Genomic DNA, 144,179 nt, shown 5'->3' with positions numbered 1-144,179 from the left:
AGACTGCAGCCACTGGTGCCTCCCCGGGGTCCCGGATGCATGGAACGAGATCCTATATGCAGAGCTTTTAGTTAAACTAAACAAGTTTCGACCGCAGGAGAAACGATCGTAGGCAAAACCTCTCAAATCTTGGACAGTCGTCTCCATGGGAACCGGCAATCGTTGGATCAGGCGCGGTTGGTTTTCCCGGTCCTCCTCCGATCACCGATCACCAGGCAAAGAACTAAAGAAGCAGTAAATATTCTACTTGAGGATGCTTTGTTCATTGAAACAAGCTTATTTATAGAAATGGCATTTCACCCTTGCTTTTATATAAAAAAAAAAAAAAAAAACACACTCGGAATATAAACAGAATACACAACTTTTGATATAGCAAAATGGCTGCAAGAATTGTAATTAATAGTTTTATTTGTTTATTTCATCATGATATTAAATTCCAATTTTACTTGGCACATATATTTTAGATCCCAGGTTAATAATAATTTATCAACAGTTTGTTGGGATGTGACAGTGCTTTTGATTAAAGTATGATGATAAAGAGTATGTCTTATCTTTACTTAACAATTAAATTAATATTGTTGATTATCTTTCTTCACACTTGTTAAAATTCTTACATGCCTTAACTTTTATAATATAAGCTTTGATTTTGACACAACAGTTTGCAACTTTTCATGAATATTTTATATAATATTATAGTCAGACATCTGTTAGCTGATTGATAAAAAATTTCACACTTTATTCTTCGTTTTTTCCTCTGCTTCACATGGGGGACATTGACCATTGTCCTTTGAGTCGTAATCAACAATTCTTTATATGTACGCGATCTATGCATAAAAATTATTATTTTTGGTTCAAATAATTTTTGTGTGAAAAAATTATGGATTTGATTAAAACTATAAAGTTTAAAAATATTTTTTGATGATGATTTTGTAAAAGTTTTTTTTATGGTGATGTGATTATTTTAAAATTAAAAAATATAGATAATGAGAAAACATATTATATATAAGGATATAATCATTTTAGATCAAATACGTATTTATGAAAATAGGTTTTATCTTTAATTGAAAATACTAAAAAAAAAATTCATTAATTTTGTATAATGAAATGTTTTATATTTAATTCCATAGGATAGAATATCATATCTATCAAAAAGAGGATTTCTTGGCCAATGGGGTGTATTAGGAGGATAAATATTTATCATTTATGGGTGTTCTAATTCTAATGATTAAGAAATGGAATTATAGAGCTGCATTAGATTCGTTGCTCGAATCAATTGAAAAAAAAATTTGTAAAATTTAGTGGGCCTACCCAATCACACTACCTTGTACTATCGGAGGAATTAGTGCCAACAAACTTAATTCGTGATCTTGATTCTTGCCGACTAAATTCAAATATTTAATTGTCCATTTTTTATGCATTAGCCAACGTAAAATAATCATTTTAGTAAAGTTATAGTCGATGATAATGATTTGATCAAATCTAAACAAGTATAATGGTTTGATCACTCTTAATCAATAGAGACAAGGTCTTTGTTTTGTTGTTATTATTATTATTATTATTATTATTATTGTTATTGTTATTATTATTTTAAGTCTACATTTTCATTGTAGAAAAACTAACATATTAATAGGGCTGGGATACCGAGCTAAAATACTGATTTTTCGGCATATCGTACCGAATTTTTTTTGAAATAGACATTTTTTTGGTATATTTAATTTTTTTTTTGGTATCTATATGGTACCAATATAGATTTTTTTTTCATATCAACATTTCAAAATTTTGATATCGGTACCGATATGAATTTTTTTCATGTCAACAAAGAGTTAACGCAATCCGGAGGCTCACCCCACACCATTGGATTAACATGTGATCGAGAGGTTTTTCTAAAACATGAGTACACCCGTTCTCTTGTCTTTTAATAAAAACAATTGAAAAATCATTCTTATATCTAATCAAATCTTTGCAACTTTGCACGATAGACCCAAATTCCGAGGTATCAGCATTTGAAGATTTTATCACATACATGACCACCTTTGTATCCAGTTCAAAGCAAACTTTATTCGAATCGGATTATTCTATGCTACATCTGAAATACTTCTCCCATCATTACGTGATCAAATATCAATCATTGGATCATCAACACATATGTCAATTTTCATAAAAATATATGGATCCCACGTGATCTAATGGTATTGAAATAGGAGAACAAACACTCCCGATGTAGCATAAACTAACCCCTTCGAACCCAAAATATAGTAGCTTCAAGAAGTCCTATGGCCTCAATCTCTGTAACATTGACCAAGCCAATATCAACACGTGTTTGTCAACTCATAGCTCATTTTTATCATCACGTAAAATGCATCCTATGCCAACCAATTGTTCCGATTTATGCAAAATAAAGTAGTAAGAGATATTTGTGAAATTTCGAAATTGGTTACATCTAATTAATAATATTCCATATTTATTTTCAATATTTAAAATCGGTGAAACATATAATGATTATGTATCTATAATATACCATTAAATAATAAAATCTATAATAACAAACTTTGAACTCTGCAGTACATGAATTTTCTTTTCCAAAGGTGTCCTAACTAAAGTCTTTTCAATCAATTGTCTTGGGCTCTTGGCCACATCAGGGCCTTAATATAATTTTTTATTAAAGAGTTCTCTTTAAATATATGAAGCCCAATTTAATTTTTTTAAAATGAGCTAGTTAAATTAACAAATCAAATTGGATCATAATACGTGTGTGTGAATATATATATATATATATATATATATATATATATATATATATAGAGTTTTGCTATCCTGCCCACCCACCGTGCCCACCTAATGTGCCCACCATGAGGTGGCACTCAACTATTGGATGTGATGAATTGTGCGTCCAATAGTTGAGTGCCACCTCATGGTGGGCACATTAGGTGGGCACGGTGGGTGGGCAGGATAGCAAAACTCATATATATATATATATATATATATATATATATATATATATATATATATATATATATATATATATATAATGAGTTGGACTCTAATTAGATGATTTCACGGATCTTTATCATTTAAATAGATCAACCTTGTCCATATTCACAATAAAAAACAATACTTTTAGCAAAAAATAATTTTTTGTATAGATGACTCAAATAAGAGATTCGTCCTCCCCAAATTGATCTGTTAGACCATTTCACAAAATTTTTTATGTACAATTTATTATATATTGAATTTTTTTTAATATTAGTATAAAAAATAAGAACAAAAAACTTGTAAACATTTATACTCACAAGACGTCCGCATAGCAGAAGTAAGCTCCCCAGGTGAGAAATCCGAAGGAGATTCAAAGTGCGCAATATTCGAAAGTAGATATTTATCAACATATGGTGTACGTGTTCACATTTTTTTTATGTGAACTCCACATATGAAAAGAATTATATATCTTTAAATGTATTTTTGGTATATATATTATTTAAAAGAAGCATGAAACATCCCGAAATCTAGCAGCTCGTTTTTGGTGGAAATTAAATTATAAGGTTCAATGAATATGCTATAAATCGCATTTCAAAAGCTAATAATAAAGTCAGTCACATGAATTACTTGATCAGCTTAAATGCAAAAAACAAGACCCATGTCATATCTTTGACCCAAATTTCCGAAATCACACTTTATAAAATATCAATCAATCAAGAAAAATAGAAAAGTCAAAACACCCACAATCATATTCAAAATGGCAATTATAATTGATTTCCGTGGAATATAATGATGATAATGAATAGAAGTGGTCGACGGACGATAGAGACGCATCAGTGGAAATGAATATGCAAGGCACTCAATTTAATTCAATTTTAGAAAAAAACTTATATACAAAGTTTTAGATCGTGCATTTATATCAGTTCTATATATATATATATATATATATATATTATTATTATCAGAATATTACATCTGTTATAAGCATTTGTCCACAAACAAATTAATAACTTATAAAATCCAGTGAAGTCATCTGCCAAACAAAAATTAAATTAAAAAAAAGCCCTGTAATTAATTTCTACTTCAAACCCTGATCTCTTCCATTTTAGCTCTCTCAGTCAAATAATAAACACAAAGATTAGGGGGGAAAAAAAATAAAAGAAAGTCATTAATCATCGAACTTCAAGAAGTAGCGGCCGGTTCAGCACGCAGGCTTGTTAGCAGAGGCGGCGGCGCCACCGGTAGCGGCGGCGGTGGTGGCGGTGGCTATTCTTTCACAAGAGGGACACATGGTGAGAGTAGTAGCGGGAAGGTGTTTGTAGAAAGGGTTAGTAGCCTTATTAAGTGCTCTTAATTCTTGAAGCTCCTTTTGCAACCTCTTGTTTTCTTCTGTCAGCGTCTCGCAGCACCTCTTTAAATACTCGTAATCCACCTCTGTCTGCTTCAGCTTCGTCCTGTCACACGTACGTTTAAATTAATATTGTCTTAATTCAGATAATCATTATATATTCATAAAAATATTAAAATTACAAATTATTTTCACACACCGTACCTAGCCCTTCTGTTTTGGAACCATACTTCCACTTGGCGAGGCCGAAGATTCAACTCCTTAGCAAGTGCTACCTTCTGTTTCTGCATGCGTGTTTTTAATTTGCATTTTTTGAAAGGTAAAAAAGATAAATTAATTCACATTTAAATGGAAAAATAAGTTTTTTGGTCAGGTAACTTTACTCCCTTTAGGTTTTGATCAATTAACTTTTTTGATGTGGGTTTTAGTACATTAACTTTGCATTTTCAGTATTTTTTGGTCCAACTGGATACGTGTCAATTTTTGATTGGTGTACGAAAAAACACTGAAAATGTAAAGTTAGTGTACCAAAACCCACCTCGAAAAAGTTAATGGACTAAAACCAAAACATGAACAAATTAATTGACCAAAAAAAACTTACTTTTCCCATTTAAATATATATATTTCTAATTAATTGTAACATATCTGGGAATTAATCCCATAAAAGCAAGCTAAGCTTACAGGATTGAGGGTGTTGTGTTCTTTGAAGCTGTCTTCAAGAAACGCAGATTGTTCTTTACTGAGCCTGAGTTTTTTTCTGGCCACCCCATTTTGATGATCTTCTTCATCGCTAGTTCCCCTGGAATTCGCCGTGATTTCTTCGAAATATTCGACTGTCCTCTTATTATTACTTTTGAATATCGAAAAATAATCCATCGTCTCATCATGATGATATGATTTGTTATTATTAATCTTCGTAGATGAAACCCATTCTTCGCATTTCTTCTCCCCTCTCACAGCTTCAGTACTATTCACAACTGTCAAAAAACATATATGAATAAAAAAACCCATCAATATTTTTTCAAAGAAATTAATTAAACTAAACACACAACACAAGCCTAGAAAAGAAAAGTTACGTACAGCTGGTATTATTATGATCATTCGGCCATGGGAAAGGAAACTTGTAGGTGGTGGAAGGAGGAGGATGAGTTGTGTGAAGCGGAGAGAAAGGAAGAAGACGAAGCTGAACCGTTGGATCTGACGATCTCTGATCACTCTCAGAAGAAGCTGTTTCTTCATGATGACCTGTAGTAGTACTTCCGCCAATATTGTCCATGCAGATTAACCCCAAATCCAACCCCAACATTTTCTGTGATTTCTCATGTAATAAAGAAAATGGCTTCCGGGTGTCTCCCAAGCTCAAGCCTAGCTCCATTACACAGAGATATATATGGGTTTAATTTCTTCTTCTTCCAAACCACAAAAGTACTGTGAGTACTAGAGCTTCAAATGAATTTCAAATGGAAGCCCACCCAACAAATATAGAAATAATGGCTCCTCCTTTATAATTTGTCACGCACAAATATTTATTTATTTCACGGATAAAGTGTTGGTCGTTTTTTTTTTTTTTTTTTTTAAATGATTAGATTTGATTTATTTGGTCACGCACATGATGTGAGACTAAAATTTTATTTTGCGCCAAGGTGCAAGATAATATATTTTTTTATATGGATTAAAATATCATATTATATGATAATCACATTTATAAATTTCCATGATATAATGATTTCCAAGGTAGGGGTCGGGTTTAAGAAAGAGAAATAATAAAAGTACCTCAAATTTCAAGAATAATGATTGTGATAGAGCAAGTACTTGAATGCAAAACCTTATATATTATATTATTTATAATATAGAAATAAAGCGAAATTAGACTTCATGAAAAGGTATGATTGGAAAATTTGACTATAACCAACCATGTGTTTTACTCGACCAGACAAGCTGACCAGATTTTACTATTTCAAGGTGTGTGCAATATAATTTTTCAAATAGATATTTTATGAGACGATTTCAAACATATGTATTTATTTGATGGTCTTTTGGGGTTTGAATCATAATTATTACTATTTTTTTATTGATTAGGTTAAATATGAGATTCATATCATAAAATTGATCCGTGAAACTGAGTTATTGTTTCAGGTTATCATAAATGCAAGATAATCAAAGAGGAAGAAAAATATATATATATATATATATACGTAGCTGTAGAAAATATATCACGAATGTTGAAAATATAGGCATGATGTAATTAGTTGAAAAAAGAATCTTCAACAATTTAAAACAAGACAATTAATTTGACTGTCTAACGTCAAAATAACAGAGTCCAGTATCCAATGAGGCAGCCATCATGCCTGTGCAATGATGTAGCTAACATGGACTTTCATTTCCACACAATCATGCATGTAATTATGTAAACAAATGAATTTATACATATATAAAATGTTATTCATTAAGATATAATAAATATTTGTGGCCTAATTAATTATATTATATTGTCTGAATAATAAAAGAAACTAAAAATTATATCAAAAGTATTCATGGTTAGAGATACACACACATTGTAGATGTAGAGGGTAGGTTAAAAAATTGAAAAAGGGGTCAGATTTGTCATGCTTTTGGGATCATTGCAATAATTGAAGTCATGCATGCTCTCATGATAAGAATTATATGTTATTAAAGAGTCTTGTCTAATAACTGTACCTCCCTAGCTAGCTAGCTTCTTGTGCAAATGCAAATGCAAAAAAAACAAAAACAAAAAATAAAAAATAAAAACCCCAAAAAAAGAGAGGAAAAAACGAAGAAAAACAAGAAACTTGAATTTAATAATGTTCACTTGTATTTTATTTTTAATGATATGATATTTTGTACAATACAATATGACAATACTATTAACAATATATGAAATGAGATCAAGATAATGTGATGGATGGATATGGAAATTAAATAAAGCTAAAAACTGAATCAAAACCTGAAGTTATGTGATCCATTCATGATGAGGTGATATAATAAAAGCTGATCCAACGGTGATTTTTTTTTAAAAAAAAATCAACTTTTTTCACGTTGATTAAATATGTATTATTTCACATGAAAAATACATGTGATTTTTGTAATCGCAAGTGAAAAATTGAATTAATCGAAGCATGAGGTTTTTCGAAATTCCATGCCCCACTAACCCATTGTTGAGTCTTTGACGATGATATATATATATTTTTGAAAATTTGACAATCATACTGATAATTAAGCCATGACTAATATTAACAACGATAATTATTGCAAGAAAAAAGTTATGGTCAAAGCATCCATCGATTTTCCTTTCGTGGCTTAATTTTATTTCTACGCGATAATCCCCGTTTTCATACTATGACAGACCGAATTGGAATTGGGTAAATTAACTTTATTCCAATTAAGATATCTTCAAAACAAAAAAAAAGAAGATATATAGGCGCAATTAGTATTGCATTTTTTTATTATTTCATTACAACACTGGTTTTAAAATTTGGCAATAATTGATACGTACGTATCATGAATATTTTTAGACGAAAGTATTCGAAAATAATATCTATTTATGTTGGGTTGAACATTCTCTGTATTTTCAAATGATTTACAGTTTATTATATTATTATATTCCATTCAAACATCTGTGGCAGACCACTGCAATACTTTATTCATAATATATTGAAATTCAAATAAAATTAATAAATATTCATATCCCGTCTTTTACCTGGAATATCTAATGATGAATAAATAATATGATAGGATATTTATCTAGGTTCTTACCTTTTAAAAAAAAAAAAACAAAATTGATATATTAAAACGAAGAATTACGGCACAAATTATAGAAGATGAAGGAACCAACGCGACCCTCTATGGATCAGACTAATCAATAACCAGTTTTTGTACGTGGTTTATGCATGAGTCACATGATTCGCAGATCTATGAACAAAAATAAAAAAAACGTATTGAATATCCAAAGCAAAGATTTTGCAATCTTCAATAATAAGCCTGATCATAGAGAAATCCGATGTTGTAGAATTTAAAACTTCAAAAAATCAAAATTGTATCGAATTCAACAATAATTTAGTGTAAAGTACAAGGTATTAGAAAATACTTATTCATGTTTATATCTATATACATATATAAAGTGCAAGCCATTAGAAAATATATAAAATTTATTGATAAAGAAAATATGTATTTTTAATATATTCGTTCAACACAAAAATTATTATCAGATGATCTTATGAGTTAATTTACTTTTTGGTATGAATTTTTTACTCGATTCGAATCATAGAATATATTACTTTTATGTTAAAAAAATATTACTTAATTTCGATTGTAGATATAGATCGTGATCCGTGAACCCATCTTGCAAAATACCTAACTACCATATGTTTGTTTCTTAAATGAGCAATCCTACCAAACATTTAAGCAACATAAAACTCATTTCCGGGGAAAAAAACAAAATCAACATCAATTTACCTGTCTTGTACTCTTCAACTCATTTAAAATCTTCCCTAAATATGATAGATCCGGAATCCGTTTCCATTTCTTGATATATAATCATTATCATCCGAATTTTTTTATCATATTTAATTTTGAATTATTATGTTGGAAAACATTAATTATATTGTTGGTCATCCCCATTTCATCGTGTATTCGTGTAAAGCATTAAATACTCTCCACCCACAGGGAGCTTAAATTCTTTTTTTATGAATCAACTTTGGTTCCATAAATTGTACCATAATTTATTTACTTTTTTTTTTTGCATAAACAAAATTTATAAGAAATCAAAGTAAAAGTAGGTAAATTTGATTTTAACCGAAATTTTGGACATTTGGAAATAGAATTAATTTCTCCTATATATCTCATTGGAATTAAATGAGCAAAAATTAATTTAAGGCAGTGTCACATCAAATCAAATATTTATTTCGAAGATTTTCTGAATATAAATGAGTTATGTCAATTCAATAAGGTGAATCTTGAGTCGGGACTCGATGGAAGATTTGCCTGTTTCCAGACCCTAATTTCAGAATAGGCTGGCCTTTAAGCCCTAGAATCACAAAACTCCATTACTCTCTCTCGCCTTTTAGAATTTTATTCATTTTATTAACAATTAATAATATTTGGTAAATTTTGTAATTATTATACGGCATCATCCGACTTACGCTGTCAAAGTGTTAAATTGACATCCAAAAATATAACTTTTCCACATACGTCAAGATGACCGAAAACAAGCTAATGAATCAAAAACATTAAAAAAAAAAAACGTTTACATTGGAAATTAATATAGACTTGTCAATCTGTACACATGTGAACAAACTTTTTTAGATAGGATGTGAAATGAATAATATGATCAACCATTTTTCGAAAACACGATCGATTATACATAGAAATAACACGATGACTATAAGTCGAAAGATTATTATGACTCAATTTTCAAACGTCATGGAGAATACAAAAATACAAAGTCTTATCAATAATGCCTGAATTATTTTATCATAAGAATTTCAACATTACATATTTGATTTTTTGCTAGACATATGCGCGTCCTTATTAGTATTATTTTACTTATTTTGGTGAAATATGAGCATCATTTAATTTTCAGAAGAACAAAATCATTGTGGCAATAATAAAAGAATAGTGTAATGTGGGGGAAAGAAAGAGAAAGGAAGCTCCATCAGACATTATGATTACGTATTTCCCATGCTTTTCTTCTCTTATACTCTATAGTCTAATAAGTATAATACAAAATAATTAATGCAATCATCATAAAATTATAATCATATCCATGCATGCTCGTATTTATCCTTTCTGTGTAATTCATTTGGTTGCTAAAAGTGGAGACAAAACATCCCCCAATTATACTGTAAACTAATTTAATAATTCTCTAAAAGCAAAATTATTATTTGATTGATTTATTGTTTGGCGGTCTGATAGATATTTATTCGTAATGTGGTTAGTCCTATCTATATATATATAAAAAAAGTGTCATTTTTTTATATAATTTTTTTCATTAATTGTGTCGAAAAGATCTATCTCATAAAATTAACTCGTGAAACTCGTTAAATGATCACACAATTTTTTTTTTATTACTATATTTTGAAAAAAGTTTCAATGTCTAATTTTGTTTGGCTTCTAATGATTTTGTGTTTCCGTTTTGCTCTAATCATGTGGTGATATCAACAACAAAAGATAATATTTTGACATACAGTCGAAACTTGAAAATGCTTTCCTTTTTCTAAATATTCAATCTTTCTGAATCTCCTTTGATTATTATCATTTTTTACTCAATTTTTGGAAACTATACATAAGAAAAGCAGCATTAGGGTATTATATATTTTTAATTTAAACTTTTTAAATACTTTTGGCTTTTACACAATGAAAATAATACGATATTCATCAAACCAAAATTATTAAATAATAATAAGATAAATGTATCAGCAAGAGCATAATAAATGTAGATTCGTTAACACAAAATATTTCTTCAACACAAGTTCATCTTCTCATTTCCACACCGTTGCACCAAAGAAAAACGAATAACTCTCTTGTGAGATGGTCAGGGGCGGATCCAAAATTATATGTTTGGGGGGCCGACCCACACACACAGAGTCAGGAAAATAATTGTTATATGTTTGCATGTAAATTTTAATAACAAGGGTACAATAATAAAAATATTAAATACCCAATATGGTAATATTCATATATTTCCAAGCTCATCCAAAATTCAACCTTGCAATCCAAATCACATCATTCAAGCATCCATCCACTTAAGTAAACACAAAACTAAGCATATATGCAAATTAAATGTCAAAAATTTTATTTAAAAAAAACATACACAAAACACGCCTAAAAAAAAGAAAGCAAATTAAACAAAACACTATGTATCACCAATTTATTTGTTAATTTTCTATAGTTCATGTGTTTTTAAGGTTTATTAATTTATTAGTCCAAATGAGGGTTAATTAAAGTCATGTATGTATGCATAAAATACACAAAGTAATTGACCCACGTTTATTTTAGTTTTTATATCATAACTCCAACAAATTATAATATTATTCTCCACACTTTTATATGAAAATCAACCCCATGAAAAAGACATAAATTTTTATAGTAGTACTCACCTTTGAAAGCTAAAAAGAGGATAGAAAAAGACATAATTTTTTTTTTAAAAAAAACCTAAAACAATCCAACTAAATTTCAGTAAACTAAATCAAAACATTTGATTAATTATTCTTACCTTGTAAACTCCCAATTTGTTATATGAATTAGAACCAATAAAAGACGCCAGGCTTTCTCTCTCAATTTTTATTTCACCAATTTTTTGTGCGAACTCTAAAGCCGGTCTGATAACTGTTGTTTTTTTAAAATTTAATTTCAGGTTTTAAATTTGTTATTATATCAGGTTTTAATTTGGGACTTTTTTTTTTGACGGGTTAATTTGGGACTTTTGTAAAAGCCCAATAATATTTTGTTTGGAAAAAAAGGAAAAAAAATGGGACCTTTTTATTTGACGGGTTAATTTGGGACTTTTGTAAAGGTCCAATAATATCGTTTGGAAAAAAAGGGAAAAAAAAAAAAGCGCAAGTGAGGAAGGAAGACTCGAACATGGCTCTTGCACAATTATTATGTGAAAGTATTTAGTCATTAGTCTAGACGTGGATTTTTATTTTGTAGGGGCCAAATAATATATATATTAAATACAAAATATATATCATATATAGTATTATTTTTTTTAAAAAAAATTCGAGGGGGCCGTTACCCCCGGTCCTACAGTAAATCCGCCCTTGGAGACGGTGTTACGGAACTATATCCGTAAAACATATCGATTCGATTCATATTAGCAGTAAAAAATATTAACTTTTGACATAAAAAATAATATTTTTTTTTGAGTCGATCGGAAATTCGTTTCACAAAATTGATCCGACTTGCTCATAGGAGTTTTGTGAAAAAAAATATAACACAGTGATATAAATCAAACAACTTTGTAAAATATCCATCTTTTTGATGATTTCTGATGTTAATTAATATGTTCAATCATATCCAGTAAAACTATAAAAACAAGCGAATAATGTGAAACTTTGATTACCTATCCACGGCTTTTGTGATTTCTTAAGTTAAAACACACATTTTTCACTAAAAGAGGCCAAAAAACGCAAAAAGTAATCTATATTTCCAATCCATATTCCAAAAGTTTATTTTTTGTAAATGTACCTAAAACATGACACTTGTTCCCTAGCTCCATTCCAGGCTTCATTCCAGTGAATGAACAAAGGTTATATGAAATGGTTTCCAAAGAGAACCACGTTCTTCATGTCATTCTGAATTCTGCGTATCAATTTAGTCTCCTCCTGATTATACGCAAGTTTCCACTGTCCACATCTGAATTTCTTAAAGCTTCACTTCTTCTTCTCGAAGATGAACTAGAAAGGGACGCTGTGGATTTGGTTTCAACTGAGTCATCCACCATTTGACCACTTGAGTGTATGACAACAGCGATGCTCGACATAGAATCATCCCTATCTTCAAAAGGTGGAGCCGGTTCTTGGTTACTTTCCGTGCGGTCAATGTGCAAAAAAGATCCAACAAATAAAGGTGTTCATCGGTCGGTTCGGTCCGGTTTTCGGTTTTTTATTTCGGTTTTTCCGGTTTTCGGTTTTAGAAATATATAATCCGATATCTGAACCGTTTTACTTCGGTTCGGTTCGGTTTTTTACTAAATCGGTTCGGTTATTTCGATTTTGATATAATTATTTTAATTAATATTATAAATATATTTTAAAATATAATATGTTATCTTTTAAATAATTTTTTTGTAAAATATTTAAATTCAAAGTTTAAATGACTTAAATAAACAACAATCAACTAAAAATTATTTAAAATGATTCTTTATTCATTAGGTATCATCTCATAAAATATATAATATAAACAATTATATAAATAAAATTATTAATTTAATAAAATTTCGGTTTTTTCGGTCGGTTCGGTTTTGAGATATATAATCCGAAACCGAACCAAATAAATTTCGGTTTTAACATTTATATCCGAATTTCAAATTTCGGTTTTCGGTTCGGTTCGGTGTTTGGTTTTTCCGGTTTGGATTTCCGGTTTTTTCGGTTTTATCCGAAGTTTGAACACCCCTACCAACAAAAATAGCATCTACACTGTCGGAAGGGCTTATCCGGGTAGTATGACCAAAATCAGATGAATTGCCAACACTCCTAATCCTTCAAATTAAAGGTGACAGTCTTTCAACCCGCCGAGCCTGAGGCCTGGGAGGAATCTTCATGCTCAAAAAATCTATATCTGACTCCAAGGTGTTACAACCAGGACCATTAATTGGGGTAATGATTTTTACGGTAACCTTCCCCTTGCAAACCAGGCATTCGTTGGCACTAGAATGATGGTGTAACCAATGGTAAATACATGGCCAGCAAAACAAGTGACCACAACAAGTCACAACTGGTTCCTTGGCCAAGTCCAAGCATATATTGCAATCAAAAAAGCCACTTTCGTAATTGTAATTTTTCCCATCTTTCTTATCCTGAGTCTCATTTGTAGAAAAACCAGATCTATTCTCCCTAATTTTCGATACATCAACCGGCCTGATCTTAGACACCACACTATTGGGACCATTGTGTGGCGCACCCCTACTGATTAACCCTGTTGCGGCGTTTCCAGTTTCAAAGAGATTTGGATCTCGGCATCACAACGTATTCTCTCCTGCCATTTAAAAAATGGACCCTGAAATTCAAATTTCCCTTGTATCTTCGCAAACAAAATACAATCTTCAAGACCAAAATTTCTTACTTGCATTAAAAAAGATGACACCTTCTACCTCTTTTGATCAATGGATATATGCATGCATCTAATAGTACTTAATCACAGAAGATGTTCTATTGAATCAAAGAGCACCATCAATTAAACCAACATAACCAAGTCCCAGTTCCTCTGCTGATCAGCAAAACAAGAACTGCCAAAAGAAATAATCCCAAGGAAAGAACCCAGGAGTGAGTCCAGTCAACCAAATCAAATCCCAAAACACAACTACTATGAAGAGTTTTGACAGTAGTTGGGGTAGGCCACTGCTGAATGGCGAAGATTTTGTCCGGATCAGGTTCAACTCCCTTGACTGAGACAATGTGATCCAAGTAATGAATTGAAGTTTGGGCAAAAGAACACTTGGAACGCTTGGTAAAGAATGAGTGTTTTCGGAGACAAGACAACACCATTTGTAAGTGAGTAAGGTGGTCTACCATAGACTTGCTAAAGACTATAATATCATCAAAAAAAACAATGACAAACTTACAAAGAAAGGGCTGGAAAACAGAATTAATCGAAGCTTGAAATGTAGAGGGAGCATTAGTAAGGCCAAAAGGCGTTACAGTAAACTCATAATGTCCCTCATGGGTACGGAAAGCGGTCTTATGTATATCTCTTGGATGGACCCGAATTTGCTGAAAACCCGATCGTAAATCGATTTTGGAAAAAATGGATGCTCCATGAAGTTCATCAAAGAGTTCATCGATGGTGGGAATAGGAAAATGATCCTTAATAGTAACTTGGTTCGATGCTGAACTCCACATCTCTCACTGGTGGAATTCCAGCAAGATCCTCCGGAAAGACGTCCGGAAAGTCACGAACCACCTCTATCTCTGATAATGATCTGCTAGATGGTCCTGAGGCCGTGACAATACTTTCTAGAAAACCTTGACAACCCCGTTTCAACAGCTTCCTCGCCTGAATAAGAGATATCACCTGAGAAATATCACTGCTCTGAGATGCATGGAAGGTAAACGGGTCGCCTTCTGATGGTTTCACTGACACTGATCTCCGACGAAAGTCAATCGAAGCTCCATTGACTGTCAACCAGTCCATACCCAATATCAAATCAAATCCACTCAACGGCAAAACCACCACATCTGCGCGAATGGAGTGCCCCTGAAGCTCCAACTCCAGTTCTCGAATGACACTAGAGGTAGAAATAATCTGTCCTGACGGCATAGTGACATCATAACCACTGTCAACAATCTCAGGTGTGATGCCTATCCGTCTGATAAACTCCAGGGAGATAAACGAATGCGTAGCCCCTGAATCTAGCAACGCAAACGTGGAGTTGCCTCCAACTAAAATTCTCCCTGCACGCAGAAGAATCCCAACAATTTCATACCACTACTAAACTTTCCCCCAAAGATAAGTCACTAATAACCCTTAATTCTAATCACAAGTAAAACATGCTTCTTATTCTAACATGCAAATAGAAAAATCCCAAATACAAATTATTTCACAAAGAAAAATCAAAATTCTTAACCAAAGGATGAAATTATAAAATACTAGGGGTAAGATATACCGATGATCAAGGAGGTGTCTGGGTCTGCCTCCTCTGCCTGCATAACGAACACTCTACCAGCAGTGTTCTTCTTCCTCGAGCAATTAGCTATCTGGTGCCCTGGCTCTCTACAGTGGAAACAAACTCCTGCTCCCAGAAGACAAGGTCCCGAATGCATCTTCTGACACTTCGGGCAAATAGGAAAACCTCCAGTATTAGGGGCCCCGCCCCTTGGCTGCTGTGGCCTCTGCTGCTGGTTTGGGCCCTTAGACGGCCCAATATACTGCTTCTTCGCAGGAGGCTGCGAAGATGGTCGCTGAAATCCAGACTAAATCTGTCTCTTCCATTGCTGCTCTCGCTGTATCTCTCTCCTACCCTCCTCTGACCTCAGTGCTCTACTAACTGTTGCCTCATATGTAGCGACGTCCATCATACGTACGTCATGCTTGATATCCGCCTTCAGTCCCTCCACAAACTGCCTCATCTTCTCTTGTGGACTGTCTGAAATCAGAGGAACAAAATGACAGCCCCTCTCGAACTGTCTCACATACTCAACCACTGACCTGTCCCCCTGTCGGAGACTCATAAACTCCCGGATCATGCGACTGCGCACATCCTCCGTGAAATACTTGGCGTAAAAGATACGCCTAAACTCCACCCAAGTCAATGTAGGAAGATATACTCCCCTGGCAGCACCCTCCCACCAAAGAGCTGCATCTCCCTTCATCATATAAGTCGCACAGTTCACCCTGTCGGCGTCAGTAATCCCCATGTATGCGAAGATGGACTCCAAAGAGCGAATCCACCCCTCAGTCACCAATGGATCGGTGGTACCAGTGAACTCCTTCGGTCCCTTCTTCTGGAACCGCTCAGCTACGTCCTCCTCGTGGGACAGTCTAGGACGTGCAGCATGCTGCTCCAACAGAGCAGTAATCCCTGCCATCATATTAGCATTGGCCTGCTCCAATGCTGCAAGAGCGTTCTGCGGAGGTGGAGATTCCCCACGTCTGTTCATAGGTCTCGGAGGCATTCTGCACCACCACTCTTTACGTAAATCGCCATGCATAACTAAGTGTTTTAACATTAATGCTAACTTAAATTCTTAAAAGTAAATCATGCTATAAACACGTAAAACTTACAGACCGGTAGCGTGGATTTCTGAGCTCGCATAGCAGTAATGACCCATCCAAAGACCGTGCTCTGATACCAACTCAAACGCCTCTAACACTCTAAATGTAAATAAATATACGAATTTTTTTTTTTTTTTACTTACTAAGTAAAAATATGTACATACATGTCCATATATATATGCACAGAATAAATAGATTTAAAAATAAATAACTTAAATAAAAATGCAACCTTTAATAAATTAAATATCTGAGTCAAACATTTAATAAAATACTGACATAAGCAAAACAAATAAAATTTGCATGCACTGAAAACATTTAAATAAAATGAATAATAATATTCACCACTGGAAATAAATAGAATGTATGACATGATAAAAATATTCAAAACATGACGTAGACTCAGACAACGGTCACGGGGTTACTGCTTGTCCGCTCATAGGTCCTCGCCGCCGGTGGGTTCTACATCCTTCTCTACGTACTCATCTGCACCATATCAGTGTAGTGAGCCTAGAGGCCCAACATGCTAACATAACAAGATTTTAAAATAATTTAAATCACTTTAATACTATTACATAACATATACATGAATGAGCATGCTTAAAAATATCATGAACATAACATAAACTTAAATTAAACTTGAATATCATAATAATACATAAACATTGTTGAGCAAAATATTTTTTAACATCGAAAGGTCGTATCCATAGTGTAACCATACATACATTAAATACTGATCAGCGTGGTAAACCAACGTACGTGGCGGTGACGAATCACCTCTTAAATTGGCAGTAAATTGCCCTTCAATAGTTCATATATGGGGACGAATCCCCCTTAAATTGTCACACTACTTCAACTTCCAACATAAAAAAAATTATTTTCTTTTGCTCAACCTTAAACATTAAATCATGCATAAAAATTATTTCATGAATGCATGTACTTAAATAAAATGTGTGTCCTTCATATATATTTAATTTAATTTCATACTAACATATAAATATTAAAAATAACTTCCATGCATAAAAATAATTAAATATATATTCAGGACACATGCAATTTTTCATGGGTTGTACTGAACTGCTGGCCCTAACACTCAAGCCCAATTTTTTAAATTCTGGTCCATTAACATACTTAAGCCCATTAACACATTTCTAAGCCCAATAAAATTTCCTGGCCCAATAACACTCTATTCTGGCCCAATAGGCCCAAAAACCCAAAGACTGGCCCGATAATTTCCATGGGCCCCCAAGCCCATAAGAATTATTGGACTAACTTAATTAAATTTATATAAGCCCAATAATAATTAAATTCAACCCAAATAATTAAATTGAACCCAATTAAATTTTTGGATTTAATTAGGCCCATTTAACACTTAATTAAACTTAAAACTTAAAATAAAAATACCCGAGCCCGACTCACTTAACCCGGACCCGGACCCACTAGACTTGACCCATGACTTATTGACCTCGACCCGGACCCAACAACCCGACCCGGATCACCTCAAACCCTAACAACCCGACGCCCCTCCCTTGTTTATTCTCGGCCGCGAGCAGCAGCCCTTCTAGGGCTGCTGCCGCCCTGCTCCGGCCGCCCCTGGCCGGAGCTCTGCCGCCCAGACGTAGCCCACGTCTGGGCGGTCCTAACCTGCCCTGGCTCGGCCTCAACCCTTCACCCTTGCCCAAGGCTGAACCCTCCTTCCATAAACCCTAACCTGCGCACCCCATGGCTACTTCTTGCACCATCTCGCCCAGGCCTCTATCTAGCCCATGACCGACCGAGCCAAGCTAACCTAAGGACCCCGACGAACCCCTTGACAGCCCTGACCAGCAGCCATGCACGCCCCTTAACCAAAAACGTGAGCATGCTTCCAAAAAACGTGAACAAGTGCATACATTCAACCCATCTCGATATTTTCTGAAATTTCTTGAATAAAAAAAACGGTGCATACACACACACACGCATAAGCACTGATATGGCACAAAAATTAGAGAAAAAATCATGCCTTGCACCGTTGAATGGAAAGAATAAGACGTAGATGACGATTCCGGGACGACGGGGCGATGACAACCAACTTGGAGCTTGAAAAACCGATCACCAAAGGAGGCTTGGAGCTAAAATCGTCTGAAGAAGATGAAGGAGAGGTGGGGTGGCGGCTAGAAGCTTGAACGTAGGGTTGGGGTTTATTTTTGGGTGATTTTTGATTAATTAGAATATAGGATAATTAAAATATTAATAAGGGTTTAAATATACAATATATATAACTTAAAAACTCTAAATAACAAGTAAAATCTGATACCAAAATTAAAATCCCGAAATAATTATTTTAGGGAATTTTAAAGGTAATTAAAAGTCAATATTTTGGCTAATTTTGGATAAAAATGAAATCCTAAAATTATATAAAATTAAATACTTATAATTTTGAGAAAATAAACTCAAAATACTATTTTTGGGCTCTAAAAAGGCTCATGAAATAAATTGGATAAAAAATTGTCATCTCGTCTGTCCATGGTCCCGTCTACGCGATAAAATAATTAAATTTCCATAAATCATGAAAATCACTAATTATGGGTTAAATGCCTAAAAATAACTTAAAACATGCACAAATAATTCACATCATAATTTAACCCATAAATCTAAAATTTCAAATAAATAAATTTCCTAATTATGCATGCGAATTTACGTATTAAAAATACCGGGTGTTACAATTCTCCCCCTCTTAAATTGGATTTCGTCCTCGAAATTAAAGTACTTACCCAAACAACTCCGGGTAGCGAGTTCTCATGTCTGTCTCGGTCTCCCAAGTAGCTTCCTCCTCCGAGTGATTCAGCCACTGGACTCTGACCATCGGTATGACTCGCGTCCTAAGCCTCCGCTCCTCCCTAGCCAAGATCCGTATAGGCCTCTCCTCAAATGCTAACTCCGATGTCAACTGAAGAGGCTCAAAACCCAACACATGTGACGGGCTCGAGATGTATCTCCGAAGCATGGATACATGGAAGACGTTGTGCACTGCTGCAAGCCCTGTCGGTAGAGCTAAATGGTAGGCCAACGTGCCAACTCTCTCCAAGATCTCGAATGGCCCTATATACCTCGGATTAAGCTTCCCTCTCCGGCCAAATCGTACCACTCCCTTCATAGGTGACACTCTCAAAAACACGTGATCACCTACTGCGAACTCCAAATCTCGTCGTCGAGTATCTACGTAACTCTTCTGACGACTCTGAGCAGTCCTCATTCGATCCCGAATCTAAGTCACAATGTCAGCTGTCTGCTGCACGATCTCAGGACCAAGTAAAATCCTCTCACCAACCTCATCCCAATGCACAGGAGATCTGCATCTCCTCCCGTACAATGTTGTATAAGGAGCCATACCTATAGACGATTGAAAAATATTGTTATAGGTAAACTCTACTAATGGTAGTCTAGTCTCCCACGAGCCCTGAAAGTCGATGACACAAGCTCTCAGTAGATCCTCGAGAACCTGGATCACTCTCTCAGACTGACCATCTGTCTGTGGATGGAACGTTGTACTGAACAAAAGTCTAGTCCCCAATGCAGTGTGCAAACTCTTCCAAAACGCAGGCGTAAATCTCGGATCTCTGTCTGATACTATCGACACTGGTATGCCATACAGTCTAACAATCTCCTTGATGTAAAGCTCTGCATACTGTGTCAAAGAGTAAGTAGTCCTCACCGGTAAGAAATGAGCTGACTTGGTGAGTCTATCCACGATCACCCAAATAGCTGTGCAACCTCTGGCACTCCTCGGTAAGCCAACTACAAAGTCCATCGTAATATTCTTCCATTTCCATTCCGGAATAGGAAGAGGTCTAAGAAGTCCTGCTAGACGCTGATGCTCAGCCTTGACCTGCTGACAAGTCAAGCACTCTGACACAACTCTCCCGATGTCTCTCTTCATCCCGGGCCACCAATACAATAGCTGCAAATCTCGGTACATCTTCGTACTTCCGGGGTGAATGGAGTAAGGAGATGTGTGAGCCTCTTCTAGAATCTCAGCTCTCAACTGATCGACGTTAGGTACCCACATCCTACCACGGTACTGAACAATGTCATCCACAACTGTATACAGAAGACCACCCTTGGCCTCATCTCTCTGTCTCCAATGCTGCAACTCCTCATCAGTAGACTGTCCCTCTATGATCCGATCCCGTAAAATCGGCTGCACCGTCAACACTGACAAGCTTGGTGCATGACCACTCGAGTAAAACTCCAAATCAAACCTCTGAATCTCACTCTGCAGTGGTAACTGCACTGACAAGCACGATACCACTGACGACTTCCGACTCAAAGCATCGACCACTACATTAGCTTTACCCAGATGGTAGCTAATGTCACAGTCGTAATCTTTAACCAACTCCAACCATCTCCGTTGCCTCATGTTCAACTCCTTCTGAGTGAAGAAGTACTTGAGGCTCTTGTGATCAGTGAAAATCTTGCACTTCTCGCCATACAGATAGTGCCTCCAGATTTTCAAAGCGAAGACCACTGCTTCTAACTCCAAGTCATGTGTCGGGTAGTTCTGCTCATGAATCTTCAAAAGCCTCGACGCATAAGCAATAACCTTACCACACTGCATAAGTACTGCGCCTAAACCTAGCTTAGACGCGTCGGTGTACACCACTAACTCCTCGTGTGGTACTGCCATCGCCAAAATCGGTGCGGTAGTGAGTGCTTCCTTCACCTGATCGAAGCTCCTCTGACAGTCTGAACTCCAAATAACCTTCGCATTCTTCTTAGTTAAGGAAGTCAAGGGTACTGCAATAGAGGAAAAACCCTTGATGAACTTCCTATAGTATCCTGCCAAACCCAAGAAACTGCGAATCTCCGAAGCATTCTTCGGAATACTCCAATTCTGCACTGCCTCAACCTTCGACTGATCTACTGCAATCCCATCTCTCGAAATAATGTGGCCAAGAAATGCCACTTGCTCGAGCCAAAACTCGCACTTGCTGAACTTAGCATACAAACGATGCTCCCTTAAAGTCTGCAAGGCTGTCTGTAGATGCTGCCTATGATCCTCAACGCTCCTAGAGTAGATCAAGATATCATCAATGAAGACTATGATGAATTGATCAAGATACGGCTGAAAAACCCGGTTCATGAGATCCATGAAAACCGCTGGAGCATTGGTCATACCAAATGGCATCACTAAGAACTCGTAATGCCCATAACGTGTCCGGAAAGCAGTCTTGGACACATCTGCATCTCTAACTCGCAGCTAATGATAACCAGATCGCAGGTCGATCTTGGAGAACACTGAAGCTCCCTGCAACTGATCAAATAGGTCCTCTATTCTCGGCAGTTGGTACTTATTGTTCACTATGACCCTGTTGAGCTCTCGATAATCGATGCACAGTCTCATACTGCCATCCTTCTTCTTCACAAATAACACTGGAGCTCCCCATGGAGAAAAGCTAGGACGAACAAAGCCTTTCTCTAATAACTCCTGAATCTGCTCCTTCAACTCTTTCATCTCGGTAGGAGCTAGTCTGTATGGTGCCTTAGAGATAGGCACGGTGTCTGGCACTAAGTCGATGCTGAACTCCACATCTCTCACTGGTGGAATTCCAGCAACATCCTCCGGAAAGACGTCCGAAAAGTCACAAACCACCTCTATCTCTGATAATGATCTGCTAGATGGTCCTGAGGCCGTGACAATACTTGCTAGAAAACCTTGGCAACCCCGTTTCAACAGCTTCCTCGCCTGAATAAGAGATATCACCTGAGGAATATCACTGCTCTGAGATGCATGGAAGGTAAACGGGTCGCCTTCTGATGGTTTCACTGACACTGATCTCCGACGAAAGTCAATCGAAGCTCCATTGACTGTCAACCAGTCCATACCCAATATCAAATCAAATCCACTCAACAGCAAAACCACCACATCTGCGCGAATGGAGTGCCCCTGAAGCTCCAACTCCAGTTCTCGAATGACACTAGAGGTAGAAATAATCTGTCTTGACAGCATAGTGACATCATAACCACTGTCAACAATCTCAGGTGTGATGCCTATCCGTCTGATAAACTCCAGGGAGATAAACGAATGCGTAGCCCCTGAATCTAGCAACGCAAACATGGAGTTGCCTCCAACTAAAATTCTCCCTGCACGCAGAAGAATCCCAACAATTTCATACCACTACTAAACTTTTCCCCAAAGATAAGTCACTAATAACCCTTAATTCTAATCACAAGTAAAACATGCTTTTTATTCTAACATGCAGATAGAAAAATCTCAAATACAAATTATTTCACAAAGAAAAATCAAAATTCTTAACCAAAGGATAAAATTATAAAATACTAGGGGTAAGATATACCGGTGATCAAGGAGGTATCTGGGTCTGCCTCCTCTTCCTGCATAACGAACACTCTACCAGCAGTGTTCTTCTTCCTCGGGCAATTAGCTATCTGGTGCCCTGGCTCTCTACAGTGGAAACAAACTCCTGCTCCCAGAAGACAAGGTCCCGAATGCATCTTCTGACACTTCGGGCAAATAGGAAAACCTCCAGTATTAGGGGCCCCGCCCCTCGGCTGCTGTGGCCTCTGCTGCTGGTTCGGGCCCTTAAACGGCCCAGTATACTGCTTCTTCGCAGGAGGCTGCGAAGATGGTCGCTGAAATCCAGACTGAATCTGTCTCTTCCCCTGCTGCTCTCGCTGTATCTCTCTCATACCCTCCTATGACCTCAGTGCTCTACTAACTGCCGCCTCATATGTAGCGACGTCCATCATGCTTGATATCCGCCTTCAGTCCCTCCACAAACTGCCTCATCTTCTCTTGTGGACTGTCTGAAATCAGAGGCACAAAATGACAGCCCCTCTCGAACTGTCTCACATACTCAACCACTGACCTGTCCCCCTGTCGGAGACTCATAAACTCCCGGATCATGCGAATGCGCACATCCTCCGTGAAATACTTGGCGTATAAGATACGCCTAAACTCCACCCAAGTCAATGTAGGAAGATATACTCCCCTGGCAGCACCCTCCCACCAAAGAGCTGCATCTCCCTTCATCATATAAGTCGCACAGTTCACCCTGTCGGCGTCAGTAATCCCCATGTATGCGAAGATGGACTCCAAAGAGCGAATCCACCCCTCAGTCACCAATGGATCGGTGGTACCAGTGAACTCCTTCGGTCCCTTCTTCTGGAACCGCTCAGCTACGTCCTCCTCGTGGGACAGTCTAGGACGTGCAGCATGCTGCTCCAACAGAGCAGTAATCCCTGCCATCATATTAGCATTGGCCTGCTCCAATGCTGCAAGAGGGTTCTGCGGAGGTGGAGGTGGAGGTGGAGATTCCCCACGTCTGTTCATAGGTCTCGGAGGCATTCTGCACCACCACTCTTTACGTAAATCGCCATGCATAACTAAGTGTTTTAACATTAATGCTAACTTAAATTCTTAAAAGTAAATCATGCTATAAACACGTAAAACTTACAGACCGGTAGCGTGGATTTCTGAGCTCGCATAGCAGTAATGACCCCTCCAAAGACCGTGCTCTGATACCAACTGAAACGCCTCTAAAACTCTAAATGTAAATAAATATGCGGAATTTTTTTTTTACTTACTAAGTAAAAATATGTACATACATGCCCATACATATATGCACAGAATAAATAGATTTAAAAATAAATAACTTAAATAAAAATGCAACCTTTAATAAATTAAATATCTGAGTCAAACATTTAATAAAATACTGACATAAGCAAAACAAATAAAATTTGCATGCACTGAAAATATTTAAATAAAATGAGTAATAATATTCACCACTGGAAATAAATAGAATGTATGACATGATAAAAATATTCAAAACATGACGTAGACTCAGAAAACGGTCACGGGGTTACTGCTTGTCCGCTCATAGGTCATCGCCGCCGGTGGGTACTACATCCTCCTCTACGTACTCACCTGCACCATATCAGTGTAGTGAGCCTAGAGGCCCAACATGCTAACATAACAAGATTTTAAAATAATTTAAATCACTTTAATACTAATACATAACTTATACATGAATGAGCATGCTTAAAAATATCATGAACATAACATAAACTTAAATTAAACTTGAATATCATAATAATACATAAACATTGTTGAGCAAAATATTTTCTAACATCGAAAGGTCGTATCCATAGTGTAACCATACATACATTAAATACTGATCAGCGTGGTAAACCAACGTACGTGGCGGTGACGAATCACCTCTTAAATTGGCAGTAAATTGCCCTTCAATAGTTCACATATGGGGACGAATCCCCCTTAAATTGTCACACTACTTCAACTTCCAACATAAAAAAAATTATTTTCTTTTGCTCAACCTTAAACATTAAATCATGCATAAAAATTATTTCATGAATGCATGTACTTAAATAAAATGTGTGTCCTTCATATATATTTAATTTAATTTCATACTAACATATAAATATTAAAAATAACTTCCATGCATAAAAATAATTAAATATATATTCAGGACACATGCAATTTTTCATGGGTTGTACTGAACTGCTGGCCCTAACACTCAAGCCCAATTTCTTAAATTCTGGCCCATTAACATACTTAAGCCCATTAACACATTTCTAAGCCCAATAAAATTTCCTGGCCCAATAACACTCTATTCTGGCCCAATAGGCCCAAAAACCCAAAGACTGGCCCGATAATTTCCATGGGCCCCCAAGCCCATAAGAATTATTGGACTAACTTAATTAAATTAATATAAGCCCAATAGTAATTAAATTCAACCCAAATAATTAAATTGAACCCAATTAAATTTTTGGATTTAATTAGGCCCATTTAACACTTAATTAAACTTAAAACTTAAAATAAAAATACCCGAGCCCGACTCACTTAACCCGGACCCGAACCCACTAGACTTGACCCATGACTTATTGACCTCGACCCGGATTAACAACCCGACTCGGATCACCCCAAACCCTAACAACCCGACGCCCCTCCCTTGTTTCTTCTCGGCCGCGAGCAGCAGCCCTTCTAGGGCTGCTGCCGCCCTGCTTCGGCCGCCCCTGGCCGGAGCTCTGCCGCCCAGACGTAGCCCACGTCTGGGTGGTCCTAACCTGCCCTGGCTCAGCCTCAACCCTTCACCCTAGCCCAAGGCCGAACCCTCCTTCCAGAAACCCTAACCTGCGCACCCCATGGCTACTTCTTGCACCAGCTCGCCCAGGCCTCTATCTAGCCCATGACCGACCGAGCCAAGCTAGCCTAAGGACCCCGACGAACCCCTTGACAGCCCTGACCAGCAGCCATGCATGCCCCTTAACCAAAAACATGAGCATGCTTCCCAAAAATGTGAACAAGTGCATACATTCAACCCATCTCGATATTTTCTGAAATTTCTTGAATAAAAAAAATGATGCATACACACACACACGCATAAGCACTGATATGGCACAAAAATTAGAGAAAGAATCATGCCTTGCACCGTTGAATGGAAAGAAGAAGACGTAGATGACGATTTCGGGACGACGGGGCGATGACAACCAACTTGGAGCTTGAAAAACCGATCACCAAAGGAGGCTTGGAGCTAAAATCGTCTGAAGAAGATGAAGGAGAGGTGGGGTGGTGGCTAGAAGCTTGAACGTAGGGTTGGGGTTTATTTTTGGGTGATTTTTGATTAATTAGAATATAGGGTAATTAAAATATTAATAAGGGTTTTAAATATAAAATATATATAACTTAAAAACTCTAAATAACAAGTAAAATCTGATACCAAAATTAAAATCCCGAAATAATTATTTTAGGGAATTTTAAAGGTAATTAAAAGTCAATATTTTGGCTAATTTTGGATAAAAATGGACTCCTAAAATTATATAAAATTAAATACTTTTAATTTTGAGAAAATAAACTCAAAATACTATTTTTGGGCTCTAAAAAGGCTCATGAAATAAATTGGATAAAAAGTTGTCATCTCGTCCGTCCACGGTCCCGTCTACGCGATAAAATAATTAAATTTTCATAAATCATGAAAATCACTAATTATGGGTTAAATGCCTAAAAATAATTTAAAACATGCACAAATAATTCACATCATAATTTAACCCATAAATCTAAAATTTCAAATAAATAAATTTCCTAATTATTCATGCGAATTTACGTATTAAAAATACCGGGTGTTACAGAGGATAACGATATGGTTTGACATTGACTGGGTTAGAATTTGGAAGAAGATGTATATGATGATCAATGGCACGGAACGGAGGAAGTGCTTCCGGTTCTTCAAATACATCTTTGAACAAGTCAAGTAAGTGAGAAAGCTCTAGAGACATAGGAAATACCTCCACCTGGGTAGTGTCCTCTGGAACGAAAGAGAACAATTGAAAACAGCTCGAAATGGCCTCTGTATTGGACAACCTCCGGAATTGAGTAAACTGAACTTGTTGTCATTGTAACAATGGTTCTCCTTTTAACCGAACCACCATGTTTATCCTGCAGAAACTCCATATACAATTCCTTATAATCCACTGTAATGCGGCCCAACAATTCCAACCATTGGACACCGAGGACCACATCTGCCCCTTGTAACTGGAGAACATAGAAATCAATAGAAAAAATTTCCGACCCCAACTGAATTTGAACTCCCTGACACTGTCCGTTACAAGTAAGTGTTTCACCATTACCCACCAAAACCTTGAAGTTGGGAGAAGCAAGTATGGGCAGTTGCAAAAAAAGTGCGACTCGTTCTTGTATAAAATTATGTGTGTTGCCACCATCCACCAAAGTCTGCATTTCCAAGCCTCCAATGTGGCCTCTAAAACGCAATGTCCGAGGGGACATTTGTCCGGCCATTGCATGGAGACTAATCTCATGTATAATAGTGGTGTTATCTGGTGGATCTTCCTCCTTGACCAGAAGTGAATCCTCCGGATCATCATCAGTGATAAAACAAAACAATTTGCCTTGACAACGATGGCCAAATGAGTATTTTTTTGTCACAATTATAACAGAGACCCTTGTCTCGTCGGGCAGCCATCTCAGCCTGCGAAAGCTTCTTAATGAATAAGGGGGTGGTAGTTCGTCGTCCCCCTGTGGCCACATGTACAGAAGGAGTAAGCAACAATGGTGGAAGAGGCGAGGTCTTAGAAGTAGGTAGAAATCGTTCTTGTTTGGAAAGTTTGCCGCCCCCTCGCCACTGAAACTTAGTCTCCCTGATCTTGTCTTCAAACAGACGTGCTAACCCCATGGCCTGAACCAAAGTATGTGGTTTATACACTTGCACCTCCCTGCGTAAGTCAGAACATAACCCCGAAACAAAACAACTAATCAACACATGTTTCGGAACCCCCAAACTCTTGTTAGATAATTGCTCAAACAGGTGCTGATAGTCGGCTAGCGAGCCTGTTTGTACTAACTTGCACAATTTTCCAAAAGAATCCTCAAATTCAGAAGGTCCGAAACGTTTCTCCACCACGATTAAAAACTCCGACCACGTATCCAATAACTGATTCTGATGCATCCAATCGTACCAATCAAGTGCATCCCCATCCAAATGAAAAGAGGCAATGACCAACCGCTGTGAATCAGAAGTGTTATAGAAGTTGAAATACCTCTGAATTCGAGAAATCCATGCCGACGGATTGGAACCAGAGAAACGAGGAACATCAAGTCTTATAGATCGCAGTGGTGAGTAACCGTCGGAAAATGACATAAATCCGGTGTGTGGTGGATGGGCTGGCTCCGGCGATGTAAGAGACGCCGCCGTCCCCATATGAGGATGGCGTCGAATATATTGATCCACCTTTGCATCCAGAGTTTGTAGCCCCATCGATAGATCCTTCATCGAATTGGTAAGCACATCGATGCTAGACGCTTGATTATCCTGCATTGTCGCTAATTTGGTGAGAATTTCATCAATTTTTGCTTGTCGTGTTCCCTCTGCCATGATCGAAACTCAAGGAGATCACCTTGATAGAACTGAGCTATTTCGAGGAAGCCAACCTCCCAAGAGAAGAGAGAAGATTCCAGAGAAGAGAGGAGAATGTTTAATTTTTATTTCTTTTGTAAAATGACATCTTACAAGTTTATGGGTCCAACCCCTATTTATACTTCTCAACTCATAGTCAACTCTCATGTATTCCTACTGACTCAGCTTTCTTGTATTTAAATGTATATCTACTTTATTTTCATAAATTGTGTTCAAGTACATAATTTGCTAACTTTGTTGGCACTATCGTTGGCCTTGGACTCCTCTTGCGTGGAAGAATAGTAGTTGTATCACACAACTACCAACAAAGGTACTCAACCATCAATTATCAAAACATCAATCTTCACAAAACTAAACACATAAATCTCATTAACAACCAAAACTCTCGACCCACGGACAATGCCAAACAAATGAAGGGATCAATCTCCAAAGACAAGAAAGCAACAAAGATCCAAGATTCGCGTTCTCACTAGAAACAACAAAATCAAAAGGAAAACAGAGTGTGATCTTATGAAACAACAGAATGCCAATTTACGATTGCATAATAGATATCGTAACGATATCAGTTAATGAATATGAAATCATGAAACTCTTTAGAGGGATTATCGTCCCAGTATTGTGGGGATCTGGGATTCTTCGGGGTTTGGGAATTGGGAGCTTCCAGCTATGCATGAGTGTGACGGGATCGAGCCAATGGAGCTAGCGTAAGAAGACAATATGTGGGCCTTGGGCCACCTGTTTTGAATACTTGTGATCGGCCACACGGGCTGGTCTATTTGGGTCCATTTTTATGTGTTAATGGACTACAATTTTGTTTACTAACCGGTGAAGCCCAATGTAACGCCTAAAATTTCTTTTACGTAAACCGTATGCATAATTAAAAAATTTAATATTTTAAATAGAATTAAATAATAATAAAATAAGTTAAAGGTTTAGATGACTTTTATTTATCCTGATTATGTGTTTTAAATTTATTTAGGATCTTAATCCGAGTATTTTAAGTGTTATGAATTTTTGTAGAACAAAATATTATTTTGAGCGCGTAGACTGAGCAGTGGTCGACCGCGATAAAAGTTTTATTTAAATTTTTGTCCTAAGAATTTTAAGAGCCGAAAATAACTATTTAAGATTTATTTTATAAAAAAATTTAGGTTTTATATATATAAATATTTTAGAAGTTCATTTTTCACCTTAATGGACCATTTTATAGGCTTTTAGGGCCCTTTTAATTGGGCTATTTATTTAAATCCGAAAATTGGCCATTTTATGGGGTTAAAAATATTAGAGTTAGGCTAACTCCTTAAATGTTTTTTGAGCCCATAATCATTAACCAATTTATCTTTTGGGCCCAAGATCTTTGAGTTTTAATAGCCCGTCTGAGAAAAGCCCTAACACTACCTTCTTCGTCTTCGTCTTCTCCTTTTCTCGATTCTCTAAAAAAACAGGAACCTTTCCGCCGTTCCTTTCACGTGCACACACCACACGAAAATCTTGTTTAAATTTCAAGATTTTTACGGATTATCGATCGGCTCGTCGCAAGCTCCGTTTCTATACTTTTATTTTTCGGATTGAGGCATGTTCGATTTTTTTCCTACCGCCATTTAGATCATAATATGTGCTTTTGATGTTAAATCGGTGTTGTGGTTTGTGTGTGAATTAAAAAAAATATTATTTTTGAGCTCACGATTTCAAGGTTTATCCGTAAATATATATTTAATAGATGTATATGTATATTTTGATAAAATAAATAAATATGATTTTTATAAAAATAAGAATTAAAAATATATTTATGGGCACAATTTTAAGGAAAAATAATATTTTTTTTTAATTCACGATTCATGCATACGTTTCACATTAAGATAATGGCATGCGTAGAAAATATTTTGGAAAATTGATGTGAATTGTGACAATTATGTTCAGGAGCCTACGGATCCCCATGTTAAGGTTGAGTGAAGTGACATAAGAGACGTAGGGAATCCCCGTGTTAAGGTTGGGTGAACCTCGCCGCCGCCTACGCTGGTTATAGATTGATCAATCGCTTATGTTTATAGTCACATTTCACTGATAAGACCCACTCAGTAAAGATTTTATGATTTATTGCATGTCATCATTTATGTTATGTATTTAGTTATGTTATGATTATGTCTACGTTTTAGTATGATGCATTCGATTTTATGATCATCCATGCATTAGAACCCTCAGGATATTTTCATATATGATGTATACTTGCATGTGGTTTTATTTAGTAGTATTCGTTATGTATATTATACAGCATGTTGGGTATTTAGGCTCACTAGATCTAAATGATGCCGGTGAGTTTGATTCAGTAGCTGATGATGTGGTCCCGACTGGTGGCGAGGACCTCTGAGCATCTACGACTAGCTGGCTTGCCCGTGACCATTGCACTATTCATTTTCGCATTTTTCTGAGATTTGACTGAGGATTGTATTAAACTATTTACAGTGCATGTTTGACACTTTACTACTCATGTTATGATTTGACTATGTTTGGGTATTTTAAAATATGTATTTCTGCATTTTGCGATATTATATTTCGCACGCTTGCTTTTTTTTAAAAAAAATATTTAGGCATTTTAAATTGCTAGAGTTCAATCAATTTATTATATATTATATTATGTGAAATAAAACTATTTTTAGTAGTAACGCATATATGTATGGGCATATACGTGGTATAAAAAAAAAATTTCCTCTCGAGTTTCGGGTCTTTTCACCCAATTAGAATATAACAGCCCAAAGGCTTAATTAAAAGATTGTGGTTATAATATTCTTCTTTTCGTTAAATATACCTTAAAGAAACTTAACTAAAATATTTTTGCTTTTACATGGCAACAACTAAAAAATTCATTAAAATGATTATATTTCAATATCTTTAAAAATCTCTCACAAAGTCACAATATGAAAAAAAAAAATATAAAATAAAGACAAAATTTTATTATGAAATTAATTTATTGTTTATATTTTATCTCAAGTTAATTTTAGCTTGGATATACAAAATATTGGTAAGTTTTTTAAAAAATATATATAACAATCGGGACGTAAAAACTTTAATTTAAAATATTTTTATTAAATATCGAGATAAAATATAAAATCTTAAATTTTAAGATTAGAACTAATCAAAGATTCATTTGGACATGTACTTTAAAAATATTTTTAATATTTTATAAGTGAAAAAAACTTGAGCTTTGCTTGGATAGATGGATTTGGGATGATTTGAATTTGAAATTCACTCCAACTATCCCAAATCCACTCCAACTATTTGGCTGACCCATATATTTGAGATTTCAAATATGTTGATTTGGCCTATGGATTTTTAACCTATTTTTCAATAAATTTGAATCCTTCCCCATAGCCGTCCATTTGAAATCCTCTCTGTGTGCTTTCTTTGAGGTTTTTTCTTCATGACGGCATTTTCGGCGGCGTCTCTCATCTCCGACTTTTCTCAAGGATTTTTGGGTAAAGATGCTGGCATTGAAGGAGATTTTCATTCACATTTTGCATTGATGATGTTCGATTTAACGTTGAACTCTCAGATATTCTTCAAACAATCCTTAAATATTTTTGGGTTTCTTTCTCTGTTTTCCATGAAACTTGCATGAAACGTGAAAATGAATCGATTAGTGACATGTTTTTCTAAGCAAATAATCAATTTTGACGAACTTTTCATTTTTACAGATTTTGAGCTTGAAATAAATTGTTGTCTTTAGTTTTCATCTTTGTTTGCGAGATTTGTGAGTTATTTAAGTAGATAACAAGGAAAAGAGACAAGAAATTATAAAATAGGTGATTTGGTTCTTGAGGTATGAAAACATATGAAATTAAATCTTGGGTTGTTCTTCTTTCAAGTATGATGTACAGGAGAAATTATGCGTTTTTGTTGTTTGTATTATTGTATATTTTAGGCATAAAATATACAAGGATGTAAACAATAAATTTTTTTGTTGAAGGACCCAACATCTTGGAAATTTATATTAACCAAGTAAATTAAGACTTTTATGCTCTATTTGGATAGGTGGATTTGGGCTTATTTGGATTTTAAATTCACAGCCTAAATTAACTCCAACTATTTGGCCGACCCATGGATTTGAGATTTCAAATCCGTTGATTTGACCCATGGATTTTTATCTTATTTTTTAATAAATCTGAATCTTTCCCAAAGCCTTCCATTTGAAATCCTCTCCGCGTGCTTTCTTCGAGGTTTATTCTTCACGACGACATCTTCGGCGACGCCTCTCATCTCTGACTTTTCTCAAGGATTTTTGGGTAAAGATGCAGTCATTGAAGGGAATTTTCATTCGTATTTTGCGTTGATGCTGTTCAATTTAACATTGAACTCTCGGATATTCTTCAAACAATCCTCAAATTTTTTTGGGTAAATTCTTTCTCTGTTTTCCACGAAAATTACATGAAACGGGGAAATGAATCGATCAGTGACATGTTTTTCTAAGCAAATAATAAATTTTTATGAACTTTTAATTTTTACAGATTTTGAGCTTGAAAATAAATTGTTGCCTTTAGTTTTCATATTTGTTTGCGAGATTTGTGAGTTATTTAAGTAGACTAGGAAGATGCACGTGCGTTGCACGTGAGAGACCTACAGAAAGATATATATCTTAATAATTGCATTAGATTAAATCATAGATATGCAATCAACAATATTTATAGACTAAGCGTTCGAACTTAACAAAATGAATAAAATACCAAAAGATTATAGAAGGACTCATGGTCATGTAAGATTGAGTATCGTAGTAATATTCTTTTAAGTTTCCAAACTGAATACAAGTATTATAAACCTTAGAAATAAAACTGTAAAAGATAGCATGATATCATAGTAGATATAAGGACGAAAAATAATTTGTTGTTTGAAACCACTTCTTGCTCCATCGTTCTTGCTTGATCTTAATATTGAGAGAATGCTTTGCATGCCTTATATGTCTCATTCTCTTTTAACCTTTTGGTGTAAACACAAAAATTTTTCGTTGTCGTCAAGATCAATTATAGCTTGTTTACCTTTGCCCTCTTTGAAAAACGTGTATGTTCTTTTGTTTTATCTTGCTTGTTGTCTTCCTTGCCGATTTGGGTAGTAACTCTGAGCTTGTCTGCCAAGGTTGGCTGGTTTGTTTTATGCTTACTTGGAAAATGCTCGATTGGTTTCTCTACTCCTGCTATGATATCTAGCATGTCGTTCATCGTTTTCACTTATTTGTCCAGCTTTATAAAAAATTTATGAGTGTCGTTGTTGAGTTGCTTGAGTGGATGGATAATCCTCCATTGTTTTTGGGGCAGGCTGCATGGTAAAATTTTAAAATAAATAGTGAGCTCTTATATGTGTTCAACAATATGTATTATTTAGCATATTAATAGATTAGTATAACCTCATTATTTTTTTTGATATACTCTTCCACAGGATATCCGATAAATAATGCTGCAACTTCTTCAAATAGTGTTATTCTTGCGATATTATTTGCATCTTCGATCAACATCGTCAACTGATACCTGTAGAATTTGAAGCTTTTAAATCTTTAGAAGTTTCTAAATATTTCTTAGTTCAAGTTTAGGCAATAAGTAGTTTCAAAAAAAAAAAAGTTTAGGAAATAAGTAATCATACAACCTTGGAACCACAATAACATCTAATTTGATGCAATTCATGCCATGTGTCGTCTTTGTAATAGCCTTGCAACATTGGTTGCAAGTATACCATGGACACGATGATTTTTGATCTCCTTTATGCTTCCTTGAATGTAGTAATTGTCACGCCCCATGTTCGAGACGTGTCACCGGCGTTGTTTCAAATTTATAAAAATTATAAAACAACAAGCCTCTGTAGCACAGTCTAATATCAACCAGTATTTTATTCATAAATAAGCCGAAAATAACTTGTCTTACATTCCAACAAAAATAGACAAAATTTGATATCAAAAGTACTAACGAAACTTGCGGAAGTGTTCAACACATTAAGATAAAATCAGAAAAATAAAACGATAAATTCCAGAATAAGCACGAACTAAACACGACCTTCTCTTTACCAACCCCAAAACATATCCTGCTCCTTGTCGTCTAAGTCTTCTTCAACATCTGGGAGGAAAAAGTAAGGGAGATAAGTGTTTTGAAAAACACTTAGCAAGTAGGGGCGGATCGATCATTGACATATATATTTATAAAATGATTTAAACAGATTCAGATCATCTCATAGAATATCATGTAATTGTTCATAACATAATTATCATTTAATAACACTACAAATCTTCTCATTACTTGTGGCTAACTGATCAGTCCCCTATATGTAATCCCTATAAGGGGTGAGGTCATAGAACGATTATTGTTACCCACCGCATCAGGGCCATAACATACATTGTTCGGAAATTCCCTTTACACTCATAATGTGAATCTTAGCAGTGTCTCAAATAGTTTTAGTTTCATACATGTAAATCAGAATTCATAACAAGGGTTTAAACATATTATGACGATCGAAACTTTAAAGCATACGTAATAGTTTTAAAACAAGCCCACTTACAGAGTTGTTCTTGAATCAAACTAACAGTCAAAGCTTGAGAAGCAAAACTCGAAAATTTAGCCTACTGAATTTTCGAATTCAAGGCAGCCTTCTAGGATAGATTCCTTAAGCGTTTTACTCCTCAAATCCTTGACCCTACCCTTCGAATTAAGGGAGAAACAATGGCAGAATTATCAACCTATATGATAACTAAATTCTCAAGGAATTAGGTAGGGAAAGTAGATAACTTACTGACTCCAAGCGGCTCAACTGAGTAACAACTGTAGCAGAGAAACGCCTAGAACACTTCAAAAATCAGCAACTATGATTCGAATTTTCAGCAGCCTTGAGGGAGGATTTTTGATGTGATGTCTGAGTATTCTGAGTGAGTAGATGCAGAATGTGATTAAGAGGATGAAGGTTCTGATTCTTGCACTTAATAAGAGGCTAAACTTCAGCCTTGATTTATTTGTTGCCAAAGTTTTGATCTGAATTCCATGTATCAGCCATTATCTTGGTATGGTAAGATTGCAGCTTCCAAGTAAGGGAATATTTCCATATTGGTGTAGGCTTGGAAGCCAAGTTTTGGTTTTTACAGTAATAGGCATTCTACATTGAATGCAATTTTTTTAATATAGCGTTTGTTGCTTGTTCTTCTCCAAGTAGTTATTTTTTGAATGATGATATGTATATTGGAAAAACATATTGTGAAGAAGGGCAAGTTAAATGGAGTATAATGCAAATAATACTAAAAAAACCTCTGTTAAAGTGCTCCGGTTGTAAGATATTTTGAATAGACACATGTTTAGAATCCTTTATCATTTTCTGAATTCAAAGATCATTTAGTTGAATACCATTTGCATTCGGAAGCAACCTAGAAATTTTTAGTTCATTTCAAATGTGAGAAAAAAAAAGTGACAGATTTCATTGCAAGGCTTGTGAAATATAACTGTATATATCCTATAAGCATTGTTTTTTTTGTTGTCATTCTATTATATATTATTTGTCGAAAAGTTTTTTATGGTACGATGAATTTATTGGTATTCTTTATCATGAAGAAACACATGAGTTATAACAAACACATAAATGTGGATACATTGAGTTTGCGTTTGCCGTATCGTCACAAATGGGATCGAAAAACATAACAATTGTTGCAGAAGATTTTGATTTGAGGTTTACCTAAATCAGTAACAGTTAAAATTGATAATGTAAATTATTTCGAATAAATATATGTAAACTAAGAACTCATAAGGTTACCAAGGTATTCTTGAATCTTCAAATTGCATAAAGCAATTTTTGGGTGTTGAGATTCCGTCTGTTTCATTAACAAGCCTTCATTGACAACAAGATCATCCCATATGAAGACATTTAAAAGCCTCAATTTGCATGCAATTTAAAACATATTGTCATGATAATTTAAAAGTTATGCGTTGATAAGTAAACAAATTGATTGACTTACTTTGTATCTAGCAGCAAAATCTCTCTTCTGTAGCTTATGAAAGCATCTTTATTAAAGCAATTCAATGGCTTAACTACCTCTAGGAAGCCAAATATGTCTGTATTGCTTTGTCGTGGATAATGTAATAATTATCTGTCAATTCTGTATGTATTTCAAAAAGTAATTCCGCAGTACAAATGTACTGTGATTGGTTTCATAACTGAGTTCGTCTTCGATGTCTTCAAATTTCCGAAAAGCAAGATTGAGTGTGAGGGGCTGTTGCGTTTCTAGAAACTCTGTAGCAATTGTTGTTTCCTGAATAGTTATCCCGAATCTTGGGTGCACATTTGCATAAGTTCCGTTGATATGCTTGACAAAGGGGTTAGCATCCAAATAGATTATGATTGTGCGGAAGGCCTGTAGAAATTGTTGAATTACGTTTGAGAAATTAGGCCACAGATAATTGTGCCCTGCCTTTGTAATAAATATGATCGAAAGGTTCAAATGAAAGCAGCAAAATATGATAGAAAATGGGACAAAGATTCTATAACGTAATAATTCTGATACTACTGACTGGTGTAACTCACGTCTTCATCGATGAAGATCATCTTCCGAATCGTTTTGCCTTGTCTGGTTGCAACTTCAGAACCTTGGCGCAATACAAATATCTTGACGACAAAATTTCTGCCGTTTGCCTGAAGATCCTTTAGAGGTATGAGATATGGTTGACCGATGCTTGCATTGACTCTAGCTATCAGTGACAACAGAGAATGTCCCAAAAATAAAGTTGGAAATGCCTAGGACCATCCGAATTCCGAATCAGGTATAAGCGGAGGAAAAGAATGGAAAACTTGGCTAGACACACGGAACGTGTATATCCCAGGTCTAACAAAAGCCAATTCCCTTTCAACTCGAACCCCCAACGAAGTGAGAGAAAATACTATTGTATAATCGCACTTTAGACGGAACAAAATAGAGGAATGGAAAAGTGGGTCCGTGAATAATTCCATCAAAGTAGACGGCAGACGCCAATCTAATATTTCCACGATCGCAACAAAAATATGGGGGTTCACAAAAGAACCTCAGCGCGCCACAGAAACGATACTAAGGCACCAATGGCAAGATATGTACAGAAGCAATATCTTCATCGTTACCTGAATTTTCAAAAGGAATACAGAGGGGAAGAAACAACGCACGACAGAAAGGAATTAATATTGAAAACACAGTAAGAAAACCATGGGACAAAAATCCGGGTTATGACAAAGAAAAAAACAATACTTACGAATATGAAAATATTCTAGAGGAACAAACATATAGAGGGGAAATCATAATTGGAAACATGTGTTCGACAGAACCAATTTAGTTATAGAATCGAAGGTTAAAAGTAGATTCAACAGGAAAAAAAATAATGGACAATCAAATTCATGGGGGAAAAAACGGTGCAGAAGAACAGAATAGCTAACCATTGAAAAATAGATGAATTCGGGTGACCAACATGCGAAACCTAACCAACACTCCTGCCGAATAAAAGACGATGATATGAAAATCACGAAGAAAACAGTAACGTACAAAAGCAAGAACGAATCATGTAAATGTAAAAATGCATCAACCTAGAGAGCATAAGTACAACAAAGAGAACAAAAACACATGGAAATTGAAATCACGATGAAAACAAACACATGTATATATTATTAGAAGAAAAAACTAACGGGAAAACCATAAAGAGACACCAATCTAGAAACACGAGAGCAAGAAAGGGAGCAGAGCACGTACCCTGCGACAAAACCAGAGACGACAGTCGTTGGACAACTTCACGTCATCATAGATACAAGGTGAAAAATGACAGGAATGTAAGGAGATTCAACAGCGATGAGAATGCATAACGTGCACTAATCAATCCAGATTACAAAAGTAGGCTGTATATTGATGTATATTAATTGCGACATAAAAGTAAGCATCAACCAAATTACAAATAAGACCATAAAAAATAAAACTTTCTGTTACGCCTTAAACGCATACAAATCTCGTGTTATGAGATTAATGTTTTTAATGCATTAGCAAGTCTCATAATATTATGTTTTGATGATTATAAAACTCGGTTAATTGTTACTAACCATATAAAGTGAGATTTTACAGATTAGATTTATTGATGATTAAATTCTTGGAAGCTATTTTGAAGCTATACATGTATTTATAAAGTCTTGTATTGCTCATTGAATGGATGTAACATTGTTAAGAGATATGAAGAAAAAGACAAGAAGAAGCCGAAGGATGAAGAATCAACTTCTGAAAATTACTGGATGTTCTTGAGACATCCAAATCAAATCTCCACCGATCAAAATCAATATCAGGATTTTTTCAAACTTATATAAAAATTTTATATCAATCCAACGGCTAGATATGGAGATATGATTTTTCCACAAAGGTTGCACAGTACCTATTTCTGCAGAACATGAAGCAAATGATGAAGAATCAAATTCAAAAAATAACTGGGAAGTATTGAGACATACAAATCAAATCTCCACCAATCAGATTCAAATTTAGGATGTTTTACAACCTATGTCAAAATTTCAGATCAATCCAACGGATGGATATGGAGATATAAATTTTTCAAATTTGTTGCACAGAACAAGTTCGAAAACTTGATGAAGAGACTTCCGAAAATTACTGGAAATGTTTGACTCTTTAAAATCAAATCTCTACCTTCAGAATGAAGATCCAGATGTTTTAAAGCTTCGTTTTAAATTTTAGATCAATCCAACGGTTAGATTGTGAGATATGATTTTTCCACAAAATCCGCTCAGTGTTGGGAAAAAGTAGGCAGCGGCGCCGAACACTTTTTGTCACTTCTTGACTTCTCAACACATGCTCCATGCACTCAAATTAGATTCAAATCTTTGCCAACTATAAATAGAGGCCATCCAAGGTCATTTGGAGATATCCCAACTCATCTCTTCTCTACTTTGCAAGCAATCTTCTCTCTATCAAAGTGTGTGTGTGATATATTCAAGTATTTGAGAGTGCTTGTAAAAATAGTTTGTGAGTTAGTTGTGCTATTGTTGTAAACACTTGAGTGTAAAGCCAAGTGTGTTGTGCTATTGTTGTAAGCACTTGAGTGTGAAGCCAAGTGTTTATGTTGAGGCTATCCTTGGAGCCCTTAAGGCCAAGAGTATCGAGTTGTATCAGTGCGGTGATCGTGTCAAGTTTTACGGCTATCATTGGAGCCATCAAGGCCAAGACGTTGAAGTGCTAGTGGATCTTTGGTTAATCGATCTTAACCAAGAAGGGAAGATGTAGATGATTTATCGTCGAACTTCCATAAACATATCATATCTCATTTATCGCTTTATTTCTTTTACGCATTTATTTACTGCATTTATTTTTTATTGCTTTAAGTCTTCCGTTTGCGTATTTGCATAATCGCTTTAAATTGCTAAAGTTGCCAATAGAACCTAAATCCCGCCCCCCCCCCCCCCATTAGGTTCTAACAAGTGGTATCAAAGCCACCTTTTTCAAAATATTTTCAAAAAGGCTCTATGGCAAATCTAGCGAGCGACTATGCTCAAGGGCAATCAACAAATCGTCATCCTCTTTTCAATGGCATAAACTACGGGTATTGGAAAAATCTAATGTCCCTATACATCCAATCCGTAGACTATGACCTTTGAAAAGTAACCGTGAAAGGTCCCTACATACCTACGAAAGAGGTTGAGTGAGTCAAAATTCCTAAGGGAATGGACGACTTTTCAAAGGAAGATATGAAATTGATATTTCAAAATGCTAAAGCTATGAATATTCTTCATTGTTTCTTAGATATGAATGAGTACAATCGGATCTCAATGTGCTCATCCGCAAAAAAAATTTGGGACGAATTGGAGATATGCCACGAAGGGACCAATCAAGTCAAGGAGACAAAGATCGATTTACTTCAACTCAAATACGAGACATTTGAGATGGAGGCTAGTGAGAATGTTGATACCATGTTTCGAAGGCTTTCTCAAATCATCAATGAGCTAGCCCAACTTGGAGAACAATATCCAACCAAGCAAGTGTGGAGGAGAGCTCTACGCGTCTTACCCAAGGAGTGAGATGCAAAAAGGACGGCCATCATAGAATCCAACAAAGGCGACACCGCTTCCTATGATCTTGATCAACTCCATGGGACTCTAAAAACCCATGAGTTGGAATTGTCTACAAGGAAGGAAATAAAGAAAGAAGATGAAAAGATCAAGGCAAAGGGGATTGACTTATCTAGCCAAGTTGAAGATGATGATGATGAAGACATGGTGCTCTTCGCAAGGAAATTCAAAAGATTCATGCGAGGAAATAAATTCAAGAAGACAGACAAAGAAGTGAAATGCTACAACTGTCAACAACAAGGGCATTATGCAATGAATGCCCTCTCAAGAAAAAAAATGACAAAGGCAAGAAGAAAGCACTCATAGCCACTTGAAGCGATAGCGATGACGACGATGAGAAAGCCAACATATGCCTCATGGCTAAGGATGATGACATCATCTCCGACGACGATGACGAGGTACCTTCCTATGATGAACTATTGCATGCATATCAACTCATGTATGATACGACTAAATCTCTTAGAAAGGAAAATAAAAACCTTAAAAATGAATTAGAATCTAAGGAGCATGAAAACCTAAGATTAAAGGATAAAATAGCTCACTTAGAAAAATCATTTAACAAATTCAATGTTAGTAGCAATAAATTGAATAACTTACTAAGCATGCAAAAATGTAGTTTTGATAAGGGTGGAATAGGGTATGGTAAGAAATCTATAGACTTTACTAGCCTTATTGCTAAAGCTAAAATGAGATCACCCCCTACATGTTCTTACTGCTGTAAAATAGGTCATGCTAGATATAAATGTAGATCTTTGAAATATCAATATGTTCAAAAGAGTTATATGAAATGGAGGCCTAAGAGAACTTAACAACTCATCAGTCGGCATTATGAGATCATGATCTAAGGGAGTTCATCATAGACCGGTTTAAACTGTCTTGACTTGCGACTGGTTTTCCTGATGAACGCTGCTCTGTCCAAGAAAATAGGTTTTTAAAGAGGCCATAGCCCTACCTACTACTGGGAGCACTCTTAGAAAGTGGCGATGATGTTGCTATGAGAGACTGAACTCTTAGAAGTCTATTTTGTATCTTTCTTTTCTAACACTGTGGACCCAAAAGAACTAAAGGGTACCAAAATCTAATTCTTGTAGGGAAATAAGAAAACTGTTCTTCCTAGCATATGGTATCTAGACAGTGGATGTTCTAAACATATAACGGGGAACAAGGAGCTACTCCAATCAATCAAACCAAAGGAGAAGGGATCTGTCACCTTTGGAGACAACAGCAAAGGAGTTATCGAAGGAATCGGCTCAATAGGTATTTCTTAATCCTGCTTAATTGATGATGTACTCCTAGTGAAAGGACTTAAGCATAATCTACTAAGCAAAAGTCAATTGTGCGATAGAGGTTATGAAGTCAAATTCACTCCCCAATACTGCACTATATCACTCACGACTGACAAATTCATAAATTTCAAAGGATATAGAAGTGAAAATGTATACAAGGTTTCTTTAAATAATTTATCTTTATCAAATATCAAAAGCCTTGTATCCTTGAATGTTGATGACAACATTCTTTGGCATAGACGACTAGGTCATGTTGGTCCTAGTACCATAGAAAAACTTTTTAAACTTGACTTAGTTTTTGGTATGCCAAAACTCAATTTAAAATTAGATTCTGTTTGTGATGCGTGTCAACTTGGAAAACACACAAGGAAATCTTTTAAAAGCAAAAATTTTGTATCAGCTTGTATGCCCCTTGAACTTCTTCACCTAGATCTATGTGGTCCCTCGAGGAACGCTAGCCTAGGAGGAAAGCTTTATGCATTTGTCATTGTGGATAATTTCTTACGTTACACGTGGACATTGTTTTTAGCCCACAAAAATGATGCCTTTGATTATTTTAAAACTTTTGTCAAACGTGTTGAGAATGAGAAAAATATTTCTATCAAACAGATCCGTAGTGTCCACGGAACTGAATTTCAAAATGAGAGTTTTACAATTTTTTGTGAAAAGAAAGGCATCGGTCACAATTTTTCTTGTTCTAGGACTCCTCAACAAAACGGGGTCGTTGAGAGGAAAAATAGGACACTTGTGGAGATTGCGAGGACCATGATATGTGGGCATTCTCTACCAAAATATTTTTGGGCTGAAGCAATGAACACTGCTTGCTACATTATCAATCGTGTATCAATAAGGTCAATTCTCAAGAAAACTTCATATGAATTATGGAGAGGGAGAAAGCCTAACATTTCATACTTTCGGGCTTTTGGATCAAAATGTTTCATTCATAATAATGGTAAGGACAACCTTGGCAAATTTGATGCCAAATCCGACAAAGGTATTTTCTTGGGTATTCTACCTCAAGTAAGGCTTTTAGAGTATTTAATAAACGCACCTTACTTGTTGAAGAATCAATGCATGTTGTATTTGATGAATCTATGTTTATAGTTCCTCGTAATACTAATGATGATGTAGAATTACTCGAAGAAGAAATGACCTCCTCAAGCTTAAAAGAAATAGATGTTTCTGTTGAGGAAACACCACTTCCGAAGGATTGGACGCTTCACAAAGATCATCCTATAGATCTTATCATTGGAGGTCCTTCGAAGGAAGTAACTACTCGCTCTTCACTTAATAATATCTGCAATGATGATGCTTTATTAGATGATTCCTGGATTATTGCTATGCAAGATGAATTGAATGAATTCAAGCGTAATGATGTTTGGTATCTTGTTCCTAGGCCGCATGATAGATCTATTATTGGTACTAAATGGGTCTTTAGGAATAAACTTGATGAGCATGGTACTATCACTAGAAATAAAGCTAGACTTGTAGCTAAAGGATATAGTCAAGAAGAAGACATAGATTATGATGAAACTTATGCACCTGTTGCTAGACTAGAATCTATTCGCATGCTACTTGCTTTTGCTTGCTCTAGAAATTTTAAGTTATTTCAAATGGATGTCAAAAGTGCATTTCTTAATGGTGAATTAAAAGAGAAAGTGTACATTAAACAACCTGATGGCTTTGTTGATGTATTATTGTCTGATCATGTGTATAGACTAAACAAAGCATTGTATGGTTTGAAACAAGCTCCCCGAGCTTGGTATGAAAAATTATCAACTTTCCTTCTTTCAAATGGTTTTTCAAGAGGAAAGATTGATATTACGTTGTTTACCAAACATGCTAAAGATGACTTATTGATTGTGCAAATTTATGTTGATGACATAATATTTGGTTCTACTAACGAAACACTTTGTCAAGATTTCTCCAAGCTTATGCAGGAACACTTTGAGATGAGCATGATGGGGGAACTTAACTATTTCCTCGGATTGCAAATCAAACAGTGCAAGGATGGGTTCTTTGTGAACCAAAGCAAATACATCAAGGAGATTCTAAAGAAGTTTGGGATGGAGAACACAAAATCATCATCCACACCGATGAGCACAGCAATCAGACTCGACAAGGATGAAAATGGTAAATCTGTAGATAAATCTTCCTTTCGTAGTATGATTGGCTCCTTACTTTATGCTACTGCTAGTAGACCGGACATTATGTTTAGTGTTTGCTTGTGTGCACGATTTCAATCATGTCCAAAGGAATCACATTTATTCGCCTTAAAACGCATTTTCAAATATCTTTCAAATACTCCAAATCTCGGCTTGTGGTATTCGAAAAATTCTTTCTTTGATTTAAAAGCGTACTGTGATGCCGACTTTGGTGGATATAAGGTGGACAGGAAAAGCACTAGTGGAACTTGCTTCTTTCTAGGAAATTGTTTAGTTTCTTGGTTTTCAAAGAAACAAAATTGTGTTGCGTTGTCAACGACCGAAGCCGAATATATGGCTGCCGGTAGTTGTTGTGCGCAAATTCTTTGGATGAAGCATCAATTGCTTGACTATGGTGTATCTTTTTCAAAAATTCCTATTTTCTGTGACAACACTAGCGCCATATGTCTTACAAAGAATCCGATTCAACATTCGCGCACCAAACATATTGACATTCGTCATCATTTTATTCGTGACCACATCGAACGAAATGAAGTTGAACTTTAATATGTTGACACAACTAATCAAATTGCTGATATTTTTACAAAACCACTAGATGAAAATACTTTTATTCGTTTGTGTGGTGAACTTGACATGATTGAGTTGTAATCGCTTGTAGACATAAGTTTAAATTTAATGTCATATTAAGGGGGAGCTTAATATTAAATTCAAGCAATTTAATATTGGATAATACAAATTAATTGTATTTATTCAAAGTTATAAAGCTCACATTTTATGTGAAATTTATGTGTTGCTTTTTAAAAATCATATTTCAATTCTCTTGTTTTTGCATTTACTTTTCCAGTCTTTTTGATTATCACAAAAAGGGGGAGAATTATTATGGTTAAATACTTTAACTAAGGAGGAGAGTTAGTTTGGTTAAATGCATGGAGAATAAAACTGGTTATTTGATAAACAAACTCTTCTTAACTAATTGTTTAAATTAGGGAGAGTTTTATTCATGCAATTATATTGTGCAAATTTAAATTGTCTATTTAATATTGTACATTTATTTCTCCTATTTAACCAAGTTTTGTGATCATCAAAAATGGGGAGATTGTTAAGCCTTAAACGCATACAAATCTCGTGTTATGAGATTAATGTTTTTAATGCATTAACAAGTCTCATAATATTATGTTTTGATGATTACAAAACTCGGTTAATTGTTACTAACCATATAAAGTAAGATTTTACAGATTAGATTTATTAATGATTAAATTCTTGGAAGCTATTTTGAAGCTATACATGTATTTATAAAGTCTTGTATTGCTCATTGAATGGATGGAACATTGCTAACAGATATGAAGAAAAAGACAAGAAGAAGCCAAAGGATAAAGAATCAACTTCTAAAAATTACTGGACGTTCTTGAGACATCCAAATCAAATCTCCACCGATAAAATCAATATCAGGATGTTTTCAAACTTATATCAAAATTTCATATCAATCCAACGGCTAGATATGGAGATATGATTTTTCCACAAAGGTTGCACAGTACCTATTTCTGCAGAACATGAAGCAAATGATGAAGAATCAAATTCAAAAAATAACTGGGAAGGATTGAGACATCCAAATCAAATCTCCACCAATCAGATTCAAATTTAGGATGTTTTACAACCTATGTCCAAATTTCAGATCAATCCAACGGATGGATATGGAGATATAAATTTTTCATATTTGTTGCACAGAACAAGTTCGAAAACTTGATGAAGCGACTTCCGAAAATTACTGGAAATGTTTGACTCTTTAAAATCAAATCTCCACCTTCAGAATGAAGATCCAGATGTTTTAAAGCTTCGGTTTAAATTTCGGATCAATCCAACGGTTAGATTGTGAGATATGATTTTTCCACAAAATCCGCTCAGTGCTGGGAAAAAGTAGGCAGCGGCGCCGAACACTTTTTGTCACTCCTTGACTTCTCAACACATGCTCCATGCACTCAAATCAGATTCAAATCTTTGCCAACTATAAATAGAGGCCATCCAAGGTCATTTGGAGATATCCAACTCATCTCTTCTCTACTTTGCAAGCAATCTTCTCTCTATCAAAGTGTGTGTGTGATATATTCAAGTATTTGAGAGTGTTTGTAAAAATAGTTTGTGAGTTGGTTGTGCTATTGTTGTAAACACTTGAGTGTGAAGCCAAATGTGTTGTGCTATTGTTGTAAGCACTTGAGTCTAAAGCCAAGTGTTTGTGTTGAGGCTATCCTTGGAGCCCTTAAGGCCAAGAGTATCGAGTTGTATCGGCGCGGTGATCGTGTCAAGTTTTACGGCTATCCTTGGAGCCATCAAGGCCAAGACGTTGAAGTGCTAGTGGATCCTTGGTTAATCGATCTTAACCAAGAAGGGGAGACGTAGACGATTTATCATCGAACTTCCATAAACATATCCTATCTCATTTATCGCTTTATTTTTTTTACGCATTTATTTACCGCATTTATTTTTGATTGCTTTAAGTCTTCCGCTTGCGTATTTGCATAATCGCTTTAAATTGCTAAAGTTGCCAATAGAACCTAAATCCCCCCCCCCCCCCCATTAGGTTCTAACACTTTCTATCCAAAACATCGAGGGTATAGAGGTAAAATCACAATTGAGAGTGGTTTATTTAGAATATAGGTAACAAAGAAAAGAGATCACAAGAAATTATAAAATAGGTTATTTGGTTCTTGAGGTATGAAAACATATGAAATTTAATCTTGGGTTGTTCTTCTTTCAAGTATGATGTACAGGAGAAATTATGTCTTTTTGTTATTTGTATTATTGTCTGTTTCAGGCATAAAATATACAAGGATGTAAACAATATTTTTTTTATTGAAGGGGCCAACATCTTGGCAATTTATATTAACCAAGTAAATTAAAACTTTTAGGCTCTTTTTGGAAAGGTGGATTTGGCCTGATTTGGATTTCAAATCCACAGTCCAAATTTACTCCAACTATTTGGCTGACCCCATGGATTTGAGATTTCAAACCCGTTGATTTGACTCATGGATTTATACCCTATTTTTCAATAAATATGAATCCTTCCCCACAGCCGTCCATTTTAAATCCTCTTTGCGTGCTTTCTTCGAGGTTTTTTCTTCACGATAGCATCTTCGACGGCGCCTCTTATCTCCGAATTTTCTCAAGGATTTTTGGGTAAAGATGCAGGAATTGAAAGGGATTTTCATTCGCATTTTGCATTTACACTGTTCGATTTAACGTTGAACTCTCGGATATTCTTCAAACATTCCTCAAATCTTTTTGGGTAAGTTCTTTCTTTGTTTTCCATGAAAATTGCATGAAATGGGGAAATGAATCGATTAGTGACATGTTTTTCTAAGCAAATAATCAATTTTGACAAACTTTTTATTTTTACAGATTTTGAGCTTGAAAATAAATTTTTGCCTTTAGTTTTCATCTTTGTTTGCGAGATTAATTTGTGAGTTATTTAAATAGATAACAAGGGAAAGAGACAAGAAATTATAAAATAGGTGGTTTGGTTCTTGGGGTATGAAAACATATGAAATTAAATCTTGGGTTGTTCTTATTTCAAGTATGATGTACCAGAGAAATTATATATTTTTGTTGTTTGTATTATTTTTTGTTTCAGACATAAAGTATACAAAGGATGTAAACAATATATTTTTTTTATTGAAGTGGCCAACATCTTGGCAATTTATATTAACCAAGAAAATTAACACTTTAAGGTGAGCAAACATTGTAGGTTTTTAGCGTAGAGGGGATGAGGATTCATCTTGAATTTATATATCTTTATTGTGACTGATTTTGGTGTCTAGGTCGATGCTTGTATTTGATTTTGTGTAATCGGTGTTTCTCCAAATGTGTAACTTGTTTACAAGTGAAATCCAAATCAGCCTAAATCCAATGTTTCCCCAAGCAGACCAAGTAATGTTACCGTATGGATACAAGTAAAATCCCTTTTGAGTAATGTGTGTCATGAGTTTGGAAATTTTGGTTCAGAAGGTTTAGATGCTCATTATACATATCAAATGCTTTAGTATAAACTTGAAAATATCTAATGTACAAGGAAAAAGTTCATTTGACTCTTCAAGTTCCTTGATTTAACAGAGCAAGGACTATGGAGTAGGCGCAACTTCTCATACTGTGTTCACCTTCCTGATTTTGTTGGTTTTAAATTTTTTAATCCCTTATATGAATTGTTTCACTATTAATGAGACAAGAAATTTTATTTTTTAAAGAGTGAACGGATTATTATTTTACATTTTGTTATAATGAAGAAATATTTATTGTAAAAACAGCTAGCAAGATGAAAAGAGAAGTATCAACTATCCATGTACTTGATAACTTTACGATGGAAACTCAACCATCCATTCGTGTCGGTGAAACATTGACTAGAGAAAATTCTACAGATAATAAATATTTTGCATTTTTTTAATTATACCTTCAATTATGTTTGTTGGTCATTTGCAAATTTTAGTATTAAAATAAAATACTTGTTCATTGGTAGGTGAATATAATAAAAAACCTTACTTATCAAGGAACTATGTGTCATGGAATAAAGACACAGACAATCATTTTTCTAGAGTTTTAATTGATCAAATGGCTCAAGGAAATAAATGCTATGGGGATACTTGGAAACCGGCCCCAAGCTTTGCAAGCAGGTGCGATGTATTTAAATTCCAAAATGCATCTTAAGTTGACTAAAGAGAACATAAAAAATAGACTCAAGGCTTGGAAAAAAATATTACAGTATTATTACAGATGTTCAAAAACAAAGTGGATTTTCTTGGGACGAGAAGCGAAAAATGATCCTTGTGACATCGGATGAATACAAATCTTGGAACGTATATATTGAGGTATGTATTTTTGTCAAATTGTTTTTTAATCAACATTACTTAATATACAAATAATTTTTCAGCTAGCAAATATTATAAATACTTTATCATTTTTTATCAATAGTCGCATCCGGATGCTAAAGAAATGCAAAATAAAGTAACAGAGAATTGGAATGATATTGTACTTCTGTGCAAAAGAGATAGAGCCACCGGTGTAAGGGTTGAAACGTATGAAGAAGGTGCCAATGCAATGGAAGAAGATGAAGAAACCGAGGTAAAATTCACATATAAACGATCACGACGTTCAGTATCATTGGATTCAATGTCCAATAAAAAGAAGAAATAAAAAAAAAGATGATTTAGTTGAGGTTGTTGGCATGATCGCTGCATCTTTTCAAGAATTTGTGGCAAGCAAGAAAAAAGAAAAAAGACCAAGTAGTATTGAAATACATGACGTTGTCTCTAGCATAACTGGACTTACGGATACCGAAAGATTTAAGGCAATTCAAAAATTGATGAATGGTGATGTTGAAAATTTTAGATTATGAAAATACATGAGGTTGTCTCTAGCATAACATATTTCTAATCAATGGATTTAAATACATTTTGAAATCCATTAATTTGAAATCTTCTCTCAAATCCAAATATATATCTCCATCCAAGCACAACCTTAATTTATGTGTTTAATTAGATAAAATTTTGTAAAATATTTTTGAAAAAGTGTCACTAGTAGAAAAATCGCGTAAGACTTCGGTTAATAACCGAAGTCGTAGGAACTTAATTACCGAAGTAGTGTCACGTGAAGTAATAGGATACTTTTTTACTTCGCTGAATCGCCGAAGTCTTATACCTTAAATTACCGAAGTCTTTGGTCATTTTTTTGAGGCAGAATTGGACCCGTGCCGAAGTAAAAACATATATTTTACTTCGCTCATTTCATAAGTTACGAAGTTAAACATATTCTTATACTTCGGTAATTAATGAATTTAATGAAGTAACAACTATGATTATACTTCGGTTCGTATACGAAGTGAAATATTGTGTTTTACTTCGTTAATTTCTTTTATCACCGAAGTAAAATGCATTCTTCTACTTCGTCTATTAATGAAATTGCCGAAGTAATAGAATATGTTTTACTTCGATATTTTGATTAATATACGAAATAGTAGATAATGATTTACTTCCATATTTGTCGATTACTAAAATTGCCGAAGCAATAGAATACATATGATTGCAGCATTTAAATCAATGATGAAGTAAATAGAATACATATGACTGCAGCATTTAAATCAATGATGAAGTAAATTCTTTGATTAACTACGTTGATACTAAAATTGCCGAATTAATAGAATACACTGCTTGTAAATTAAAATTTAGGTACAATAATTCCATAAATATATTTTTGAAACATAAAATACACTAATAATAAATTCATCCCAAAACGACAAGCATACATAAGTCAACAAGTCTATCCACTAAAATAATACGAAATTATATGCACATATCCACACGTACTTTCTCAAAACTAAACGTGTACACATACACACGTATTTCCTCAAAAGAAATTATTATCCCAACGTGAATGACATATTTAAGCACCTACATGCGAGTAGACAAATTCACTCCATTGACTTCTAACTTCGTCAAATTGTTCTTGACTGTAACACTGATTCTTGACGCATCCTGCAAACTGAAATTCAAAAAAATATAGGGATGTCACGGTAAACCAACAAGGCAGCAGTTGCAAACTGAAATCCAAAACAAAGAATAAGCAACAACCTATTTGGTATGCATGCTGACATGTATGATTAGCTTGTTATGGATTTTAAAACTTGCCACAAAAATTGTTGTTCAAGATCATCTTTGCTGCCAAGATCAGTTCTCAGCAATTCAAATTTTGGGGATACCAAAATTTAGCAGACTTGTGTTAGCATATGATGCCCAATTTATCAAGCCAAGTCAAATACAAATCATACACTGTTGAAATTAAATGATACACTTTAAAATAAACTAGGTAGGGCCACCATAATTCTTGAGGTATTAAGTCATCATAATCAAGGCAGACAACTAACCTACATGGCGTATGAAAAAGGAAGCCTAAACCAAACCAAAAATGTATCACAGTAAAAACATATTGCCCTTAAACCAAGACAAAAACAAAATCATAGGAAGACAACTATACCATTTGGCATACGAACCAGTAAGCCTAAATAAAACTAAAAAAGGATAGCAGTAAAGCAAAATACCTAAATATTTACAAGTTTTACGTTGCTCGAACTTACGTGACAACACACTTTGATACAAAACTAAGCGTAGAAGTTGAGTATGTTGTATGCACTAAAGTTCAGTAAAATAATGACGGAAAACCATACATACAGACATCATTAACAGTAAAAAAAATTGTAATGAAGATTCGAACCTATATAATGGGCGAGTCGAAGAGCTGAACAATTTTTTTTTACCACCCTTAAGTGAATGTTACGATCTGATACAGCAATACCGAAGTAGTCCTAAAAATATGATATAAACATAAGACAGTTAAAATCTATTCAATTTGCGGCAAATGTATTAAAAGTGGAGGGTGGCATAATTATGAGATCTTCATATATGAAAAATAGAGCATAAATTAGGTGCTTTCAATTGCATTGATGAACACTGACATATATTGTAATTTGCAAAAAGTCATAGATAAAAAATACAGTTCAAGCAGATAGAATGACCTGGTTACTATCATCTTCCTTTTGAAGTTTTTGTTTTTAGTTACAATGGGTTTTTTTTATTTCATATTTGTAGCTACGTGATTATTATTTCAAGTTGGATTTGCACCTAATAAGAATGACGAAAGTCGAAGAAGCTTATGGAGGTAGAAATAGCAAAGAAAAAGGTTGTGGTGAGATAAAAGTTAAAGGACATTAGTAGTTTTACATTGGACATGAAACATATTCTCATATAAGTCTATGGTGTATCAGCTGAGATTTTTATATTTAAGAGAAATTAATTAGAACCATTGAAACACTTGACAAATTTTAGATCAATAATAACATGGAATTAATGAATGTCGATTTCTGAGCTGTTACTTTTAACCATCTTGCTATATTTGATTTTACAACTTTAAAGAATTTTATCTATGCAGTGATTAAAATTTAAAACCAAATTATGCACCTATATTTATTTAACTTATTTCTACTATTATGACTTTGGAGAAAACAAATTTTCAATGAATAAGAATATTGAGATAATGATAGTTTCATATATTAAATCCATACTTGAAATTTCATGCATTTGCATTATAAGTATTTGAATAATAGTAGTGTTATACACGAAATTTACAGATAACGTAGATGTAATTATAAGTGTTTGAAATGAATGGGAAAAAAATCAAGAAAAATATGATTTAATTAATTAATGCTAAAAACATTTATACTTAGTGAGGTAATTCTTAGAAGTATTTCATTAAAGCAATCAAACAACATTTATACTTACTTTGACGACAGCCTCCTGGGGTTCCAATATTTTTTTGTAGGAACAACAGAATGCGAAAAAAGGTAAAAGTTGGCCAGAAATTTCTTCACATGAAAAAATGAAAAGTAACAGATGAATAATGTAAACCGGGTCGACATAATTAAAGCTTTCATAATCCAATACACCAAGGCAAGTCAAAACTATTATTATTATTATTATTATTATTATTATTATTATTATTATTATTATTATTATTATTATTTTTAACTAATCGGCTGACCAATAACTATACAATTTCTTATGATACAATTCGTCCATGGTGATGGGAAGAGGGCAGGAGGTGCTTTTGAAATTTCAATTGTTAATGCAGCAAGAAGATCATTCAAGGCTGGAAAAGCACTCAAAAAATTTCTTAAAAACAATATACATATGAGTCTATGACCCAGCGGCTGACACAAAAAATTCAAAATGAAAGTGAATATACATATCAAGTGTAAGCCTGAGTCACATACTCCCAAGTCACATGATCAATTTCCTTTTCCCCATAATTTCTACTGTCCCCTCTCTTCTAATCCAAAATTTCATGACCAACAAGGCCTTAATATTTTCTCCAGTGTCAGATTAAGCTAATAGCACTTGCATCTTTTTTTTTCCCGAAACCAACTCAGTGGAGAATATTTCAGAACTTGTAAGTGTTTGGTCATATTCAATGGTTAAAATGGGCCGCAACAGACCTAGTGCACAAAATAGAGCAGCAAAGTTCAAACGTTCATAGATTTGTGTCATTCATTTAGGTCTTCAAAGACTTAAAAAAGCGTACATATTTGAAAATATTTCTTTTTTCAACTCTCCCCTAAAATATGTTATATATAAAAACATAAATCACATACACAACATATGGAAGAAAACCAGAAGAGCAAAAATCGTTTTAAACAAAACAAAACACAAATCTGAAGACATAAATAACGTTTCAGATAGAACCAAACATAGATCTGAGAACATAGATCATGTTGTACAACATGTAGCAACGAAGAAGAGGGAAAAAAGGCAGTGTAAACCAAACAAAACGCAGATCTAAAAACATAGATACCTTTTGCACTTGGATGTTTTGATTTTCTTGACACAAAGCTCATTTCACGATTGAGTGTAGCTGGAATTATCTGCTTCAGTCACCAGGAAAACACAAAATCGAACATTATTTAGGCTTTCATTGAATCAGCAGTAAGAAAATGGGGTCTTAGGATTGGGAAACTTCAATCTCGGGCTATTTTTTTTTGTTGTTGTTTTGTTTTGGTTTTTTTAATTTTTTCCAATTATCCGACTATAGCTTGGTTTCAAAAGTGTCTTAATAATTATATATCTCCCAAAATATTTATGGGCCATACTCATAAAGAAATTCTAATACATGTCTGCTATATTTTACCTCCATAGGCAATCGACAATTTCTCCTTTCCCAATATGTTGTTCAAGCAAAACAGGTACATCTTCAGGCACAACATACCCGTACCTGCAGTGTAGTTGCAATATTATCATCTTTTAATTAGTGTACAAGCAATTTTCAACAAAGGGAGAAACGGCTCAATAACATTAGGTAAAGGAGAACTAGTTATCCACGTGCCAGTGATTTCTTTCTTGATGTTAGGTCAAAAAATGATCACATTACCCGTATACTTGTGCCCTCCAATGTGTGAACATGGGCCAACCAACACTTTACCTTGTAAACCGTGTGATTCTATCTCATCCTTAAATTTATTAATAACAGATGGTCCACAAACACCGCATCGTCGATCCCTTGAGCCATGACAGCATACAAAAATATAACAACCACTCAAAGCTTCTGGGCTTCCAGGCAACCATTCATACTCCTTCACAAGCACCTCCTCGACAAATGTATCAACATCAAAGTGCGTTAATCTTCTATAATTTTATTCAAACTTACAATATTTCGGGGTAAATACAAAGGAATTCTATGGGTTTCCAAAGCAGTAAAAGACGAACTTTAACCTGTATCTAATCATGTCTGGAAAGATTAACACATCACCGTTTGATGTCTCAGTACCATCGCGCCCCTCACAGATAGTTAAACGGGTCTGAAAAGATATGTGACAAAGTGATTGTCATAAAAAGGATACTTGAAAACATAGTGAAGAGGAAACCAAGTAGTGATTTTTCACAGTTATCATGGAAACACGTTGCCATGGTATTCACAGGTCTTCTTGACAGAAAATCAACCAGCTCCATTAGTTCTTTTTTCATTAAAGTACACAGAAGTACAGGAAATCTTTTGTTTCATAATGAAACGTATTTTTCATTCAAAGAAACAACAAGTTGTTGTTTGTACATAGCGATTAGAAGCTTTCAATGTTTGAAAAATGGCATTTGATTTGAGAGCTAGATTTGTCTTAATATTCCATGTAAGTTGAGACAATGGGTCAAAACTCAAAAGAACCCAACCTAACAATTCGAGTAGCTTCACAGAGCAATTTCACTAATTCTACCCGATAAGGTTGATGCATAACCCGTACGCATCAAGCAACATCCCAACACAAACATACATACAATTAAAAAACTAATCCACATCAAAATTCAATTTGGTTTTTCCTCCAAACTCATCAAGCATCCACAACCTTGCCATCGTTCATCAACATTCTACCGGAGAGAAAAAGAAATCAAGAAACAGACGTTGCACCGCCGCACAAAACCAAGAAGCGAAAAAAAAGCCTTGTACCTGTCGTCTCATTTCTGTCTTCCTCGCAGCCAGAGCGGCCGCAAGAAGTTTTGGAAGCCGATCGAATTCAGCGGCCTCAATACGAGGCGGCCACACCTGAGGGTTCTTGTAGCACAAGAAGACGTGGCGCTCGTACAACTCCACAGTTCCCACAAGCGGACCCTGCCTGAAATCGGGACGCGAGAAGCCATATTCGGCCTCGTTGACAAATCCAGCGTCGTATCCCCCGTCGAGGAACCCATCGTTTTGGAAGCTGCAGGAGGCGCTACCCATTTGGGAAAAGAGAAGGATTCATACGATTATTTCATCGACGAGCAGCTCCTGGTGGTGGTGGAAGGCTGGAATTGTAAATCGGCGCACTCTAAGGCTGAAGAAGGGGATCGCTAGAGTATGGAAGAAGAGGATCGATGGAATTTGGAAGACGATGAGCTGCTCTTGGTGGTGGTGGAAGGTTGGAGTTGTCGATCGGCGGGCGCTAGGGCTGAAGAAAGGGGATCTATGGAGTTTGGAAAAAGGTTACGGACTTTGGATTTTTTACGATTTCACCGATATCGAAGGTTTTAGAAAGAAGGGATTTTACTTCAGAACTGACCAAAAATTTTTATTTTTTTACTTTTTATTTCGGCAAAAACATATCTACCGAAGTAATATATCCTCAAAAAATAAGTGAAGCCCGTGTTTTTTTAAATACCGAAGTTAAATGTATGGTTTTACCTCACTAGTGTTATTATCGAAGTTGTTTATAACTTATTACTTCGTAATTAATAATTGTCGAAGTAAAATATGCCGAAGTAAAAAGCGAAAATTCTACTAGTGTGTTCTCGAAGTATAGTTTTTAAAGAACACTTGAGAGGTAATTTTAGATGTATTTTGAATGGAACAATGGTAGACAAAGATTAACAACATTAATTTTGAAATATTAAAATATTTTTATAGAATAGTTGTCCAAACACATACTTATTCTTAAAAAAACATTTAAAATATTTATAAAAACATTTTTAAAAAGTAATTTTATAAAAAATATTTTATAAGTAAATGTTCAAACATAACCTACGAAATTTTGATATTTTATATTATATTCTCTTACGATCGACAACATACCTACCTAATACAAAGATATTATTTGAACTCTATTTTTTTTTTTTACGAGAACTTGTAAATTTATTAATGAATAATAGAATCCTTCATTACAAGTTGATGCAGCCAAAAAGAAAAACTCACAGGCATCCATAAGAAAGAAATGGGGAAGGAACAAATTAACAAATTTTGCTAGAAAGTGAGCCACTTCATTCACCGACCTCCTTGCTTGTAAAAATGATGCGCTACAAAACTCAGGACACAAAATTTTAAAACGCAGATAATAAGCTATGGATTTGATACATAATCTTTTAGTTTAAAACGACAATCTTTTAGTATCATATCTATTTTATAGTATGTTAATTAAAAAAAAAAAATTCAGTTGCAATAAAAATTTAAAAGATTTAACTTCTTTCGAATAAAATACATTAAAATGAGAATAAAACTAAAACTTACTTAGTTTTAATTAAATGTTTGTTTTGCTTGTGTGTGTACGTGTATCTTTTTTTTTTTTAAGTACCTACTGGTAGCAAATTAATTTAAAATTTTAGTAATTGACTATTTAACTTATATTTAGAATTTACTGATGAATTATTTATCAAAACGGTATTACCCTAATTGCCGAAATATATAATGACTCAACCATGATTTGCTACATCAACTCTAAAAATTAATCACATTCATGTATTGAGATATAAACCATTAGATCTAAATCTAAATCATCCAAGATTTGTGCATTACCCATAAACCATCGAGTTATCATAATAATTATTTTATTTCATAAATTACAAGAACGAGATTGTGATGTAAATCAAATAATAATAATAATAATAATAATAATAATAATAATAATAATAACAACAACAATAATATATCCTCTTATATATCCATCCTTCCAACACTTTTCAACGCTCAAGAGATTCCGAACTTAAAAACCCACTAATGGATGCGCCAACATACAAGACAACAACGTACATGTCGGGACAGTAGCCATTCGTAATTTCCTTCTCTAATCCATGCTTATAAAGTCAAATGGATTAGAGGCAGATTTGGATTTACTTCTGAATATCATTATTATAATTTCCTCCCAATTAATTAATCTTGATTCCTTTATCCAACAGAAAGAATATATAATCATAAGAATACGTACAAATAAAACAATCATTTAACAAAATGATCATCACGACATATACATATATCATAAAATTAATTATAACAAAAAAAATCATATTCTTAATTAATTTGGACGGCAAAATCATGCATGCAGTATCTTAATATATGTTTTTATAATTATAATGATTGGTGGGTGCTTGGGGACAGTATGTTTTGACATATGCTAGCTGGAGTCATTAGATTACTGCATGAACATATATAGTTCTCTAGCTATATATAAGTGCTCATTAGTTTCATGTTTCATATATCGCAAATCACAGATCAAATTTATAAGTTGAAAATGGCAACATCTTTGCTTTTGTTTGGCTTAATATCTCTTAGTTTTTGCTGCAACATTGGCTCGGCCTTCGAGCCTAGCCCGCTGCAAGATTTCTGCGTCGCAAACCCAATGATGCCAAGTAAGTGAATTATCCATATTTTTCATCTCCTTTTTATAGCCATAGTTTTTTTAGTCCATTAACTTGTTTATTTTTTTTATTTTGGTAGTTTTGATACACTTAGTTCAACTGTTGATATGACATCAGAAAATGCTAAAGCGACCTCGGATAATGATGACATACAAGTGGAAAATTATAACGTCTCAAACTGTCACATCAACAATTGGATCAAAATCACCAAAAATTAAAAATGGACAAGTTACTATAAAAAAAAACATTTTGCCTATATAAAAATGTTCTTAGCGAGCAATGCAACATGCATGTTAGCATGCAATTACTTAAACGAAGAAATATTAATTAATACCAATGGAGGCTACCTCTAACGTACAATCTATTTATAAATTTCTTTGCTACATAATGTGCATATGTATATTTCAGCAAGAGTGAATGGTTTGCCATGCAAAAACCCTGCGACAGTTGAAGCCAGTGATTTCTTGTTTAGTGGGCTTCATTTACCTGGAAACACATCCAATGCCGTTGGCTCCAAGGTCACCCCCGTCTCGGTAGCTCAATTGCCCGGCCTCAACACTCTCGGAATCTCGATGGTTCGCATCGACTACGCGCCGCTTGGACTCAACCCCCCACACACTCACCCCAGAGCCACCGAGATCCTCACGCTCATCCAGGGTTCCCTCTTAGTCGGATTCGTCACGTCGAATCCCGAAAACAGGTTCATCACCAAAACCCTAGCGAAAGGTGACGTTTTCGTGTTTCCGGTGGGTCTCATCCACTTCCAGCACAATGTGGGGACCGAGAAAGCAGTTGCTATAGCAGCATTGAGCAGTCAGAATCCTGGAGTGATCACCATTGCGAACGCGGTTTTCGGGTCGACCCCCGATATCGGCTCCGATGTTCTTGCCAAGGCCTTCCAGGTGGATAAGAGCATCGTGAATCAGATCCAGACCAAGTTCTAGATCGAGCCATGCATGCACATTAATGCATACCATTAATAAATTCATGATGAGATTATTAATTTCTTGTGTGTGCATGCTAGTGTGTCTGAGTCTTTGATTATGTTTCCTTTTTCTAAGTTTCTCAATATATTTGAGAGTTGCATAACATTCAGGCTTCATTAATAATTCTAGCTATATATATTAATAATGTTAAAAATTACCGAGTAATTAACGTATTTGTAACTTATATATAGTTACTAAGTATTATGTACTATTTTTATCTAAATCTTTTAAGGTATTGTTTGGTTTGATGTATTATTAATCTATGTATAACTTATCTCAATTAATTTTGTCTTATTTTTGTCATATTATTTATCTATTTATTAATTAATAATTTTACATCAATTAAATCAAATAAATTATAATCTATCCATCAAATCAAATAATGTATTAATTATTTTTTCTTATTTATTTTTAATTTACATTATATTACTTATCTATGGATTACTTATCCTATCACTCAAACCAAACAGTAATCATCCTCAAGATAAATGAAAATTAATTAATAAAAAATTTATATATATATGGATACACGAGGAGACTAGTGCCTCTCTCTAGAACACTAGGTCATATATATTGAAACCAAGTATAATTATGAAGATAGGCATGTTTAATTAATTAGGGGTGGGGGAGTAGGAAGGGCGATTTAACATATTATTTGAGAATATAATTAAAATTAAAGGTTTCAAAGTAGTAATCTGGAAAATTTTGGCGTATAATTGTTGTATGAGTAGGTGGTATGTAAATGGTCAAGCAAATGTATATTCGTGAAATTGATAGACCCGATTCTTACCTGAAATAAAAGGTAAAATTTTTGAGATGAGATGCAACAAAAAGTAATATTTTTTAAGATAAAAGTAACTTTTCACTGGAATCAACTCACTTAATATTTTGATATTTACGGTGAAAATTAATATTTTAGATATAAAAAAAATATTTTTCATGGTTTATATATGTTGGGTCGGTGATCGTTTCATAAATTTGATCCGTGGAACAGTTTTACGCGACTCATGTGACGAAAGGATGAGATGATAAATTGAAAAAAAAAAGAAGATAATTAATATAACTATTTTCAGTTCAAATTGTTGTAAAAATTGAGGAAACGATATGGTACAAACATGGTGAATGTATCCGATATCCTTACTCCTTAGCACGAAACGGTGCCTTAATATCAAGAAAAGTTACTATATTAAGACATTTTAGTTTGAAGGTTAGACTTACCCTAATTTTCCATACTATTAAGGTAATTTATTTACTACATAAGATTATGTTCCCCCTATATGTAAAAAGCTATAATCGATTTGTCTCCCCAAAATTTCAAATATCGAAGACTTTTGTATGCAAACTAGGTGATGCAATCAATCTAAGCTTTTAATAAAGGGGTGTGTACAAAAAAAAAAAAAAAAAATCAAAATTTTGGGATCATGAGACGATCGATGCACGTGATGTTGGTAAAAATAAATGTTGTCACGAGTAGTATGTGTGTACTTGAATTATTTTTTTTTTGAACAAATCACCACTTATCTGTTTATTTTTTTTAATGAAAAGTAACACAAAATTAAACAAGTCGAAAAAAGACACCCTTTTTAGCACTTTTTGGAGGAAAAAAGTGATGCCTTATTTTCTGCGAAAGGGAAGAAGCGTGTTCAAGGGAATTAACGATAAAGTCGTGCTGAATTCTGTGTGCCTAACCTAGTATCATAATGCATATAGTTGGTACGTAAAATATTCATTTCATTAAACTCGAATTTAATAAAGGTTTTTTTTAAAAAAAAAGAATAATTAGAGTTGACAAATGTTGGATTATTGTAACAGTTAGGTTTTTGTTTGATCTAATTGTCAAACTAAAATTTATTTTGCCCACCACGCGAGCATGTATGTTAGTATGTATTGTATATATCAGCTATATTTATTAGATTTTTTAATGACAAAATAATCAACTCAAATTATATCTCTATTAATCACTAATTAATATAATTTTAAAAGTGAAAATACAAATAAGATTATAAATATTTTCGTCGTTTAGCGTATGTGAAGATGATTTTTTTCTATTAAGTTGTCATTGTGGTCATTAACTTTCAAAGTTTGATTTTGGAACACTAACTTAATTTTCGGTTATTTTGGTTCAATAGCTGACGTGATAGCTTGACATGATAGCATTTTTCGGTGTCACGCCATCATTTTCTGGAATTGGTCGATGCTAGTGTCCAATCTTCTATCCAATAACTCATCTTTTTATATGAATATCTCGCCAGTAGAAAATATGGGACGTTGGATCTAGGTAATGAGCAGTGTACATATGCTAGCATCGACTTTACCCATTTTCTGATGTCACGTCAGCATAGTTTCACCTCAGCAATTAGACCAAAATAGCCGAAAACTAAAAGTTATTGTACCAAAACCAAATTTTGAAAAACTAATGGATCAAAAAAAATGAACAAGTTAATGAACCAAAAAAATTATTTTCCTACATTTTATGATCGTATTTTTCAAAGATACGACAGAATAACCAATCCAACAAATACTACATTATTATTAACTTGATATCAATACTTGAGTAAATTTTAGCATTCTTCATTATAATTATAATTTTTTCTAAAAAAAAAATCAATTTCCTCGAGACATTATATATTTCGGCGGTTAGGGCATCGAGCATATTTTTTTGAATCTATCGAGCATATAAATCGCATTAAAGTTTGAAATCATATAAAAATTATTACTATTATTATTATTATTATTTTTATTTTTATTTATTATGACGTGAGAATTTTGTATCCACTATCTTTCGATGCAGTATGTAAACCCCGAAGTTGCGTGGTAGCTTATTATTATTTGATCTGCTTTCTTCCCTGTTCCTCCAGAATATCACAAGTTTGTAGCAAAAAAGTAACCTAAAAGAACACACTACATATGACGAATAATCCAGAAACGTTGACTATTTCCACATTTTCAGATTGGCATTCATTTAGGGGTTACATGGCTCTTTGTCACCTTTGACTTTCACCCTTAGCTCAATAATAATTATAATATCGAGAACGATATATTTATACTTCATTCCTTGCTAAAATGCATTACACACTCATTTTCACTTTTGTTAGTTTAATTTAATGGAGTTTTTTTTTTAATTAAAAAAAATAATGGAGGATAAAAAACATTTTCCAATAATAATAATAATAATTTAAGGACACATTTAGCTGTGTTTTTTTAAAAATACATTTCAACCTTGATTTCACTCTCATCCTATAAAATGTACACAACATAAACAAGTCAACGATTCAATTATATTAATATTGCCTTGTAAATATATATAGTCGTATTATCAATTATGTACAACTGTTTGTATTTAAATATATATAGGACGATTTGAACAGATTTATGTTGAGTTATAAAAAATACAAACAATAGAATATACAAGGAAAGTGATACAAATAGTTAATTATGACTCAATTGGTCAATGGAGTCGAGTTTGCTTCGTTTTTCTTGATCATAAAAAATAACTGATTATTGAACTAATCGAATCAAAACATGATGGTTATAGTTTAAAGAAAATTTTAAAATTAGTTTTAGTCTCAAACCTTTGTGCATGATATAATTTGTTCACAAATTATTAAATAGGGGAACATGCCTCAAAAGTCAAAGCCAATTGATGCGACCCAAAAAAATTAATTAAAAAAACCGGATGAAAAATGACGGGATTACGAGTTCTTGGGAGAGGAGCCTAGAGAGTAGAGACAACAAAAACCATAAGTTGTATTATCTATTTATCACTTTGCAGATCAAAGTTTTATAGTGTAAAATTTTGACCTAAAGAGATGATATGTATTTTTTTACAAATCGATGGCGGCTACAATTTGATTTCATCAAAATACAAATGCATTAGTAAATAACATAGTACAATTTTTATAGCTCACTTTTTTTTTGTAGATTTATAGCTCAACTATTTTATTGGGAAGGGAAAATCTGATAAAAAAGAACAAATAAAATAAAAAATACTTAATTACTTACTTATCATCAAACTAATCCACATATATTTATGGCAAAGTAATCCTTAATTGCGTAGATCATGGCATCAAACTACGTGGTAGATGGCACAAATGCGACTCTTTCCCGTTCAAACAAGAAACTATACCAATAATGAAATATTATAAAATTTTAATCCTTGCTAATTATGATATTCCCATTAGTATCAGCCACTTCACTTATCACATTAAAATATATTTGAATAAAATATATTTTTATCAAAAGTCAAACAAAACATTAAGTTTTGCTTCGTTTTACAATAATATAAATATAAATAAATACATAATTATGACATTTCGAAATTAATTAAATGTTAGTAATATATTCGGAGTAATTTGCAGTTAATTTCCTCTCTTCCACGGCCCTCTTTGGTACATCTTCTCTCTACGAAATATTTCACATATAAATTCAGAGATTTGATGTTTCGCCTCGTAGAGCACCAATCCCACTTATAATTTTGCCCAGATCCATTTTCTTTCCAAGTCACTGCGGCCAAGATTCGATTTTTCTTTTTCCAAACTTCTAATATCATGTAAGATTGGTTCAAGATTTCAAGATCTCCAATATTTTTTTTTAATTTTTCCTTTGAATAAATCCGCTCTTTTCCTCCGTTACGCATTGATCGAATGCTCGTTTGGTGTTCTTTGTGGGATTTTTCTTTGCTGAAAGTTCCAGTATTTTATCGGCGGTACTCTGCATTGATCATATTTTTGAATCTTTTGCGGTTTGTTGTTATCGCAATTTGAGTTACAATATTGGTTACTTTGTTGTCTTTATTAATTTTCCATTTTTATTTTCTTTAAATTTCTGCGGCATTATCTTGAATTGAAGTGTGCAAGTCGTTGTCTAGTTCCTTTGTATTTAACTAACACGATGAGTACTATGCGTATTGCAGTTTTGAATCTAAGATTGATTTTTGTTAAATAATCGTTGTTCTGTGTGTGTTTCACCCTCTCTCTTCCGTGTTTCATTGTAATATTAATATAGCCTTGAAAATCGGAGTTGCGGGGCAGTCAAATGTCAACTCTCGCTAGATCAATATACTGATTGTATTTTTATTTTATTTTTTTACAATTTTGTTGAGTAATGAGAAGGGATGTTTCTTTTGTTTGCCTCTCTTTCAAAACCTGAATAACTTTTTTTTTTTTTGAAAAAAATTTCTTTGTGATACAATTTCGGGTATATAGTTCTAAATATTAACTGTCGCCCCTTGATTCTAGAATAACCTGTTCTTGGATTCATTATATTCACAGGGTCTTACTTTTTAGAGTTTGCTGGAATAGTTCTTTGCTGACTGTTTATAATTTAAATTTTACTTGTGTATGAGAGCTCTTGTTTGATTGGCTTACTGTCTTGCTATCTCATTCTATGTAGTGTTGTTCAATTGTTAATTTTGGTGTGGATTACTAGTTCCCTGCTCCAACATCAGAAACTTCGATTGCATTGAATCAGAGGGAGATGAGGGATGTGTTCTTGGTTGGGAACAACAGTATCCACATGTCTGCGCCCTTTCAGTCGATATGCCCGTATGAGCAAGGATGATGATGAGGATTTGGGAGGTGCAGATGACGCACTTCTTTGGTCTAGAGATCTCGAAAGGCATTCCCATGGCGAGTTCTCATTTGCCATGGTTCAGGCTAATGAAGTTCTCGAGGATCAGAGCCAGGTAGAGACAGGCCGAACCGCCACCTTTGTTGGTGTGTATGATGGCCATGGTGGCCCTGAGGCTGCTAGATATATTTGTGACCACATCTTTCATCATCTACTTAGTGAGCCTTCATTGCCTTTCAATTTTCTATCATCACTTTAAGTTGCTGTGAGAACCAAATATTTTGCGTAAAAGAGGCGAAATCATAATTTTATGTGTATATAATATGAAATGTTTAAGTCGTCGATTTGAGTTGCCTCCTGAATTCTCTCTTATAACAGTTTCTAATGTGTTGGAGTACTTGGGCTCAAAATCGAGTTATTCATGTGGGAGTAATCAAATTTTTTAAGTTTAATTTCGTAATTCGATTAACTTGCATCAAAATAACACGCACACAAAATAAAAAGGTTATTCATATGGGAGTAATCAAAATTTTTAAGTTTAATTTCGTACTTCGATTAGCTTGCATCAAAATAGGTTGTATTTTGATGCAAGCTAATCGAAGTACGAAATTAAACTTAAAAATTTTGATTACTCCCATATGAATAACCTTTTTATTTTGTGTGCGTGTTTATGTTTCCGACTCTGGATAAAGCAAGTATTGTCACACAAAGAGGAACTTTCTTGAGCTGCATGTCCATATATGTTACTTTTTTTGTACAAGTTTGTGAATGGAGTTGGCAAATGCTTGGAATGACGCTTTCTATTTACAGGACTTGCTCGAGAAAATGGTAAAATTTCTGAAGAAGTTATTAGGAACGCATTTTCTGAAACCGAGAACGGTTTTCTAACTTTGGTTAGAAGAGCTTATGCAATCAAACCAGGAATTGCTGCGGTCGGTTCTTGTTGTCTAGTTGGAGTTATCTGGAACAGTACATTATATTTGGCTAATCTCGGGGATTCAAGAGCTGTAATGGGTTACTTAGACAGATCGAACAAAATTGCCGCCGAGCAGCTGACTAGAGATCATAATGCTAGTATGGAGGAAGTTAGAAAAGAACTTAGAACTTTACATCCGGAAGATCCACAAATTCTAGTTTTAAAGCAAGGCGTTTGGCGCATCAAAGGCATTATACAGGTTTACCACCCATTACCTATGAAGAAGTATTTCGTATTCTAAGGGTTATTAACCACATCTCTTTGTTTTCTTCATGCTGTCCAAGGCTCAATCTTAACAAAGTATTATTTTACTTTACTACAATTTGTGAAACATGACATTTAGTTATAAACAGAAATTTCCCCGTGCGATAAAGAAATGCAGATTCCTGATTGAGAATTATCATGATGTACAAACTTGAAACCTCTCAGTTATCAAAATAATGCCATCTTATAAAACAATATATATAACCAATATCTGTTCGCATTTTGGAATTCGTGCTTTTGTTTAGACATTTAATGGTAATTTAATTTTGAAGACAAGGTCAAATACGATGTATAAACCAGTGGAAGTAAGGGATCAACGACAAAACAATGCCTCAGCTTTAATAATTCTTTTTCCTGCAAGGCTTTAGTTAGTTTCATAAGAGCACATGTGCTCTCATGCAGAGTGAAGTTTTCATTCTATTTTATTTATCTTTGAAAGAGCTATTGAAGTTTGATGATGAGATTATATACATATGCATGTTTGATCCAATGGTTTGGCTTTGATTTGCTATTACCTCAGGCATAGAATCTTCAATCCCTAGGTTCTATTTTGTGGCTTTTGATTTTTCTTTCCCTTTTCGTTTTGCTGGCTAATCTTACCACTCGGCTCTATATGCAGAGGTTTATCGACAACCATAAATCAAGATTTTGTGTGATTTTTTTATCGATACAAACTGTTTGATTCACTTTCCAGCATTGGTTTCACCCCCCCAAAGTTTTTGCCACTTCTGGTCTGTTTAATGTGGGGCATTTCCATGTTCATTCCAGGTTTCAAGGTCCATTGGCGATGCCTATCTGAAGGGATCAGAGTTTGCCCTGGATCCATCTTTTCCAAGATTTCACCTTCCTGAACCTCTTCGTCGTCCAGTTCTAAGAGCAGATCCGACCATTTCTACAAGAGATATACAACGTAACGACAAATTTATCATTTTTGCTTCTGACGGTCTTTGGGAACACATGACAAATCAGGAGGCTGTTGAGATTGTACACAATAACCCAAGACCGGTATGTTACATGTTCTTATATTTGATCTTGATCTTTTTTTTTTATTTTAATTTGTTCGATAAATATTTTTGCCTTTTTCCGTTGTTTCACGGCCTATTAGGGTATAGCTCGAAGACTGCTTGTATCAGCTTTGCGAAAGGCTGGTAAGACTAGGGAGATGCCGTATAATGAAATCAAGAAACTTGATCCTGGGGTCAGGAGACATTTTCATGATGATATTACCATCGCCGTCATCTTCATAGACCACGATATGTTGGCAAACAGAAACTCTCTACCTGATCTCTCAGTACGAGGATTTGTGGATGCTGATGGGCCATCAAACTTTAGTTTTCAGTAACCGATGGGTGATGCAAATGCAAGATTGAAGGTTGCTTACTCAGGAAAGGCCTGTTGCAGCAAGTTTTGAGTATTTCTGCTTATGCTGTCGATTTATGTCATATATCTTAATACGTTTCGAACACGATTATTTTCAATCTCAATTTTCGCCTTCTCCCGTGTCTGTTTCTGTACAGAGCCAGTTACTTCTATTTTTCAGTTTTGATTTCGTGACCACCGTATTCTAACGCCGTCTTGGTTCAATAAATAAACTTGCTTTGTTGACATGATTCAAATCCATCATTCTATCTGTTTATTTTCTTGCTTTCCTTGTTCCTCGCATTGTTTAGTAGTACACATCGATTCTTGATCCTCCTGCAATTAGTGTGGATCACTATTCGTTTAACCCCGGTTATCGCGACTCCAATGGAAACACACAGTTCTACTGCACATGTTATCATCTATGGGAAAATGAGGATCCTAAGCATATTTTTGGTTCCACTGAGGGAAGAACAATAGGAAACTAATAACAGAAAGTAAATGGCCAAGTCTAACAGTGGAAACTAAAAGGGATTTGAATCAATCTCTTACTGGAGTGAAGATTTCTGTTTAAGAAGCATTTCAGCAAACAATTGAAGGTCCAGAATGAAGAAACCCATTCCATCTATACATGTGAAAGATTAATCATTAATAACAAATTTTTGTTTCACCAATGTTTGATTTAAATGATCAGAATTATCAGCAATTATGTTATTCATATGTATAAATTTATTATCAACATATACATATTTTACCGTTTCATCTTTCAATTATCCATATATATATATACATATTTAAATTTATTATCAATTTAATATACACATATTATCGTCAAATTTTGAAGCAAAATGAAATAATATATTAAAATTAGAAGTAGAAAGCCTGAAAAATCATATTTTCGGATGTATTATAATAAAATTTTAACCATATATTATTTTTTAAAAAAACAATGAAATATTTCTCCGGAATAATTTATGTCTCTTTAAAAAAAAAAAAGAAGAAGAATTTATGTATAAGAAGGAATATTATGAATCCCAAATTAGCCGGAAATGGATGAACGACGAGTCACTTGCTAATCCTAGAGTGCCACTCCACCAATTTAATTGTGTGCTTGTTCTTCCTCAGGGACATTCATTGATCCGCCACAAAATAAAGGAAGAGAAAATCCTCTTTTGACTTCGAACGGATTAGGGAAATGAATAAAGCCGGCAGAGCAGCCGCAAGAATCAATTCTCAAGCCAACCCTTTTCAACAGAGGGCCTCTCTTTTTCATTGCACCCCTGTTTTAGAGCGAAAAAGGCGCTCCCATTGGGATTCTGTAAGCCCTTTGGAGAATTGTATTCGTGCATTTGTTTGTTTGATGCGTTGATTGTTTTCCATATGAGTCATCAGTTGGTCAAGGTCTGGGCTTTTTTCATTTATAATAGAGATATGCTATGCTCGACATGTCGATGATTTCTTTGTCAATCCTTAACATCCGTGAAAGAACAAACTGTCAGCTTTAGGATGGTCCGAAGGGGAAATGGTTATGCGCATTTATGTTGTGATTACGAGATCTTTCTTGTGGAATTGTGTAAAGGATCCAATGGGTTTGTTTCTGAGTTATATAATTTTTGTTTCTGGGGTTGGATTTCATGGCATATGAAGATAACCTTTAGTGGAGAGCTTTCTTCGTGATACGGACTAAAAAGATTTGAGCTTTTAGCAGATAGTTTATGAAAAGGTGTAATCTTTATCAGCATTTAATGGTGTTTTAGGAAATAACGTGCAAATGTTATGACGGGATGGATTTCAGAATGTTAACTAATTGTTTTGACATTGTTTTATGTCTGTTGTGCAGGCAAGTTCTTTTAGGAGTTCACCACGGGTGAGTTCTCGCCATCTATTTTTCTCCTTTTGTTTTTAGTTTGCTCATGGGAACTTATTGTGTCAATATATTTGTGTTTGAAGGGGAAATATTTTTACACTAGTTAACACCCGATATAAGTGATGAAGGTTTGGTCTGTTGTGAAGAATACATGTGTTATCAATCCATTGGCTTTAAAGATCATTAAAGCTGTCTACCTGAGTGAGAGAATATTGAGGGAGGTCAAATTGGGGAAATGTATAGCGGAGGGCACATAAGAAAAACAGAAAAGAGAATAAGCATTAAAAAAATTCATTGCACTCATCAGCCTATCTTCATTCCATTGAAATGAAAACCCGTTTCCATAATCCTTGTAGCTCTCTTTTAATTCATTCGGCAGTATGCCATATCTTATAGGCTTCTAGTGGGTGGTTGATAGTTTTGTGCGTGATTGCTGATCCTGCTAGGTGCTAGCTCGAGGACCATCTAACAAGCAGGGTAATTCACAAAAAATGGATGCCGGCCTTCCTGGAAAATCCATTGTCTAAATATGCACTTGAAAAAATATTTATGGAGTTGTAGAAATGTTGAGTCAGTAGTTGTGAGATTTATTTAAATACCAAATTAGGTTGATGCTATTGTTTTTTAACTTTTAAATCATTGTCTTAATTTGGATATATACAGTATTTTCACAATTTTTTGTGGTAAGTTTTGCAGTGTCGTTAGAAGTGATTCTTATTTGTGTCCTATTTATATTTTTCTTTGGATGTAACGAATAAATGTGTGATACGAAGAAAAACAGTAACACAAGGAAATTATTGGATATTTGTGCCAAATATTTCAATGGTTCTACCGTTTAGATGTGGTTGAGGAACTTAAGTTGTCAGTTTGCCTGAAATTCCATTTTTGCAGAAATTTAACGAGTATGCCAAAAGGCTCAGGAAACAAAGTTTGTTATACAATGTCAGTGAATTTGCCGAGCAGCTATTTCAGGTAGACATCTGATAAGTTGTCTAATCTATCATTGCATTTGAGCACATAGTGTGGCAGCGGGTTACTATGTTTGAATTAAGAACCGACCCCCTCACTGTCTTCATCTCTCTCTCCATTTAAGCGCAATCACAAATAGTTCATGGGTATCTCCTTCCAGCTACCGCTGCTAATGGTTGCCCTTACAGTTCTTTGTTTTGTATGCACCAGAGCTCGCAGTATGACAGGGACGAGTATGATCAATCTTCAAGCCGAGACTGGTGGTGTAGACCAAATTTCAGCGATGAGGGGTTTAGAAGGGGAAATATGAGAAATAGGAGATCACGAACCTGGAGACGTGAGTTACCTTTTTATTCATGCCAATATCAATTCAGTTTTATGAACTCACATATTCATGAATTTTCAATTTAATAATTGTGTCAAGAGTCTTTTCTCTCTGTCCTTCTAGTTGTAGTTTTTTGATCAATGATGTGTTGTCTCCCGACCATCATTTCCAAAACCATCATGCCATAGCTATAAACATCGGATTTGTAAGAGACTTCGCCGAAATTCCTGCAAAACAGTACTTCCGGAGCTATGTATCCCACAGTGTTGAAGAATAAGGTTTGGGGACTTGATTGATCATGAGCTGCAAAACATGTGCTTTTGGAAAAATTACATGCAGAATTTCAGTTTTTTCAATCCAGAGAATCTTTACTCTCAACCCCCCACGGGTTTGTCCTTCTTGTGGAAAAGAGGTTTACCAGTTCACTGGAGTCGCAAAATGGCCACTTATTTTTTGCTCAATTTTTTTTTTTTCTGTGAATGAAAGATCCTTATAAGCAGTTTACAGTCTCTTTAGACACAATTACTTCTTTAGTCTTTTCTTCTTTTAAATTTGGTTAATCTGACTACTTTCAGGAGAATTTGAGTTTTGTGATGGTGACGGTGATGTTGAATTTGAGAACATTTTTCAGTCAGCATTTGGACGAAACCGACACTTCTATTGGTCCTTCACAATTGATGATGAACCACAATTTAGGAACTCGTCCGGTTACTCTAGCAACTATAGGAGTTCTGGCCGTTGGAGACATCAGTTTGATGAGGAATATGATTCCTCATCAGAATCTGAGGAACCTGTAGCGGATGTAACATCTGACCGGCTAGCCTTGGGACTGAGTGCAACGGGTCCTTTAAATTTAGAAGATGTTAAAAATGCGTAAGATCTTGTGAAATTTTCTCAGCTTTTATTTCCTGTGGGGGATTGCTTTTCTTTCTGCTGTATCATCCTTATTTCTATTCTATTCAGATATCGTACAAGTGCATTGAAATGGCATCCAGATCGCCACCAGGGTTCTGCCAAGGTATTTCAATGTTGTCCTGTTTCAGCAAGATACGCTTTTACCAGTGTGTTCTTATTCTATGTTCTCGAGTTTAACTACTGTGATAGCACCAAACACTTTAACTTTCAAGAAGCTATAACTAAGATGTCTTGTACAGATTGTTGCCGAAAAGAAATTCAAGGTCTGCAGTGCGGCATATCAGTCTTTGTGTGACAAGCTCGCTCCACATTAGGAAATGCAACGACTTTCACATACTGATATATCAAGTTCTTTAGGACTTAGGAGTAAATTTATTCGATCCCATAAGTTATGTATCGTTTTACTGTAGCATATTCAAGAAAACAATAAGCTTCAGCGTCGCAATCTGTAGGATTGCAGGTATTCATCTTAAATTTTTTTTTTCCCTTTTTTAAATCTGTCTGAGGATGCATAGTTCCTTCTCTTTCACTTCGAGTTTCGACATCCAGCCCTTGGATTCATTTCACAGGCGATTATCCCTCGTTCGACAACTTGCCATGTATGGCCAGTTAAGAGTAACCGGAGACAAGTGGTTTGCTGATGCAGGCAAGAAAAAGTAAAGGGATTTGGTATCAAAGCTTCGTTTCTTGAAAGTAGGAACTTGGACCATTTTGATTTTTGAATGAATATTATTATATATTGGTGGGAAAATGTGATTTTCTTTTCTTGTTACATATAATAATGACAATATGAACATGCATCAACTTGAATGAAACGTGCATGAATACATATTTGACGTGGACTATTGATGATGATGTCTCTATACCATCCTTTATTATAAGGTGTCACACAATTAACTTTCGAGGGAACAAAATTTATATATTGAAAAGAATAATTAGTTCTAAAATCTTATCTATGTTATATTACTAAAGTTGGGAGACTTTTAGAGCAAGTGATTTTGATATCTTTGTGTGTTTTGTGATAAATGAAAAATATCATCTTATCAAATTACAAAAAAAATATATTTTTATTTAATAAAAGCAAAAATAAGAGCTTATTTTAGTAAATATCTATCTAAATGAAAACTATTGTGTCTTAGTAAATAAATTTCCAAGCATTTGTGTACAAATACATAGTTGATAGTGTGAGTACCAAAATATAGATAATTAAAAGAGTAAGACACCGTTTGGTTTGAGTGATAGGATAAGTAATCCATAGATAAGCAATATAATGTAAATTAAAATAAATAAGAAAAAATAGTTAATACATTATTTGATTTGATGGATAGATTATAATTTATTTGATTTAATTGATGTAAAATTATTAATTAATAAATAGATAAATAATATGACGAAAATAAGGCAAAATTGATTGGGATAAGTTATACATAGATTAATCTATATATATATAAAAGCAGATTTTTACTAAATATAATAGTTTCCCGCCAAAACATACTTACTATAAATGAAAATTATGGATGAAATTTTGTTAAAACTATAGATAATGTTTTCGGTTCAAATAATAATAATAATATGATGATTAAGGTTATAGATAATGTATTCGGTTCAAATAATACTAATAATATTTTTGGTTAAATTTGTAAAAATAAATTTATATTTACTACTTTTATCAATGTTTGTTTTTTTAATTTCAATTGATTTATTGTGTCCATATACAAATTAATCTTACCAAAAATATCGTAAATAATTTAAATATCGTGTATATATATGTCAAATTAATAATAAAAAACTTACGACACAACCTAAAACATTTATATATGCTTGCATATAGTTTTCATAAATAATATATATATATTGAGTTTCTTTCAAGTGCTCACCTACGATGCCCACCACCATGCCCACCAATGATGTGGCACTATTCTATTGGATGTGATAAAGATGTGATAAATTATAGGTCCAATAGAATAATCATTGATGGACATGGTAGGTGGGCACTTGAAAGAAACTCATATATATATATATATATATATATATATATATATATATATATGTGTGTGTTATAGTTTAATATGATAATTTTTGCTAATTTTTTATGCCTATATATATGCAAAATTTTTCATTAATTACTAGCAACATTGGCACACACGTGTGTAACAAAAAATGTGATAAATGCATTTGTGCTTAATTTAAACATATTTGATATAGTGTTTCAAAAATTGAGTTAGTTTTGGTTTTCTCTTTTTGTTTTGCATAAGAAAGAGAAATATAATGCTAAGTAATAGAAGAGAGAAAAAATAACTGCATATACAAAGAAAATGGATGTGGGAAGTTATTTTTTGAAATATGAATTTTACCGATGAATATTATCTACTTTTCCATTGTTTTTTTTTCTTTAAAATATATAGTAAGGAATTATTTGAAAATTAGAAAAAGCTATACCAACTTACCAAAAAAATTAGTATGAGACTCACATCTTTAATATAATAGTAAGAGATATTCACCTACCAAATATAAAATTAATTTCAAAACTTTCCAAATTCATATGATATTGAAATTAAGAACATTGAAAATATAAAATAACTTTAAATATCTGCATCGATTATAATATTTCATTAATTTTTTTATTTTAGGTTTATCAATTGTTTTCTTATTATTATTATTATTTAATTGATGTAATTTTTTAAAAATAATAACATTCATAATTATTTCTCATATATTTATGTGAATATATTGGTTTTGAAATAATATTAAACAAAATAATATTAATATATTTTCATGCGTGAATCGTGATCAACATATACATGTTATCAATAATAACTACCAGCTATACAACAAATAATAACAAAACTGTAATAAATAATTTGATCCGTCTTTAAGAATTTTTATAATTCATTAAATAAAATAAGTATTATCAATAAAATTTAAAATACTTATTTGAAATATTATTAATTTAATTTCAGTCAATTATGTACGTGTGTGAAAATTCTCATTAATTGTATATATATGATAATTTTCAGTTCAAAATTTGATATTTGATTGGATATTTCAAAATTTAAAATTTTATTGATTGTTTCAATAATTTGTTTCAAATTTTTTTATATCATGATTTTTTGTTCAAAATTTATCCGATGTTTCAAAATTTTAAAATTTTTGATTCAAAATTTGAAAATTTTTAATGTACCAATGTACGGTTCAAAATTTGAAATTTGATCGTATATTATCGCTATTTTTTTATTTCAGTTAAATTTTATGTTCATATATATATGTGAAAATTTTCATAAATGTTATATATGATAATATACCAATTTTTTGTTCAAATTTGAAATTTGATTGGATGTTAGTATGTTATCAATACTTTATAATTTTAATTAATTTTTGGTCAAATATGTAAAAAAAAAAAATTGTAAATTTTATATATAATAATGTACCAATTTTCGGTTTAAACATTGAAATTTCAAAAGATGCTATAAATACTTTATAATTTCTTCTAATTTTTTTGTAACCATGTATATGTGTAAATTTCGATAAATATTATATATGACGATGTAACATTTTTCAATTTTAAAAAATGAAATTTGATCGAAAGTTATTGCTACTTTTTAGTTTTAGTTAAATTTTTTATGTCTATGTATATTTGAAAATTTTCATAAATGCAATATATGATGCAGTACCAATTTTTTATTCAAATTTTAAATTTAACAAGATATTATCAATACTTTTTAATTTAATTTCAATTTTTTGTTGTGTACATATATGAAAATTTTCATAAATACTATATATATTGTAATGTATCAATTTTTTTGTTTCAAAATTAAAAATTTGATAGAAAGTTATCACGAATTCTTAATTCTGGTTGACTTTTTGTGTGATATATATGTAAAAAATTTCAAAAATGTTATTTATAATAATGTATCAATTTCGATTCAAAATTTGATTATATATCATTATTTTTTAATTAATTTTAGTTAAATTTTTTTTACCCCTATATATGTTAAAATTTGCATAAATGCTATAAATGATAATTAAGTTTTGCTTAAGATAATCGATATTATGGCTGGACCCACCTGAAAAATATAGAATGCATTAAAATATATACAATGATGTATCATTTTATTCAATTTATGTTATTATTTTGAGTGTTGTGTTACTTTTATATGTTTAGTTCTCACTAATATTTATCATATTAAATATATAAAAAAATTTATATAATATTACATTTTTGAATTTTTAAAAGAGTATCGTTGTGAATGTTTGGTATATTGATTGTTAGTAAATCAATTTTATATGTATATTAATTATAAACTTGATATAAATTTTTTATGATATATATTCTAAAAAAGTAATAATAATTTTTTATTTATTAAAATATTAATACTCCGTGCATCGCACGGGGTGTGTAGTGACCCTGCATGGAATCACCTACTAACTGGCAACTAATAGCATGCATTAAACTTAATACAGCAAAATACTTAACAGAGTAAAAACATGCGAAAACTTAACCATAAATTACATATCAGCTTAGTAATATAATTCAGGCTTAAATCTGTAATGATACAACCAAATCGAAATCTTAAACAGTAAACATTATACAGCTATATCGAATCCTGCTGTATAATAAAATCCTCAAGGCTCCTGCTCCCTAATCCTGCCTTGAACTACCAGCTCCGTCCATCCTGCGACCTGCCCCATGGAATAGGATTTCCAAGATAACAACTAGGACGTGAGCGCTACGCCCAGTACATAGACATGAGTAAACATATGTATATAATGCATGCAACATGATGACTGGTACAGGGTCATCTGAAAAGTCATGCTCAGAACCGGCGCCACATGAGTGCTGCCACCGCACGGATCAACCTCTGGGTGCAACCACACTCGTCTAGTACACCAGAGTAGACAGACATAAATGCCCCCGCCGTCGCGGTACTCTCAGTGACAGACTATCGAGTATAGAGCTGAGCGGCTCTATAATCAGGTATAACAAGGTATACGCTCAACGTGTATATGCACGTGACATATGAGTATAGAAAACGGTAAATCATACATCATGCCATATAATAATGCCAAATAAATGCAACATATAAACATGTATACTCGCTGGCAATCTCAGTCAATGTGTACGTACCTCTAGGCTAGTTCAAGTATAATAGGATCCTAGGTTCTAAGCCTATATTCAAAAGTTTACCGTATCACTACACAAGTTCTATAAGTCTTAACTAAGCTAATAAGTACTCCCAAAACTTAAATCGATTCCCGGACCATACCTTCGTCCGAAGTAAGACCTTTGGAGACGCTAGTCCCGGATGACTATAACCACAACTTGGTTATTCCAGAACTTCGATTATAACCGATAGGGCCCTCAAGTGTATATCTCACACTATATAACTGAAGAAGGAAACTCGGGAATTCGTAATTGAAAATGAACTCTGAACGGCCCTATTTATAGCCAAGTTTCTCGGCCAGGATCGGAACTTCCGATTTCGGGATTGGAGCTTCCGATCCAGCTCATTGCGTGCATGTCTGCCACGCCAGGATCGGAACTTCCGATCTACGATCGGAGCTTCCGATCTGCTCTATGATCGACACTTGTTAAAACTCGCGACTGAGTCATCAATCATTTCTGGCAGCTGGGGATCGGAACTTCCGTTCCAGGATCGGAGCTTTCGTTCCGATCGGAGCTTACTATCCAGGATCGGAGCTTACTATCTGGGATCGGAGCTTACTATCCGGCCCAAAATGAAAAAGCCCAAATTTTGCTTCTGAAGTCCAATAACACTCCGAAATTGATTAAATACCAACCCTTAATCATGTTTAACATATTATTATCTTAAAATGGTTTCTGGGTTACTACATTCTCCCCACCTTTAGATATTTCGTCCGCGAAATAACATCTAAAGACAAATCAAGATAACAATATGAAACATCAAACCATGTCTTATTACAACAACGTTAATTACATCTTACATGGTAATCAAAAATACAAAGCAAACAACTCAGGATATTCTGCTCGCATACGACTCTCAGTTTCCCAAGTTGCTTCTTCAACGCCTCGGCGCTGCCACTGTACCATCACAAGTGGTATAGTCTTGTTCCGAAGAACTTTCTCCTTCCTGTCTAGGATACAGATTGGTCGTTCAACAAAAGACAGATCTGGCTCTAGCTGAATATCAGTAGACTGAATCACATGAGATTCATCAGCTATGTACTGTCGAAGCAACGACACATGAAAAACATTGTGTATACTGGAAAGAGATGGCGATAAAGCCAAACGATAAGCAACATCTCCGATCTTATCCAGTATCTGGAAAGGCCCAATGTAACGAGGAGACAACTTGTCTTTCACACCGAATCTCATCACCTTCCTGAAAGGTGATACTCGCAGAAAAACATATTCACCAGGTTCAAACTGAAGTGGCCTGCGGCGAATATTCTCATAACTGGCTTGTCTATCTTGAGCAACTTTGATCCTATGCTTGATCAAATCTACCTTGTCTACAATCTGCTGCACCAATTCAGGACCCTCGACTTGCCGTTCCCCGACTTCATCCCAGAATAACGGAGTACGACACCGTCGACCATACAATGCCTCGAAAGGTGCCATATCAATACTACGATGATAACTGTTATTGTAGGCAAATTCAATCAAAGGTAACTGATCCTGCCAAGATAAGCCAAAATCCATGACAGAAGAACGTAGCATATCCTCCAGCGTACGAATAATGCGCTCTGACTGCCCGTCAGTCTCCGGATGATACGCAGTGCTCAAACTCAGAGTGGTACCCAACGCCTGCTGAAAACTACCCCAAAAACGTGAAGTAAATCGCGGATCTCTATCACTGACAATACTCACTGGAATCCCATGTAATCGCACAATCTCCTGGATATATAAGCGTGCCATGCGATCATAAGAATACTCCCGGTTATAAGGAATAAAGTGTGCTGATTTCGTCAAACGGTCAACAACGACCCAGATAGCATCACACTGACGTGACGTCATAGGTAAGTGGGTGACAAAATCCATAGTTACGTGCTCCCACTTTCATTCGGGAATTTCAAGATTCTGCAGTAATCCACCTGGTCGTCGATGTTCAGCCTTGACCTGTTGACAAACCAAACATCTCGAAACAAATTGATACACACTTCGCTTCATCCCCTTCCACCAGAATCTAGTTCGCAAGTCCTTATACATTTTCATACTTCCAGGATGAACTGATAATCGACTCCTGTGAGCTTGAGATAGAATATCATTCCTGAGCTCCGCAACATTAGGTACAACCACTCTATTGGATAGGCACAATAAACCATCTGCCTGAAAATGGAATCCAGATGTATTAACTCCATTGGCTAGACGTGTCAATCGGTGAGTCTTAACATCAGATATCTGAGCATCTCTGATCCGAGAATACAATGCTGGCTCAGATAGAATAGTATACAAACGAATCTCATTCCTCCCTTTCTTGTGCTTGAGCGTAAAACTCAATGAACAGCACTCTTGAATCATATGAGATATTTCATTAGTCTGAAGTGCAGACAGTCTCACCTGCCGACTCAAGGCATCAGCAGTAAGATTAGCAGAACCTGGATGATATTTGATTTCACAATCATAATCCTTCAGAAGATCCATCCAGCGTCTCTGTCGCATATTCAACTCTGCCTGAGTGAATAAATACTTCAAACTCTTGTGATCCGTAAATATCTCAAATTTCTCGCCATAAAGATAATGTCTCCAAATCTTGAGCGCAAATACAATGGCGGCTAACTCGAGATCATGCACTGGATAGTTATTCTCATGCGTCTTCAACTGTCGAGAAGCATAGGCAATAACATGTCCATGCTGTGTCAACACACATCCCAATCCCTGACCAGAGGCATCAGTATAAACAACATAACCTCCTGATCCAGAAGGTAGAGCTAGCACAGGTGCAGTAGTAAGACGTCTACGCAGCTCGTGAAACGACTCCTCACAATCCGAGGACCAAATGAAGGTAACATCTTTCCGAGTAAGCTGAGTCAAAGGCCTGGCCAACTGTGAAAAATTCTCGATAAATCGACGGTAATATCCCGCTAGACCCAAGAAACTACGAATCTCAGCAACCGTTGTCGGACGAGACCAGTTCAGCACTACCTCTATCTTACTAGGATCAACAGATATCCCTTCACTCGAAATCACATGATCGAGAAATACTACCCGATCAAGCCAGAATTCACACTTGCTCAATTTCGCATATAGCTGCTTATCTCGTAACGTCTGTAGAACAATCCTCAAATGTTGTGCATGCTCATCCTTGTCATGAGAATAAACAAAAATATCATCTATAAAGACGATGACAAATCTATCCAGATAATCTCGAAATACCTGATTCATCAGATTCATAAAGACTGCCGGTGCATTCGTCAAACCGAATGGCATCACCAGAAACTCATAATGCCCGTATCTGGTCCTGAAAGCAGTCGTAGATATATCTGAGTCTCGTACCCGCATATGATGGTATCCAGATCTCAGATCTATCTTTGAATAAATATAAGTACCCTGTAGTTGATCGAACAGATCATCAATTCGCGGCAAAGGATACTTATTCTTGATGGTGACACGATTCAACTGCCTGTAATCAATACATAACCGCATCGATTCATCCTTCTTCTTGACAAACAAAACAGGTGCTCCCCACGGAGAAACACTCGGACGAATATATCCCTTATCAAGCAGATCCTGCAACTGCTGTTTCAATTCCCTCATCTCTGACGGTGCCAAACGATAAGGTGCTCGGGATATAGGCGTAGTTCCTGGTACTAGATCAATACCAAATTCAACCTCTCGAACCGGAGGAAAACCAGGAATCTCATCAGGGAATACGTCAGGAAACTCGCTGACAACCGGTAGCTGATCAATACCCGTACTACTCATGGACATATCAACTGCATAGATGAGGTAGCCCTCCCCACCTGACTCCAAGACATGACATGCCTTCAGAGCCGAAACAAGTGGCATCGGAGGTCGCGCACCCTCACCATAAAAGTACCAGCTATCACCCTCAACGGGATGAAACTGTACCAGACGCTGATAACAATCCACAGTAGCGTGATACAAAGTCAGCATATCTATTCCCAAAATACAATCAAAATTCGTCATCGCTAATATCATCAAATTAGCCGATAACACATTACCCTCAAATTCCAGAAGGCAACCCATCACTAGACGCTTAGTTACTACTTCCTGCTCTAACGGAGTAGATACAACTAAATCCATATCTAATGATACGTAAGGTAATCTATGTCTCTTAACGAAGCGACTAGAAATAAAGGAATGCGATGCTCCAGTATCAATTAATACAAGTGCAGGAATACCACATAACAAGAAGTTACCTGCCAACATGCTATCGCTTCCCTCAGTAGCCTGCTCCTGAGACAGAGCAAACACCTGCCCTTGAGTCTGGGGACGAAAACCAGAAGAACTCTGTGGTGCTGGCTGCTGACGTGGAAAAGTAGAAGCCTGAGATCCAACCTGGGATCCCGATCCACTAGCAGAACTCATACGCTGAGGACAATCTCTCCGCAGATGTCCCTGCTGACCACAAATATAACACGCCCCAGTAGCTCTCCGACATGAAGCTGCAGGATGCTTCCCACCACAGTGGCTACAAAACTCCTCCTTCTTCTTCTTCCCAAAGCGGAAAGTACCTCGTGAACCACGAGAACCAGACGAAGTAGTAGGAGTAGAAGAAGACGTAGGTACAGATGGCACAACAGATTGAGCTCGAGGCTCAACAAATCCACTAGGTTGTGCTGGCATCATCAACTGTCCACGCCTGTTGCTGGTCTCCACAAGACGGAAACGGTTCACCAAAGTCTCATAAGATACCGGGTCATCACAGACGACAACCTGAGAGTAGATATCTTGGTTCAGGCCTTGCAAAAAGATATCATACTTCGACGCATCACTCGCATTAATATGGGGACTGAAAGGTAGCAGATCAAGAAATCGCTGCTGATACTGATCAATAGTCATTGATCCTTGCCTCAAAGTAAGCAACTCCATAGATCGTGCTTGGCGAACAGCCGGAGGAAAATAAAATTTCTGAAACTCCCGACAGAAATCCCCCCAAGTCACCTGTCCTCTCTCAGTACGTGCCTGAGCAACCTTGGCATCCCACCAAAAACGTGCTCTATCCTCTAGAACAAATTCTAGAACTTCCAGTTTCTGCTCCTCAGTACACTCGAAAGCTCGGAACGTGCTCTCAAGTTTAGACATCCAGCTTCTAGCTTGTTCAGGATTCTCGCCTCCTACTAAGGGTTTCGGTCCTACCTGCATAAACTTATTAATAGTATAGCGACGTCGACCCTCATGAGTACGATGTTGATCATCCTGATGATAATGGCGACGATGATGATGACCACTTCCCTGGCCAACACTACCGTGACTCTCGTCAGCCATATCCTGAAAAGAATTGCACATTAAAATCCCAAATGCGCAAGAATTACTCAAGACTAAACTAAATCCCAAGTACTAATCCCAAAATCTATGCATGCTCTGATACCAAAAATGTAGTGACCCTGCATGGAATCACCTACTAACTGGCAACTAATAGCATGCATTAAACTTAATACAGCAAAATACTTAACAGAGTAAAAACATGCGAAAACTTAATCATAAATTACATATCAGCTTAGTAATATAATTCAGGCTTAAATCTGTAATGATACAACCAAATCGAAATCTTAAACAGTAAACATTATACAGCTATATCGAATCCTGCTGTATAATAAAATCCTCAAGGCTCCTGCTCCCTAATATTGCCTTGAACTACCAGCTCCGTCCATCCTGCGACCTGCCCTATGGAATAGGGTGTCCAAGATAACAACTAGGACGTGAGCGCTACACCCAGTACATAGACATGAGTAAACATATGTATATAATGCATGCAACATGATGACTGGTACAGGGTCATCTGAAAAGTCATGCTCAGAACCGGCGCCACATGAGTGCTGCCACCGCACGGATCAACCTCTGGGTGCAACCACACTCGTCTAGTACACCAGAGTAGACAGACATAAATGCCCCCGCCGTCGCGGTACTCTCAGTGACAGACTATCGAGTATAGAGCTAAGCGGCTCTATAATCAGGTATAACAAGGTATAGGCTCAACGTGTATATGCACATGACATATGAGTATAGAAAACGGTAAATCATACATCATGCCATATAATAATGCCAAATAAATGCAACATATAAACATGTATACTCGCTGGCAATTTCAGCCAATGTGTACGTACCTCTAGGCTAGTTCAAGTATAATAGGATCCTAGGTTCCAAGCCTATATTCAAAAGTTTACCGTATCACTACACAAGTTCTATAAGTCTTAACTAAGCTAATAAGTACTCCCAAAACTTAAATCGATTCCCGGACCATACCTTCGTCCGAAGTAAGACCTTTGGAGACGCTAGTCCCGGATGACTATAACCACAACTTGGTTATTCCAGAACTTCGATTATAACCGATAGGGCCCTCAAGTGTATATCTCACACTATATAACTGAAGAAGGAAACTCGGAAATTCGTAATTGAAAATAAACTCTGAACGGCCCTATTTATAGCCAAGTTTCTCGGCCAGGATCGGAACTTCCGATTTCGGGATCGGAGCTTCCGATCCAGCTCATTGCGTGCATGTCTGCCACGCCAGGATCGGAACTTCCGATCTACGATCGGAGCTTCCGATCTGCTCTATGATCGACACTTGTCAAAACTCGCGACTGAGTCATCGATCATTTCTGGCAGCTGGGGATCGGAACTTCCGTTCCAGGATCGGAGCTTCCGTTCCGATCGGAGCTTACTATCCAGGATCGGAGCTTACTATCCGGCCCAAAATGAAAAAGCCCAAATTTTGCTTCTGAAGTCCAATAACACTCTGAAATTGGTTAAATACCAACCCTTAATCATGTTTAACATATTATTATCTTAAAATGGTTTCTGGGTTACTACAGGGTGAAATACTAGTAATACATCAAACTAAAGTGTTAGATAGGATAAAGATATTTTTTGTAACTTATACTAAAAATTAAGATTTGAAACAGTTTTTTTTTCAAATACTCAAATTTTTAGATTTATTAGTTTTGAATTTTTATTCGAAATACTCACTACTTTTACTTTACACTCACTTCTTTATGGTAATCTTTAAAAAAAACACTTCAAAATAAGTAGAAACTTTTGCAAACACTCCTTTTTAAGTTTCAAGCTAATATGTACTCATGAATCATTTTAAATGACTTTGTCAATTGATTTTTTCATTATTATCCTTTGCGATCACCAAACTCAATTCTAATCCGAGTTTTAAAGAAAATTGGAAATTAGGTATTTCTTGTAAAATATGTTTTGAGTTTCTATTAAACAAGTACTTTAATTGTGTGTTTGGTCATGTTTGGGTCGAATCAAACTCTTGGGTTTTAATTAAACTACACCAATTAAGTCAGTCAATGATAATTGGACATATGATATTTAAATATTGGCCTGATTTGGTTTCTACTCTTTTTATGCACGTATGCATTGAGGAAAATTCATGATTGTGTGAACCTGATTAAAACATATCAACCTCAACCAATATAACCTTTTTTGTGTAAATCCTGATTTGATAGCGTATGAATCAAGAATCTTTGAACATATATTATTTTTTTACTTAATTACTTACTACTAATTGTTTACTACTCCTATAAATCAATAAGCTAATTTAATTTATTAAAAAATATTAACTTATTTGTGTAGACTAATAATAAATGAGTAAGTCTTTGTGAGACGATTTCACGAATCTTTATCTGTGAGACGGATCAATTATACTCATATTTATATAAAAAAAATAATACTTCTAGTATAAAAATTAATATTTTTGCAACCCAAATCATTATAAATCTGTATTACAAAATACTCGTGAGACTATCTCACACCATAGCTCCACACAAATCAAATAAAAGTTTTATCAAAATCAAATCATATTTATATCATCTTAACTTATCGATTATTACACATCTATTTTCCTGACCGCCAATATAATGTTTTTCCAACTATCTTTTTTGTTTTTTCAGGAAAATTACCATAACCCTCGCATAAATCATTAAATTGATCCATTTGTCATTTATGTTTTGATTCTATAGTTCATTTTAACGACGAAGTGTGTACATGACACTGAGATTGCTCAACAAGGTATCAGTACATTGCAAACATATCAAGTTAAAAGTGAAAGGGAAAGAAGTGAAAATATTTTTTTGGTCCCTTAACTTGTTAATGTTTTGATTTTGGACATTAATTTTTCAAAATTTGATTTTGGTACACTAACTTTTAATTTTCAGTGATTTTGGTTCAACTGCATACGTGACAACTAGAAATTGACACACGTCACCGGGAAAATGCTGACGTGTGTCAATGTCTAGATGACACGTGTGCAGTTGTGCCAAAATCACCGAAAATTAAAAATTAGTGCACAAAAACCAAATTTTGAAAAGTTTATGGACCAAAACCAAAACATGGACAAGTTAATGAGCCAAAAAAATTATTTTCCCGGGAAAAACTAAAACCTGACTAACTATGTATCTTGATCAAGAAGACTAGTGAACAAATTAATGCAACCAAAACTCTGGAAAATCAAGATTTATATGCCTAGCCACTTCGATCGGGTTCGAGCTAGCTAGCTAGGTCCTTATGCTGTTATGCATCCATATATGGAAACTTATGATCAATTTCTTGCATAAGTTCAAGCTCAATCTCTTCAAATCTTCCCAAGAATCCACCTACTGAAATCTCATCATCCCCCTTCATCTTCTCTCTATACAGTACATCATCAAATCCAACTTGCATCCTTTTCTCTGAAGATACATTATTATTTGGCTCCAACAGTAAGTTTCTTGAAACCCTACAAGTACTCTTGCAATCATCTGCTGGCTTCCCAGTGAGTCTCTGCACCTCTTCTCTGAAGTTTGCGGCATCTATCTCGATTATTTCCGGCGCAAACAAGTGTATTATCCGGATTCTTGGCTTCATTTTGGATATGATCTGTGAGTTCTTGTTCATGGATAATGCAAACGGAGTACAGGTAGTCGTGTTCAGGCGTGCACAACTTTGTTTCTGATCCATCAAAATCAAATATTGTTTGAAATATTAGATAAAGGGATGCTGGTTCTTACCTATGTATATATATAGGTGGGAAAGTGAATTGTCAATTTTGATTAATTAATTAAGGATCAAAAGATACAGGAATAAATAAAGTAATGAAACTTAAAAAAAGACCAAGTGCAACATACAATTTTAAAGTTTTTCTAAGATAAGGATTGAATAAATTTACTCATGTGACATGTTGAAGAGGAGAGGGTCAATACGTTGCATTAGGGGAAACAATTTCGGTGTATTTGTATAAGATTAAGATATATATTTGTGTCGACATCTCACTTCAAAATTAAAAAAAAATGTACAGAGTATGAGTTTTGAATTAATTTATTGAGATGTCACGCTAACATCGTGTACAAAAAATGGAGGAATAACGTTTCTACTGGTGTAACACAGAATCACCCCAATATGTGGTACTTAAACAAGAAACTTATACATTCAAATTATGGAGTACTTTCGTTGATAAATATGCATCATATCGCAATGGAAAAAAGGCAGAGAAAAGTAATGATCCCCAAATATTCGAATTAATAACTTGATCTTGATAAATATTATTTTGAAATCAGTTTTCTATATTACATAAAAAAATTATTTGCACGTCAACAAGATTTTTTTTTATACACATTTGCTATTATTACAAAATTCAGCTTATTTCAATATTGTTTCTGTGCATGCGTGTATATTTCAAATTTATCATATATATATATATTCATCTAAATTCAAGTGACGTGCCATTTACATCTCATATTTGAAAATTAAACAAGGGATTAATATTATCATGGCATGTGCGGGTAGAGTTATAATTTGCATGAAATTTTGGAAATGGGCTTGTTGCCTCCTTAAACGAATCGTTCTATTACAGCCCAAAAACCGTTTATATTCCAGGCCCAGTCAACTTATTTTAGTCCGCTGATGAGTTCTGATCCGACATTGTGGGGCAGTTTACGCTCTACAAGGATATACCCAAATACAGTACAATTTATTTCAAAAAAAAAAAATTGTGTACAATTTATTAACACAAAAAAAAATGGGTAAAATTTATTATTCGACAAAATAAATAAAATAAATTACATACATGGTAAAAAAAAATGGGTACAATTTAATGATTAAAAAATAGTACAATTAAGTCGATATCTTGCAATTCTTAAAAATATATGAGAATCTCCTCCTCCATCTAAAAAAAATCAGTACACAACTTTTATTTAAAAATTATTATTTTGATCTTAGTATAATAAATTCTTTTTTTTTTACTTTATAATCATTTTCTATAAGAATACTTAAGTCATATCTGAATGATGTTTGCTATATATTGCTAACATGACACTAATTATTGTCGATATATTCGACCATATGAGTAATAGTATAATACCCAAATCATTTATCGAATGGTCCACATCTCAATATATATATATGCATAATTAATATTATAAGGTTGACATAATAAATCATGGGTGTTAGATCTCCTATTAGGATAATACTCATAAGGTAGGTTGAACTAAACCGTCAAAAATTCCAGTAAAAGGACCTGAGCTTGAAAAACAATTTACTATAGAAAGGTAGAAGTTTGACGATAAATTAAATTATGATCAACTAATCTTACACCCGAACACTTGCTTCATGATTGCTATATTATAAAGCTAGGATCACATAATTTCAAGCAATTAAGAGAGTGTAATTACCCACAATCTATGCATAGGTTGTGTAGATCACAATAACAGGGTAAAAAATTTATATCACGCCATGAAATAAGATCATTATAAGATTAATTGTAGAATAATAAAAACGTTATCCCCAACGAATAATGATAGATCGAATTAATTTCCACCACGTTCTCGCATAGTTGCACTGCCATATATAATATTCCTCTTAAAAAAAACAAAAGAAGAAGCAATACGTGTTAAAAGATTGGCTCCTAAACTCAATAAGATATTATATATTAAATTAAATTAAATGGGAACAAACAAAAAAACAAAAGGGAAACCCTTCTTATCATCCCATCACGAGGTAACAAATGTCCAACACTTGTCATGAAATCCTTGTACAATACATTTCCACATCTCCACGTATGTATCAAACTCCTCACTCCCACTTTCTATTTATAGCTCTTCAAATCTCTCACAGATTCATCCAAGTTTTTACATATACTCTTAATTACAATCAATCTTATCTGAGTTTCGTGGGAAATTGTCGTAATATATATTTTCAGAATTCAACAAGCATGCAGTCAGCTAAGGAATCAGCGGCTAATGTTGCGGCTTCTGCCAGATCTGGCATGGAGAAGACCAAGGCCACCGTCCTAGAAAAGGTTTGATTTTGTATTATTATTATTATTAACAGTGTTCTAAAAAGTTCGCTTAAGCTACGGTAAATATCAGTTTTTCATACGCTGCGTTCGTTTTTTAGAAAAAATTAAGGTGTTAATTTAATTTTGTTGGGTGTTTTATTTTTTTCCAAGCTTAATTAATTTCGTTTTCGTTGGTTTCACCTGCAGGCGGAGCAGATTAAGACCCGTGACCCGATGATGAAAGATATGGCGACCCAAAAGAAAGAGGCCAAGATTCAGCAGGCTGAGCGCGAGAAGCAAGGGGCGGTTCAGCAGAACAGGCTGGCGAAGCACGAGGGTGCCGCCGGCGGGTATGGTCACGGATTCACCGCCATCGGCGACACCGCCACAGGCACAGGCGGACACAACAACCTCAACCCAGTTGGCACGGGGGGCCACCACAACCCACTCGGCACGGGCCACACCGCTACGGGCACCGGGGGACACGGCCACCTCAACCCACTTGGCGCGGGCCACACCGCTACAGGCACCGGGGGACACAACCACCTGAACCCACTCGGCACAGACCACACCGCCGGAACTGGGCATGTCGGGGACGGAAACCTGACTGGGACTGGCCACACTGGCCATATTCTGTAAAGCATCTTTGTATTGGAAATCAATGGCAGCCCTGTATTACATGAGGGGTTGTGATTTGATGGAAATTAAACAATGGCTTGTGTGTATTTAATATTTGGTATGACGTGAATAAAATTTGTGTGGTGTTTTTGTATACATTTACATGTCTTTGATTATTTCCTTTTTCACCCTCAATCTAATAATTGGTTTCATACGATTTATGAGGGTCCGTGAATAAAATGCTTTTACGCTGTTCATGGGTCTCACAAGATTATTAATTATTACTATTATTAATCTAATCTAACCTAATATTATCTTATATATATATACTAAACAAAATATATGTGTGTTGCGCGTAATAACAATTTGATTGTGATCGGAGTTATTAAATTTTAAATGTTTAGTTTTATTAAAATCAAGTGTTATATTTTTTATGGGTGTCAGTTCAAACTTCAGTAATTATGATTCAATATCTAATTAGCTACTGAAGTGATCATATGACTTATTTAACTTTTTTTTTTTATGTATTTGTCGGTTTTTGATAGATGTTTTTTTAGTGATATTATATGTTTATTCATTGAGTTTTATTTTTAAAGCTAACAACTTTAAAGCAATAACATATGTTATATATTTATTAAAAAACGTAAAATATTTATATTGTTACAAACGGTAGGATTGAGAGATTTGTGTTTTATTAAAAACTTTACTAAAAACTATAGTTAGTGGTAATTGTGTAACGCAAATATTTTAGATCGTATCACACTTCAAACAAATACATGTTTTAGTTGTTCAACTCAAGATGACAATTATTGCACCCAAACAATTACCTTATCAACAATTGTGTTTTCAATCAATGTGAATCGAAATTATGGTTTTGACTGATATTAATTGTATGACCAAATACGTATCGTTTTACCAAAATTTATAGTTAATGGTAACAATACAGTTCAAATATCTTAAATATTACAAAATCTCAAGCATCATGTTTCGATTGCTCTTCGAGACTATTATTGCATCTCAGCTTAAACAATTTATGTTAAATAGTAATTTTACTTATATTGATTTTTAAGGAAAAAAACAGTAATTTTTTTCAGAAAAATGATTTTTTGATTCATTAACTTGCCCAAATTTGAGTTTTAGTCCATTGAGTTGTCAAATTTGGTTATGGTGCACTCACATTTAATTTTCAATTATTGTTTGTCCAATTGATGACTTGATATTTGACAATTCAACAATGTTTGATCTCACTTCAGCATTTTTACGTCATGTCAGTATTTTTTTTTATTATAAGTCAGTATTTTCCAATGGGCCTCTGACCCAATTAGACCTAAAATAACTGAATTAAAATTTAGCGTATCAAAAATAAACTTTGTAAACTTAGTGGACCAAATCATAATATTAAATAAGTTATTGAACAAAAAAAAAACTATTTTTCCTTTATTTAAAAGCTTTTTTATTTAGATATGAAAGTTGATCTTTCATTGATAAAGTAAATAAAAATAACGTATTATTTTTTCTCTGATAAACTATGTTAATCATAAGACAATTGTTGTAGATTAACTTGCTACAGTAATCTTTTTCAGATAAGTGATTTTTTGATTCATTAACTTATCTAAATTTGAGTTTTAGTCAATTGATTTGTCAAATTTGATTTTGGTGCACTATTATTTAATTTTTGACTATTGTTAGTTCAATTGCTGACGTGATATTTGACAATTCAACAATGTTCGATCTCAATTTTTGACTTGAATATATTCTTTTATTCTTAATTTTCTTCAATAATAATCCAATTGAATTGTTTTAAATTTTATATATATTTAAAGTAGATGTTGTTGTACATGACATAAAAATATTTATATATGAGTGTGATAATTAATTTATAATTTTTAAGAATAGTATGTTAAATATATTATTTGCATTAAAAATTTGAGTAGACTAGAAAATATGAAGAAAAATATTTTTTTAGAGGATGAACAATCATATTTTAAACAAGTTAAAATTTTTTATAATAAATCATTCAAGTAACTTAGATATAAGAATAACTTGCCTAACTTAAAATCGATTTGAATTTATTGTGATTTTTTATGTTTTGTCACGCAATATTTTACGATTTCATAAGTATTAACATTAATTAATTCTATTAGCCAAGTATTATATTGTAATACAAATATCCACATAAAATATAGTCATAATCATACTCGATCTCTTTGTCTCACTTATTTAAAATACATTTATTTTTTATCTGTCACAATTATATATATATAAAAAAGGTTGATCCCGAAGGGGACCCCATTCCACATGAGTCAGAGGTCCATTGGCTCATGCGGAGGTTAAATCGAGGGATGTGCACGAGCGGCAGAGACCTAAAGGAGGGAGCAACATGGCCAACCCCCAGAGCATACCCCACAATATTTTAGCAGGAAATATGCTCCACACGAGGATCGAACCCGCAACGCTGGAGAATCTCTTTCCGCGTCACCTCAGACCTTACTAACTCGTCTATGCCCCTGTGGGCTTGTCTCAATTATATAGTCTAGTTATCATATTGAATATCATATGTCCTGCTCTTTTAACAATTTATCCATATTAACTTAATATTATTAACTACTTGTATAATTATTTTATTTTATTAGTATTAATTGATTCTATTAGCCAATTATTATATTGTAGTACAAATATCAACTTAAAACTTAATTATAATTTATAATCATACTCTCTATGTTTCACTTATTTAAACTACATCTATTTTTTAAATTAATAGTATGTAAAATAAGAAGGGCAAATTAAAAAATTGACAATTGAAACTAATCTAGAAATGAGTATATTTTTTAACTTGTACAGGAAAATATTGATGTTGTTGATTATATTTGTAGTCTCTAAAATTTTTAAAAAAATATTACACATAAGTATTAATTATGAAATGAAAAGTGATAATAACTAAAGTGTCATTTTTTGTGAGACCTCGATTCTAAACATCTAATTAAGGAGTAAACAACCAAGATCTAATAGCTAGAAGAAAGGAAGGAAAGAGAACCAAACAAAAAAAAATTTTTTTTTTTTTTTTAAACTTAGAGGGCCGCGCTCGGGCGGCCATAAATAGCCGCGCGAGCACGCCCCTGGGCAGAAACATTGCCCAGCTCCCGGATGGGGGTATGCTCGGGCTGCCATAAATAGCAGCTCGGGCGCCCCCCCCCTGCAGAAGAATAAAACAGCAGAAAACATGCTGGACACTCCGATAACACCCAATCCGATGCAATCCAAATCAACACATTCATTAAAATAGCAGTTCCTTCGATTAGTACATGAAGTTCTAGAGTTTAACAACTACTCCAAACTATAACATGCCATGATAACAACACGGCAAAGTTTGCATGTCAATACAACATAATAACGAAGTTCGATATCTAAACATGTTCTAACAACGCTAGGTAGACATTCTGACACGACTTCTAAACCGAGTCTCACTGCTACAACTTTCCCTCGGAGCTAACCATACCTCTTCTGACTTGATCCTGCCCCACCTGTTGCCAAGTACACATACAAAATAAAGCAACAGCCGGATAACCGATGAGAACGACATTTCCAGTAAAAGCAACATATCAAGCAATATAACAATAAACATGCTTTCAATTCAAGAACGAAATCAAAGCAACGTAATGAAATGCATGTCTTTAAACCGGGATATCAAATGTGATAAACGAGGGATTGCTGCTGTGCTTTTGTGATCCCAAGGATGAGATCACGTAACAACTCACCGACTCTCCCAATCGAGGTGGTGCCACGTATCCCACTCCTCTAGACTTTGAGCAACCATAATGAGTATGCTAGCACTAGGCGAAATACTACAACCTAGGCCACTCAATCATAGTTCCCAAACGTCTAAACAAAAAGGGCGGTTCTGCCCGCTGAAAACAAGATTGGCTCAAGATGAATGCATAACAGAAACATAACGCATAAGCCATTTAACAAAAGCCAAAGCAATCAAACAAAACACAAGTTCTTCATGCTAGAACAAGTGTAGATGCAAGTATGTGATTTCAAAGGGAAAACTTGAGAACCACAGTCCCGAGTATGCTATCCCGCTACGATGACTGCTTTTACCTTTCAATGCAGTAGTTCCAACTTCAGGAAAGCTACAACAAAAGATTGTATCAACAACTATACAATCTAAACAACAACTACGGATCAAGGTAAATCTCATTACCGATCTTCGTCCAACTCTGAAACGATCAATCAGCTGCTAACTCAGGGCTTGACAACTCCAAACGAATCTGTTCAGATACAAGAGATTGATCAACAATAAAGACCAACTTACAAGCCAAGTTCAACAACTCAAAAACGGTTCGAAACCCTCAAAACTCAAACCGACGGCATAACGGCTATAAACTGAACAAACCGGCAACGCAGACAGCAGTTCAATACTGATATCAACTCAATTCAATGCTAAAACCACAACAACAAGACAAACCCAACAAATCTCAAAACCCACATTTTCGAATAATACTTCCAAAAATCATAACAATTCCGAACGTCGCTCTATTTCAAAACCGACAGATAATAAACGATCATAACTCGGTAGAGAACAACATACTCGAATATAGAACGATTCTAACAACATCAAAAAACTAGAATGTGCCGGATCGAAGAAGAACTTACGATATAACAGAGCTCTCACTGCAGTGATCGATAATCTGCCTTCAGAAATAAATTCGAACGGCCGGATCGAGCTCGGACTGAAATCTAGGAGCTTGGAGAAAGCTTGGGGCGTTTCAATGGAGGGGAGGCGGCTAAGGGAAGGTGATGAATGAATAATACAAGACATTTCCCTTATAAATATCTAATAAAACCCATATTTGCGTTTTAGTCCCTGAAAAATCCAAAATTTGCAAAAAAGACCCTGATCAAAATCAAACCGGCTCGATAACTCTGTAATCTCTGATTAACTCAAATAAACTCATTTAAGATAAAAACGGGGCGTTACAATTCTCCCCCACTAAGAAGAGATTTCGTCCTCGAAATCAATGAGAACCACAACTCATAAGATAGAATAAAGAACTAAAGACAGTAAGAAGAACTCACGTCATTCGAATAACTCTGGAAAATGCTGTCTCATGCTAGACTCTGTCTCCCAAGTTGCTTCCTCGATGCCGTGACGGCTCCACTGCACTTTCACCAACGGAATCAACTTGGTTCTGAGTTGCTTTTCTTTCCGATCAAGGATCTGAATCGGTCGTTCAAAGTAGCTCAGAGTCTCGTCTAACTCGGCTTCGTCAGGCTGCAGAACATGAGAAGGATCTGGATGATACTTTCGCAGCATAGAGACGTGAAAAACGTCGTGAATACCAGATAAAGACGGAGGAAGTGCAAGTCTGTAGGCAAGATCGCCTATCTTCTCGAGAATATCGTACGGCCCGATGAATCTCGGAGATAACTTTCCTCTCTTACCGAATCTGACGGTGCCTCTGAACAGAGAAATCTTAAGAAACACACGGTCTCCCTGCTCGAAACTCAGAGGTCGACGTCTGACATTTGCATACTTCGCCTGTCTATCTTGAGCTGACTTCATTCTGGTCTGAATGATCTTAACCTGCTCTACCATATCTCTAAGTATATCCGGTCCCAAATCTGGTGACTCGGACAAGTCATCCCAAAACAATGGAGATCGGCATTTTTTACCGTACAATGCCTCAAAAGGCGCCATACCGATACTTGCTTGGAAGCTGTTGTTGTAAGAAAACTCGACAAGAGGCAAAGAGTCCTGCCAACTAGTGCCAAAGTTTAGCACTACCGCTCGCAGCATATCCTCTAACGTCTGGATAGTCCGCTCTGACTGTCCATCGGTCTGAGGATGATAAGCTGTACTCAGATGCAATCGAGTACCAAGTGCCCCCTGAAGACTGTGCCAAAAGTGAGAAGTGAATCTAGGATCTCTGTCTGAAACGATCGACTTCGGCACACCATGCAATCTCACAACATTGCTAACATACAACTCAGCCATCTGATCATGACGATACGTCATCCTGTACGGAATAAAACACGCAGACTTCGTCAATCGGTCGATCACTACCCAAATGGCATCGCATCCTCGAACGGATCGTGGTAGCTTCGTGACGAAATCCATAGAAATGTGATCCCATTTCCATTCAGGAATAGATAAGCTGTGCAATAGACCACCTGGTCGCTTTCGCTCTGCTTTTACTTGCTGACAGTTCAAACACCGAGATACAAACCTCGCAACATCGCCCTTCATTTTCTTCCACCAGAACTGACTCTTCAGATCGTTGTACATCTTACGACCTCCAGGATGAACACTGAACCGACTGCAATGAGCCTCTCGGAGAATACGCTGTCTCAACTCCGAAATATCAGGCACAACAATACGGTTATTCACAAACAAGACGTCATCTCTAACCTGGAATTCTGACTGATGCCCAGATCTGACTTTCTCTACTGAAACCTGAATGCTTCGCTCAGACTTCTGTGCTTCTCTGATTGCAATAAACAACTCTGGTTCGGCTTGAATAGCAAACACTCTGATAGTCTCCCTATCTGTTTCAAACTCTAAACCAGAAGTGCAACAATCATCGATCAACTGAGAAACACCAATAGTAGAAAGAGATAAAGAACAAAGCTTTCGGCTCAATTCATCTGCAACTGCATTCGACTTCCCCGGATAATACTTGATCTCACAGTCGAAATCTTTCAATAGATCTAACCACCTTCTCTGTCTCATATTCAGCTCTACCTGAGAAAACAAGTACTTAAGACTCTTATGATCAGAAAAAATCTCGAAGGACTCACCATAAAGATAGTGACGCCAGATCTTCAAAGCAAAGACGATCGCAGCTAGTTCAAGATCATGAACCGGATAACGAGTCTCGTGCGGTTTCAGCTGCCTCGATGCATACGCCACCACATGCTTATGCTGCATAAGAACACAACCCAAGCCTCGGTTAGAAGCATCACAATAGACTGTGAAACCTCCAGTACCCTTCGGAATAGAAAGAATTGGAGCACTGGTCAGTCTCTTCTTCAGATCAACGAAGCTAGCCTCACAATCTGGAGTCCAAACAAAAGGCGCATTCTTCTGAGTCAGCTAGGTAATTGGCTTGGCAATAGACGAGAAACCCTCGATGAAACGACGGTAATAACCAGCTAAACCCATGAAGCTTCGGATCTCAAGTACTGATGTCGGTCTAGGACAATTCATAACCGCTTCAATCTTGCTGGGATCGACAGAAATTCCATCTTCAGAAATAATATGACCGAGAAAGACAACTCGATCTAACCAGAATTCACACTTAGACAGCTTGGCAAACAACTGCTCAACTCGCAAAATCTGCAGTACGGTCCTCAAGTGCTCTGCATGGTCAGTACGGTTCCTCGAGTAGATAGGAATATCATCGATAAAGATAATGACGAACTCATCTAAATAACGCTGAAAGATACGGTTCATCAAACCCATAAAAACCGCTGGAGCGTTGGTCAAACCGAACGGCATGACTATAAACTCAAAGTGACCATACCTCGTCCTGAATGCTGTCTTAGGAACGTCTTCCTCTCGCACTCTCAACTGGTGATAACCTGATCTCAGATCAATCTTAGAGTAGACAGAAGAACCCTGCAGTTGATCAAACAAGTCATCTATTCTGGGTAAAGGATACCTGTTCTTAACTGTAGCCTGATTCAATTGACGGTAGTTGATACAGAGCCGCATAGAACCATCCTTCTTCCGAACGAATAGAACAGGAGCACCCCAAGGCGATACACTAGGTCTGATGTATCCCTTGGCAATCAAATCCTCAAGTTGCTCCTTCAACTCTCTCAATTCAACAAGTGCCATACGATAAGGAGCTTTCGAAATAGGTTGAGTACCTGGCACTAAGTCAATGCTGAATTCGATTTCTCGAATAGGCGGCAATCCAGGAACATCTTCCGGAAACACATCCGCAAATTCTCTAACCACTGGTATATCGACCAAAGCTGGGCTAGATTTCAGTACATCAACTGCATACACCAAAAATCCTTCTGCACCTTTCTGTAGCAAACGAATCATAGATAACACTGAAATCAAAGGAATTCTAGATCGAGAACCCTTACCAAAGAATTTCCACTCGTCGCCATTTCAGGTCTGAACCTGACAATTTTCTGAAAACAATCGACTGTCGCCCTGTACTTGGTTAAAGCATCTATCCCGACAATACAATCAAAATCTGACAGTCCAAGTACAATACAGTCGAATTCTAACAAATTTCCTTCAAAACACAGTTCACAGTTCCTGACTAGTCTGACAGAAACAATTCCTCCATCCAAAGGTGAAGTAACAGCTACTACTGTAGGCAACAATTCAGTTGGCAAAGCATGCAATAACACAAATTTCTCAGAGATAAAGGAATGGGAAGCACCCGTATCTATCAAGACATGAGCAGAATAACCGAAAATCGAACAGTTACCTGCTATGACATCGTCAGGCGCTGCCTGAGCCTGATCCTCTGTCAATGCAAAGACTCGTGCTTGCTGTCTCGGAGGCTGATTTGCACTAGAGTTACCTCCTTGTCGGTTCTGCTGCTGAGGCTGGAAAGAGTGCACTGCAGAAGACTGCCTCTCAGGCTGAGCTGCAGGTCTAGACGAACTCCCACTCTGAGCTCTATCTCTGTTACGTTGAGGGCACACCTTAGAGAAGTGTCCCGGTTGCTGACAGGTGTTACAATTACCAAAGACTCCCACACACTGATCCGGTGAGTGTCTTCCTCCACACTTGCTGCAGTACAAAGATGAGGACCCAGAACTCGGTCCTGAACCGAATTGCTTCGAACCACTGGAACTGGAAGAACTGTTTCCTTGCCTCTTAAACTGCTTACCTCTTGCCTTGTACTGATCTTTTCTGTTTCCCCCACTGCTACCACCTTCATACCTCTGCTGCTGGTTCTGATGTTGAGGTGGCTGATTCTGGTACTGAGATGGTTGGTTCTGATACTGCATCTGCTGCTGAGGTGCCCCCTGATTACCTCTTTGCCTCCACAAGCCTGCTTCTGCTCCCTTTGCGTAATTCATGGCATCCACAAAGTTGCTAGGCCTGTTGGTGTTAACCAACGTGAAGACATCGGGGTTCAACCCGTTGATGAACTGATCTGCCTTAGCTTCTTCATCTCCGGCAATTAGCGGTGCAAAACGCAACAAACTATCGAACTTAGCCACGTACTCTTCAATGTTCAGATTCCCTTGCTTCAGATTTGCAAACTCTGCTCCCTTATCCTTACGATACGAGATAGGGAAAAACCGCTTATAAAACTCAGATTTAAAAAGAGTCCAAGTAACCTCTGTACCTCTACTCTCAAATGCTTTCTTTGTCATGATCCACCAGCTCTTAGCACTACCCCGCAGCTGATGAATTACTAACCTGATTCGGCGGTCATCTGTGTAGTCAATGGAATCAAACAACTGATCCATATCATCCAACCAACTTTCACAGTCAACTGGTTTTTCTGAACCCATCAACAACGGCGGATGGAACGACTGAAACCTCTTCAGCAAGGTTTCCATAGGAGTCGCTGAAGCATCCAACTGATCAACTTCAGTGCTAGCTTGCTCAATCGCAGGGATAACTGGCGGTGTGTTTCTGTTTATCACTCGACGAGGACCCATCTGATAATCAAAGGTTAGGACACGAGATATTTCAATCGCTACAATCAGTGCCCTTACAACCGCTTGGAATACCGGATACCAGTCGATAACAGAAACAGTTATATTTCAAGTAGATCATGCTTTATAAATTTAAATCACAGAACCATGTAATTCAAATACTGCTCAAACAATAAAGCATGCTCACATGGAATTAAGTACGCAATAGTTAATTCAAACACATGCGAGGATTCAATGCACACAGACTCGATCTACCCCGCTCGCTCTAGTTCGACCAAGAATCTTAACGCTCTGATACCACTTAATGTGAGACCTCGATTCTAAACATCTAATTAAGGAGTAAACAACCAAGATCTAATAGCTAGAAGAAAGGAAGGAAAGAGAACCAAACAAAAAAATTTTTTTTTTTTAAAAAAAACTTAGAGGGCCGCGCTTGGGCGGCCATAAATAACCGCGCGAGCGCGCCCCTGGGCAGAAACATTGCCCAGCTCCCGGATGGGGGTATGCTCGGGCTGCCATAAATAGCAGCTCGGGCGCCCCCCCCCCTGCAGAAGAATAAAACAGCAGAAAACATGCTGGCCACTCCGATAACACCCAATCCGATGCAATCCAAATCAACACATTCATTAAAATAGTAGTTCCTTCGATTAGTACATGAAGTTCTAGAGTTTAACAACTACTCCAAACTATAACATGCCATGATAACAACACGGCAAAGCTTGCATGTCAATACAACATAATAACGAAGTTCGATATCTAAACATGTTCTAACAACGCTAGGTAGACATGCTGACACGACTTTTAAACCGAGTCTCACTGCTACAACTTTCCCTCGGAGCTAACCATGCCTCTTCTGACTTGATTCTGCCCCACCTGTTGCCAAGTACACATACAAAACAAAGCAACAGCCGGATAACCGATGAGAACGACATTTCCAGTAAAAGCAACATATCAAGCAATATAACAATAAACATGCTTTCAATTCAAGAACGAAATCAAAGCAACGTAATGAAATGCATGTCTTTAAACCGGGATATCAAATGTGATAAACGAGGGATTGCTGCTGTGCTTTTGTGATCCCAAGGATGAGATCACGTAACAACTCACCGACTCTCCCAATCGAGGTGGTGCCACGTATCCCACTCCTCTAGACTTTGAGCAACCATAATGAGTATGCTAGCACTAGGCGAAATACTACAACCTAGGCCACTCAATCATAGTTCCCAAACGTCTAAACAAAAAGGGCGGTTCTACCCGCTGAAAACAAGATTGGCTCAAGATGAATGCATAACAGAAACATAACGCATAAGCCATTTAACAAAAGCCAAAGCAATCAAACAAAACACAAGTTCTTCATGCTAGAACAAGTGTAGATGCAAGTATGTGATTTCAAAGGGAAAACTCGAGAACCACAGTCCCGAGTATGCTATCCCGCTACGATGACTGCTTTTACCTTTCAATGCAGTAGTTCCAACTTCAGGAAAGCTACAACAAAAGATTGTATCAACAACTATACAATCTAAACAACAACTATGGATCAAGGTAAATCTCATTACCGATCTTCGTCCAACTCTGAAACGATCAATCAGCTGCTAACTCAGGGCTTGACAACTCCAAACGAATCTGTTCAGATACAAGAGATTGATCAACAACAAAGACCAACTTACAAGCCAAGTTCAACAACTCAAAAACGGTTCGAAACCCTCAAAACTCAAACCGACGGCATAACGGCTATAAACTGAACAAACCGGCAACGCAGACAGCAGTTCAATACTGATATCAACTCAATTCAATGCTAAAACCACAACAACAAGACAAACCCAACAAATCTCAAAACCCACATTTTCGAATAATACTTCCAAAAATCATAACAATTCCGAACGTCGCTCTATTTCAAAACCGACAGATAATAAACGATCATAACTCGGTAGAGAACAACATACTCGAATATAGAACGATTCTAACAACATCCAAAAACTAGAATGTGCCGGATCGAAGAAAAACTTACGATATAACAGAGCTCTCACTGCAGTGATCGATAATCTGCCTTCAGAAATAAATTCGAACGGCCGGATCGAGCTCGGACTGAAATCTAGGAGCTTGGAGAAAGCTTGGGGCGTTTCAATGGAGGGGAGGCGGCTAAGGGAAGGTGATGAATGAATAATACAAGACATTTCCCTTATAAATATCTAATAAAACCCATATTTGCGTTTTAGTCCCTGAAAAATCCAAAATTTGCAAAAAAGACCCTGATCAAAATCAAACCGGCTCGAGAACTCTGTAATCTCTGATTAACTCAAATAAACTCATTTAAGATAAAAAAACGGGGCGTTACACTTTTATAGATATATATTATAACAAATAAATTAAGACATATTTCAATTAATATAATAATTTTTTTAGTTTAGGAAATGAATTAAATTTAACAATTAATTTACTTTGAATAAGTAAATAGACACAAAACTTAAGATAAATTTTAATTAATAAATTTTTTTAACTCAAGACATGAATTAAATTTTAACAATTAATAAAAAAAAAATTAATTACTCTAGACTAATCTAGAAAATGAAAGGAAAAACCAAAAAATACATTGGAAATGACAAATATTTAATTAATATTATGTAAGATAAAGAAGGGCAAATTAGAAAATTCACAATTGGAACTCATATATTTATAATTTCAATAATTAATTATTAATTAATTAATTAATAACTTTTTTTTAATTTAAGACATGAATTAAATGTTAACAATTAATAAAAAAAATTAATTATTCTAGACTAATCTAGAAAATAAAAAGAAAAACCAAAAAATACCTTGAAAATGACAAAAATATTTAATTAATATTATGTAAGATAAATAATGACGAATTAAAAAATTCACAATTGGAACTCATGTATTTATAAGAGTAATAATAGATAATATATATATATATATGTATATATATATATTAAAAAGTATGAGTTTATAAATTGTTAAATGTTCACTTTATCTTTGTGTGAACATTAAAATGGTGAGAGTTTAGGTGTGAGTTTAATAACATTAAAATGGTGAGAGTTTAATTGTGAATCTTCCTCTTAAATGACTTTCTATTAATTTATTGTCATGCTAGATGAATTTTTATCCTACAAATATTTTTTGCCTCTCATTGTTCAATTAAATTTTTTTGTCATGTTCTCTTTGATTTATTGTGTAAATATAAAATAAATTGTGTTTTTAAGTTCAATGTGTAAATTAATAATTTTGTTTATTATCCAAATTGTTTTAATGTTTAAATTATTGTGTTTTAAATTGATGTTTGTATCCACATTTGTGAGTTTTTATGTATCTACTAGTTTTTTTCATTTTATTTACACTAAATTAAAAAATTATTTGTTCAATTTTAATCGTGTTTAATGGAGATAGAATGCAAAATTATAAATTTGATTGTCATCATTTGAAACTTAATTGGATAAAAAATAGTGATAGCATAAAAATAATTAAAATAATGATGAAAATGTTATCAATTTTTTTATTTTAAAAAAATGACAGCATATACAAAAATACATGCATTATTAAAAATTAATATTTACAATATAATATATCTAATTTTAATTTAATAATATTTAGGTAACTATATGAAAATACATATAATAATTATTAGTGATACTAATAATAAAAATACTATAAAAGTATGAGTTTGAATTGTAATTTTACATTATTATCCCTCAATTTGATACATGAAAGTTTGTATCCAAATTTATATATAAAAGTTATTATAAATTAAAAATCCACACAAAATTAATTAATTTATATATATAATAATTATTAGCAATACTAATAACTCCATATATACAACATAATAATAATAATAAGTATTAGTTTATATTATTATCCCTCAATTTGGTACATGAAAAGTTTTTATCCAAATTTATATAAAAAAGTTATTATAAATGAAAAATCTATACAAAATTAAATAATTTATGTATATATAATAATTATTAGTAATACTAATAACTCCATATATACAACATTAAATAGTAATAATAAGTATTAGTAATACTTATAATAATAATTATAATAATTATTATTATTATTATTAGGAAATTTCATTGCATGAATACCCATACAACATTAATTAATTGATGATGATGATTTTAATAATAATAATAATAAATACATATAATAATTATTAGTTATACTAATAATAAAAATAAATACAAAATGTGATTCAGTGATTGCGTGTAGATATATCTCATAAAAAACAAAGTGTAAATTAGTTTTATTGTATATTGTTCGTCTAATAATATAAATATATCTATTACTATTATAAAAGTGTAATAAATTTTAGTAATACTAATAATAATAATTAATATATAAATTAGGAAATGTCATTGCACGAAAACCTATACAATATTAACCAATTGATGATGATAATAATTATAATGATAAATAAATAAATATAATAGTTAGTGATAACAACAACAACAATAATAATAATAATAATAATAATAAATAAGAAAATCTGATTGCACGTAGAAATAAAGATTAATATATAATGAAATGGTTTTGTTCTCATAAAAAAATAACTTCATATATACATTAATTAATGTATAATAATAATAATAATAATAATAATAATAATAATAATAATAATAATAATAAATACATATAATAAGTATTAGTATTAGTAGTACTAATAATAAATAAATAAATAAATATATCTCGCGTAAAAAAAACTTTAGAATGTATCGAATGATAGTGTTAAAAATTTATTTAATATTACGTTTGTTTCATTTATAAGAAAAATGTATGTCTAAACATTAAAAAACTTTAAAGAACCAAACAACAAATCACACAATTTTTTTTTATTTGACAAATTAATACCTAAAAACAATTATGTATTGTTAGTTACGGTGGAAAAAAATGAAAAAATCGAGTGATTTTTAATAAAACACAAAAGAGGGGGGAACCCAAAAAGTTAACTTAAATAAAAAAAAAAAGTATATTACAATAACTCAAATAAATAAAGCAATAATATAACAATAAAAAAACAGGTAAATGTCAAAGAGACTAAATAATATCAAATTCGGTAATGACAAAGAAACATGGAAATAAAAAATGATGATAAGATTTGTGAATTTAATCGAAAATAAAGTAGGAAAAATAAAAATAAAACATACAAAAAATTGAATGATTAGAAAATTGAACAAGAAAATGATTGAAAAAATCACGGTTGTTTAAAATAATTGAATAGGAGATGAAAAAATTGTGTATAACGTTCATTTGCAAAATTTTGTGACCATTCATAGTGCATTCAAATTCGATATCCACGTGCAACGCACGTATCTGTTACTAGCATATTAAAAAAGGGGAGTTCATGAATTGTGTATGTAGTGTTCATTTTTTCCTTGTGTCAAATATTAAATATTATTAATTATTAAAGATTAAAGGAAGTAAGTTAAATTGTCTTCCTCTTAATTTATTGTTGTGTACTTGTGTTAGATAATTTTGTGTTGAATTGTGTAGTCATGTTCATTTTTCTCTTCTGTCAATATTAAATACTATTAATTATTAAATATTAAATAGAGTGAGTTAAATTGTCATCCTTTCAATTTATTATTGTGTTAGATCATTTGGTTAAATAAATTTTTGTGGTTACATATAAATTTTTTTGCTCATCCAATTTTTTTTATGGCTTGTAATCAATTAAAATTAAAATTAAAAATCTAATATATTTGTCTTACTCTTAATTTATTGTTGTGTTAGATAATTTTGTTACATAAATTTTTTTGGTTACATAATTGTTTTGTTCATCCGATTTTTTTATGGTTTGTCACTGTTTAATTAAAATTAAAATTAAAATTTAAATTAAAAATATATGTTAAAAAATCGAAGTTGAATTGTGTAGTGTCCATTTTGCATTTGTGTCAATATTGAAGATTATTAATTATTATTATTAACTATTAATAATTACTAAAGATTAAAGAGAGTGAATTGAATTGTCTTCCTCATATTTTATTTTTATGTTAGATAATTTTGTTACATAATTTTTTCTAATGACATATTTTGTTCATTCGATTTTTTATGGTTTGTCATTGTTCAATTAAAATTAAAATTAAATAAAGCTATGCAAGTCTTAATTTATTGATATGTTAGATACTTTTTTTTCTTGCATAATTTTTTGTGGTTGCATAATTTTATTATCTCATGTGAACAAGGATGATGAATCTTTTGTTTTCTCAAATAAATCTATAGTATATCACGTGCAACACACGTTTCGTTTATTAGTATATATATATATGTGTATGTGTTTTCGCAGAGTTATTTTAAATTGGAGATTATCGTGAACACTATAAGTTGACATAATAAAAAGTGAAGTTTTGATATCGATAATTTTTGTCCATTATCAACAAAATTTATGAGTATTTTTTTTTAGGGAAATTGATTATTATAGTCCATTTCAAAGTCACAATTTCAAAAATAGCCTTCTTTACTACACATTTTGCAATATTATGTCATATATAATTAAAAAAAAATCCTAAAATACCCTTTTCTATTCTAAAAATCCTAAATTCTAAATGAAAATATATAGTAGGACGTGTTTCAATTTCTCGAGCTCTTTATATATGTGGCAAAGTATGCTTGTCGTCAGTTGGAAAAATTAAAAGTTATCGAATTTCTTTTTAAAAAATTTTTGCTTTTATCCTTTTTTCATTTACTATATATATTGAGTTTTTTGACTATACGTGTTTTTTTTTCGTGATTCATCTGTTTAATTAAGAGTGATATATTATATCATATCGAAAATCATATACCATATATGATATCGAAAATAACGGTATAAAAATATATATAACGATAGTGTAACTAATATTTCGGTGTACCAAAATTTTACACACATCCCCGTAATTATACATCCTCAACTGCAATGAATTGCATATTGTCCACTTATTTCAAATTCAAAATATTCATAATTAAAAAAAATTAAACTTACAAATTGTGAAAAAACAATGACAATAATCAAGTCAGAAATTAAAAAAAATAAAAATTAGAGCAATTAATTTGAGTCACAATATTCTAACGATTTGACAGAAATAAAATAAAAACAAAAGGATTTGCCATAACCCATATACACATGGACGAATCCATACGGCCCTTCTTTTTTTTTTTTGGGTTATATATATATATATATATATATATATATATATATATATGTATGTATATATATGTATGTATATAGTTTAAAAAATAATTAATAGTGTAACAAATTTTAAATCTTGTATGTTTATTGTTTAAAATTTTTCTATAAAATTCAGCTTAAGACTTAGACTTCTCAAGTCTTAAATACAGATACAAATGAAATATCTTTTTTGTTTCAGATTAAGTTTTAAAATTATAATAGTAGTGTGATATGAATGTAATAAAATGTAATATTTTTTATGATTTGAGAAAAAAATATATTAATTGAATAATGAAATTATTTTTTTTTGCATTAAAATAAATTTTTGTGGTTGAAAAAAAATGAAACTTTTGAGTCTTATTTATTGTTATATTACTCTAAATTCATGAAATTTTCTAATGAGTTTCAAAATATATTATAAATAAAATATATTATGTTTCTTATAATAATATATAATTTATTAAATTAAGTTCAAGCCCACCCTATTTTTAATTTATGGATCCGTCCCTGAATATACATATGCGAGTATTATTTGATATAAACAAAATTGAAAACAAAACGAATTTGCCATAACCATATACCTATGCATACACAGTAATAAAAATAAAATCAATAATATTCTTGTTTAAAAAAATAAGTGGACAAAAAAAAATGAAATACATAATTGCTCGAAGAAATAGGATTAATGTGCTTTAAAGCCTCCTTACGCTCGGAATTGATGAGAAAATAAAATATAGAGTTTGAGATGGAGAAATTGACGGTGAACAAGGTTTAAAGGATATGTTTGTAATTTGATATAATAAAAAGATTATTTTGGTAATTTAGCTTAACTAAAGACTAAACTTGATTATGGTAATTGAGTGGAGACTATTTAAGAAAATCTCCCATTTTTTTTAACGATGGTCATGTAATTTTGATTTTGGTGATACTTTGATGTACCAATGGATTAGCATAGGGAAGTTCATTTTTAGTTTCTATTTATTCATAAATCTCGGCAAATCAGTAATCACCTTCAATCAAATCCGAATCCCGTTGACAAGGGAATCCCAATCAGGTAGATTTCAACCTAGCATATGGGTAATACCCAATGATAGATCTAATGTCTGATGATTTGTCACATCAATAATATATAATTAATTACGCATATGTGTAAAAATACGAACCGTTGGATGGATGATTTGGGTATTACCCATATGCTAGGATCTCATCTACTATCGTCTGTGAATTGTGATCTTGTCCATTACAAAAAAAGTGCTTATCATAAAATAGAGTAAAATCTATTCTAAACTGATCAAAACCTATTATTTTTTTAATCGGGAAAATCTCACATCTTGTTAAGATACGAGCTTATCTTAATAAAGATGCTTTTCTCAAGGACTCCTGTGTTATTGTATATATATAATCATACAATATGTATGATGCTATTGATTAAAATGAACCAAACAATTTTGGGACAAAATGGTAGCAAAGGCAGCAATAATGGAAGATCTTCATGCCTTGCAACAACAATTTGAGGCATTCTCCAAAATGTACCAAGAGGACAGATTGGCCAACGCAAGGAGACACAGTGAGATCATAACAAAGTTGGAAGAACTATCCCAGAACATCTCAACCATGAGGACAGACGCGGGGCCGGGGGACTACGGGGACAAGCGTTCGCGAATCCGCCATGACGATGGCTATTCGCATGTGCCAAGGTACCCGAATATGCATTTTCCACGTCCTGGATTTGAAGAGGTGATCAAACCTTCGGGACGTGCTGAGTTGAAACCTTCATACTGTGTTTGGCTTGATAGATGCGAGCTCTTCTTTCGACTTCAACGGACACCGGAGGAAGACAAGGTCTGGATGGCTGCTCTTGAGCTTCAAAGCAAGCATCAAATCTGGTTTACTAAGTTGAAAAGGGATCAGCCAAATCTAACATGGGAGGACTTCAAATATCGATTCCGGTTACGGTTCGGGCCTTTAGAACACAACAAGTTAGGAGAACTGAGCAAATTGAGTCAGGATGGGACCGTAGATGATTATATACGTCGCTTTGAAACACTGGCAGTCAGGGCCGGGCCATTATCAGACGAGCAAGAAGTTGAAATCTTTATCAGTGGCTTAAAGAAATCCATTGCAGCAGAGCTTGAGTTGCATCGACCAAAGGATCTGGCCAGTGCTATGAATTTAGCCCAGCTTTACGAGTAGCCCCACTGCATATCAAACCATGATAAATAATTTCTGTTTTTAGGTTTTAATTAGGATGATACTTGCTGCATCCTAAATCTACATTCATTTTTGTGTTTGGTTTGTTTTTCCAACTTTGTAATGTTTTTGCTATCATTTGGATTATCCATAACACAATAGACAAGTGCATAAGTGGTGATTTCACTTCACGATGAATAACAGAGAGCCTAGGTGCCATAAACAAAACAGAGGTGAAAAGAACATAAATGAGAACATTTCAAACTTACATTTATTGGTAAAATCTTCCAAATGCATAAAACATAGTGTTGATGTGCATCCAAACACACACGAGAGTTAAGAAAAACTAACAGCACTTTCATTAAAACCAGCAGAAGATCGATTCATTTGAACATCCTTCCTTGCAGTGTAGATGACAAGTCTATTCACCAAAGTTCCTTGAATAATAAGTCATAACTAACATTCAACAACCAGATTATGATATATGTTTGAAGTGAGCTAATAATCTGGTTCTTGATTGTTACGACTAAAGTTCAACTACATAATTTCACTCTAAATCAATAATCTTTATTTCTGCTATTCAAAGTTGCAATCGCCAATCAGTGGCATGGTCGATCTACTGCTACAATCTACAACTCTGAAAAGTATGCTGAAGAATATGAGCTCGATTGACCATTCCAATCAAAGTCCGAGACAGGATAAACACGGAGAATGGTCCTTACCTTTTGGATTTTAGGCAAAAACTTGAAACACATGACACTTGACAGAAGTTTCAAGGAGAAGCTTCTCAAAAAAAAAAAAAAACTTTGAATTTCATTTGTAGTTTTTCTCAAATTTAAGTTCTGCTGGTAGAAAGAACCCCTCTTTTTATTTTTTGGTAACGCTTTTTATACTAGCATAAAGAGTAATTAATCAATCACAATATTTTTCGTCCAACTTTCCACATTATATTATACAACAATGAAGGGAAACCATAGAGTAGCCAACGAAGGTTTTCCACATACAGTATGCATCAAACCAAAGCTTTCAAATTGTAGCCACAACCCTCCATGTTTCACAACTAACAGATACGAAAATTTTATGTCACTGTTATTTCAACTTCCGCCAACATCACTGCATTTAAAATTTGCAGACATGACCGACCACCAGATGAAAGTCAAAAATTATTTTCCCAGGGCATATTACATGCGGCGGCAATAAGTCAAATACATTAACAAGTTCAAGGAAATAATCATTTCTGCAGCACTCTAAAGTGGAAAACTAATACATGCTGATTTCAAATAGATTACTAGAAGACCCTTGCCTTCTTTGTAGCATGATAACCATTTCGTTACTCAGACACTAATCAGTCATAAAAACTATCAGCAACAGTAGGATTCAATAAGGCATTCAATCTACCTTCTGAAAAAGCCATTCAATTTCAGAAACGAGCACGTGTTAAAAGACCAAATCAGAATGACTAAGATCCAGAAGAAGTCATTAAGCAAACCAAAGACCATGTAATGTAACAACCACAGAAAACTTCATCCCAGAAACATAATAAAGTTCAAGAGAATATATGATCCTTAAAAATCCAGTGTATCATCACATCGTAAATTAAAATCGAACTAACAATATCAGTGGTCAAATAAAAAAATGGCCAACACCATCAGTCTTCATGATACATTGATACTTATACTGTTATACAACATAACATTTTCCAATTTCGTAACATGGAATAGTTGTTCTTTAACGATATAGTGTGACAAACATTTCACGAATCAATCGAAAGTAGAAGCTCTCACCCCCAAGTCTATAAATCATCAACGAGTAGAATAACGGCAGCTCATACAAGAAAAGAGATGATACGAAATTGCCAAAAATCAACAGTCTCTCTATTGCTGCGCAACAACATTCTCCAAGTACCATCTGTATGTGTCTTCGAGTCCTTCTTTAAGCGAAATCTTCGGTTCCCACCCCAAAGTTGCGAGCTTGGAGCTATCCATAAGCTTCCTCGGGGTGCCATCTGGTTTACTTGAATCCCAAACAATCTTTCCTTGATATCCCACAACTTCCTTGATCAATTCTGCTAGTTCCTTTATGCTAACTTCCTTTCCACTCCCCACATTCACGTGCTCCAATCCACTATAATTTTCCAACATAAAGACTAGCGCATCAGCCAAATCATCCACGTGCAAGAACTCCCGCAACGGTGTGCCGCTCCCCCAAACCACTACTTCATCCACAATGTTCGTTTTTGCTTCGTGGAACCTGCGAAGCAGAGCCGGCAATACATGCGAGTTTTCGGGGTGGAAGTTGTCGTTGGGCCCATATAAGTTTGTCGGCATCGCGGAGATGGCATTGAAGGAGTGCTGAATGCGAAATGCCTGGCACATTTTGATGCCCGCGATCTTTGCGATGGCGTACCATTCGTTGGTGGGCTCTAACGGAGCGGTCAATAGGGCAGATTCCGGTATGGGCTGCGGGGCGAATTTGGGGTAGATGCAGGAGGATCCGAGGAAGAGGAGCTTAGCAGTATTGTGTTTGAAGGCGGAGGTGATGACGTTGGTCTGGATTTGGATGTTGATGGTGATGAAGTCTGCGGGGAAGGTGTTGTTCGCGTGGATCCCGCCGACTTTTGCGGCGGCCAAGATGACGTAGTTGGGTTTGTGAGCGTCGAAGAAGGCGTCCACCGCGGATTGGGATGTGAGGTCGAGCTCCGAGTGGGTTCTAAGGAGGAGATTGGCGTAGCCCAAGGAACGGAGCTTGCGAACCACGGCGGATCCCACCAGACCGCGGTGGCCGGTGACAAGTATGCTGGCGGATTTGTCGATCGGGGTTAGATCCATGGCGCTGGCCGCCGATGGAGATGGCATAAATGGTGATTGTTGAAACCTGAAAGAAAGACGATGTCTTGAATTTTATGTATAAATATTTATTCCATCATTAGTCAAATCTTTTTTTTCACAGTCAATATTTTTCACAAGTTAGATTTTAAGTCCTCAAAGTGTGTTTGGTAAAAAAAATTTAAAACAGCATCGTCAAAATCAAAATACGTTGTTTGATAATTTATAAGCTATTTTTAAAAAAGCAAGAGCAGATATTTTTTTAAAAAAAATCTTATTTTAATATTTTATCTTTTTAAAATATCATTAAATATTTTAATAAATCTCCATCTTATTCTTCACTCATTAAATATTAAATATTATTTTAAAAAAAATTACAAATCACATAAATTTTTCTAAAAGTAAAATATTAAAACAATTTTATTTTTTAATATAAATTTATTCTAAAATTATTTTCGTATATGTATAATTCGAAACATTATTTTCATAGAATTATACCCTTTAATTTTGACAATAAAAAAATCTTATAATACCAAACATATCAACATCTTTAAGTTGCTTAAAATAAGTTTACTCAAACACTTTAACAACTTATTTTTAAAATAAATTATAGCAGCTTATAAGCTCGTAAAACAGCTTATAACCTCGTAAAACAGCTTATAAGCTCTTTTTAATAAGTTTAGCCAAACACCCTCTTAAATATGAATTATTCCCCCAAAAAAATAAAATAAAATAACTATGAACCCGGGAGAATGGTAGATTTAGGCTATCTCGAAAAAAAAATGGAAGATTTTTCTCTTCTAATTTTGTATACGACACATTTCGAGACTCGAATATTCAAAATTTCAAATATTCGAGATAATAAGAGAAGATATCCAATAATTTTCTACATGTTTAAAGTTTTGTTTAAAAAAAATGTTTTTATTTTTTTTAATAAATACTTATCAAAAGCTTATATTTATAAAAACAAATAAATCTTTAACTTAAAACATATAATATTAAAAATTTTAAATAATTTTTTAATATTCTTTTTAGAGAAGAAAAAAAATCAAATAATTATTAATAAAATCTTTGAGACACAAATCTCTAAATAAATTTTGTTGAAAGATGGCTACTTATTCTACATATGTGTTCTTAATTAAATAATTATAAATATGAAATTAATTATTTTTTATAAAAAAAAATACAAAAAAATTAAATTTCATTTCGTGTTTTTATTATTTAATCACCCTGCCATAAATAACTATGTGAATTAACTTCAAAATTAATTGTTATATGAGGTAAAACCCAAACATTTAGGCACTGTTCTTTTCACCGTATTATTAATATATGTATAAGTCATCTCATTCCATCTCACGTTCTTCTCATCATATTATTTATATATATATTAACTATTTATTTTATATCAATCAAATCATTAATTATTTATCTCACATCAATCAAATCATTGAATTCAAATTACTATATTACCCTTTATAAATAATATAAATTTTATTTTATTTATTATTAAAAGGACAAAATAGTCATTTAATTTTTTTATTTAAAATTTAATCAATCAAATCAAATAAACCATAATCTATCAATCAAATCCAATAAATTAACTATCATTTCTTATTTATTTTTATTGCATTATACTACTTATCTATATATTACTTATACCATACATCAAACCAAACGGTGCCTAGCCAACTAAATCTATAAATCATTATTAATAAAAAAATTATTATAATATTATTTCAGAAAAGTAGAAAATTCTGTCCGAAAAATGTTTTATTTTTTTATTTCTCTCCTGATAATAATCGAAATGGGAAAAATCCCGAAAATTCATGTCAGGACCTTTTCGAGACGAAAATGGATTAAATTTCATTAAGCTCGGGATTTTGAAAGTTTTCCGGCCCTTGGTAAACTTTCAAATACGAAAAAATGGAATTTGAACCAGTGTTTTAAAAAAACTCGCTTGAACGATGCTTAATTTCTCTTTAAGTTTTAGTGCTCTTAAACTTGATTAAGCAATATTTTTTACAACGGAATATTTAATTTGTTTTCTAAAATGGAAACATATGGTTTTAATTTTTTTTTCAAAGAATCATAGGCGTCGAAATTGAAGGGAAACAATAAAATTCTTCATTCATAGTAAGCAATATTTTTACAACGGAATATTTAATTTGTTTTCTAAAATGGAAACATATGGTTTTAATTTTTTTTCAAAGAATCATAGGCGTCGAAATTGAAGGGAAACAATAAAATTCTTCATTCATAGTCAATGGCCCTTGATAAAGTGATAAATTTAATACAACTAAAAAAATACTACAAAAAAACATGATTACCCTCCACATATAAAAACATCTAAACTCTAAACACGCCTAATTCTACTCCACATTATGATAAGATTAATTTTGTCATTAAAATCAAATATATAAATTTAATCACACTTATTAAAATCATACCAAACATTCAACATAGTATCCTACCATTTTACTTATTCTTAATTTATCCTTATATTATATATCATATACTTGTCTTATCCTATGCACCAAACTATGCCTTACGAAAAAAGAATCCTTCCATATTTCCCAACAAATTTGAACCATGGTTCATTTAAAATGGACAGGAGCATTCACAAAAGCATGTCGTAAGAACAAATTCAACGGATGAAAAAAGAGAAGCCAAGACAGAGAAAACTGCAACCAACACTACATTACTGTCTGTTGTTTCAACACACTAAATTACAAATGTTCATCAGTCATCACATAACGAACTCAAAAGTGAACACCTAGCGCTCGCGATAAACAAGAATGGAGAAGTAAAGCAGGCAACAAAGTTTGGTTAGAAACAGGTGAACATCGCTCACAGGCCAGTTTTACGTAGCTCAACCGTTCCATGTGCAAAGTGGCACCTATCCCGAATGTGCACGAACCTTTGGTGAAGTTTTCGCAGAGCTTAGTTTTGAAGTTGCTTCCAGCTGTGGGAGGACCAGCTCCAGGCCCTCCAACAGTTTTTACTGAGCCATTTGAAGAGCCTATGGTAACAATGAGCTCTCTTACCATTGCACTAGCTCCCTGCATTTGTTCAAATGTACCCCCAAGCTCGATGTTTCTAAGATTTGGATCTGTATCATGCTCTCGGATGGATAACTTTGCCCCTGTTTGCCTGCAAATCTGTTTGGAGTTCATTCCACCCTTTCCAATTATTGCACCAACAAGGGATGCAGCGACACTGATTTTGGCAGTGGCAGAAACACCAAAACCTGCCGTAGGTCCCGGCACTGGTTGCTCTGTTCGACCACTGTAACCACCTGAAATAGCTCCAACTACACGAGGACCATCCTCTTGAGATGCATTGATGGGTCTGCCAAGCTCCCACTCTCCATGAGCAAAGTTGCAACTGTCCCCAAATCTGCAACCTTCAGCAGTGTTGTATCTGTTGCATATTTTGGTTTTAAGGCCAGAAGCAGCAGCCCCATTTTGAGCAGGTGGTGCTCCAGTTATGGCTCTGGTGGGTGGAGGAGGAGCCAGGTTCATCATCTGGGCTACAGCCTTGTAGCCACCAGGAACATAGTGAAGAAAGTGGCAGTTCTCACCAAATGGACAACCTGCAGTGCTGCACAACAGAGTTTGCTCAAATCAGAGATTCGGAATTGGACCTTCCAGAACAAAAAAAAAAAAAATTAGAACTCAAGATTCAAGTGCTTGATGCCCCCCACCCCACAGGCCCACACCCCGACCCTACCCCCCACCACAACCACCAAACCAACAAACACTAAGAAAGCCTGAGAAAACCATCCCAGGTCATAGGAAATTGTTCAAATGTCAGCCAGAAGCATATAATATTTACAATAAATAAATGCTCAGACAGCATGAACAAAAAACAAAACAAAATGGTAAGAAGGGGATCCACTTAGATTCCAGTTTAAAATGCACAATGCCAACCAGACCCTGGCTGCCCAAATTAATTTAAAATGGAGTTTAAATGGCAAAAAAAAAAAAAAAACTCTGAAACCACCACTCAGTTGAACAAAATTGACTAAGGCCCATTCCAATTTTGTTACATTTAGGAACAAGTTTTAGATCCTTCCTTGCGACTGTTTTCTTACTTTAAATAGAGCATTTCAAATGAAAACCCTAAGGATGCATCTTCATTCACTTTTGACCCTATAATATGTTGTACCCTGTCTTTCCACTCCATGGAAAAATCATAAATTATACTAGATATGAAAAACAGAAAATGAAAAGCTTATGGAGAATACTTCAATCAACTGACTTTGGAATAAGCTTTCAAGGATTATCTTCTAACATTTCAAGGTATGCATTTCACCCAACAAAAATTTAAAGTGAGTTGTTACAAGAATGGGTTTTTGCTATCTCCCTGTCCATCACTAAATTATTATTCAAGCTTGTCATATAGCGATATTTTGGTTAATTTTGGACGAGCACAAGGCATTTGACAAGACACCAAAGATACCCTCCACTTCAAATGAAATATAGTTGGAAGTATTTCATGTTTAAAACGATGTTGTTCGATCAGAGTAATATAATGAGACCGCAAATGGTGAGACAAGATCTTTACTATACAAAAAGACTAATTTCCAAAAAGTTATATTACAATAAGTTAATATCTGCTAGAAAAAGTCACTCTAACTGTAGGTTAATATTTGCCAGTACGAAAAACAAATCAGTACGCTTGGAAGTTGTGACATACTGACATTAGAACTCATTTTGTGGAGCTACAAGTAAAAACTCCAGATACCAAATACAAATTTATTTGTAAATGAAAAAGGTGAAACATTTATTACAGATGAAACATTTCTTACAACTTGCACAACACTGTAGAGCATTTGAATTTCAACTTTTATATTAGGCAAGTTAAGATTTGAACCTGAAAAACTTGGTGCATGGCTTTGATTTGCTTCCTATACCACTTGATATGGAGTCAATTTCTGTTGCAAAAAACGTTCATTACGTTTTCTCGTTAGAGTTCTTTGATTCTAACCATTTACTCACATTAAATAAATAGCTATAAACTAGCAACATTAAATTCCAAGAGCATTGTTTATTCTTCACACCTAACACATTATTCATCGCGAAAGTTTGACAGCTAGCTACATGCTAGTAACAATTAATGCAAATCTAAATAGTAACTGCATAAATATTCTTATCTTGATAAATTACTCTGCAAAGTATCCCTTTAAAAACAAAAAACCAACTTAAGTTCCAGCATGAATAGTAGCGTTCACAAAATAATCTATCTAATTATCCGTAAAAGAGCGACAAAGAACAACAAGGAACAATCAATCCCACAGAGAAAAATTATCTCAATTTCAAAAGAAAATCTTGGAAAGTTAAGAAAATTAGTTCACATTAACACCACGGAATAAACACTGTCTAATGAAAGTACACTGATATTGAAGCAAATACATAACAATATAAACAAAGTTTTAAACCATTAAATTAGCTTAAACAAATACCTGGCTTGGATTTCTTGAAACCTTCACTTCCATTCAGACCAGATTCTCCTCTGCCTCTCTTGCGAGTATCCATGGCTCCGGAACTCCCAGAGAAATCTCCGGAAGATAGAAATTTTGAAGAACCAAAATTAATAGGTCGCAGGCAAAAGAAATTCTCAATCTGTTCTTAGGGTTTTCTCCCGCCGTAGCAAGGAGAGAGAAGGGGCAGTGGATAATAATGATGAAAATTGGGCTATTTGGCAATTTGGAAACTTAATGTAGTTGGACTGGACCCGAAACATGTTGCTTGGGCCTCTTTCTTAAGACTAACCCAATCCTTGAGGCCCAAAATATTTTCTAAACATTTAAGAAAATGAAAAAAATAAAAATAAAAAATTAGGCAAACCTATAGTTTAGCTTTGCTCGAAGCTCCTAACGGCATTTTTAAGGCTGGCTGGCTACGCTCTAAAGTCTAAACCAAACAACAACGTAGTTTTTATCGAACCCAACATCTCTTAAAACCCATTGTTACGAGTGATCTTCTGCATAATTCATGCACTTCGTCGAAATTAAGGAAGAAAAGGCAGAGATAATAAGGTTTCTTGCAGTTGTCATTTCGACAAAGGTGGGTTCCCGATCGCACTAGTGTGTCTGTAGATTTGATCCATTGTTCGAATGTTATGATGTAGCCTCATTTCTTGGATTAATGCTGTTCTTTTGGGATTAAAAAGCCAAGATCTTTAGTGGGCTGCAAATTTTTTCCGTGTTTGATCTAAATGATCATAACTCTGTTTTCACCAGCTTCTACAGTTAAGGGTGGAAAATTTTGTGATAGGTGTGAGTGTGATTGATTTTGAGACGCGTTTACTTTGATGTTCCATCATGTCTTATGGTCATTGGCCATTGGGTTTGAGATTGTTTGTCCAAATTGTGTCTCTGTATTTGTTGATTGCTTCCCTGTTCTCCGTTCGTTGAGTGTAATAGAGTGTACCATCAGCAGAATCCTCGGAACTTAGAAGGAAATGTCTGCGACTGCGACAGCAACTCCAAGGCCGAGCACACAAATTGTGACACAAAAATCTTGCTTTGTTTATGCCTCTCATGGAATTTCCAGGTCAAGCATCGCTTGTTTTTGTAATGGAAAAAAGGGCGAGTCTTGGACAAAGCTTAGAAGTGTGTTTCACATATCTGCGACAAAGTCATTTTCCCAAGTCCTTGGCCACAATTTGTCAAAGTCTGCAAGCCAAGTTGTAAAGGCCGTGCCCGGAGCAAGTGATAAACAGCCATTGCCCGGATTGCCCATTGATCTGAGAGGTTGGGTCTTCCTGGGTTTTGGACTTGTTTTTCTGTTTATAATGTATATATGAGAATCATCAACTATGCTAATACAAAGGCTTAGTTTTCTAAGTTTACTTGATTTGAAGCCAATGTCATCTAATCAGAATGAGAGAGAACCTGAATTATTTTTGTATACAGAGTGCTTATTGATCTTCGGCAATCATAGTATGTCACTTATTATAAATTTTTTAAAAATCTTAAAACCAAATAGAAATGAAACGGATGAAGTATTGCCATACACAGGGAAGCATACATATAATAGATTAGACTTTATTCAGGGAAAAGGGCATTATTGCTGGTGTAGCTGATGATAATGGCTATGGATGGGCTATTGCAAAATCTCTTGCAGCTGCAGGTGCTGAAATTCTTGTTGGTACATGGGTGCCTGTATGTATATGAGCTTTACGTTTTCATAGTCGAGTGTTAATTGAACTTTTTTGGCATACATGTTCTATATTCCTGATGATAACATCATCTTTCAGGCTCTAAATATCTTTGAGACCAGCCTACGCCGTGGCAAATTTGATGAATCCCGCGGGTATGCATGAATTTTCTTATATCCATCATTTATAGTTTTATAATATTTATCACTTTATTATTGTGTGGATCAATGGTTTGGAATTTGATGCTATAGGTTGCCAGATGGTTCTTTGATGGAAATCACAAAAGTTTACCCATTGGATGCAGTTTATGACTGTCCCGAGGATGTTCCTGAAGATGTAATGAGAAGTTTTTTGGTTTTGGCAATATTCCCATTATAAAGACTTTCTTTACTTTAAATTAGGTGTTCCTTGATTATGCAGGTCAGAACAAATAAACGGTATGCAGGATCTTCAAATTGGACAGTGAAGGTATTTTGTTATAGACTTCCTTTGTTTCCTTCTCTTAACCTTTTTTTCCCTATTGCACCAAAAGTCAGTTCTTGTTGTTCTTTCACACAAACTTGAGTAAGGTCACCTTTTTTTTCTTAACTGCAAGTTACCGGTTAATTTCTTTTTTATATCATGCTACTTTTTAATGTCATTTTGAACATCGGTCCAGTTGCTTAACTCCCATCTTTCTCATAAAAATTGCTTTAGTGTCTTGAATTCGCAAGGATCTTGAATTGTGTAAATCAATTGTGTCTTTCCTTTTACCTCTGATTCATGTGGAATCATAGATAGTTTCGCTCATGTATCAATATCACACAGGAAGTTGCTGAATCAGTGAAACAAGATTTTGGAACAATCGATATACTTGTGCATTCACTTGCCAATGGTCCAGAGGTATGTCTTTAATTTATTCGGATTTCTCATTTTGTCATTTAATCGTTTCTCGTAACTATTTGGACCCTGCATGTAGGTTAGTAAACCTGTTCTAGAGACATCAAGGAATGGTTATCTTGCGGCCATCTCTGCATCAAGTTATTCCTTTGTTTCTCTTGTCCAAAATTTTATGCCTATTATGAATCCAGGTCTGTGTTATATTTTACTGTTTCGTTTCAAGTGTTTCGATGAAAATTAGTTTAATCTGTCACCATCCAGCTCTATTTTCTAATTTGTTTCTCTTGTTGCATAGGTGGTGCTACACTTTCTCTGACATACATAGCTTCTGAGAGGATAATACCAGGGTACAATCTAGTTACTTCTTTAATATTTCAAACAAAACATGTCTCACATTTCTACACATCGGGATTTACTTCTCCATTTGATGCAGATATGGTGGTGGCATGAGTTCAGCAAAGGCTGCTCTGGAAAGTGACACAAGGGTGAGTCCTCCAGGATTCATGGTTTGTTTTATTTCTTATGTTCAAATGTTGGAATAATTTCGGATGAAATGTGTTGGTTTGGTAAAGGTGCTGGCTTTTGAAGCTGGAAGAAAACATAACATCAGAGTCAACACCATATCTGCAGGTATTCTAAATTTGAAGTAAGCCTTTTTCAATTTTCCCCGAGATAGATGGGATTTTGTGAAGCACTAGTATTACAAGATGTATTGAATCCAACCTCAGGAGGATTTCACATCAATCTAAGTAAATCCTATTTGTGAACTTTCAGGCCCATTAAGAAGTCGTGCTGCGAAGGCTATCGGTTTTATTGACATGATGATTGACTACTCACTCGAGAATGCACCCTTGCAGAAAGAGCTGACTGCTGGTACATCTTCTTCATCTTTTATGGGTGATAGTAATTTCTCTTAAACTACAAACTTCACTCTCCATAATATTTTAAATTTGGATCCACCTATAGGGGTGCACTCAAGCCGAGTCGAGCCCTTGACTCAAAAAAATATTTTAATCTTGAAGGAAAATGTCTGGCAAGATTTTTATCTCGCTTGGATAGATATTTGAGCTCGAGTACACTATTTGTTTATAAAAGTACCCTGTTTAACTTTTAAAAATTTAATTATAAAATAAAATACTATGAAATGAAATATAATAAAAGAATGGCTCTCAAACTCAAGTGATGTAACTTGAAATAGTAAAGCTCGAGCTCGATCCAAATTTCATAAAAGTCGAGCTGCTCATAAGCTACCTTGCACCCTAGGTCCAGGTTGCAGCAGGCAGCAGCAATGAAATAATGACCTTTCCAGCTCATAATTTAGATGGTGAAAAAAAAACTGAGGTGGTATCGTGTGTTATATGGAGTCTGAGAGAGTAGAGATGAACTTTCATGACTGAACAAGAAATAATCTACTCGTTGCAAATTCGACTATGGAACTTTTACTTTACATGTTCATTAAAAATTTCACCAGAAAGACTATCTTACTTTGTCCATTTCTGAATATACGATCGTGAACAGAAAGTTTTAATAGGAAGGAACGCGGAAAGTGGAAAGTGTGTATTTGGTATTTGTATCTGTTATTATTATGCTGAATCTGTTGTTGATAAATGGAACAGATGAAGTTGGGAATGCTGCTGCTTTTTTGGCGTCTCCGTTGGCATCTGCGATCACCGGTACTGTTGTTTATGTCGACAACGGTCTTAATGCAATGGGAGTCGGAGTCGATAGCCCGGTATTTCGGGATCTTGATATTCCAAAAGCCAATAAAAGATGATTCTTCCCACCTTTGTGTTATCAATTTTCAAGTGACCTTAACCTGAAAATTTTGGTGATAAAATAAGTTGCTCACTCTGGGAGTCACTTGTTGCCATTTTGTATCGTTTGGGACTGAGAATTTCATTTCAGTTGGAATATAATTTCTTTCTAGACACAAGCTTATTTCATTTTATCTAGAAAGTCGACACAGGTTTATTTTCATTTTATTAATTTTCTAACCATAAAATTTCATTAACCTATATTTAAAGCATATGTAAACATTAATTTTAGTCGAAATATTATTTTTCATTAGTCGATTTTATTTCTTTTATAAAAATTACTTGCATTTTATCAAATTTTACGGTGTTGAAAGGATCAAAAAATCAATTGTGAAAAAAATAATCACAGAATTAAACTGACAACCACGTATATATATATAGAAAAGTAAACGATCATACCCCTACAATTATATTTCATTAAAAATGTGCTAACACGTACGTTTTCAACCAAGGAGATATTGGCATAATACAAACTCTGAAGCTAAGCTAGAGCAAAATAAGCATCTCATACAATAAAAATGGCAATTTTATGCAGACATCATAATCCGATCTCCATTTACAATATTGCAGACCGTTTCACGTGAGTTTTCTCTTTCCCTTCCGTATGGCAGCAGCTCTAACGGCAGCAGTATCACCACTTTCGGGGGAGTCTTGGACGACGATTTGCTCCTGCATAACTAAACCTCGATTCCGGGACAGTTTTCTTATAGGCGTTGTGGGTGGTGCAGCTTCGGCTTCTTCATCTACTGAATTTGGTTGAGTACTACTCGGTTGATTTACATTACACCTATGTGGCATTAGTTCATCTCCAACCCCAACAGAAGCCAACATTAACTGCAAGACGACATTATCAGAAAACTAGTCGGCAAATGATATATTGCATCTTTGCATTTTGCAGTGGAAAAGGGGCTGTTGTTCCATCTTCCATTCAATTATGTCATATTACCATGATCAAGGTGGTAACAATTGGATGTCTATAGAGACATTGGTGATTCTTCTCAATATATAAAGGGGTGTGAAAAAAAAAATGGCAGGGTAAAACTTCAAGTATTACTCAAGTACCTTCCAGTCCTTGAAGTCAAATCTGAATATAAAATGGTAGTAAGAGGCCTCCCCAGAAAGAACTGCATTGGCACTAGGAGCATTCCTTGGGGCTGAAAGGAATAATGACTCTAATCAGATTTCAAAAAATGAGATAAGGAAAACTGATACCAAAAAGAGGATTGATCATCATCGGGCAATAAAGAACTTACAAACTAAATGACATCTGTCTTCATCCACAGTTATCTCCGCCCGTCCATCTTTAATTAGGAAAGATAGAGCGAACAAATTTTCTACAGTCTGTGCAAAAGAATTTCTGTTTAGTATCAAATTTTCAAGCTTGCAGTTCCGATTTCTTCTCAGAATATCAAACATTATAGCCATATTCTTATCCGTGTCGGTCTTCTCCTTCCTAACAGAATCATCAAGCTGCAGAAAGAAAATTTCAGTTAAAAGGATATGATAATAGCCTCAGTATCTACCCAGAGAGGAGATTTATGGCGGCAGTTTATAACACGTAGGTAACCATAGTCATCTGGAGGTCCGAAGAAGTGACCAGAAAATAATTGATAAAATTCAAATGCTTTGGTTCACAATTCCATTACTATCCCTCACATCCATGAAATGGCACACAGGGGTTGTTCCTATAGAGCCCAACTGCAAAAAATACCTCTTCGGGACGAATGTCTTCCGTTGGCTTTGTACGCTTTCTATGAACCACAGTTTTACGCTGTTTCATTTCAGTATTCATGGGCCCAACCCTGTCGGAGGTTAAAGATAAGGATAAGGTAACTCAATATTATGCAGATTAAAAAAATGGTGAGAAGAAGAACAATCAGGAATGGGTACTAATGATAATTACATCGTACAGCAACCAGGGGCACTTCGGAAAACATGCGAGACCATGTGTCCAATTTCTTTCCACTTAATCAGATTTCTACCATCGTCTTGACTACAGCTTGCTACACCTTGTTGCCCAAAATCCCTAAGCAGACAACTAACAAAGTCAGAAGCAGTCATGCCTTCATTTCTATATGCTTTGACTGAGGACACCAATGTGTTTGTGATGTCAAACAGGGCTTCTGCATCTGCCACTTGTTCCCTGGGTTTTGTTACTGGAAGGAAATATAGAAAAGCTAAATATTAGCCAAATTAGTAGTAAAAAAAGAAAGAAAAACTTAGTTAAATGCAGAATAAAAAGCAACCAACTTATGTTCATAATTAGTTCGATGATACAAAGCATGTGTACTACAAATTTCAAATGAATTATTGTCTGGAAAAGTACTATAGGTAAATAATTCAGGACGGAAATCAATCTAAGAGCTGATCTAAATTCTAATTATCATTTTGTCGCAGATTCCAAAAACTGTCAAAAGTGCAACGAAACAAATTATAATGTGCAAAAAAATTGCAACTAGAAAACAACTTTATCCACTGTACCTAACTGATGCAAGCTATCAACTTCATCAATCATCGATCTGAACTTATCTGCATCAACCTTTGACATATCATCTCGTTCATCTGCATAAGAAAATACCACCATCGATTAAAGTAACTAAAGAAACAGATATTTTATCTGCACACACTCAATTTACATGAGAATTTAGTAATTTAGTTCTTACTGCATCCATCCAAGACAAAGATAAAAGCTTTGCAATAGGAAAAACCACCACCAGAAACACCTTACTTTAACAAAATAAACTGCGCACCACCCATATTGCATGGAGACAAAACCACTGCCCAACATGAAGATCCAGATGGATCATTATTAATCTCAATTTGCCAAATTAAAATTTACAAATCAGACAACATAATTTCTCATTAGATAAACTAAAGCTTGGTTAGATCATAAGCTTTGACATGGGTTACACAAAGATAACTCATTTTCAACAGAACTAAACGAAGTTCGAGATTCATTTGTCAAAATAATCGCTGCTCCAAGTTCAAAAAAGATCGAGCTTAACAAAAAATCAAAAGAAAAATTACCATAATGTTGCTTGGTCCTCACTTCTCAACATATTCACAGTTCACATATAAAAAAGATAATTAAGGCCAAAATCTGCATAACAATGATAACTACCCACCCGACAAAAACAGAGAGAATTAATCTCTTCATAGAAACACAATGTTAATTAGATAAAGACAGTAACGAAAACCTTTAGAAACCCAATATTACGTATAATAATCGAGGAGGCTTAGACAGGGATTTGATCTTAAAAGAAAGGGCTATGAAACAAAAGTAAATAATTCCGAAGGAGCTAAAATTACCACTAATTCGATTCTTAAATCTGAGGTATTTCGACCGAAGCACCCGGCGTTCAACGGTAGTATCTTCGGGGCCGCCGTTATTTGACGTACGCCCTTCACCATTGATGTTCTGCGCACTGCTTCGAGTTAATCGACCGCCGTTGCTAATCGGTTCCTTTTTCAGAGTTCTCACCATTGATTATAATTCATAAAATTAGGGTTATGAAATCAAATATTAAAACACGAAAGAAAGAATTGGTGAGATGAAATCTAGAAACCCAACAATAGAAGAAAATGTTAAAATTAGGGCTTTGAGAAGTGTTGGGGGAATAAGGAAAACTGAAAAGGAGGGGTTTGGTTTTGTTTGAAAATTTTGAAATAGCGCTCTCCTTTGTTTATCTATATTTGACGCAGATTCTTTTTCCTTTTTTTTTCTTAATAATAATAATTATTATTATAATATATTTAATTTAAGTGATTAAGGTAATAATAAAGAAATAAGATTAGTATGAATATGATACAAAAACTTTATGATTAAGTTTATCTCTTCTATATTATTAAATCTCTTCTATCTCTTCTATATTATTAAATCTGAGATATATATAATAACTATTTTTTGTAGGTTATAATGTCATACCAATTTTTATCTTCAAAATAATCTTACTCGATAACTATCATAATTATTTTTAAATATAATCAAAAAACATAACATTAAATATAAATTACTTGAATCTTATTATATTTCATATAAAAGTTTGTTATGTACAAATATAAAACTATAATTTAGATAAAATTTGAACTTATGTGCGCGCATCGTGTGCATATATTTACTAGTTATAAATAAATTTAAGAAAATTGTGAATATTCTAATTACTTTAGGGAATGAATGATATGATCATATTTTGAATGTATTTTTATTTTAAAAAAGAAGGTTATGTTTGGACATGTACTTATAAAATATTTTTATAATAAAAATTTAAATTTGTTTTTAGAATAATTTGTGTTTGGACAACTATTCTATAAAAACATTTTAACATTTCAAAATTCATGTTGTTCATCTTTACCTTCCATGGTTCCATGCTAAAAACATCTAAAAACATCTTTTAATTGTTCTTTAAAAACTATACTTGAATAACTTTTATCCAAACATATACTTTAAGTTTTTTTCATTTATAAAACATTGAAAACATTTTTAAAGTACATGTCCAAACGAAACCAAAATATCGATCAAAATATATATTTGTTTAATAGGAAGTTATTGTGTTAATATGTGTTATCAATTGTGCAATTTATGTATTTATGATATTTAATATAATTCAGTGCTAGATTTATTTAAATTGATGAAGTAGCAAACTCTTTAATATTGCTTTATTAAAATGTATACCATTTCTATTAATTTAATTTACCCTAATTATGATGCTAAAAAAAACCTTGACTTAAAAAATATTACCTTACTTATTTAAATTAGTTGAGTCAATTGTATATGGGTTCGGATTTAGATCTGACTCGTTGTCATCCCTACTTGTAATAGTCCATTTGAAAAAATGTTTGTACATTGAGTAATTAAAAGAATTTGCGTGAGAATTCTATATATAAATTAATTGTCATTATATTGAAGTTGTGTTGGCATACTCCTAAGAGTTGGTTAAGGAGTTTCCATTAATAGAAATAGGGACAGAGCAACATACTCAGCATCTAGCATCTGTTGTGGACATAGCTACTATGGCTTGCGGAATTTCCTTACAACACATATAGTCCATTTTGCTCCAGTCCCTTCATGACAACCATCACACCCTTGGTGACATTAAGGATTCCATTCTTGGCCTTAAATTCATACCCTAATTGATTCAGCACTCCAAGTGATATCAAGTTTCTTTTCAAACCTGGTACAAACCTCACTTCTGTCAAGGTTTTGATACTACCGTTATTAAGTTTGAGCTTGATACTCCCTATGCCTTCAATTTGATAGGATATATTGTTTCCAATAAGAACCTTTCCTCCAGCAATTATTGTGAAACAATTGAACCATTCCTTGTGTGGACTCATGTGGAAAAAACACCTTTAAGTCCATAATCCAATCTCTCAGACTTCTCAATGGTTATCGATTAATCTCTTATGAAATGCCCTTCTTTCTGGCACAAGTAACATCTTTTTTTGAACTTTGATCTCGATCTTGATCATGATTTACCTCTGGGTTTGAATTATCTTTTGTCAAGCCTCCTCCTCACAAAGAGTCCCTGACTATGATCATCAGCAGCTATACCAAGCTTCTTGTTCGACTCTTTTGACATTAAAGCAGCATGTACCTCTTCTAGGGTTAATGATTCATTGACATAGATCATGGTGTCTTTGAGATTATCATACACATCAGGAAGTGATATTTACAGAAGCAGAGCTTGATCTTCATCATCAAATTTAATCTCTATATTCTCAAGATCCAAAATGATTTTATTAAAAGCATCAATATGATATTCAATCGATTTTTCAGGCTGCATCTTGAACATATATAACTTTTTTTTAGAAAGAGCCTATTGGCCAGAGATTTTGTCATGTAGAGATGTTCAAGCTTCATCAAAACTGCAGTTGTTGATGTCTCCTCCGAAACCTCACGCAAGACCTTATCTCCAAGGCTCAAGATCAGTGCACTATGAGCCTTTGCAAGAATATCTTTCTTGTCAACTCCTTTTACTTTCTCGGGCATCTTTTCTTCCCCCCAGGAGTGCATCTTCCACTCCATTCTGAACTAAGAGCGCCCTCATCTTCAGTTTCCATAAACCAAAATCATTATTGCCCGTAAACTTCTCGATATCAAATCGTGTGGTGCTCATCTTCAATTCGAATGGCTCTTGATACCAGTTTGTTGTAATTGATTCAATTGATACACTCAGTCAAGCAACCGATCAATAAAATCTAAAAAGCATATGCATGCAACAACCGAATAATGGACAAACTTGACTGAATGAAAATAAGAACAAGAAGGATTTATGTAGTGTTTGTAACCTCTAAAAATAAATGATTATGGAAATTCTCTTAACAAATTTGTTAAGAAAATTTCCATAATAACTTATTTTTAGAAGTTGCAAACACTACCTTAGACTGGTTCAGATCAATTGATCCCACATCCACTTTCGGCCCAAGGCTCCAAGATCTTTTAAGATGAATGAGTAATTGAGAGTTTTGTTTACATCACCATTAGCTCAAAGAGTACATCAGAAATCAAGAATATATACATATGAATTATGATCATCAATATGAGTTAGAACTCTATATTCTTATCATACACACTCGGGGGAATTGATCTATCTCTCTTCCAGTATCTTCAATGCCTTTATTCATTGAGATCACTGCTTCTTGCTTGCATGCATAACTGCCGATGCATTAGCAGTGGTTGGAGAGGTTGCATCAGTTGCAACTGCTTGCTATTCCATGCATTAGCTTCTTGAATCTTCTCATGCACTCGAACATACCGTGGCAGCCAGCTCAGCATGGTGATTAGGCAATCCAACTCCACAAGAGATAACTGATATCACTATGTCGGGATGTTTGTGCACTAATACAAGGGCTTGAAAAAACTTTTTCAATTGCGAATGTTTATAAATCAAGCACAACATTAAGAAAGAGGTGATTAATTAAATTTTGGGGAATGATTCGAATGACCATCTAATTTTGTTTTACATAATTACGGTTTCGTTTACACAATCACTATATATGTTTTTATATTTAACCAATTTAAACAATTCTGTCAACTTATATAATTAATCGCGTGAATGGTTTAACATATCCGGGTACATATTTTGATTGTCTTATTATCTTATTTTAGAAAGTTTGATTCGTAATAATATGGGAAATATTTAATTTGATATTAATATTTATAATAAATAGTACAAATATTTCAAAAAAAAATAGTAGAAATTGTTGTGAAAAGTAAAATTTATAAAACTCAAAAACTCAAAATATTCTCAAACTCCACACTTTAAATTTATTCTCTCAAATTGTATTTTTCTACACAAATGGAGAGACCTATATATTTATAGATCTCAATGGGAGATTAGTCCAAAAATTAAATCATCATCATCTACATCATCACACACTAATTTTCAAAATAATACAACTCAATTTTCAACAATTCTAATATAATATAATATATTTTCAACACTCCCCCTTGTGATGATGATCGTCATATGATGATTGTCTTTATTACGTGTTTTATGCTGCCTCGTTAAAAACCTTACTAGGAAAAATCCAGTGGGATAAAAACCATAGCAAGGAAAAAAGAGTGCAGCCACGTAAACTCCCCCTCATGTTAATATGAGTGATTCTTCACATATTCCGTAGATTGCGCATCCCAATGTTGTATATATGCTTTCTGAATATTGTCGTGGGAAGTGCCTTTGTTATTGGATATGAACTGAATCTTGCCAATAAATTTACAGCAAAAGATATATCAGGTCTAGTGCAATTTGCAAGATACATAAGGGCACCAATGGCACTTAGATATGGTACTTCTGGACCAAGAATAACTTCATCATCCTCACATGGATGGAATGGATCATTTTCTATGTTTAATGATCTTACAACCATTGGAGTACTTAATGGATTTGATTTATCCATATTAAAACGTTTAAGGATCTTTTCTGTATAATTTGCCTGGTGAACAAAAATTCCACATTCTTTTTGTTCGATTTGCAAACCCAGACAGTACTTGGTTTTTCCAAGATCCTTCATTTCAAATTCTTCTTTCAAGTACATCATAACTTCTTGAATTTATTTATTCATTCCAATGATGTTTAAATCATCAACATATACATCAATGATTACATATCCGGATGTTGTTTTCTTGATGAAAACACAAGGGCATATTGGATCATTTACATATCCCTTTTTCATCAAGTGATCACTTAGCCGATTATACCACATTCGGCCTGATTGCTTCAACCCATATAATGATCTTTGCAATTTTACAGAATAAAATTCTCTGGGTTTTGAACTTTGTGCTTCAGGCATCTTAAATCCTTCAGGGATTTTCATGTATATATCACTATCAAGTGATCCGTATAAGTAAGCTGTAACAACATCCATAAGACACATTTCCAAATTTTCAGACACTGCCAAACTAATCAAATATCGAAACGTAATTGCATCCATAACAGGAGAATACGTTTCTTCATAATCAATTCCAGGCCTTTGAGAAAAACCTTGTGCAACAAGTCTAGCTTTATATCTGACTATTTCATTTTTCTCATTTCACTTTCGAATAAAAACCCATTTGTATCCAACAAGTTTTACACCTTCAGGTGTGAGGACTATAGGTCCAAAAACATTACGTTTATTCAGCGAATCCAATTCAACCTGGATGACATCTTTCCATTTGTTCCAATCATAACGAGTTTTACATTCACCAAAAGATTTTGGTTCATGATCCTCATTTTCATTTATGATGTCACAAGCCACATTATAAGAAAATATCTCATCAATATCTTCTATGTCTTTTTGGTTCCATATTTTTCCAGTATTAATATAATTGATAGAGATTTCACGATTCTCGTCAGTTTGTGGTTCTGACAGAACATTTTCATCATCAGGTGTTTCTTCTGGAACACCATTTTCTATTTTATGATCATCGTGCTTCTCTATGCCTTTTCTTTTCCGAGGATTTTTATCCTTGGAACCGACTGACCTTCCATGCTTCAGGCATTTAATGACATCATGAGTGTCTTCAATCTGTTTCTTTGGAATTTCAATTCGAGCTGGGGCATTTACAGCATGTATATATGATTTTGTCACTCCTTTTGTGTCTGCAAATGCATCTGGCATTTGATTTGCTATTCTTTACAAATGTACAATTTGCTGTACATCTTTTTCACATTGTTTGGTTCTTGGATCCAAATGTAATAATGATGGTATATACCATGTGATTTCTTTTTCGATGTGTTTCTTTTCTCCCCCTAACACTGGGAATATTTCTTCATTAAAATGACAATCAGCAAAGCGTGCTGTAAACACATCGCCTGCCTGAGGCTCAAGATATCGAATTATTGATGGACTATCATAACCGATATAAATACCGATTTTTCTTTGAGGACCCATTTTTGATCGTTGAGGTGGTGCAATAGGCACATATACAATACATCCAAAAATTCTTAGATGAGAGATATTTGGTTCTTTACCAAATGCAAGTTGCAATGGGGAGAATTTATGATATGCACTTGGTCTGATGCGAATTAATGCCGCAGCATATAAAATTGCATGTCCCCATATAGAAATAGGGAGTTTTGTTTTCATAATCATTGGTCTAGCTGTAGTAACCCAGATACCATTTTAAGATAATAATATGTTAAACATGATTAAGGGTTGGTATTTAACCAATTTCGGAGTGTTATTGGACTTCAGAAGTAAAATTTGGGCTTTTTCATTTTGGGCCGGATAGTAAGTTCCGATCCCGGATAGTAAGATTCGATCCCGGATAGTAAGCTCCGATCGGAACGGAAGCTCCGATCCTGGAACGGAAGTTCCGATCCCCAGCTGTCAAAAATGATCGATGACTCAGTCGCGAGTTGTGACAAGTGTCGGTCATAGAGCGGATCGAAAGCTCCGATCGTAGATCGGAAGTTCCGATCCTGGCGTAGCAGACATGCACGCAATGAGCTGGATCGGAAGCTCCGATCCCGAAATCGGAAGTTCCGATCCTGGCCGAGAAATTTGGCTATAAATAGGGCCGTTCAGAGTTCATTTTCAATTACGAATTCCCGAGTTTCCTTCTTCAGTTATATAGTGTGAGTTATACACTTGAGGGCCCTATCGGTTATAATAGAGGTTCTGGAATAACCAAGGTGTGGTTATAGTCATCCGGGACTAGCGACTTCAAAGGGCTATCGACGGACGAAGGTATGGTCCGGGAATCTATTTAAGTTTTGGGAGTACTTATTAGCTTAGTTAAGGCTTATAGAATTTATGTAGTGATACGGTGAACTTTTGAATATAGGCTTGGAACCTAGGATCTACTTTACTTGAACTAGCCTAGAGGTACGTACACATTGACTGAGATTGCCAGCGAGTATACATGTTTATATGTTGCATTTATTTGACATTATTATATGGCATGATGTATGATTTACCGTTTTCTATACTCATATGTCATGTGCATATACACGTTGAGCCTATTCCCTGTTATACCTGATTATAGAGCCGCTTAACTCTATACTTGATAGTCTGTCACTGAGAGTACCGCGACGGCGGGGGCATTTATGTCTGTCTACTCTGGTGTACTAGACGAGTGTGGTTGCACCCAGAGGTTGATCTGTGCGGTGGCAGCACTCATATGGCGCCGGTTCTGAGCATGATTTTTCAGATAATCTTTTACCAGTCATCATGTTGCATGCATTATATACATATGTTTACTCATGTCTATGTACTGGGCGTAGCGCTCACGTCCTAGTTGTTATCTTGGACACCCTATTCCATGGGGCAGGTCGCAGGATAGACGGAGCTGGTAGTTCAAGGCAGGACTAGGGAGCAGGAGCCTTGAGGATTTTATTATACAGCAGGATTCGATATAGCTGTATAATGTTTACTGTTTAAGATTTCGATTTGGTTGTATCACTACAGATTTAAGCCTGAATTATATTACTAAGCTGATATGTAATTTATAGTTAAGTTTCCGCACGTTTTTACTCTGTTAAGTATATTGCTGTATTAAGTTTAATGCATGCTATTAGTTGCCAGTTAGTAGGTGATTCCATGCAGGGTCACTACACTAGCAATCAGTTGTAGACGTTTAATCAATGATTCAGCTAATCCATTTTGCGTATGAACATGAGCTACAGGATGTTCAACAGTGATTCCCATTGACATACAATAATCATTGAAAGTCTGGGATGTAAATTCTCCAGCATTATCAAGTCTTATTTTCTTGATTGTATAATCAGGAAATTGATTTCGCAATTTTATTATTTGAGCCATCAATCTTGCAAATGCCACATTCCGAGTTGACAATAAGCATACATGTGACCATCTGCTAGAGGCATCGATCAATACCATAAAGTATCGAAATGGTCCACATGGTGGATGAATTGGCACACAAATATCACCCTGAATACGTTCAAGAAATATGGGTGATTCAGTTTGGATTTTAGCTGGTGATGGTCTTATAATAAGTTTTCCAAGTGAACATGCTTTACATTGAAACTTATTATTATGAAAGATCTTCTGGTCTTTCAGTGGATGACCATGTGTATTTTCAATAATTCTTCGCATCATTGTTGAACCAGGATGTCCCAATCGATCATGCCAATTTGTTAATATTGATGAATTATCCATCACCATATTTGATTCAATTGGACTTATATGTGTATAATGCAATCCAATAGGGAGCATTGGTAGTTTCTCAACTACAAATTTCTTTCCTGACTTATATGTGATAAGACACATATATTTCTGATTTCCATCAGTCATTGTCTCAGTATCATACCCATGAGAATATATGTCATTAAAACTCAACAAATTTCTTTTCGATCGTGGTGAATATAAAGCATCATTTATCAAAAATTTTGTACCATTAGGTAACAAAAATTTCGCTTACCAAAACCTTCAATCAAGTCTACAGGACCTGATATTGTATTCACCATTGTTTTTGTTGGTTTTAGTTCCAAGAAATATCTTTCATCTCGCAAAATAGTGTGCGTTATACCACTATCCGGTATGCAAATTTCCATGATATTATTTCCATATTTGCTCATAGCATTTTCCATATCAAACTTCACAAAAATGTAATAAAGAAAAATTAAGTACAATACAAATGTAAAATATAACATGCTTTATAATACAAAAATGCATGAAAAATATAAATTTGTTACAATCTAGTCCCACCAATCTTTTAATCAATGTCTTCGAAATCATTCAAAAAATCTGCAGCACTGAAACTAGTTGAACCAATTAAATGGTCACTATTTTCAACAAAATTGGTCTCTTTTCCTTTCCCCTTTATCGATTCTTTATAGAGCTTACAAAGGTGCTCGGGGGCTCGACAAGTTCGTGACCAATGTCCCGGAGTGCCACATCTATAACAAACACTCTCGGTTCTTTTTGAGTGATTTTCATTTTCACTCATGTTTTCATGCTGCCTTTTTAGTGGGTGGTGCGTGACGCTCTTTTGAGATGAGTTACTGAAATAACTATCTCGATTATTTTCATATCCACGACCGCATCCACGACCACGGTCATTTCTACGTCCACATCCACGCCCACGTCCTCGACCTCGTCCACGACCAAAATCTGGTCTATTCCTTTGATTTTGGTTTTCATTTTTCATTACGACATTTGCTTCAGGAAATGCCGTTGATCCAGTGGGTTGGGATTGATGATTTCTTACTAACAATTCGTTGTTCTTTTCCGCCACAAGAAGACATGCGATTAGTTCGGAATATCTCGAAAATCCACGCACTCTATACTGTTGTTGTAGAGTTATATTCGATGCGTGAAAAGTGGAAAATGTTTTCTCAAGCATTTCCATCTCTGTGACTTCAAGTCCACAGAATTTTAATTGCGAGACTATTCGATACATCGCAGAATTATATTCACTGACTTTTTTAAAGTCTTGGAATCTCAACGTATTCCATTCATCACGGGCGGTCGGGAGTATCACTTCCCTTATATGCTCAAATCTTTCTTTTAGCCCTTTCCATAAAGTCATTGGGTCTTTTTCTGTGAGATACTCACATTTCAACCCTTCATCAAGATGTCGGCGCAAGAAAATCATAGTTTTTGCTTTATCTTGTGAGGTTGATATATTATTTTTTTTAATGCTTTCACTTAGACCCAATGACTCAAGATGCATCTCAACATCAAGAGTCCATGACATATAATTTTTTCCAGTGATATCGAGTGCAACGAATTCAAGCTTTGCCAAGTTTGACATGGTGATACTAGAAAAATAACAATGCATTTTATTAGTTAATTTTCATTAATATGACAATACAAAATAATGGATAAACGATGAGTACAAGTAAGTGTACAAATAGAGAAAAAGCATGTGGTGGAAAATCGCTGGTGAGTACAAAACTCGTGAGCATGATGATCATAATCGTTATGAAAAATATCCTTAGAAAAGCCAAAAACTCCATCTTCTTCTTTTTCGAAAAAAAAAAACCGAGGAGAAAATGTTTTGAGATGAAGAATGAATTTTGGTGTGATTGAAAATGAGTTTGAGTAAAAATATTTATAGGCCAAAAACTAGCCGTTTGTGACCGTTGGGGGTAAAGAAAAATCGAATATGTGTTGAATAAAAATTTGTGATAATGATACAATGCATATAATGATAATCATAATTAAATAATTATGTATATCATATCACATTATTATAAGATCGGTGTCGTAGACAGCCTTTTATATAATATTGTGAAATTATACCAATATAGTTAGTGTAAAGTCAGGTATAGTATATCATATCACATTATTATAAGATCGGTGTCATAGACAACCTTTTATATAATAACATGACATTATACAAATATGATTATAATGTTTAAAAATCTTAGAGGTTTTTATACTTGTCGTATCCCTTACCGGGAGTGTGGGATGTCGTCTTAACATCCTCCCAGGATTTATAACAAGTTTTTTTTTAAAAATTCATAACATGATATTATATATTAATATATACACAATAAAAATATATAAACAGTAAAATAAAAATTCTTACTTGTTGAATATTTTTGACTTCTTCTTGTATTTTGGAGCGTCGGAAATTATAGAAAACCTTCGAGCGATCGTGCTGATAACGTGTTGTGAAAAGTAAAATTTATAAAACTCAAAAACTCAAAATTTCTCAAACTCCACACTTTAAATTTATTCTCTCAAATTGTATTTTTTTACACAAATGGAGAGACCTATTTATAGATCTCAATGGGAGATTAGTCCAAAAATTAAATCATCATCATCTACATCATCACACACTAATTTTCAAAATAATACAACTCAATTTTCAACAATTCTAATATAATATAATATATTTTCAACAAAAATTTATTTTTTTAATTTTTCATATGAGAGGGGAGTAATTTGAGAACGTGTGAAATTATAGGGACTATTGACCGAATGATAATACATACAACGGCCTCGAATCGCCCTAGTTGATAGTTTGACAACAATTCAGCGTAACACAATTCAGTTGATAGAAGCTAAGATTAGACCTGGCCAAAGCACGAGACGGTTAACTGGGTCAACGGTTTTGACCCAGAACTATGAGCGGACTGACCATTAGGCGGCCCGATTACGATTTATGGGTGTGAAATCGACCGGCCAGGTCTGAACCGGCCATGCCCATCGAGTCAACCCATTTTTTAAAAAATATAATATATATATATATATAATATAATATAATGAAATCCGAGTGAAGTGTGATTGAATATAATGAAATATAATAGATTTTTAATATAAAATGTTGAAAATTAAAATATTATATATTTTTTATTGAATAAATATGATAATTTTTTTGTTGAGATATTGAAATAAAATTTTTATAAGTTTAATTGTACAAAGCCTTTTTTTAATTCATATTTTTATTCTTTATAAATATAAAATTTTAAAAAACTAAAAAGGTCGGTTCAAAGTTGGTCCAGAACCGATGGTTAATTGGACCCGGCTCGTCGGTTCCACGACCTGGACCGAAATCGGCCACGAGTTTGCTGACCCGGCTCGTGGCCAAGACTAGCTAAGACCAGCAACCCAAAGATGGGGAAGATTAAAAAAAGGTTTATATGAAGCCATGAAAAAAAAGTTTGAGAAATAATTTAAAATGACAAAAAAAGTTTTCCAAGCGCTTACAGTAGAGATATTTGATATCGTTGTGTCGTGATGCTTGTGCACTACTTCAAGAGCATGAAAAAACTTTTAAATTGTCATTGTTTGTGAACTAGACACTGTGTCAAGAAGGAGGTGATTAGAGTTTGGGAGCGACCAGTTTGGTTTTATTTACGGGTCGGTTTACAATTTTCGAAATGTAAGTTCAACTCGCTAGAAAAAAACCCATTTTATTACGGGGTTGTTAGGTTTCATAGTAGTACAATTTGTTTTCTCCCTCACTGTATTTCATTTTTCCATCCTTTTTGCCATGAGTTTCAGTGGAATACATGATATTGGATTAATGACATGTTTGGTCTCCACTCTTTTAATTAATATAATCCCAATCTTGTATTTTTTTTTCAAAAAAAAAAAAAGGAAAGAAAAGAAAATACATTGTCCATATTGTTTATAAGTGGGTTGAAACCCTGAGACATCTCCACAAATTTTAAAAAATACACTCAATTTAGTTTTGATCGTTAATATAGTAGAAATATCAAAACATGATAATGGACCAGACTGGACATATGGGATTGTATTTTGACAATCGAGTTCCAAACATGTTCCACCCAATCAACAAGCTGTTAGTGAGAATTCAACAATCCTAAAATCGATATTTACGTTAAGAGATTGATTGTTCTATATATGAATTAATAAAAACTCAATTAAACGTGAACAAGAGTGATCAAGACCAGGAGTCATGAGACAAAAACATTTTCTGATTTACCATAGAGTTATTATTAGTCATTGCTGAAAAAGAACTTTCAACAAAAGCATAAAGATAAAACAATCCACTAATTTTATTTCATCAACAATAAATTTCTATTTATGTGGCCATGACGACTAAAAGATAACTATTTTCTTGAAATTTATTTGGACGGGGAACCCGAGTCGTTTCCACCATTCACCTCACCATACAACATAGATATTATTGTACAACCTATCATACTCGTCAATCCTGTCAATATCTTCAACATTGTATCTCCAAAGCTTGCACTCACCAAATCATGATTTTCTTTAATACCAAGGAACTTATTGGAATATTCAGCATTTTGTCTCTTTTCAATTTTACAAGACATATCTTTCACATAGCTCTTTAATCAATTTAACTTTATCTGGGAATTTGGGAATGTGTAACCTGATTATTTTCTTTGTTCTTTATTTATTTTTATAAATTTCAGTTTGGCCTTATCTGGGAATTTGGGAATGTGTAACCTGATTTCCTTTGTTGTTTATTTATTTTTATTTTTACTAGCATAATCGCACACGCTGTGCGATGCATGTGTATAAAATCATATAATATATTTAATATTGTATGTTATGTATAAATATTTTTTTATAATATTTAAATTTATTTTTTTCATTTATAAAATAATATAAAAATAAATTTAAATTTTTTTATCAATTTATCTTATCTACAATATTTAGTTGAGAAAAATATGAAAATTTGAAATATCAAAATTTCAAAAAAAGGAAATAAAAATAAAATTGTAATATTTATATCACATAAGGGCAATTTCGATAATTTAAAAGATTGTGTATAAGGGAAAATTCTTTATATATAGGGAGAGATTTTACTAAAATTGGGTGGGTCAATGAGTTGGGAGGGTTAAAAATGTATGAATTTCACGGGTTCTTTTAGTGCTGGATAACTCATAATCATTTTCTTGATTTTTTAAATCATGTTGTAACATAACATATTATAATTATTAAATTTCAATTAAAAACATGAGTAGTTATCAATTGCTTTGACTCCTAAAGACACTGACATTTTCCATAGCTAGTCCAGACCCACCCAAAACTTTGATATTATATAATTCAATGTAGATTAACATTTGACAATAACTCCATGACAAGTAACATTTGGGATGAACTTTTACAGTGAGAAAGTATTGTATTGCATGCCATGGTTTACAAATGAGATCTCCATCCTATTTATAAAGTTATTTCCTACAATGAACTATCTATCAATCTAATGGTGGAGATCAACTCTCTTGAAGGTTCCACCATCTACACAAGTCTAGATATTTTTATCTACATTATTATGCACAATTTTTATTATTTGTTGATTTTTATTACTTATTGATTAAGTTAAGGGTTTTCCGAAAATTTGTTATCTTATTACTCATCGAAATTATAAATTTAGCAACCAGACCCAAGTCAATAAAGAATATTGTCTAAAAAATATTATCAATTTATCGAATATTGGAGCCCCAAAATCAATCAAAATCAAAGTATTGGGTGATAAGTTTGAAATAGTATTGCAGCGATAGAAATATTCTTGTAATAGTTGACTTGTAAGTTTTTTATTTGATAATATTTGTATATTGAATAATTAGAAGATAATCTTTGTAAGCTTGATCGGCATATATATTCTTCAAAGCTTTCCTAGTTTAGATATATCATGTTCCATAATTAAACTTGGTTAGCAAGTTCTCTACCAAAGCCATAACTGGATCACGGGAAGTTCTATGCTACCCCAAAGGGCACTGTCCTGGGGTGGCATGACAGAGTATGATTGGTTAAAATCAGTTGGCTCAAAGATAATTCTAGAATATTATATACAACTGACATGATCATTAATTCTAAAATAATCTTGAATATATGTGTTAGATATATGTATATTTATAATATTGCCCTTTATAATGGAATATCTTAGAAAAATCTAGGTATAAATTAGGGTTAATTGGGATTCATCCCTAACGATAAACATAAATTAAGATTCAGTCTTCGGAAAAAATCTTTTCAAACCTTGAAGAATGAATAATTGATATCGTTGTGTTGGGATGCTTGCAAAAAACTTTGTTATGTAAGAAAGATTGAATTTAACAAATGATATTATGGCACATAGCAAAACAAAGGAGAATCGACAGCAGTGATCAACGACCGAGTGTGATATTTTAGACGGAAGAGGCATCCATTTTCTCTAATTTAGGAAATATTTCTTGCTACTTATAAGGGCACTACCTCCATTATAGATCTAAGAGGGATCATTCATCAATACATGCGGGGTTCACTAAAAAATAGTGGATCTCACATATATTGATAAATGTCAACCGTTGGATATATGTCAAGATAGTGCCCTTACAAGTAGCATCTAACTAGCCGAAATGACTGTAAATAGCATGGTATGAAGTCCCTAAGCATACACCCATAAGAACACAAATACACTGATATGTTGAAGGGTTGGAGTGTTAAGAAAACATGCATATATCAAACAAGGAGGAACGTAGAATACTTACAAATTATTCTATGGCTGAAGGTAATGCTCGATCTTCTTCCGTATTTTGATCATCATGTTCATTGACGTATAGAAACATGATTTTTAGAGAACTCTAACATGTTATTGTCTTTTGTAGACCAGACGCAGTGTCAAGCGGAGTACATTATAAATTTATAGCCTAGGTGGAGAACAATCGGTTTGGTCCTACTTTATATATTTATAATTCGATTTCAGTTTACGATTTTATAAACGTCTAACACGATTTTATTACAATATTGTTCGGTTACGACTAGATTTATATAATCGGTTATATTGTTTTGAAAACAAATTAAATGCATTTATTATTTATCTATTTCTACTATAATATATAAATAAAAGTATGAATGGTGGGAAAAAATTTTCATTGTGAATTTATAACTTTGCCCTCAAATTGTATATGGATAAAAAAATATGTGTGGACAATAATGGAAAAATGAGGTAAAAAACAAGGGCAAAAAGATATTAGAATTTTAGTCATCTTTAATGAAAAATTTATCGCATCATGAGTAATGAAGGTGTATTTATTATCATTTATATTCAATTATCATCTCAAAATTAATTTTTTTTATAGTCAATGTGTAATAGATAATATAAAATCTCACAAATAATATTTGGCCACAATATTTTTATATTTTCAAATATTTTACTTTTAATATATTTGTTTGACACAAATTTTTTTTAAGTGTAAATATTGCAACAAAAAAAATATTAGTTATTTTTATTGTGATAGTGAGAAATAGGGTTAATAATTTCAATAATAATAAAGAGGTTATAAGATAATATTTATTAATTGATTGTAATAGATAGAACTTTACAAATTCAATATGATGTTTTGAAAATAAATTAAAATAAATTATATTACAATAGTATAAAAGGGTTAACTTTACAAATTTTTTTATAAAAAAAAACTTTACAAATTCAATATGACACTTTCTTCGATCAATACTTGTTATTGTCTTATTTATATCAATACATTTAATTATAACATTTTTATCAATATTTTTGACATTAAATGACATGTTATTTTAAGTTGATATCAATCTTGTGCCTTATTTTTTACTATAATTTAATTTGGAAAAATGAGTTAAAATATTTTTATTTTTCATATATTTGTTTGAAACAAATTTTATTTTTTACTATAATTTAATTTGGAGAAATGAGTTAAAATATTTTTATATTGTCAAATATTTTAATTTATCATATATTTGTTTGGCACAAATTTTTTCTAAATGTAAATATTGCAAAAAAAAAAAAATAGTTATTTTTATTGTGATAGTGAGAAATAGGTTAATAATTTCAATAATAATAAAGTGACTATATCAAAATAGTTTTTTAATTGATTGTATTTATATTAAAATAGTATATATAGAACTTTACAGATTCAATATGATATTTTGAAAATAAATTAAAATAAATTATATTACAATATTATAGAGGGTTAACTTTACAAATTTTCTTTTAAAAAAACTTTACAAACTCAATATGATGCTCTCTTTGATCAATAGTTGTCATTGTCTTATTTATATTAATACATTTAATTATAAAATTTCTCTCAATATTTTTGACATCAAATGACATGTTATTTTAATTGGATATCAATCTTGCCTCTTTTTTTTTTTACTATAATTTAATTTAAAGAGTTAAGTACAAAATTAATAGAATAACATACGTCAAAAAATAAAAAATATATAAAAAAATTAAATAATATTCTACGTTATTTAGTAAGTTTAATTATTAATTTTCATTCTAAATTTTACCATTTTAAAAAATTTGTAAGTTTTATTTAAATTTTTACCGTAAAAAAATGAATGTTTCAAGTACAATATTGATAACTTACAATCACTTTTAAGTTATACAAATTTCGTTATTACTCATACATGATTATTAGTCTATAATATGATATTATTGATAGTATTCAGAGTAAATGAAAAATGTTAATGTAAATTAAATTCTTTAAATTTTCTCATACCTCTTTGTCATGTTATGTATATATATGGTTATTAATTACTTAAATTAATTATTATTAGAATTTAAGTAGATCAAAAATTTAATTATATTAATTATTTTTTTAATAATATATTCTCATCATATTACACATAAATTAACTTTTAGAGAGAGAGTTGGTCTTTTTATTTTATTAACTATTCACCCATATGTTATATTATATATAATAAAATCAATGGTGTATATAAAAGTGATATTGGAAAGTTAATAGAGTTAAATATATAATTGTTATACTCATAAATATTTCACTTGGTTTAATTTATTTTTTTTATTTTTTTAAATTGTTATTTTGTTTACAAATATGCTACATTAGTTTAATAAAATTTGTTAAAAATAATGATTTAATTATAAATTATTAGTAAGTTAATTAAGATGCTAACTTTAATTGTGTTAATTAACTAAGATTCTTATTATATTCTCATTCTAAATTTTATAATTTTTAAAAAGTGCTTTGTTTGATTTTTTTGTACCAATTAAAAAATTTATGTATCAAATGTAATACTGAGAAATTTGCTTTGTTAGTCCTCTATTTTTCAGATTTCAATTTTAGTCCGATATTTTTTATTTTTTTTTGTTGTTGCAATTTTGTCTTTTTTTTTGATGTGGTGCTGATGTGACATCAATGCAATGTTGTTGTAGAGCTAACATGTATAGTGTTACATAGGCATTTTCGAGAAAAATGACTGAAATTGCCAAAAATCGAAACATGCAGGACTAAAACTGAATTATGAAAACATAAAGGACTGAAAACGCAAAGTGACAATCATATATGACCAAAATTACAGTTTTTGCAAAATAATTTTTCAAATATCATTTTACCATGTTATGTATATAATTAATGAGTCAATTAATTGAAAAAATTATATATTATGATTTAAGTGGGATAAAAAATAATTTAAATGAATAAATGATTTTTCATATCTGCTCATCATATTACATATAAATTGATTGTAAGAGAACATTCATTTTTTGGTTTTATTATTTATTCACTCATATATGTTGTATTATATATAATAAGACCATTGACGTAGATTAAAATACTATTGAAAAGTTAATATATAATATTAAATATCTAATATTATTACTTTTAAATGTTTCACTTGATTTAATTTATTATTTAATTTTTATTATTTGTTTGTTTACAAATATACTGCAATAATTTAATAAAATTTGATTAAACGAGTTAATTATAAAGTATGTTTAGTTGTATAAAGTTTCTCTATAATAAAATATAATTTCATCGTATTATATTGTAGAGAACTCAATAATAATTAATATAACTTTCTATTAATTGTGAAATGCAAATATTCAATTATTAAATATGATATTTGATTGAATTGACTAAAAAAACTTCATATTACGTGCGTAGCACATGCTTTTCTCCTAGTCCTTCTAAAAGGTGTAAACTGGTCATTCAAATCCAGCGTTCTATAATTTTCATATTAGAATCACTATATTAAGGTGATGAGTTTACTATTTTAGGGAGTGTTTGCAATCACTAAAAAAAATGATTGTTAGCTTTTTACTTAAAAAAATCATTTTTGTGTGTTTCTTAAACCTAAATTATCTGTTAGCTAATGCTTAACTTAATTGAAATCCAAAAGCTAGTCATGTGGTGATTATGATTCTCCAAAAGTGATTCTAGTAAGAATTTCATTGCTAAAATCACTCTAATCACTTATTTATCAAACACTACCCAACTTTGATTTTTAGATTTTCACATTTGTTTCCAAACACTACCAACTTTTGATTTTTCTTAACTTCTTTATAATCTATAAATTAATCACTTCTACAAAAGCATAATCTATTGCAAACACTCCCTTAGTATTTCCTTTTCGACAAAAGATGGTGTATGATTTTAGTATTTGTTGATTTTTTGGTAAATAATGATTCGTTCAACTGCATAAACTTGGACTTTAAGTCTCAAAACCTCGTCCCTTTACCAGGAAGTTGGCGCCACTGGGCCAAAGACATATAACCACCTAAAGAACATGGACTCATAACCAAGTATATATCTTCACCGTTGCTAATCGGTTCCTTCTTCACGGTTAGCACCATTGAGTATGATTCAATAATAACTAAAAAATATATATAAATAAATAAATAGGGCAATTGCTAATCGGTTCCTTCTTCACGGTTAGCACCATTGAGTACTATGATTCAATAATAACTAAAAATGTATATAAATAAATAAATAGGGTCATTGCTAATCGGTTCCTTGTTCACGGTTAGCACCATTGATCGAGTATGATTCAATAATAACAAAAAAAAATAAAATAAATACATAAATAGGGCCAGGAAATGAGAAACTATAACACAAGAACAATAAAAATGGCTAAAACAACCGCACTTTTAAGAATAAAGTTCATGCTAGCATAATGATATTATCGCAATGTTAAATCCAAATGTCCAAAGTTGATTTAAACATGCGATATCTATATTGATGTGTTATGACTCAATTTGATTATCTTCCGATACTAAGCTCAATTACTCAACACAATTAAGTCCAATCTTATTTAATTATTTATTGGGACATTTTATCAAGACCCATAAATTACAAAAAGCACATAAAGGCTCAAGCCCGCAAAACTCTTTAAATATCTATAAATAGCTCAAGTCACCTAATTTTTAAGGTACAATATATTTATAGTTAATTGAAAATATGGTACGCATATGTGATTTTTGAGTACCCAATGTGTTAGATCTGGTACAAATATATGATTTTTGAGTACTCAAACACATGTTGCAAGTTCAAATTAATAAAGATGTTTAGATTTTATACTCAAAATTGTATTTTTTGTACTCGATCTTGAACAATTAGTGCTCAAATATCTTGTATTTGTACCATATTTTCAATGTTTTGTACTTAATTTTATCCAAGTAAAATAATGTGAGCCCAGGGAGTGCAAAAATTTTTTTTTTGACAAGGGACTGATTCTTAATTTGCTTTTGGATTTAGAGACTGAAAACCAATTCACCCTTGGAATAATATCAGGAGATGCGATTGGTAAAGAAAAATGGGGCCCAACTTTTCAAATTTTGATAGCCCATGTGCTATACATGGGCTCCTGAAACAGTTGGACTTCCGATATTTACAATGTTGGCCCCCATTCTCCATTTGTATGTAACTTCAAAAATTTTCCTACGGAAAAACCACTCCAATATTTACTGTGTTTATTGAAAAAGTTGGATATGAGGTAGGTCATCAGATATATGATTAGAATATAATAATATAATATTCGATCCCGAATTATTCTTGCTAAACCTGTTCGAACTCGACTCATTTTTACCTCCAAATCACATACTAGTAGGGATAGTTTGACTTTCTTCGAGCCAAAAATACACAAGAAGAGCCCAAGAGTTCATTTAATCTTTTCAACAATATTAATTTCGATAATTTATAAATGACTCCTAGCTAGAAATGTTTGTCATTCTTTAAACTAAGAATCGATCCTTGTTGGAATTAAGCAAATTAAAAACGAAATTTTGTCTCTCTCTTTGACGTTTTATTAATGTCTGGATATCCTTGTTTTATGTTGGTGCCACCCATTAGGTGAACATCGTTTCAAAGCCCTATTCAACTTTTGTCCAAAATTAATCATTAAACAATAGGAAGCTGATTACTTTGACTTACTAGCTAGTTAATGTGATTCCACTTTCTTGGGGAAAGCCACATGGTGCAATTAATGGGGAAATTTCGTGACAAATTAAGCATGATTTTATTAATATATTAATTTCCCAGCATTAATTATATGTTGCTGAATTTGATAAAGAACAAATTGCACAATCTTGGGGGGAAAAACCGAAAAAGTACACTGTATTAAAAAAAAATCAAAAGACGAATCAATGCAAACTAAATTAAAGCAGCCATTACTCATAAATATATTTGTTTTACATAAATATTTATAGGAAA

The 144,179-nt window shown here is 33.9% G+C and overlaps 12 protein-coding genes and 1 pseudogene across 14 annotated transcripts in view; 7 read left to right on the top strand and 6 right to left on the bottom strand.

Annotated features, from left to right (window-relative positions):
- LOC140887383 (protein trichome birefringence-like) overlaps positions 1–543 on the top strand; it is a 3,079-nt gene extending 2,536 nt beyond the window's left edge. Inside the window, exon 5 of the mRNA XM_073294603.1 lies at positions 1–543. This exon is cut by the window's left edge and continues 243 nt beyond it. Coding sequence (XP_073150704.1) covers positions 1–112 — 112 coding nt within the window. The 3' untranslated portion in view covers positions 113–543.
- Positions 544–4,033: 3,490 nt separating this feature from the next.
- Positions 4,034–5,786, bottom strand: LOC140887384 (uncharacterized). The gene is made up of 4 exons (XM_073294604.1): positions 5,402–5,786; positions 5,003–5,298; positions 4,526–4,605; positions 4,034–4,427 (listed from the first exon to the last, which is right to left on the bottom strand). Exons 1-4 carry the CDS (start codon positions 5,694–5,696, stop codon positions 4,175–4,177), a joined length of 924 nt encoding a protein of 307 aa, XP_073150705.1. The 5' UTR covers positions 5,697–5,786; the 3' UTR covers positions 4,034–4,174.
- Positions 5,787–52,937: 47,151 nt separating this feature from the next.
- LOC140888523 (uncharacterized) lies at positions 52,938–55,546 on the bottom strand. Its single transcript, XM_073296214.1, has 6 exons — positions 55,274–55,546; positions 54,550–54,635; positions 54,209–54,462; positions 53,969–54,052; positions 53,636–53,705; positions 52,938–53,279 (listed from the first exon to the last, which is right to left on the bottom strand). The coding sequence occupies exons 1-5, from the start codon at positions 55,544–55,546 to the stop codon at positions 53,680–53,682; spliced, it is 723 nt and encodes a 240-aa protein (XP_073152315.1). The 3' UTR covers positions 52,938–53,279; positions 53,636–53,679.
- A 2,245-nt stretch (positions 55,547–57,791) lies between these two features.
- LOC140887874 (putative germin-like protein 2-1) lies at positions 57,792–58,958 on the top strand. The gene is made up of 2 exons (XM_073295442.1): positions 57,792–57,921; positions 58,339–58,958. Exons 1-2 carry the CDS (start codon positions 57,804–57,806, stop codon positions 58,872–58,874), a joined length of 654 nt encoding a protein of 217 aa, XP_073151543.1. The 5' UTR covers positions 57,792–57,803; the 3' UTR covers positions 58,875–58,958.
- A 4,340-nt stretch (positions 58,959–63,298) lies between these two features.
- On the top strand, positions 63,299–67,273 carry LOC140890490 (probable protein phosphatase 2C 43). 2 transcript variants are annotated; one of them, XM_073298328.1, is made up of 5 exons: positions 63,299–63,465; positions 64,344–64,702; positions 65,295–65,659; positions 66,493–66,729; positions 66,830–67,273. In XM_073298328.1, the coding sequence occupies exons 2-5, from the start codon at positions 64,399–64,401 to the stop codon at positions 67,064–67,066; spliced, it is 1,143 nt and encodes a 380-aa protein (XP_073154429.1). In that variant the 5' UTR covers positions 63,299–63,465; positions 64,344–64,398; the 3' UTR covers positions 67,067–67,273. The 2 variants fall into 2 exon arrangements, with proteins under 2 accessions (XP_073154429.1, XP_073154428.1); XM_073298327.1 differs by having other exon boundaries at positions 64,308–64,702.
- An 849-nt stretch (positions 67,274–68,122) lies between these two features.
- LOC140891163 (uncharacterized) lies at positions 68,123–71,979 on the top strand. 2 transcript variants are annotated; one of them, XR_012152439.1, is made up of 8 exons: positions 68,123–68,401; positions 68,924–68,950; positions 69,842–69,922; positions 70,130–70,256; positions 70,820–71,117; positions 71,208–71,262; positions 71,399–71,619; positions 71,729–71,979. XR_012152439.1 is itself a non-coding variant. In XM_073299504.1 (7 exons), the coding sequence occupies exons 1-7, from the start codon at positions 68,279–68,281 to the stop codon at positions 71,471–71,473; spliced, it is 786 nt and encodes a 261-aa protein (XP_073155605.1). In that variant the 5' UTR covers positions 68,123–68,278; the 3' UTR covers positions 71,474–71,978. The 2 variants fall into 2 exon arrangements, 1 of the variants encoding a protein (XP_073155605.1); XM_073299504.1 differs by having other exon boundaries at positions 71,399–71,978.
- A 12,870-nt stretch (positions 71,980–84,849) lies between these two features.
- On the bottom strand, positions 84,850–85,212 carry LOC140888522 (VQ motif-containing protein 18-like). The gene has a single exon (XM_073296213.1). The coding sequence runs from the start codon at positions 85,210–85,212 to the stop codon at positions 84,850–84,852; it is 363 nt and encodes a 120-aa protein (XP_073152314.1).
- Positions 85,213–87,439: 2,227 nt separating this feature from the next.
- Positions 87,440–88,356, top strand: LOC140892967 (uncharacterized). Its single transcript, XM_073302027.1, has 2 exons — positions 87,440–87,610; positions 87,797–88,356. Exons 1-2 carry the CDS (start codon positions 87,524–87,526, stop codon positions 88,226–88,228), a joined length of 519 nt encoding a protein of 172 aa, XP_073158128.1. The 5' UTR covers positions 87,440–87,523; the 3' UTR covers positions 88,229–88,356.
- Positions 88,357–106,454: 18,098 nt separating this feature from the next.
- On the top strand, positions 106,455–107,429 carry LOC140893379 (uncharacterized). The gene is made up of 2 exons (XM_073302441.1): positions 106,455–106,705; positions 106,805–107,429. The coding sequence occupies exons 1-2, from the start codon at positions 106,467–106,469 to the stop codon at positions 107,199–107,201; spliced, it is 636 nt and encodes a 211-aa protein (XP_073158542.1). The 5' UTR covers positions 106,455–106,466; the 3' UTR covers positions 107,202–107,429.
- A 1,365-nt stretch (positions 107,430–108,794) lies between these two features.
- On the bottom strand, positions 108,795–110,087 carry LOC140891713 (putative GDP-L-fucose synthase 2). Its single transcript, XM_073300322.1, has one exon. It carries the CDS (start codon positions 110,051–110,053, stop codon positions 109,073–109,075), a length of 981 nt encoding a protein of 326 aa, XP_073156423.1. The 5' UTR covers positions 110,054–110,087; the 3' UTR covers positions 108,795–109,072.
- Positions 110,088–112,855: 2,768 nt separating this feature from the next.
- On the bottom strand, positions 112,856–115,688 carry LOC140891642 (zinc finger CCCH domain-containing protein 52-like; annotated as a pseudogene).
- A 221-nt stretch (positions 115,689–115,909) lies between these two features.
- On the top strand, positions 115,910–119,983 carry LOC140891725 (enoyl-[acyl-carrier-protein] reductase [NADH], chloroplastic-like). The gene is made up of 13 exons (XM_073300341.1): positions 115,910–116,091; positions 116,467–116,785; positions 117,072–117,191; positions 117,287–117,342; positions 117,439–117,523; positions 117,608–117,655; positions 117,995–118,069; positions 118,146–118,257; positions 118,362–118,413; positions 118,500–118,551; positions 118,639–118,696; positions 118,841–118,939; positions 119,683–119,983. Exons 2-13 carry the CDS (start codon positions 116,489–116,491, stop codon positions 119,838–119,840), a joined length of 1,212 nt encoding a protein of 403 aa, XP_073156442.1. The 5' UTR covers positions 115,910–116,091; positions 116,467–116,488; the 3' UTR covers positions 119,841–119,983.
- A 271-nt stretch (positions 119,984–120,254) lies between these two features.
- On the bottom strand, positions 120,255–123,512 carry LOC140892393 (non-structural maintenance of chromosomes element 4 homolog A-like). Its single transcript, XM_073301262.1, has 7 exons — positions 123,190–123,512; positions 122,362–122,442; positions 121,784–122,036; positions 121,592–121,682; positions 121,134–121,350; positions 120,943–121,034; positions 120,255–120,714 (listed from the first exon to the last, which is right to left on the bottom strand). The coding sequence occupies exons 1-7, from the start codon at positions 123,362–123,364 to the stop codon at positions 120,457–120,459; spliced, it is 1,167 nt and encodes a 388-aa protein (XP_073157363.1). The 5' UTR covers positions 123,365–123,512; the 3' UTR covers positions 120,255–120,456.
- Positions 123,513–144,179: the final 20,667 nt, after the last annotated feature.

Source organism: Henckelia pumila, chromosome 3 (assembly GCF_033568475.1).
Source record: "Henckelia pumila isolate YLH828 chromosome 3, ASM3356847v2, whole genome shotgun sequence".
Taxonomy (NCBI): Eukaryota; Viridiplantae; Streptophyta; class Magnoliopsida; order Lamiales; family Gesneriaceae; genus Henckelia; species Henckelia pumila.
The sequence above is the reverse complement of the archived record's forward strand: the minus strand, read 5'-3'. Positions and strand labels throughout refer to the sequence as shown.

Coding starts and splice junctions, on each gene's coding strand:
- LOC140887384 (XM_073294604.1), bottom strand. CDS start 5,696: ATGGAGCTAGGCTTGAGCTTGGGAGACACCCGGAAGCCATTTTCTTTA. Junction 5,299..5,401: donor TGATCATAATAATACCAGCT/GTACGTAACTTT, acceptor GTTTTTTGACAG/TTGTGAATAGTACTGAAGCT. Junction 4,428..4,525: donor TTCCAAAACAGAAGGGCTAG/GTACGGTGTGTG, acceptor TACGTGTGACAG/GACGAAGCTGAAGCAGACAG.
- LOC140888523 (XM_073296214.1), bottom strand. CDS start 55,546: ATGGGTAGCGCCTCCTGCAGCTTCCAAAACGATGGGTTCCTCGACGGG. Junction 54,636..55,273: donor AGACAGAAATGAGACGACAG/GTACAAGGCTTT, acceptor ATATCTTTTCAG/ACCCGTTTAACTATCTGTGA. Junction 54,463..54,549: donor CCAGACATGATTAGATACAG/GTTAAAGTTCGT, acceptor ATAAAATTATAG/AAGATTAACGCACTTTGATG.
- LOC140887874 (XM_073295442.1), top strand. CDS start 57,804: ATGGCAACATCTTTGCTTTTGTTTGGCTTAATATCTCTTAGTTTTTGC. Junction 57,922..58,338: donor CGCAAACCCAATGATGCCAA/GTAAGTGAATTA, acceptor TGTATATTTCAG/CAAGAGTGAATGGTTTGCCA.
- LOC140890490 (XM_073298328.1), top strand. CDS start 64,399: ATGTGTTCTTGGTTGGGAACAACAGTATCCACATGTCTGCGCCCTTTC. Junction 64,703..65,294: donor CATCTTTCATCATCTACTTA/GTGAGCCTTCAT, acceptor TTCTATTTACAG/GACTTGCTCGAGAAAATGGT. Junction 66,730..66,829: donor TACACAATAACCCAAGACCG/GTATGTTACATG, acceptor ACGGCCTATTAG/GGTATAGCTCGAAGACTGCT.
- LOC140891163 (XM_073299504.1), top strand. CDS start 68,279: ATGAATAAAGCCGGCAGAGCAGCCGCAAGAATCAATTCTCAAGCCAAC. Junction 68,402..68,923: donor GGCGCTCCCATTGGGATTCT/GTAAGCCCTTTG, acceptor TCTGTTGTGCAG/GCAAGTTCTTTTAGGAGTTC. Junction 70,257..70,819: donor GAGATCACGAACCTGGAGAC/GTGAGTTACCTT, acceptor GACTACTTTCAG/GAGAATTTGAGTTTTGTGAT.
- LOC140888522 (XM_073296213.1), bottom strand. CDS start 85,212: ATGAACAAGAACTCACAGATCATATCCAAAATGAAGCCAAGAATCCGG.
- LOC140892967 (XM_073302027.1), top strand. CDS start 87,524: ATGCAGTCAGCTAAGGAATCAGCGGCTAATGTTGCGGCTTCTGCCAGA. Junction 87,611..87,796: donor AGGCCACCGTCCTAGAAAAG/GTTTGATTTTGT, acceptor TTTCACCTGCAG/GCGGAGCAGATTAAGACCCG.
- LOC140893379 (XM_073302441.1), top strand. CDS start 106,467: ATGGTAGCAAAGGCAGCAATAATGGAAGATCTTCATGCCTTGCAACAA. Junction 106,706..106,804: donor GGCTATTCGCATGTGCCAAG/GTACCCGAATAT, acceptor TTGGCTTGATAG/ATGCGAGCTCTTCTTTCGAC.
- LOC140891713 (XM_073300322.1), bottom strand. CDS start 110,053: ATGCCATCTCCATCGGCGGCCAGCGCCATGGATCTAACCCCGATCGAC.
- LOC140891725 (XM_073300341.1), top strand. CDS start 116,489: ATGTCTGCGACTGCGACAGCAACTCCAAGGCCGAGCACACAAATTGTG. Junction 117,524..117,607: donor CCGAGGATGTTCCTGAAGAT/GTAATGAGAAGT, acceptor TTGATTATGCAG/GTCAGAACAAATAAACGGTA. Junction 118,940..119,682: donor GCAGAAAGAGCTGACTGCTG/GTACATCTTCTT, acceptor TAAATGGAACAG/ATGAAGTTGGGAATGCTGCT.
- LOC140892393 (XM_073301262.1), bottom strand. CDS start 123,364: ATGGTGAGAACTCTGAAAAAGGAACCGATTAGCAACGGCGGTCGATTA. Junction 122,037..122,361: donor TGATAGCTTGCATCAGTTAG/GTACAGTGGATA, acceptor ATTTCCTTCCAG/TAACAAAACCCAGGGAACAA. Junction 121,351..121,591: donor AAGACATTCGTCCCGAAGAG/GTATTTTTTGCA, acceptor TTCTTTCTGCAG/CTTGATGATTCTGTTAGGAA.